At 38.4% G+C, this 135,264-nt stretch overlaps 7 protein-coding genes across 16 annotated transcripts; 4 read left to right on the forward strand and 3 right to left on the reverse strand.

The window, feature by feature from the left end:
• Window positions 1–2,205: 2,205 nt before the first annotated feature.
• On the reverse strand, window positions 2,206–16,224 carry tlk1a (tousled-like kinase 1a). The gene is given in 24 exon segments (XM_059342980.1): window positions 2,206–3,273; window positions 3,367–3,474; window positions 3,564–3,675; window positions 4,414–4,549; window positions 5,057–5,226; window positions 5,319–5,408; window positions 5,629–5,720; window positions 5,825–5,906; window positions 6,544–6,641; window positions 7,098–7,164; window positions 7,615–7,803; window positions 8,096–8,232; window positions 8,343–8,453; window positions 8,938–9,030; window positions 9,135–9,221; window positions 9,302–9,397; window positions 9,604–9,647; window positions 9,742–9,817; window positions 10,124–10,162; window positions 11,107–11,178; window positions 11,272–11,393; window positions 15,971–16,007; window positions 16,009–16,047; window positions 16,049–16,224. Coding segments are annotated over 24 exon segments (2,310 nt in total). The 5' UTR covers window positions 16,091–16,224; the 3' UTR covers window positions 2,206–3,102.
• A 1,551-nt stretch (window positions 16,225–17,775) lies between these two features.
• mettl8 (methyltransferase 8, methylcytidine) lies at window positions 17,776–26,063 on the reverse strand. Its single transcript, XM_059343587.1, has 10 exons — window positions 25,918–26,063; window positions 23,365–23,521; window positions 22,570–22,661; window positions 22,113–22,477; window positions 21,616–21,665; window positions 20,337–20,397; window positions 19,511–19,650; window positions 19,059–19,165; window positions 18,548–18,613; window positions 17,776–18,132 (listed from the first exon to the last, which is right to left on the reverse strand). The coding sequence occupies exons 2-10, from the start codon at window positions 23,514–23,516 to the stop codon at window positions 17,978–17,980; spliced, it is 1,188 nt and encodes a 395-aa protein (XP_059199570.1). The 5' UTR covers window positions 23,517–23,521; window positions 25,918–26,063; the 3' UTR covers window positions 17,776–17,977.
• Window positions 25,581–34,677, forward strand: dcaf17 (ddb1 and cul4 associated factor 17). Its single transcript, XM_059343585.1, has 14 exons — window positions 25,581–26,140; window positions 27,394–27,497; window positions 27,760–27,850; window positions 27,946–28,082; window positions 28,177–28,255; window positions 28,569–28,658; window positions 28,746–28,853; window positions 29,528–29,630; window positions 29,760–29,902; window positions 32,132–32,241; window positions 32,418–32,505; window positions 33,558–33,641; window positions 34,111–34,266; window positions 34,360–34,677. Exons 1-14 carry the CDS (start codon window positions 26,012–26,014, stop codon window positions 34,465–34,467), a joined length of 1,530 nt encoding a protein of 509 aa, XP_059199568.1. The 5' UTR covers window positions 25,581–26,011; the 3' UTR covers window positions 34,468–34,677.
• Window positions 34,678–35,208: 531 nt separating this feature from the next.
• On the forward strand, window positions 35,209–37,673 carry LOC131978712 (plasma membrane ascorbate-dependent reductase CYBRD1). The gene is made up of 4 exons (XM_059342433.1): window positions 35,209–35,496; window positions 36,519–36,727; window positions 37,033–37,187; window positions 37,305–37,673. The coding sequence occupies exons 1-4, from the start codon at window positions 35,310–35,312 to the stop codon at window positions 37,582–37,584; spliced, it is 831 nt and encodes a 276-aa protein (XP_059198416.1). The 5' UTR covers window positions 35,209–35,309; the 3' UTR covers window positions 37,585–37,673.
• Window positions 37,674–39,076: 1,403 nt separating this feature from the next.
• dync1i2a (dynein, cytoplasmic 1, intermediate chain 2a) lies at window positions 39,077–63,116 on the forward strand. 6 transcript variants are annotated; one of them, XM_059342427.1, is made up of 17 exons: window positions 39,077–39,215; window positions 40,643–40,760; window positions 41,634–41,751; window positions 43,445–43,532; window positions 44,624–44,713; window positions 44,989–45,104; window positions 51,549–51,638; window positions 51,823–51,985; window positions 52,082–52,181; window positions 52,993–53,118; window positions 54,551–54,697; window positions 55,498–55,611; window positions 56,839–56,972; window positions 58,733–58,877; window positions 59,471–59,611; window positions 61,446–61,571; window positions 62,173–63,116. In XM_059342427.1, exons 2-17 carry the CDS (start codon window positions 40,653–40,655, stop codon window positions 62,284–62,286), a joined length of 1,920 nt encoding a protein of 639 aa, XP_059198410.1. In that variant the 5' UTR covers window positions 39,077–39,215; window positions 40,643–40,652; the 3' UTR covers window positions 62,287–63,116. The 6 variants fall into 6 exon arrangements, with proteins under 6 accessions (XP_059198410.1, XP_059198411.1, XP_059198412.1 ...); XM_059342428.1 differs by having other exon boundaries at window positions 51,552–51,638; XM_059342429.1 differs by having other exon boundaries at window positions 39,078–39,215; window positions 44,624–44,683.
• On the reverse strand, window positions 62,912–92,287 carry LOC131978709 (electrogenic aspartate/glutamate antiporter SLC25A12, mitochondrial-like). 5 transcript variants are annotated; one of them, XM_059342421.1, is made up of 19 exons: window positions 92,064–92,284; window positions 91,552–91,605; window positions 88,313–88,455; window positions 84,858–84,973; window positions 83,513–83,652; window positions 81,484–81,630; window positions 80,382–80,520; window positions 78,750–78,843; window positions 76,817–76,901; window positions 75,473–75,554; window positions 73,776–73,934; window positions 72,760–72,812; window positions 72,480–72,560; window positions 68,859–68,999; window positions 67,186–67,324; window positions 65,889–66,047; window positions 65,644–65,734; window positions 63,613–63,662; window positions 62,912–63,544 (listed from the first exon to the last, which is right to left on the reverse strand). In XM_059342421.1, the coding sequence occupies exons 1-19, from the start codon at window positions 92,073–92,075 to the stop codon at window positions 63,342–63,344; spliced, it is 2,088 nt and encodes a 695-aa protein (XP_059198404.1). In that variant the 5' UTR covers window positions 92,076–92,284; the 3' UTR covers window positions 62,912–63,341. The 5 variants fall into 5 exon arrangements, with proteins under 5 accessions (XP_059198404.1, XP_059198407.1, XP_059198409.1 ...); XM_059342424.1 differs by having other exon boundaries at window positions 91,974–92,071; XM_059342426.1 differs by lacking the exon at window positions 92,064–92,284 and adding an exon at window positions 91,974–92,060 and having other exon boundaries at window positions 88,313–88,489.
• A 4,786-nt stretch (window positions 92,288–97,073) lies between these two features.
• hat1 (histone acetyltransferase 1) lies at window positions 97,074–115,726 on the forward strand. Its single transcript, XM_059343633.1, has 11 exons — window positions 97,074–97,124; window positions 99,066–99,143; window positions 99,268–99,343; window positions 101,215–101,335; window positions 106,525–106,701; window positions 108,335–108,456; window positions 109,044–109,148; window positions 109,530–109,636; window positions 110,469–110,620; window positions 112,298–112,414; window positions 115,056–115,726. The coding sequence occupies exons 1-11, from the start codon at window positions 97,118–97,120 to the stop codon at window positions 115,224–115,226; spliced, it is 1,233 nt and encodes a 410-aa protein (XP_059199616.1). The 5' UTR covers window positions 97,074–97,117; the 3' UTR covers window positions 115,227–115,726.
• Window positions 115,727–135,264: the final 19,538 nt, after the last annotated feature.

The following is a 135,264-nucleotide window of genomic DNA, read 5'->3' on the forward strand; positions in this document are numbered from 1 at the left end:
TCAGTAAAAGTACTAATACCACACTGTGAAATGACTCCACTCCACTCATTTAAACTACCTAATAAGCTTTTAAGTGGTTTAATTTATAAAAATGGGTAATAATTTTAAATGTATCATGTTTTTCATTTTAAATCTTGACCTGAAAAGTAACTGAAGCTGTCAACTAAATGTAGAGGAGTAAAAAGTACAATATATGCCTCAAAATGTAGTGGAGTAGAAGTATAAAGTTACATAAAATTACCTCAAAATTGTACTTTAAGTCCAGTACTTGAGTAAATGTACATAGTTACTTTCCACCATTGCTACCTGCCTCTTCTAACTTATACATATCAGTTAAGAGTCCTCCTTCAGACACTGTATGAGGATTAAAAGGATAGTTTGTGCATTATTATACAAAACTTGGTACAATTATTGTCAATGCCCTCCTGAGGATAACCCTTTAAGGTTTTATTGATCGGCCCCTAGCTGGCACTGTGGTGTCTAATTTCATATTTGGTACCGTCGCCACACTATAACTTAAGGCAATGAAATTCATAGGGGTGGTATAGACTGGCCCCTGTAACGCACACACCCCGACGGCAGCATGCCCCGACATGCGTTTACTGCGAGGGCCCGTTCAGTACTGCTTGTAGTCCTAGTTATTATTCTCGTGACAAAATGATCGCATTTTTCACTGCCTGAACATACCCCAAAACTCATGAAACTTTATATATAAGTCACACCTGGCGTAAAATTTTATAATCTATTGTCATCCTAAATTTCCACCTCTAGGTGGCGCTATAATAAAGGAAAGTTCGTTTTGGCTAATAACTCCCACATACTTTATTGCACATTCAAAAACCTTATATCCACGCATTAATTTGCGAAATGCCGCAAAAATACTTTTTTGAACTCCTCCTAGGCAATTTCAGCGTTTTGCACCAAACTTTGCACACAGCATCTATGGACCCTCATAACAAAAAGTTATTAAAAGAATTTTGATAACCTAAAGAATACTCAAGTTATTAAATAACTTCCTGCAGGTGTCGCTATTATCAACACAAAACACGAAGTGTTGCATATCTCCACATTGGTGTGTCTGAATGACATGAAACTCAGGTTACTACTTCCCCATGAGCCCCTGAGGATCTCTGCAAAATTTTGGCTGATGAACACTAGGTGGCGCTCTTTAAATTGAAGTATTTTATATCTCCAAATTGGTTGGTCGGATTAACACCAAACTATTGTCAATTGGTTTACTTATTGTCAATGCCCTCCTGAGGATAACCCTTGAAGGTTTTATTGATCGGCCCCTAGGTGGCGCTCTGGTGGCAGTCTAATTTAATATTTGGCACTGTGCCCAGACCATAAGACTTAAGGCAATGAAGTTCATAGGGGTGGTATAGACTGGCCCCTGTAACGCACACACTCCGACGGCTGCATGCCCCGATACGCGTGTACTGCGAGGGCCCGTTCAGTACTGCTTGCAGTCCTAGTTAACTTCATTTCTACAAAAAATGTAGTTACTGCAGTCAGGCTTTGTAGGGCAGTATACAATTTCAGGATTAGTGTCACAAATTCAGTGTCCAAACAAATGTGTAATATGGTCACAATCTCCCCTTCTGTTTGAGTTATGGCTTTAAATAATGGCCAAAAATGTGTAATTTTTAGAACACAATTTTAAAGGTACCTAAACCAAAAATGTCCAGACTCTTGGTGCATTTATCATCATCATTACATCTTAGTTGTTACTATAAATGCAACAAAAAGTAGTCACACAGAATTCTTATAACTGCATGGATGGAAAAATGCCCCCATTAATTTAATTTTGGCACCCATGTCAACAAATATGATGGCAGGCTCGTTTGATTTAAAATAATTCAGGATTGAAAAGTATATTCTAAGTCAAGCATTGTTCCTAACCTTGAAAACACAGGTTTATACAGAGCCTGTAATCAGTTCACTCTTGTGCCCAAAGGGATGTTTGTGCCAAATTTGAAAGAAAAAAAAAAATCGCTCTTGCAGTTTTCTGAGATATTGCATTCATGAGAAAAGGATGGACAGGCATCCTGAAAGCATGATGCTTATGGCCAAAGCTGACACCGGTGCAGAGGTATAAAACAGACAAATGTTGGCACCCTGAAATTCACTAGGGATTTTCAGGCGCGTATGGATGTTACCTTTAGAATGAACAGACTGATTCTAAAGTACCATTCACTGGGAGAGAAACGTTTCCTGGCATTTATTATTCACTCTTAGCAGAACTGTACAATCTGTACCCGAAGTGGAGCATACAGCCCTTATAAAAGTAAGAGCAACAAAGCAGCAAAATGAAACACTCCAGGACACTAGTTTTGCATGGGGGAATTTTAACTCTTTGTACACGTTACTGCTGCAGTTCAAAATTTGTAAATTCACCTGTACAGCATATACAGTTTCCAATTCATCTGTTAATTAATATTCCTGCATAGGATTTTATACATTGTCATTTTTCTACATTTGGTTACTTTGTGCATTAAACTTATTACGCTGCCCCAACCTACACGTCACTAGATGCCACTTGTATGCTACACATTACATTCTCATGGCTAAGTAACTCTTAAAATTAAAGCCTAAGATTTGTGAAAAACAAAAACATTTATCCAAATCAATAGTGAAATCTTTGTAGTTCTACATAATGATGTCTGTCCTCACCTCACAGTAAATTAACTTCTAGCAGCTGAATCATTTGCACCCTGGCAGGACCATGTTATTTAATCTAAACAGCGGGCTGCCAAGTCTCCCTTCGGCCCGTTAAGGCTTTATCCATCTGCAACATCTGAACAGAACGTCCAGTCACATTTTCTTCAAGGTACGTCGTCAGTTTCAGTGCTTGTATCGGACCCCCCAAAGATCCTTTTCACCCATGTCCTTTTAAAACTTCCCCTCACTGTCCATCCATTGATCGAGCCCTGGTAAACAAGTAGAAGCCTGGCACAGGTCAGAAGAGGCCAGGTGAGATCTCCAGGGTCCTGGTCCTCCTGTTGCCGGCTATTCCTTCTCCCACGAAGCAGAGCCCCTGAGAAGCTCTGCAGGCGTGGGAGCAGCTTGGTCAGTTTGCCTTTATGTCACAGTACGAGGCTGTCAGTATGAGATGATACTGGAGGAGGCAGGTCCTGAGCCAGCAGCATTCATCTGCAGATTTCCAGAGGAACTTGACCTCCGCATATGAGGGAGCAGGTAGGGGTCGCTTCCCATCTGGTGAACATCGATCCGGTCCTCCTTCCTGTAGGCCAGGCACCGCCTTATGAAGGCCTGGAGAGGAGAGGAGAGGAGAGGAATAAAATCTAAAAAAATCTGAAGGTCGATCGGGTGTTTTAATATACTTTTTCACTCAAGTTCACCTACCTTTGCTTCATTACTGGAAACAGGCTTGACGGGGAACTGAACGTCTGTAGCTTTCAGGATGGTGTTCTCCTGCAGGATGTCCTGTTGTGACTGGTTGTGGCCAAAAGGCTGAAAAAGGAGGAGCCGAGCTTAATCATCGTGCAAGGAGAAAAACAAATGGATATTAAAAATGGTAGAATCTGGGTTCCCCTCCTTACCTTCCTTCCATACAAACACTGAAAAAAGATGACGCCCACAGACCACACATCCACCTTATTGGAGATCTTTGGAGGTTCTTTGCCAACCACAAAACATTCAGGAGGCAGGTACCTGACCAGAATAATTTTTTAGATACGATTAGTGAAATACAACTTTACACATATATTCTGTAAGTAATGTATATGAATTATATTTAAAAAAATGAATAGCACATAAAACATGATCTGTGTTAAAATATGATTCAACTTGATTCAATAAACAGATAGTTAAATAAATACAGTCATGGAAAAAATCATTAGACCTCCCTTTTTCTTAAATTTCTTGTTCATTTTAATGCCTGGTACAACTAAAGATACATTTGTTTGGACAAATATAACGATAACAGAAAAAATAGCTCATAAGAGATTAATTTCTTCCTGTAAGTCACTTTGGATAAAAGCGTCTGCTAAATGACTAAATGTCTAAATGTTAATTTAAGAGCTGATATCTAGCCATTTTCCATGTTTTTTTTTTATAATAACCAAAATCATTATTAAGAAAACCATGGAAAATGGCTAGATATCAGCTCTTAAATTAATCTCTTATGATCTATTTTTGTTGTTATCATTATATTTGTCCAAACAAATGTACCTTTAGTTGTACCAGGCATTAAAATGAACAATACATTGAAGAAAACAAGAGTGGTCTAATAATTTTTCCATGACTGTAGTTCAACTTGGCTGCAGCTCCACCAACTACAACATTAAAGTACTGCTTGAATGTTAATAATATAACAGAATTTATTTTTTTACAGTGTGGTATTGTTTACAGTGCATGTGATATATGTATATGTGGGACATTTCCTCTCACCAATAGGTCCCTGCACCCTGAGATGTCAGATCCATCCCATCCACGCCATAGTTGTCATCATCCATGATTTTTGACAGACCAAAGTCAGTGATTTTGATTTCCCCGCAGGCCGTGCCATCCACCAACAAGATATTGCCTTGAAATCAAAGTAAAGAAAGTCAGCACTTAAGAAAGTGTATACCATCAATATGATGACTGCTTCAGCCCACTACAGACAACTGATGTAATGTAAAGTCACTGATGTTTTCTTGCATCGATGTGATGAGAGCCATCAGTTGCCCACAGTGGAAAAAAAGAGATTTTTTGGCCCTGTTTTTCATGTAGTGCATTACTTAGTGATTGTTTGTTATTATGTGTCCTCAGTTTTGTATGTAAATTAAATAATTTGTTCCAAGTAATATTCACTAAACCAGTTCATTGGTTTAATTAGTTGATATTTCCAAGTAAAATGTAATTGAGGGACATCAGTGAATCTGCAATTTACTTGTGTATTTTCATTAAAAAAAATAAGTGGTTCTATTAAATAAATATTACTTAGAAACAGCCTGAGTAAAGATTACAAACACTTTGTGTGGAAAAACTTGCCTAGCTTTTTTTAAGTAAATGTCACTCCAATTTTTTTTCAGTGCAGAAGAGCGTTTACCTGGCTTAAGGTCGTAATGGATGATGGGGGGTTTGATTTCATTCAGGTATCTTAGTGCGTTCACAATCTGCATAACTATAGACCGTGCCTCCTTCTCAGACATTAGCTTATGCTGTTTCAAGTAGAAATCCAAGTCATTGCCTTCGCAGTACTCCATGACAGTGCAAAACCTAATATATGGAAAAAAAGAGATAATAAGAAATGCGGCTAACATTTAACAGAAACCACTGTAAAGTGCTGGAAATGCACCAAGTCCACTTACGTGTCTGTGTCCAGTGAGAAGTAGTCGTAAAGTTTCACGATTCGGGGGTGGTCCAGCTCCTTGTGTATTCTGTACTCTCGACATGCATGCCTGTGGGGAAGAAGTTAATTATGCTTCAATTAGAAACCAAAGCATGAAGGTGTGGGTGCTGTAGTCGGCACTGACAGCTCAACGTCGGAGCGTCTGGTGAAGAATATTAACACACTGAGAGAAAATCAGAACAACTTGTTAAAAGTACATCACAACATTTGAAACACTAATTCTAGGGTACTGCAGGAGAGGTTACATATATCCACATGGGCCAACATACTTGTGATAGTTCTCCTTTTTCTCTTCCCTCCAGTTCTTGTTAAGTTGGTGGATTTTCACAGCAGCATATCGTTGCTCAATCAAGTCAAAAGCCTGCACAACACATGCACAAAAAGTTGGCTTATGCTTGAAAAGCAGCATCTGCTAAGGAGTATTATTTCACTTTGATCCTATGACATCAACATTTAATGGCTGACCTTGTAAACTTCACTAAAGCCCCCTCTTCCCAGAAGGTGTAGGAGCAGATATCGTTCGTTCAACGTTGGGTGATCTTTGAATCTATCGAGGGAAAAAACACCAAAAGAGAAAACAATCAAAATGACAAGAATAGACCGATGTGTCACTGGGTTCATTTTGACAGCTTGAGACAAAAATACTTGTTTTTTTCAGTCGCATTTTAGATTTTTTAGACTAGTTTTAGTCTGCAACAGCCTCCAGTAATAGTTGACAAAGTCATCATAATGTTGTCTTTTTTTTCCTTTAGTCTTGACTAAAGTCTTGACTCTTTTGAGTAATTAGATGAAACTGAATATTTCGGTCAGTCAGTCTGGTCTAGTCAAAATGTAGCCTACAATTCGGTCTCATTTTTCGCTAACAATACTGCACGTTGATAACGTGACAGAATGTGTTTGATGTCGTCGATTGTCATCGTCTCATCTTATTCATGGCAAAAGTTGTTGACAAACATATTTCTGAGTAGTTTTCATTAACGAAGTTAGCACTGATGTTGTCATGACAAGTTCTTCAGCATTGGCTTTGTTGTGCCATGATGTAATCAACGTGGAATAAGAGCAGAAAGCTTCATTCAGTGTGCAGGTAGTTAACATCCCCACTATGGATGAGGACAGCGGCCTCGTGTGCTCACCATGTCCCAATGTCAATGCAGTAACTGTCAAAGAAATTGATTCAGACTCACTGTGAGCTGTCTTCATTATTTATTCTCTTCAGCTCCCGAATGTGAAGGTTGCGCACTCTCTCCAGACGCTCCAGCTCCGCCTGGATCTCAGCTTCTTCCTATAAATGATTCAAGAACACAAACACACAAATGCACAGAAGGAACTTCAGAACTCAGACTACAAGGAGAGGAGCTCATCAAAACCCACTTGTACACAGCTGACTAGTTCTCTATTAAATATTAACGGTTGACTTAGTACAGAGTCTGTCAGGGGCTGCCTGTGATGCTTATTCATCGAGAAAACAATGAATACATCGACAAACTACAGGCTCGCTGCTTCCTTGGGGTGATTCACACTAAAGGAACAGTAGTTCAGCTCAGGAAGCAGAACAATCACATTGAACATGTTAAATTATCGTCGTACTGAAGACACATTTAATAGACACGTGCTACGTTTAATAAGATAAAGATTTGATGTGCATTAATTAATACCCATTCGTGTACCTGTTAATTCCCCATCAGAAAAAAATTTAACTTTTTAGAAATTGTTGCTGCAGATTCAGCAGTGGGCAAACCTTCTTGAGATGTCCAAGTCGCAGTTTGAAGATCTCTTCCTGTTCATGGTACTCTGCTAGTGTCAGCCTTTCATGAGAAGAGACAAAAAACAGAAAAAAGCATTTGGTTTTGTCAACAGTTTCTCCATGTTTACTTTTATCAATACATCAGTAATTCACATTAACTGTGCACTGTCCTGTTAAATGGACATGTCAGTAGTATGTCGGAAAGGAAAACAGTTGATGAAAATGCTCAGAACATCGTCTGCAGATTATCTTGAGTAACAAGGTCATGGTTTTTAAAAGTTTGAGCCCCCAAGCAGAGTGCCATCTAGTTCCATTATGTACTAAGGAAGGCAGACATCTCTACAGGGGATATCTCTGACACTGTCTATATTGAACCGCCCCTTTAAACAACAGCATTTTTTCCAACTTTGCTAAAAAAAAATGAAGGCAAAATTACACTTAATTTCATACAGTCTTTGATTGGGGAATGGCTGAGCTGGTACCTGGGATTTACACAAGGAACTGAACTTACAGCTGAGGTAGGCTGGGTTTTAAAAAGGGATCAGTTTCTGCTCCATTCACTGCCTTGGTTTTGCGTTGCTTTGGCTCCGAGTTTGTGGTTGGTGCTTGGGAGTTGCTGGAGGATGGAGGTTTCCTCTTGGCTAGAAGTTTCCTCTGCCTCTCGATGTCCTCTCTCTGTTGGTTTATCGACTCTTGCTGTCTGCAGGTGGAAAGCAGAGATTAGAACCATTTTTGTACTGAAGCTCTATTACAATGGCTTATCAAAACACTTTAACACACCATGAGAACACCATGTCTGTGGGAGTTCATACTATTCCACATGTGCAGAGAAGCTGCCAAACACTGAACTACTGTAACTTACAGGAAAAAAATGTAAAAACAGAAAAAAAGTGCTTCACTGTAATATGAATGTTTCTGAAAGATTGTTCCTCTAAAGAAAAAAACAAAAACACATAAAATAACTAGAAAACAACAACACGATCAATACTTACTTCACAAGGTTTTGGAAGGCATAGCCGTCAGTCCACTGTTCTGTGAACGACGCTCCATGTCTCACTGTAGTGAAATGGCCTAAACGAAGTCTGTCCTGCATGCTTTTCTCCCGACAGGCCTGCTTCTCCTGGGTGCTCTAAAGAACAGAACAAAATAAAGGTTTAGGCATGCAGGTTTGCAGACAGACAGTATGCTGAGTGTTCATGAAGAGGTAAAAAAAAACAACCCAAAAAACAATATATTTACCTTTTCGATGAGCAACTTCTTGCTCATGGTGATGCATTTATTCAAGCGTTCCTTGTACTTTTCAAGTAATTTTTGTTGTTCATCTATCTGTCTCCTGAGATCACAGTTTGCCTGTGAAGCAGAAAAAAAACAAATCAGCAACTACATAAAGTATATAATTCTCCCCATCGACCTATTATTTAAAATCTTAAAAATAATGTTTACAATGTTGTCAAGAAAACTAATTGGGGTAAAACACTACAGGCAAAGTCAAATGCAATTTTGAGATTTGAGACAATTTTGCTCCAAAACATGTCTTCTTTAGACTAGTGGAAAGAAACATACAAAATACACAATTAGGTGTTTATTTTGCTATATTCTGGCTAATTGCCTGTGTAGATTTCTCCTGGATTAACCAAAATTTTGCATTAGGCAATGCCTCATTTGCACATTTAAGAAAAGTTGTCATAACAAAATTGGCCTTAAAATAAGTTATAATCATGGTGGTATCTATTAGATAGAAATGTTACCCTGTAGTGTCTCCCCTTATGATCTGTTCTATTACCGACAATTACTTTAGCAAACAGTTATTTGTAGAGTAAGACTATCTCCTTACCCTTAGCAAATCATCTATTCTCCCCTCTTTCTTCTCAAGGTCTAGATTCTTAGTGCTTTCAAGGGCAGCCAACTTCAACACTGTGAGGTCAGTCTGGAGTGGAAAAAAAAGAAAGAAGTCGTTTAGAAACTTGAACATATTTAGGAGCGATTACAAAGAGCTGGTGGTGTCTGACTATCTACAGTCGTCCTCCTCACCTGAACAAATTTGACTGCTAGTTGCTTTGGATGTGTCATGTGGTCCCCAAAAGACAGACTAGTAGGAGATGAGCTATTTTGTCTAACCTGAAACAGAAGAGGGAGCACTTCTTTAATAACAGAGCATCACCAAATGCAGCAGTAACAAAAGAGTGGGTGTAACTTACAGCGATACCCTGAGCGGAGTGGGAATGTGAGTTCTGGGGGGAACGAATCACTGGTGGGAGACCTCTCACAGGACTGGAGCCATTTCCTCCCTGGAACTAAAAGGTTCAGAGAGGGAAGGTGACGTCACTGCCAAGCATTTGATAACAGCAGAGTCACCAGCCGCTCCTTTTCTATGGCAGTACTGTTATTTTAACAGGAAATGGATTATGCCTCAGTGGTTGTAAGACTGGTTAGAGAAACATTATTCACTCAACATTTCCTCCCAGTGTATGAAACATCTGACATGAAAATGAAAACTTACATCAAAATAATCACTTATTTTGGGTCCTCGCACAATTGTTTTCCCTGTGAAGGGAAGAGAGAGAAAACAATGTTTTTCATTAAAGACCTACTGTAAGCAAGAACGGAAATGTAACCAGTTTAACACAAAGACACTCACCTTGGCTGCTCTCTGATTGGATCTCAGGTTTTCGTTTTCTGCCTCTGGCTGTTTCCGACTGTTTCTTCTCTGGGGTCTGAAAGAGGAAAAAATTACTTAAACATATTTCTTTAAAACATTTACTACACAAAAAGGCTTGTTTGGCCTTTAGACTTCCTACTGCTCAAACTGCAACTCAACACTGTGGTTGTGTGAGGCTACCCGTGGGGACAGACTAAACAAATCCAAACATTTATTTCTCATCAAGTTACCAAGAAACTGAAGCTGCATTAAAAGAACTGTTGACATGCATTTTGATATCAGTTTTCATGAAAACCACACTAGTGGACAATGCAAACAGACAAAAAAGTGATTTTCAGTTAAGATTTCATTATATACCTACCGAATAAGCAGGAGAACTGCCCCTTTTCACATCTGACCCCTATTATGTGAGAAAAACAAGATGCTTAGTGTGACCAGCAGATTCTGTACACACGATAGTAAAAGACCTTTTACTACACCAATACTTATTTACAAATAGACTTTAAAAAGGAGGTTGGTGAGTACACTTAACAGATGAAATAATTAACAAAAATACCTCATCCTAGATTGTCCTCATGATTGGATGTGGATGATTGTTTCCATTATCATAACATTTTATTGAGATTACTCGATTTCACAATAGGTAATCCAATCCAAAAGGGAGGAAGCAGAAGTACAACCCAATTTTCCAAAAAAATTACCACACAAGTAAAAGAAAAAAAGTCAACAGGCACTGATCTGATCTAAATTGTCCCTTGTGCCTCATTAGGAAGAATTTAACAAGGGAGTGCTAAGCAACAGCAGCTTCCACTTTTGTGTTAACAGCAGTGGGTAAAGGTTAATTCAGCTGGTCAAAATATTGGATTAAAAATGTGACAATATGTGGCTAAAATATGTTATTGCAGTGTTAAAGGGCATTCAGACAAACAATAGCACTGAAAAACAGACAAAAGGCTGCAGTGGAGTGGGTGTGCTGCTACAGCGCACAGGAAGAACAGAAAATATGAACATGGAAATCCAGTTTAAATGCCATTAAATGACAGGACAAAACATGGTGGTTTGCAACCCACTTTATGCCAATGCATTGAACTGAAATGAATGAGGGAGGCTTTGTAGGTCTGAACACTTCCCGACAGGGAGATTTAAGTTATGTAGCCAAACTGTCAAGCAGATGATTTAGGTGATTTGATCGTGTCTGGATGACGTTTTTAGTTGCAATTTGCCTCACCCAGTAAGGGGGGAAAAGAGCAGGGGCCATTTTCAAACCTCTAGCTCTCAGAACTCAACTTTAACAGGAACTGAATAAAATAAACCCTTTAAAAAGCCACCAAAAATAGCATTTACCTCCGATTCTTTGTCACTTGAAGATCCCAGGCTTCCAAAACTGTGATTTGAACATTCATTATTGGTCAAACCCTGAAAAGAAGAGATGATTTTAGGATAAAGGACACTTGCAACAATATTTCGACTAGTTATTAGTGACAACACTGACACTAAATATTGACTCACTTTGGTTCCCCCGCTTGTGCTGCCAGTGCTGCCCCCTGTGCTGCCGCTGACCCCGCCCATAAAGCGTGCCTCCAGCAGCTCCTGTCTCCGGGGGTCCAGGCTGTGCAGCTCCTCCATGGTGCCTGGGAGGATTAGCAACAATTCACAGCATGTCTCAGTTATTCAAGGATCAGCTTAATTGAAGCCTTTAAATGCACCCACTCAAGAGCAGATGACACAGTGGCAATGAGCTTGAGAGCAGAATTGTAATAAAGGTGGCTTATATCCTCACATATACAGTCTCAAGCCCTCAGAGGTGATTATATTTGAGTCTAGACCAGAATATAGGCCAAAACCAAACCTATGCCAATTCCCTGGAGGAATTTTCTGAGACAGGCTTCACTGCATAGCACTGAGGAGATAAGCAATGTTTTTTATTATGTTTACTCCTGTTAGCATAAAGCCTTATACTACAACAACAAAGTCACCAAAATAATTTATAATAATAACTTGAAATGTACAGTAGGAGTCCAGAGATAACAGGCTCCGCTGTGGCACAAACACCATTATCCTGAAAGTCCGAGAGCAATGTTTCAGCTGCTAGGCACTGATGAATACTGTGCTCCTGTGGGAATGTTACGTGAGCTCCCTGGGCTTCAGCGTTGCTGCTGACTCAGAGGGGTCTGCCCACTAAACCTGTGCTTTAATGAGACAACCATTTTGAATCTACAAAGGAATCAATTTAAATGGAGGAGAACATAATGCACCGAGAAGTTCTTCTCACTAATAACCACAAAAATCACAGCAGCAGCTGGGAATCGGCAATACTTGTGGTCAAACAAAGACTAGTCCAATGATGAATGTGCACCAAATACAGACAAACATGCTAACTCTTAACATCCATTAAAGCCACACACCAATCAACGGTGACAGCAGCATATGGAGTTAGCATTCACCTGAAAAACATTAACTGCAAAACCAGTGGATGCAAGAGAAGACAGACATGCTATGACACTATCTAATACCATTAGGGTATGAGACTTCAGCTTATCATTTAGGAGGGGGGTAGGTGGGTGGGCATTAGTGCATTTAAGCAGTGCTTCAGGGAAACAAACAGAAATGACTACCCCTGAAAAATAGACACAAATCTCTTTTAGATGGAGTAGAAGCAATAACTGTAATCAGAGTGTGGTTGAATGAATCAGAGCTGCAACAATTAGTTGAGGGATCGATGAATCGATCAACAGAAAAATAATTGCAATTTATTTTGATGATAATGGCAGAAAATGCTGCTTAAGCCTCTCAAACTTGGAGCTCTCCTGATTTCCTCTGTTTTATATCATATTAAACTGAATATCTATGGGTTTGGGGCTGACACAAGACACCTTGAACTTGGAGAAACTGGAGATTTTTCATTATTTTCTGACATTTTACTGAGCAAACAATTAATTGAGGAAATAATCATCAGATCACCCAATAACGACAGTTATGGTTAGTTGCAGCCCAACTAAATAGATCATGTATTTACAACGTGTTTAACATAAAACCACAGACTTCATAAGTGTATTTATTAATTACTAGTTGTGGAAAGTCAAATACTTCTTGTGTGTACTGTCAACTTCTTTGTTTACAAATGCAAATAATATGTCTTTTAAACTGATTTTAAGTCATGTTATAACTGTACTAAATTTAGTGTAGTGTCTGTCAGGTCAAGCCATAGCAAGAACGCCATTCAGTGTATCCTTTAAAGCAAAAAAAACAACAACTGTCCGCTATTAAGTTAGAGACTGTAATGCAGCAACCAGCACACAGGCCCACTTCAGTGTGTAACATGAGGCCACTTGAGAAATGTGTTGTATGAGGTAGGATACTGCTGACTTGAGACCATTTTCCAGACCAAGAGATAATAAAGTAGATGTCCAGAAAAAAAGAAGCACAAAATGGCTCCTAGAATTACACCAAAATCACCCCCAGTCAGTAAATCAATGCCGTCCACAAAACCAGCTGCAAAATGTATTTATACTTCAGAGTTCTTAACACAAAATTGACTAACCTGCTGGTCTCTTTTCTGTCTTTCGGGATAACCTAAACTGTGCTACACAGGATGGAAATGGAAGCCATATTGAAACAGGCTTGTGATTAATGTTTTAAAAGCAGATTTATTGCTACAGTTATGCTTTTAAAAGATATTCCGGCTCTTATATGAAGTACTGCACAGCAGTCTAGCAACACAGAATCAAAGAATATGCAGGCTAAATTCAGGACTTGAAATTCAACAATCAGATGAATATAACCATCTAAAGATCAGAAGAATGCATCATTATTATGATCTTCGTGCAAGATACAGCTGAACTAATAACATTAAATGAAAGACATTTTTCTAGATGAAGACTCTTTTGTTAGACTGTTTATCACAACAGTCTCTTGTCATTATCTCAACACAATAACCACTTAATACAGAAGCAGTGATCACATTTCCAGGGGTTTTACTGTGTAAATCAACTTTTTCAAACACAATTTTTTGGATAACACCTAAAAGATCACACTAACAGTCTATACCCTCCCGGACTTTGAGATACTTCTGAAGGTTTTAAAAAAAATGTTAATAGGATAAATCTTAGGAACCATCAGGCAACAGGTCCATTTCCTTTTCCTGGAGCATCTCAGAGACAATAAAGTATGCTTGTTACATTCCCCATGATGCGTCTGTTGCTTCTAATCAAATCTGCAGTCTGTTTTTCTGAAGAAGTCGTCTACTACAGTCACCAGTCTGTTAAAACTAGAGGGACAAGCAAGACTTTTTTGTTTTGAGAATGTAAAGCATCATGAAAACAATGATATGACAATGGCTTTGTTAGCAACCCTTTCACATGAAAAGCACAATTTTCACCTTTCACCTCAATACAGTTCAACTCATGCAGTGAATAAATTACTGGTATGTCGAGAGTTAGACGTTTTATTATAACAACATAAAGCACTGTAATATTCACAAGGTTAAATAATACAAATGTACCCATAAAAGCATAATCCTTATGGAGAAGCTGAAGCTTTAAAACCTTTCCAACTTCTGCTACTACTCATCAGAACAATGTTGGTCTGTCTGAGATAGCTCCATAATCATATCTCACTTTTCACCCTGAATGTTTCACACCATGCGTGTTCCTCAAGGACTTCTATCCTCTTTGTTTCAAACATGAAGGCATAACTATTATCTATATTCAGGCCCCTGCAGGAACAAGTGGTTGAACCCTTACAACTCTTGCTGTGGATGTCATTTTAACTCCATGCTGCTCAGCAGAGTGACCACCTGTTTATGGCAGACCCTTGGAAAGTAAAAAAAAAAATCTCTGGCACAAACTGGGTTGGATTACTTCCACCTAGGTTCACCCATTGGCAATTTAAGCAACAAAACATACATAAATGGCCTCCCAATTTTCAAATTTCACCAGTGTCACACTGACGAAAGCAGCCATCCATTGATTAGTGTAAATCAATACATGTAACAGAGATAATACTATATAAATGAGAAGTTTAGTCAATGTCTGAAGCTCAGTAAAAGTCCTCTATCTTTACAACATTCAGTGAAACCACTGAGGGTGCAAGACGGCATGATGAGTACTACTGGGTCACCAAAAATAACCAAATAAGCATCAGCTATTTAAAAGAGTGGGGTTTACAAGGTTCATACACTTTTTCAGTGGTCAATTCAAGCTATTCCAGGACCTTACAACGGTTGTAAGTTGCATGTTTTAGATGAGTACTTACATGCTAAAAGGGGTAATTTCACTCAACCAAACCGACAACGATGGTTTTACACTTTTAACAACCAAAAGTACAGTTTGCTAATCTCAGTATTCAATTTAGTATTTTTTTCATTGAACATGTGGTTATCTATAGTCAGATTACAAGAGAAATACAGTAAGAATTTCTAGCATTTTCAAGCACTTTATCCCAAAATCCAAGCACTTTTCAAACCTTAAAAATACAACATTAAAATGTAAGCATTTAAGGATTTCAAGCATCCGTATGAACCCTGGGTTTAACATGCTGCACAACCCAAAGCAGCCTGTATCCCATGGGTGTCCCTCTCATAGCGGTATTTGTGGGTCTTTACTCCAAGTTAGTAATATGAAGGGGTCAAACAAGGCGACATACCAATAGCATCTCTACACTGTCATGTTTAAAGCCAATCTAAGAGCCCTCTGCACCGTTAAAATGAGGATTAACCTCAGTCACACATGCATAATATTGTGGGACACACCAGCCTACACACAAAGGGTTGCGAACAGTACGATGCACACCTAACTTATCTGGTGATATAATCATCTCCACAGAAAAAAAAATGCTTGTTTAAAACGACACTGATCCATTTTACATCCATCTGCAACTTGCCTAGTGTTTGCAGCATGCTGCAAGAGGGATGCACCGACTACAGCGGGTAACCTTGCTGCTCTCGTAAAGGTTTTCGCCATTATGCACGTATTTTTCTTTAGGTTAGTGCACTGGCCTGACCACAGAAACACGGTCCTGTGTCTCCGGTGCTACTAGCTATAGCCAAACGGGCTCCATTGACTTTGGAGCCGAAGCGTTAATGTAACGTTATAGCTAGCAACGCTGCTTTCGCCACCAAGATTTCTGCACTATTTCCTTTCGTTCTACACAAAGTGCCCCAAACAAGCATGTAGAAAAGACATATATGCCTTAATACGTGTAACGATACCTTCGTGGGCCCTCACCACTGCCGTGCTATGTTGCTGGAAACACAGTCCGTGTTGGGGACGTGGAGAGCTGGGACCAAAGATGGCGTCCCCTCCAAACTTCCACTACTTTGGACACTCATCAAGCTACTTTTCGTGTGTTGGTACAACAGCGCACACGGTTAATGTTCCACGCGGGCTGTGGGATTAACCGGCTGACACACCACGGTTGTTTTTACATGGGCACGTCGACTAGACCGGAGTGAAAGTGTCTAATTATTATGTTTTTAGGGCACAAACCTGTTCACACCTCGGCAGTGCGTCCTGGCTCCGGGCACCTCTCCGTCTTCAAGTGGTGCCTATGAAACGTCACGCATCGTGTGCAAAATTATTATCGCGATGACAACATGAAGGAAAAAGTCCAAACACCAAGAATACTTTTTAATCATTTATCTAACTTTCTTAGTGTCTCATACCTATTCACCAAAAAATATGTTCTTTGTTATTTTACTCATTGTAACTAATCTGTTGAATTTGTAACCAATTTCTTAATTCTCTCTTGTAAGTTCTTTAAACACAAATACATATTTCTCAAAGCAAAGCCAAAGTTGAAGGTGTTTCTACTTGAATTCAACTATCTTCTTAAGTCTCTCAGAATTGTAAAAGACAAAAAAAAAAGAACTATTTCTTCAATATTATGACGCCTGATGAATGTATAACTTTAATTTCTAATAACTATATGATTTTTTTAAATCATAGCTAATATAAACATGCTTCTTAGTACAACCCAAGTTATAGCCACAGTTTGCAACTAAAAGCTGCATCGCACCCCAAAAACCAACTGACAAAAAATGAGAAATAAATAACTAGAATTAAGCAAATACATGCTTGAAACTAGTAAAATTGTCTGCCAGTGCAGTAAGTAACATTTTTCTTTGTAATAATTCTTTAAGTAAGTAAAAATATCTCTGCACTGGAAAAACAATGATGTCTTAAAATAAGTCCAAAATACTTATTTCGAGCAATTGTGGCTTGAAAAGCCCAACTGTAGTAACATTAAAATAAACCAGCAGTACTTGAAACTAGCACGTTTCTTTCTCATTTCAGTATCTGTGGGTAGATCCGAGTGGGTAGAAAATGCTTTTGAAATAGCATTTAAACAACATGCAACTAAACTTTCAACTGGAACCAATATTTTAGTTATCAACTCACCATATTCAAAAGTTGAACAGATGGAAAAGCATGAAAAAGCTCACAATGTCAATCCTAAAAAGAACTAGACTGAGACTGAAATCCCTGTGAAGAGGTTATTCACTCATTTTTGTTACAAAAAAAACACATGTTCTTAAAATAAGCACATAAAACTATGGTCAGTAGGTAAATTATACTCAAAACAAGATAATTAAGATACTATTGCTACATATAAGAAGAAAATACTTGGTAAGCTAAGTTTGCAGTATGTATTAACATAGCAGCTAATTTTATTGTTGTACATTTGGTTAACAAACCTTGTCATGTCCTAATGGTGAACAAATTAGCAGCCAATATTAACATTGTACATTTTTTTAAATAATAATTATGAAACTTTCTCTTTTCTTCTTTCTTCCTGACCTCTAACAATATATTTACAAATGTTGTTACACCATCATGCTCTGTAACTCACTTTGTTCTCTTGTCATTTTTTATTTATTTCATGCAGAATTTTTAAATCTTTTCCTTACCTCTAACAATATATGGATTGCGGCACCTTCCTCATTATTAATATAGTAAGCAGTGATTGCAAAGGATGATGGATACTACAATTTGCTTATCCTAGAGGTGTCATATATCAAAGTAAATGGTATGATTCATACTTTCAAAGGATACACTGTTTTCTTTGACAATATGTTTTGTACGTTTATTACATACAGTTTTGTTGTTGTAAACACACACCTACAGTTAAAAAACAACAGTTTTTCAGTTTTTAATGCATAAACAGCAAAGTATGAAAAATCCATATAGCTCCAAATAATGCTGTGCATGGTGGCGTGTTAAGATGGCGAAGGTGAATATGATTTCCTGTACTTGCTCTGCATCCAAACTCGGTGCATTGCAACTTTCTTCCCTCTGTTCACTTGGAGCCGTCTGTCCTCTAGATTCTGAATTTCCTCCAGTCCAGCATTGGAAAATAAATCATGTACCTCATCTGTAAAAAAAATATATATATTAACAGTCAGTAACAAGTAACGAAAAAAATTATCCAGACACCAAAAAGGAAACAAAGTCACATATTGTTTAAGTAATTGGATTACAAAATTACTTGACTAATTTAGTTTTTAAGCTTGATTTAATTTCCCACCATTTTGGTCTAAATTATGTTTTAACACTTCCTGGCAGGAGTACAATTCTGGTAGGTAAAATAAATGACAATTTCTTAATTCACTAGCATAAAAATAGTTAAGCTTAAATATACCATGTCACCCTATATTCCAGTGCCCCCAAATACCAAAGGCACATGACCCCAGTGTCCTTAATGGTAACTGAAGGCCTGTCAGATACTATTTACTAAATGTATCTTTGTTACTTCCAAGAAAATGAAGAATATTATAGTTCAGAAATACCTTTAGTGAAAAAGTACGCACAGGTTCCGTCTCCACGTGTGTAGAAATTCTCTGATAAACATCGCCCTGGTTGAAAGAGATAAAAGGTTAAAATAAAGATGAAATATATTACTTTTTTTTTTTTTTTAACTCCACACATAAACAGAAGGGTATCCATAAACTACAACATGTTAGGTAAAGTGGATAAAAATGTCTGTGTTAAGATAAGATAAAACTTTATTAATCCCAAAGAAAATTCTTGTTCCAGAATGCTCCAAGTTACAAAAACAACTGAAATATAGGATAATATAAGAAAAACAATGGACAAAATAGGTAACAATAACAACATATAATATAAATATGACTATAAATATAACAATATAAAATAAAAAATAAAGTGGAATAAAGCAGGTACAGAGCAGATGACATGGCATGTAATAAATACAGATATATTGTGCGTGATAATGACCATAATATAACCATAATATAACCATGATAATGTTCAGGTGTGTGCTGCTATTTAGAGGCTCACCCTTCTTAAACCTGAGTTGTGAGAAGTCGTATCTCCCGTAATCACGGAAGAGAAAAATCCCTCCATGTTTCAGGTATTTAGATAGTCGATTCACAACTCCTTGCATTCTGTCAATGAAATGTCAATTAATGGAACAATTTTGTTATGCAACAGGATTGCAGTTAATGGACAAAATAAATGCTATATGGGAATACATTCATTAACAAAGAGCTAATCACGTAAAGCATTACAATCCCAGATGCCTTATTGTTCATAGTAGCAAACCACTGTACAGTTAATATAGTGTACTCAGAGACATAATACAATGAGAATTATAATTGGGTTTTATAATAACACAAAGGCAAAGTCTGGGGAAAGCGAAGGTGGGTCGGGGGTGTTATAGAGGTCCACAGAGGGGTCTGGCAGGTGAGAGAAGATAGAAGACTCTCCTTTCTCGTTTAACCTTCACCTACCGCTCGGGATGAATAGAGGAGAGCACAAAGACTGCCAGAATAACATCCAGGCTCTGAGGGGGGAAGGGAAAGGAGGCCATCTCTTCACAAATGTCATGGACAAAGGCATGACACACAGAGTCATTGTAGTCTGGATGGTCCTATATGAGGAAAATAAAGTAGGATGGATCCCAAACTGTGACTCAAATTACATGCCTAGTAAATACCGTCGACACACTGTCTACATGTTAGGGCTGGGCGATATGGACCAAAAGTCATATCACGATATATTTAGGCTGAATATCGATATACGATATATATCCTGATATTTTATTGCAAAGTGAGAGCAAATGTTCAGTCAAAGTCAAATATGACATGTCACAAGTAGTTTAATTGAAACTGTTTATTTAAGTGGACATAAATACTGTATAACAACAGGAGTAACTTTAAAAAAAAAAAAATCAAAGCTCCATAAAGTGAACATTTAAATAAAAACATGTCTTAAATAAAAATAGCCTATGAAGTAAAATAGGCCGATCTTTTTCTGAAATAAATATATTGATATGAGAAATGAATAACGAACATTACAAAATAACTAAATATGACAAACCCTAGTAAGGGCAGCATTTATATATATAAACATTTTTTTAACTATATTTGTATATGCGATATACGGTCTAATTCCATATCACATTAAAAAATATATTGATATATTTTTTATATCGATATATCGCCCAGCCCTACATGTCTGACTTTATGTAGCTTTGGCTGTTTTTGTAATATAAATTATATCAGTCAGTTTTGCTTTAGATAAATATATTAACCACAATGCTTTAGAAAATCTTACCTTGACCAGCTGAATGGCACACGAAGAGAAATCACAACAGTATAGAAATGCGTCCCTTTCTCTGTAAAACAGAACAGCCCATTAACAACCCTTCACTCATTACAAAAACATTACAACTGCACCTTTAATGGAGCTCTCATTAGGATCATATACTGAAGGTGAGATTTTAGTAGAGTAGTAGAGTTTAGTTTATTATATCCTATTGCAAAATTGTACAAATGCCATCTCTACCTTCCTGGAAAAATAAAAACACAGGCTATTTCAGAAACAGCAAGGAAAAGGTGTTAACCCATTAAAGCTGGGAAAGCAGATATGTTGTTTTGTAGTATTTGTAGGTTTTTTTCCACCTATTTTCGGTCTCTTGGCCAATGAAATGCATCAGAATACATGTGGGAGTGTCGTAATGCAACACATTGATTTTTTAAAAAACTTTATTGAAGGTTTGGACAAATAAACTCAACTTCTCATGAAAGTCACAGGTATAAGCTCTCAAATTCTTTTTGAATTTCATTTCTATCTGCTACAGAGTCTGAAAAATCTATTATTTAGTGGGACACTTCTGTTGAATTTCCAGAAAAACTTCAGGTTTTAGGGGGTTATTTTAAAATTGCCCAGAGGTTTTACAGGCATTTTTTCCAGGCGTTTTAGGCCTCACAAGGTTAACTGGCTACACTGCTAATGTTAAATTTGACTTGAAATTATCATCATTAATTTTTTAACTGTTTTTAACTTAAATTATTATTGCTGAACTGGCCTGTATTGGCCCTTACAGCCAGCTATCCCAATAAATTACCGGTAAGCAATTTCAGGGCCACCCTCCAGGAACACTTGTCTTAAGGAGCACAAAAGAACCCTTTTCTCAGAAGACATTTTGACATGTCACAGTGGAAAAAGAAGAACATGTGGAGAAAAGGGTCAGGGTCCTGGTAGTGTGCTTCTGGCTCACTTTCACACTATCATGGCTTACTGAGACACCTAATGAGAACAAAGCCATTGTTAATGTTATCAGTAACATCTGTGCTTTTTGATGAGTGACAAATAAACATGTCTGCTGTGGAAAAAGGCCTGGTCAGAAGTATTGTTTCATCACACATTCATTAATGCACCATCTATTTTTGACTTTGAAATTTTTGGGGGCTCGTGTTTCAAATTCGGCCTATCAAATGTTTCAACTATCTCTTTAAAACTGTCTCAAAAGTAGTCAGTGTTAATCTACAGTACATTGATGATATGGTTAAATTATATGGAATATATGGAAAAAACTCAATTATTTACTCACTTTATGGAATTAACGATGGGAAATACACTGTTACCCACCCCGCATCCAACCTGTGGAGAAAAATAAAAATTTTTTAGTATTTGTAATTTATTTGTAAGTGATTTCTGTATATCAATTTACCGCCTGCTACATTTAATTTACACCTGCTGCTTTATTAACTACATTTGTACAATCGATTCTGATCCTATACAACATCTCTGCCTTTATAAAAGACAATAATGCTCAGTTTTGATAGACACTGTGGAGATAACATTTAAATACATTTAAAGTTTTCAGTGGTAGATACTATGGCCACACTATTTGCAAACGTGAGAGCGGCAGAATATTAGAAACAACTGAAAAAAATGAAACATTTTAAGATTCGTAGAAAAGTAGAATTCAGAGTAGAGCTGTTGTATTGGATTGCTTCCCACTGTAAAGGTGTACCTAATTAAGTGGCCAGTAGGTATATATTTATTAGATCACAATTATAATCAATACATGTGAGTTATAAAAACCTCCAAGATCCTGAAAGATGCATGCTGCCCAGGGAAAGTAGTCTGTATGGCAGTGGCGTCATTCGTTTCTTGTGCTGCTCTTTGACAGGACTCTGTCTGATGATTGCAGGTTTCTGTACATCTGTGATGGTTTGTGGGGCCGTTGTGTTGCCGGTGTCTGGTCTCTGTGTCTGTGCTGGACACGGCTGGTTGATGATTGGATGCCTGCTGATCATCCAGACTCCTGTTTGTGATCTGGCTTTTTGCACCTGAAGAAAGCAGCTCAGGGAACTCTAAAAACAGCCACTTGCGATTTTTAAAGAATTTATCCTGGTGCATCTCATAAAACTTGTCCCAGTATTGGCACGCCTCGGTGTCAAATTTACCTGTATGGAGAACATTTAGTTATATATTTTTACAAATGTTAACCTAATCAAAGCTAACTTGTAGGATTTTTTATGCAGGAATAAGTTCTTGCCTTGTTCCTCGAAAGGAATTTGTATACAGGAATTTTCTTTTGCCATCTGCCGTGCATTTTCTTTATCCTCTTCTGTCCATTGCACATGGTCCCTAAAATATTAAGCATTACAAAAACAATTGTTAACCCTTTAGAGTCTTGGGCTATTTTGTCCATTTTTTAAATACTTTTCATTCTGCCACTTGGGAAAAAAAAGTGTAACATGCATATTTAACACATTTATCATATTTAACATTGCTTTCATACTTTAACTTTTTGCACAATCTCATTTATGTAACCTGATAATTATTTTTTCACTTTGACTTACTGGATTAACATTTTGAACCCAAAAGAAACCAAAAAACAACAAACATTAAAAATCAGATTTTGAAAATTATGTTTTTTTTCCCCTTTCGAAACAATTATGCTTAATGAGGTTTAAATGTTGCAAATGTGTTTACAGGTTGCAAATATAACATAAGTTCTATATTTTTATACTAAATATATTTGACCTTATCTCTGTTTTACCTCTGTTTGAAGGTGACGGCGTTGCCACGTTTTTTATGTTGTGACGTCATGAAGAAGTAATGATTTCACTGACTCATGAGGATTAATACATCTGCTGAACTATAGTAACTCACAAATATAAAACTGTAACATGTACATTAACTGTTGTTTTTTAAAGTTGATCAGAAAGCTCTGAACTATAACCCTAAATTTTAGCTCAGTGTTGTTAAAAGTAAACACACAGATTCTGTAATCTGACCACATAGAGATCAGTGACAAGTTAAAGTCTTCCTCCTGTACATCACTGACCACATGTTGTGCTTGAAGATGTCATCAGGACTGGTCAGAATCCGTGAACCCAGCGGAGCTGAAGGTCTCTCTCCTGTGCTCTTTGGTCTTGAGGACAATCTGCTGAACACTTGAGCCAATTTGGCCACAGAGAAGCTCCGCAGCTTATGCATCTTCCCTGTAAAAATGCAGGAAGAGAGAGAAATGTATTTTACAATACTTTCACAGTGCACCTTTGGATAATACGGCTCATGGGAGCTGGTGCTTTTGCAAACAAAATAAGTGTTTTACTCTTGTAGCAATATTTTGCTGCAAGATATTATCATCAGCCTCTTTTTATTTAGTCTTTATTACTTTTATTTCATTTTCAGGAACAAGTTACAGTTGAATATAAGTATATTAAGCAAAAAAACACACAGAACCATATATAAATAATATAAATAGAATTTAAAGACGAGACAGATGTCCCTGTGTGCTCTATTAAACCTTACATGGAGACAAATTAAATTTTGTATTTCACTGCCCCATATACAATGACCTAAACAGTTGCTGTTAAAAAATACAGTTATATTAATATTAATGTCCTTGAATTATTTATATGTATGTATTTTGTACACTGGTGTCAACAGAGGATTTTTTTTATATCAATCTATATACAGTCATGGAAAAAAACACCCTTCTTTTCTTCAATTTCTTCTTTCTGTCCATTTTTATGGCTGGTACAACTATGGGTACAACTAAATGTACATTTGTTGGGAAAAATGTAATGATAGCAACAAAAATAGCTCATAAGAGTTTAATATAAGAGCTGATATGTAGCCATTTCCATGGTTTTCTTGATAATGATTTTGGTTATTATGAAGAAAACCATGGAACATGGCAAGATATCAGCTCTTAAATTAAACCTAAGCCTACTCTGTCAGATTGTTAAAGGGGAAAAAAGATTGTTTTTCCAAACCTAAAGCTAGTCTACTTAAGGTGATATACAGTGGTGGAATGTAACTAAGTACATTTACTCAAGTACGGTACTTAAGTACAATTTTGAAGGACTTGTACTTTACTTGAGTATTTCCATTTTATGTAACTTTATACTTCTACTTCACTATATTTTGAGGCAACTATTGCACTTTTTACTCCACTACATTTAGCTGCCAGCTTTAGTTACTTTTCAGGTTAAGATTTAACATTAAAAAACATCATAAATTTAAAGTGATTTTTAAAGACATTTTCTTAAAATTAAATCTCATACCAGTATATTAAGAAGTTAAAATGAGCTCTACCTTGAGATAATTTAAATGCATCAATTATAATCCAATAATATAATTGGAATATCTAGTACAACAACATAAGTGGGTCCATTCTGCATAACAAGTATTTTTACTTTGATGTTGACTTTTGTTTAAGTACATTTTGATGCTGGTACTTTTGTACTTTTACTTAAGTAAGTTTTAAATGCAGACTTACTGACTTTTACTTGTAGTGTAGTCATTTCACAGTTTGATATTAGTACTTTTACTTAAGTAAGTGCAATTACACAAATAATTTGATTGCAAGTTTTGAATTTTGTCTTTGACTTTATTTATTTTTTGTTTAAAATTTTGATTTATATATATATATATATATTTATTTTTATTTGAAAGAGTGTTATCTGAACATTTTGGCACAAATCTAACTCCATACAACTAAATGTTGTGGGTGGTTTACACATACTGGCCAATATACCAAGGGCCGACAGGGGGCGATACTGATCCAAGATGGTGCCTCAATTCCTTCAGTAGAAGAAGAAGTCTCAGGTTAAGACTACAAATATACAATGCTGAAAGAAAGAGACTTCTAGAGGATGGGAAACACAGTAACACCCTGGAAAGTCTTCTTGGGAAAAAATCATGCGAAAAGAAAACAAGCCCCTATTTAATTACCTGATGGAAACAGTACTTTTAGAGAGAATTTAGTTATGTATTTAATCATTTACATTTGTATTGTAAAATGCTATTATTTACACTATTGTTTCCCAATTTTCCCGTTAAATCATTTATTTATCTTATTTTTTTATTATTATTATTATTATTATTACTACTTTATTTATTTTATTTTTTATCAGTATTATTATTATTTTCTCACCTTGATTTCCTGTCAATCTACTGCTCCACACTCCAGTAGTCCAGTAGGTGGCGGTAATGCAAACCGACAATAAAACTCAAAAGAAGAAGAAGAAGAAGTCCCAGGTTAAGACTACAAATATGGAGCGGGAAAGGGCAGCTAGCATTGGCAGTTAACGGATGCGAATTTTTTAAACTGCCGCAATCACTTCTCTGTTTAACTAACTAACAAACAAGTTAAATTAACCCTTGGCCGTACATAACGAAGGTCCAAGTCAAGTGTAGTAGAGTGAAGAAGACATCGAGGCAACGTTAATTTAGCAATGCTGACTTCGTTAGCTCCTCAGGTAACTTAGCTGTTAACTTTAGTGATAGCTGACAGTATATCTCTATGGCTACCGGGAGGTGGTACCTGGCTCAGTGAGCGGGTCTCACCTGGTCGCTATCTCGGACTGGGAAACTGCGCCGCTCTTACCTGGCTCTGCCTGTGATCCTGGGGGTCAGCTCAGGTTGTTGTCCCCTGCCATGCTACCACACAGTCCTCCTGTAGAAACCAGAGCCACCTGCTGATGGCGCCCTCCCGGAGGAACAGAGCCGTAAACGCCGCTGAGCTGTTGAGTCAGAGGAGCAGAGGAATCAGGGATGCTGGGACTCTGCTCAGATACAATATGAAGGTCCTTAGAGGTATCATCCTCCAGGTAATGGAAGACATGACGCCTTTATACAGTCATGGAAAAAAATATTAGACCACCATTGTTTTCTTCTTGTTCATTTTATTGCTTGGTACAACTGAAGGTACATTTGTTTGGACAAATATAATGATAAAAACAAAATGGCTCATATGAGTTTAATTTAAGTCAAGTCAATTTTTATTTATATAGCCCAAAATTACAAATCACATCATCTAATAATAATAATTACACGTTCCAGTCCCTGTAATAGGATACGATGGTCAATTGTATCAAATGCAGCACTCAGATCTAGCAAGACAAGGACAGAGACAAGTCCTTAGTCCGAAGAAATTAAAAGGTCATTGTAATTTTTACCAGTGCTGTTTCTGTGCTATGATGAGTTCTAAATCCTGACTGAAAGTCCTCATATAAACTATTGTGTTCTAGAAATTCACAAAGCTGATTTGCGACTGCTTTCTCCAGGATCTTAGAGAGGAAGGGGAGGTCAGATATTGGTCTATATTTTGCTAAAACACCAGGATCTAAATTAACCCTTTTAAGAAAAGGTTTAATTACAGCTACTTTAAAGGATTGTGGCACATAGCCTGTTAATAATCACAGGTTGATTGCATCTAAGAAAGAAGTACCAGTTAAAGGTAGAACCTCTTTAAGCGGTAATTTAAGAGCTGATATCTAGCCATTTTCAATGGTTTTCTTGATTATGATTTTGGTTATTATCAAGAAAACCATTTTCAATAACTGTATGTTCACTATAGCTTTTTGGTTTCAGTCAGTGTTCAATGAAAGTATTCAGACCCCTTACTTAAGATAAAATACTTATACACTGTTAAACTACTCCACTTCAAAAGTATCAGCATCAAAATGTACTTAAAGTATCAAAATTCCTAGTTGTGCAGAATAGCCCTAATTAGTTTTATATATTCCAAAAAATATATTGTATTATTATTTGTGATGCATTTATGTAAGCATGCTGTTATGAGTTTAATTAAAAAGAAATGTCTAATTGTTTTTAATGAATCATGTTTTCTATATTAAATTTTGACCTGAAAGTAACAGCTGCCAGCTAAATGTAGTGGAGTGAAAAGTACAATATATACCTCTAAAATGAAGTGGAGTAGAGGAGTAGAAGTATTAAGTGAGAAGAAAATGAGAATATTCAAGTAAAGTACAAGTACCTTGCATTTGTACTTGACCAAATGTACACAGTTACATTTCACCACTGCTTATATATTATCTTCTCTATTATTGTTCCATTTTAGGACAACAGGTATTTCATTAAAACTTGGAGCAAGACCTCAAAATCCACAATAACATATGGGAATGGTAAAATGTACTTTGAAAACTACCAGAACTGCTACAGCTGGTGAGTATGAATAATTAACTTGAGTTATTTTTTTCTTTACTTCAGCCCACATGCAATACAGAATAACACCTTAGAGCTACAGATAAATGACAGCATCTTTGGTAAATGGACTGCACATATAGCGCTTTTTGACCACTGCTAAAGTGTAAAAAACCCTGTGTGCAACTCAGTCATGAGGCATGTGTAAAAGTGTGTTGCACACTGACAACCGCATAAAAAGTTTTAATATATGACTCACAATGATTAACTTTTCTGGTTTCAGTGTCCATTCAGAACCTCAAGTTCTGTACAAACTGCCTAAGAGATCGAAATTGGAGAAATTTAAAGAGGCCTTGCTGTGCCAGAGCCCACTTGTAAGTAAACTTTTTTGGATTAACGCTGAATTTTCAATGACCAGATTTTGACGTTCCAGGTTTATATTTTGTGGTTTCATGTGTTCTGTTGACAGGAGAACACATTGGCCTCCCCCTCTGATCATAAAGCCTGCCTCTTGGCTCTGACAGCTGATAACTGGCTGTATCGCCTTTCAGCTGAAACGGGCGAAGAGCTGCAGAAAGTTTACCTCTCTTCAAACCATAAATTCAGGTATTGTCAAGGCTTTGAGTTATCTGTTCTTAAAGTGGAGATTAATGTGTTTTTAATTTAAAAACATTTTAACTTAATGTTGCTTTTTTGGTAGGTATCTTGGCTGGGATGTTTCTCAAGAGATACTTTATATCAAATCTGTTCAAAACAAAGAAACATCTTTGGAACGACAGGTCAGTCAGTTACTTTATCCAAGCTTCCTGCTTTATTGAATAGTAACAGTGCACTTTTTAAAAGGGTAATAAAAACTTGGATCTTGCTGTACATAGATTTTCTGCAGGTCATGAATTCATATAGGCACAATGCATAAATGTAGAAAAATAGACTTGTTTTGTCCAAAACCCCCAAAACTATACATATTACATTTCCCATTAATTTGTTCTGTGTCGACTATAAGATTGATTAACTATTTATTTTTGCTACTTTTACCTGGAAAGGATGTTGAAAATAGATGAAATAATTTTATTTATTTATTTTAATTCACAGGCAGGTATCACTCAGAATACAGTGATGCATCTGGCCATCTTTCATGTCTTCCCCTTACAAATTGTGGGCATTTTGGAGATCAACAAACGGGTATGCAGATTTGCTTGTAGTTTATTCATTTTTTTCAAGAAGTGTAAGAGTGATGTGTTGTCATTGAAATGTAAATCTTTTTTTCAGGTATTTGGAAATGGTGTTACCGATGTTGTTCTCTCTCAAGGTGTCCTGGTGGTGTCCTACAGCAACAAGTCAGTGAAGCTGTACAGCTTTGAGCACATTGTCCAAAGGGTATGTATTTATTTTTTTTAATCAAGAAAGAGTTTCCAGCACACTGTTAAGCAGTGGTGGAAAGTAAAAGTACTAATACCACACTGTGAAATAACTCCTGCATTCAAAACTTACTTAAGTAAAAGAACAAAAGTATCAAAAGTAAAAGTACTCATTATGCAGAATGAACCCACTCCGATTGTTAAATATATTCTGAATATCTGATTAGATTATTTGAGTTGATGGATTTGTGTAAGCAGCATTTATTCCTTAAGAAAGGGCTCATTTTAACTCCTAATATATTGTCATGTTTAAGTAAAAAAAACATCTGATCACATTAAATTGATCATGATTTCCATGTCAAAAGTAACTAAAGCTGTTAGCTAAATGTAGTGGAGTTAAAAAGTACAATATTTGCCTTAATGTAGTGAATTAGAAGTATATTACATTAAATGGAAATACTCAATTAAAGTACAAGTACCTTAAAATTGTACTTAAGGACAGTACTTGAGTAAATGTACTTAGTTACATTCCACCACTGCTGTTAAGCCTTTTTTCAATCTGATTTTCAAACATTGCAAATTTTGTTTTAAAATTGTGTGGAAATATTTGCATATTCAATGTTTTCCCATCCATGTGGCGCAGTTTGACGCTTACAGTTTTGTGGATCCTATGAAAGTTTTCTTTGTTTTCAGAACTTGACAGAGAAGTTGGAACTTGGAAAGCAGAGTTCACTTCTTGGAGGCAAAACGGTGGGAGATGTTCCGTTTGGTATCCCAGTAAATATCCAGATAACATGTGAGTCTGTTTTTAAGTCAAGTTAGTAAATACAGATTTAAGCAGACCAACTTTTGAGCAGGAATGTTTTTATTCCAGAGTAAATTCATTTTTTAAAAATTGTTTCTGTCTTTTGCTCTTATTGTGTAGGTTGTCCTCCAATTCTTTTCGAGGTGTCATGTGCTGATAACGCCGTCCAAATCGGAGGCTTCCCGTGGCACTACATCTACACACCACCGCATAAAAGACACAAGGGCACTCACCACATCTGTTCACTCAAGGACAGCACTATGGTAAAGCTCTATAAATAATACTTTAAATATAAATATAGCTGTAAACAATTACTTGCTCTGTAAAGATGTAGTAGAGTAATGGCGTCCTGAGCAGATAAGAGAATTAAGTTAAGCTCCTTCAGTGTGTTTAGTGCACCGAGCTTACTTAATCTTTGATTTGATAGACAGGTTGTAAGCAGGGCTGAGCAATTAATGGAAAATTAATTGAAACCGACATTCAGAACCTCTCACCGTCGTTATCTTGCCCAGGATGATTATTTCGATTATTTTCGATAGTGGTCGACCGATACGGGTTTTTTAATGCCGATACCGATTATTTTGACATCAGTCTTAACCGATCCCCGATATGTGCTGCAGATTTTTTTGGGCCGATTCTTGAAGCCGATATTGCCTTTTCTCCCTCCATTTACATCATAAAAATTACACAATGATAACAAATGTTACACAAGTCTCAATGTAAACAGAAAAAGGAACATTTATTAACAAAACAAACAAAACATATTAACAGTTGGATAGCAAACAATGTGTATGTTGTTCTAGGCCTCGAGGTGGTGGCGCCTCAGATGAGTCCACATATTTGATGTTTTTCTTTTTTCCGGTATCAGCAGCAGCTCACCAGAGAATGGCAGATGTTGCACTGAGCCTTGCCTGGTGTTGGCTCAGTGAAATGGGCTAATTGATCGCGGAACGCATGCACGTGTCGGCCGATGACGATACAGTTAAAAAAACGCAAATATCGGCCCGATATATCGTCTACCGATAATTTTCGAGGCAAAGTGACTCAAACACAGAGCCAACTGAAGAACTCAAGCGGCTTGTAACCAAGAAAAATGCCATTTCCCTCGTTTGGACACATTTTGGCTTTAGGGAAGATTAATTGGGGAAGATTATTATTTATTTTCTACTGTTTTAGAGACATTGATTTCTACTTTAAAACTAAAATGTAACATTTTTATTTCAAGTGATGCTCTGATTTCAGTTTGAAATATTCAATAAATAACCTCAAAATAGTTCATGCGTGTGTGTATATCACAAAGATGTGCACTCAGATAAAGTATCCCAGCTTTAATAATTCAATGTATTCACAGTGGACACCATATCATTGAAGTATGAGGGGAAAAAAGAAAAAGAAAATAATTGTTCATTAATCGTAATCAAGGTCAAATTAATCTTGATATTGATCTAAGGTAATATCACCCAGCCCTTGTTGTAAGCGTGTGCATTTTTGTGCATAACTCCTGATGCATGTGTGTGTCCAATGGACCCATTTGTTGTGGTCTGGGATGCTGGTACTCTAGTGCAACATCTAGTGGTTCTGAGGGTTGTATAGAGAACATTATGTTTCAACAATGATTTTATAAATCCGACTACAAAATGTAGTGTATGCTTGGCTGTGACGGCTGAATATCCTAATCTTGTTCTGTGTTAGACCAAATTGGCCCGAGCCTATTGAAAGTGCCAAAATAAGAAGGTCCACAGATGTTTGTGACAGTCTTTTTGTTCAGCTGCCGGACAGAGCAGGACAAAACCAAACATGTAATCACGAGTTGTTTTACTCAATGTGTATTTCAAGCTTTACTGTATTTATTTTCAAGATTGTTCCAGATTTTTTCCCACTGGTGACACTGCTTACATTTGTTTCTTATCAGAGACACGCGCCATCAACTGTGGCTGCAGAATGTTGCAAAATGCAAAAACATAAAATCCCATTTAAGCTGCCACAGTTTCCAAAACACAGGAAATTGTGGTTTTGATTGCCCAATAAATATGGTGGGACTGATTATTTTAAAAATTAGGTTGACACATCATTAGTGGAAACTTAATTAAAACTGATGCTCCGCCTTAAATTTGTCAAAGTATCAAACAGCACTATAACTCTCCTTAAAACTCTTAAGCTGCACCACATGCAGCATTTTACACAACCACCTCTTAAGTCTACAGGGGTTAAACTGAACTAAATAGAGTTTGAGTGGAGTATCACTTAAATAACATGCTTTGCAGACTCTCAAGTGCACAAATCCAGTTGCACATCACAAAACAACTCAGTCGTCAGTAGGTTCTAAGTAAAGAAGAAGCTTATATTTGACTCATCTGCTAGATTTTCTTGCTTTTTAAAAAAAAAAAAAAAATTTCAAGTGCTGCCAGAGGAAGCCTGGTTATAGTTATATGCTCATGGTACAGTGTGCTCTTATCTATATGAATAATAATGCTTTCATTTCATGACATTAGGCAACAAATGGAATACAAAACATGAACTGCTGCTCTCTAGAGAGTGACGGGATCTTCTTCCACCCTGACGACTCGGGAAGAATCATTCATTTTGGACCTGCCACCATAAAGTGAGTACTGCAGTCAAACATTGGCAAAATGTTTATGATGTGGACAGAAAAACAAAGGAATCCTGAGACATTCCTATTGAATAAAGAATTAAAGCCGAAATACTTAAAATATTTTAATTCTTTGCTACACATTATCTTGTACTGGGCATGTTTCAAAATATTATTTTTCCTCCAAGTGTACTAAAGATCCTCATGGAACTGAACATTGGTTTACCATCAAAGGTAGTTGAGGAATTCTCTATGACAACTCATCGAAACAACAATGTAAGTGTAATTTCCTACTGTGTGCTCTACTCACTACAGACTCACTACCTTGATCATTATCAGCCTCATGTACAGGTGCATCTCAATAAATTAGAATATCATATAAAAGTTTATTTATGTCAGTAATTCATTTCAAAAAGTGGAAATCACACATAATATAGATCCATTACACACAAAATAAAACATTTCATGTCTTCATTTATTTAATTTCTTCTAATTATAATGATTATGGCTTACATTTAATGAAGACCTAAAATTCAGTGTCTCAAAAAAAAAAGTAATATTACAAAAGACCAATTTTTAAAAGTATGTTTAACATGGAAATGTTTGCCTCTGAAAAGTATGTCCATCCATATGACTCAACACTTGGTTGGGGCTGTTTGACTTGAACTACTGGAAATGGACTTTTCCATCATATTCTAATGCAGGGGTCTCAAACTCAAATTACCTGGGGGCCCTTTGGTCAAAATGACCAAAAAAAATGACAAAAAAAAGACAAAATTACAAAAAAAAAAAAAAAGACACAATGACCAAAAAAGACACCATAATTACAAAAAAAGACACATGACTGAAAAATACACAGAATTACCAAAAAATACACAAAATGATTTAAAAAAAGACACAAAATGACCCAATAAAGACACAAAATGACCAAAAAATACACAGAATTACCCAAAAAGACACAAAATGGTTAAAAAAGACACAAAATGATTTTAAAAAAAGACACAAAATTATTTAAAAAGACACAATTATTTAAAAAAGACACAAAAATACCAATAAAAGACACAAAATTACCCAAAAAAAGTAATTAAAGGGACCTTCCACACACAACAAGGTAAAGTGCCATTCATATAAAACTCACATTAAACTTTCATATCAAGGTGGGGGTCACAAAATATTGTCACAAGGGCTGCAATTGGCCCACAGGCCGTGAGTTTGAGACCCATGTTCTAATGTATTGAGATGCACCTGTATGTATCACATGTGCACTATGATATTAATCAGTCTAGGTGCAGTCGAAGTTTATTGTTTCTGATTTCCATCTATTGCAGCCAACCTCACAACTCACCGTCACCTCGTCAGGCCGCACAGTGAAGAAAAGATTTCATCAGCTGGATGATGACCCAGATCATGAGGTAAGTGATAATGCTTTTCTTTTTTATTGATCCAATATCTCTGCAAAGAAAATACTTATCGTGTTGGGTGAAAGAAGTTGTAGCACACAGTAGGGTCTAAGGACATAATATGGTTAAACAAAGTGTAAGTGCTATAAACTTATACTGTCTTTGGAAGCCAGGAAGCAAATTCAGTCTAACGTATCTTTTAATGTGGGCGCACTGGATTTATAACACAAGTCGGAACAAGAGCATAATAGCTAAATGGAATATGGCACAATAATCCTGTTTGCATAATCATTGGAAGCCAAACTCGTAATTAGAAATGTATTTAATTGGCCAGCCCTAACGGTGCTATCTATTAAACATTTATGAGGCAAGGCAAAGTTCATCTCGCCATCTTGCCAATAAGATGCAGGATATGAAGCTTAGATGTACATCCTTTATATGTACATAGGGTTTCACACCAATGAGGCTTTGAATTTTACAGACTTTCCGTATGGTGGAATATGAAGATGAGCTGGACCTTTTGGTAGTGGTGGTAACGAACGGTGAGGAGGGAGAAGGCAGAGCCCACATCCAGCTGCATGACAACCAGAGCGGGCGGTTACTGCGGACGGTCGACCTGGTTGAACCGTGGGACGAGGTGAGCTACCTGACACTACTGAAGCTCAAGTGTGTATGTGAGTCTGCATGTGAATTAATGTGCGCTCTCTCTTTTCCTTTGTTTCTGTTTCAGACTTATCGACATGAGCTTTTCTTTGACAAAGACACAATTGTTCACATTGAACAAAAGAACTCCAACTTCTGCTGCCATGTTTACAAACTCACCGCTGCCAGGAAATAAGTGGCGGTTACTTCTTAAGATTATGTAAATATTTGTTTCCAACTTGGGTTTTTGTACAGCACATATGTATCACTAACATAAGTTTGTGTAAATTACATTTGATAATCACGGTTGTGGCATGTTCAGGCTCACACCTTTGATGAACAGTTTTTACACTCATTCTTTTAAAATAAAATCATAAATTTTTCCAAGTTACTCTGCATTTCTGCCTCTTTCTGTTTCTATCATGTCCATACAATTTTTTAATGCTGCTTCCATGTAATGTCATCAAAATTGTGCATTATCGACTTAATGCTTAACAAAACAAATGGTAAAATAAACAAAGTGACCATATACTATGATTGTTGCAGGTATAAAGGACTTCTGCAACCTTTATTTTTCACAGTAACAATTCAGATGTGACAAATGCTTGGATAGTTTGTATTTTAGGTACCTTGTGAGTAATTATTCTTTAATTTTGGTACTCTAAATATAATTATGGTGCTTCACATAAATGCACTGTGGTATTACTACTTTAACTTAAGCTCTAAGCACTTAATCCACCACTGAAACGATTCTCAAACGAACCAGTGTGTTACTCAAAAGTTCTATTAAAAGAGCATGTGTAGCCATGAATCATCACACATGTTTGTCAGCCAGAATGAGACAGCGCAAAGACGCTCTACTCTCTCTCTCTCTCTTCTGAAAATTACAAAACGTGTTTCCTGCAAACATTTGCACAGCCCTGGGTCATGTGACTGAAGTCCCTCCTCGACAGACTCGCCACCACTTGAAGTTGTAGTTGTGAGGATAGCTGCTCCGGTCAAGCCGCACAGAGCTGCTGCTGAACAACACTGACTGCGATGGAGAAGTGGAAAGAGTTCCTGGTCACTCTGTGTGCAGCCGCCGCCATCGGGATTGTCTCCATTATATTCGTGCTGAGATGGGTTCTCCACTATAAAGAAGGGTTAGCCTGGGATGGAGGACTGGCTGAATTTAACTGGCATCCGGTCTTAATAGTCATCGGATTTATTATCTTGCAGGGACTAGGTGAGATGACTTTTTCTTTTTAAGAAGTGTGGAAGGCGAAAAGGATGTGAGTGTTGTTTTAAAGAAATGTAAACAACTGGAAGGAATTCTTCCGTGAAGTTACACAAGTCTTGCTTTTATAAGGACCTCAGGGGGGGGGGGGGGGTCACTGCTCAGTGTGGAGCCTAATTATTAAAGCGTCCACGGACTAGACCCACTACTGAAGCACTGCTCATTAGAAATGTTTCACTTTCAACTGGTGTCGTACAGTGTAGCAACCACAAAAAGGGAAGTTTAATGTCAAATTAACTGTGATGTAACACTTGAGTCTTCGTGCAAAAGTTGCCATAGTTTAAAAATTGTCTATTGCAAGTAAAAGCCCTGCATGCAAAATGTAAAAGAGTAACCATACATGTCAGTGCTCACTATGCAGAACAGCTAATTTCAGATTGTTATATAGTCATAGAATATTATAATATTCTGTTTCCATCACTAGTGTTTTAATGTTGAAGTTGTAAATGTGGAGCCAATTATTGATCCTTTTATAGGTCTATGCTACTAGCCAGGTTAGTAGTGTAATGCATCATATAATGTAAGTTGTTTTGGTTTTTTTTTATATGAAAAGTAGCTAAGTGTCAAATAAATGTAGTGGAGTATGAAGTTGTGGAAAATAAAAATGCTTGAGTAAAGTGCAAGTTCCTCAAATTTGTAGACCTACTTAGACAAAGTACTTGAGCGATGTACTTACATTCCACCACTGAAAACAAGTAAAATGTGAGTTTAGGCTGATAAAATCGCCAAACATCTTCATCAGCAAACTGCTCTCAAGGAACCATGAACCTAAAAAGTAATTTATATAAAGTTTCTTTCTTAAAGAAATGACCACCAACTACACCTTTCATAACATACTTTACCTTAACCTGTCACACATGAAAACTTCACTTAAACAATGCAACAGCAGACAATCCTACTTTTTAAGAAAACAACTTTGTTTAATAGTGTCCTAATTCAATAATATGCATCATAGCTGCCTTCTCTTGCAGCCATCATTGTCTACAGACTCCCCTGGACCTGGCAGTGCAGCAAACTGATAATGAAGTTCATCCATGCAGGCTTGAATTTAGTCGCCTTCATCCTTGCTGTCATTGCTATGGTGGCTGTTTTTGACTTCCACAATACTGCAAAAATCCCCAACATGTACAGTCTGCACAGCTGGCTGGGCCTGGCAGCTGTGATACTGTACTGTCTGCAGGTAAATTAACTTTGTTTATTCTTAATTATTTCAATTCATTGATATTGAACAAAAAAGCTCCCGGTTTTGTTTTGCAGTAGTGATATTGCTACACCTAAATAAGCTTTATTTTTGCATGTTTCAAACCACTGCACCTTTCTCATCCAGCCATGAAAAAAACATTATATAGAGAATAAAGAGGTATACACTGAAAAAAACAAACATATTATTCTGGGCTTTCCTTTAATGCCCAGTCACTGTGAACAACAGTCTCATTTAGCACAATATCTGATAAGTGGATGTTTTTTTTCTCCTTCAATGAGCAGCTTGTTCTTGGAGTTGGCATGTACTTGATACCAATCACACCTGTGTCCTGGAGAGCAGCGTTCATGCCGTTTCATGTCTACAGCGGTCTTTTCCTCTTTACCAGTGTAATAGCTGTGGCACTCATGGGCATCACTGAGAAACTCATTTTTGGCCTGTAAGTATTAAAGAAAAGGCTTTTAAGAGTTTATTAAGATCTACCATCCAGGTGTATAATGTTAGTGTTCTGCTTAAGAGTTTGCATAACTTTATTTTTTTGTTTTTCATCACAAAGGAGCAACCCAAAGTACAAGGACTCTCCCCCAGAAGCAACTTTTGTGAATGTTTTGGGACTCCTGCTGGTGGTTTTTGGAGCTCTTATCCTCTGGATTGCCACTCGAAAGTCTTGGAAACGCCCAAGTGACCAGATCTTGCATACTCTGCATACCGATGGGGGAGGTGAGGACAACAGCAAAGTCGGTCCGGCCCTGTCTGAGCTGTCTGCTGGGGCTGATGCTGAGACCTGTGGGGATGTCAGGAGGAGGAGTAACAAACTAGATGATCAGGAGGACTGATTACAAAATAACTGACTCAGAGTGGATACTGTCTCCACTGTTGAATGTATGTACACCCACTGATCAGAGAAAGTCAAAATGTAGAAATATATTCTTGTTTCATGCACAGCTTTCTCTTTTGCACCTTGAAGAGTTTCATTTTGTTGGCATTTTGTTGTTGTTTTCTCAACATTTATTGTTGTAGCCGCCTGTAAATAATAATGATCTTTATCATGCTGCTTTATAACAAGATTTAGATAATGTGGGAATGCACTTTATTGATATACACTACAAACAATCATTCTTTTCTATTGTATGATTGGGATTTTTGAAATATGTTCAGAACCTATCTATATTTTACAATAAATATTTTCAACTTCTAACAAGCATTTTACATTCCATGAATACCTATAAAATGATGTACTGAGAAGAGGAAACTAATCATAACTAATCATAAAATAGATTATACAATAAAATTACAAATTATAATTTGTGATTGTTGTGGCTGCAACATTAACCAATAATGAAATCCTGTTATTGTTCTATATTGATGTCATAAAATAAGACATCTTTGTTGTCATTGTACAAGTACAATGCAATGCAATGGAAAATATAAACATAAGACTTAAAGTGACGGTATTGCAATGTATCCCTGATTAAGTAGTATAAGAGTTAGCAGTGTTGACAGTGGTTAATGTGAGTATTAATGTATTGTCAAACAGTTATATTAGACAATGATGGCAGTAAATAAAAGTATTCAAATGTATGTATTGCACATAAAGACAAATAGAGTCTGGGATAACAGAGGATAATAAGAGTGGAGCGTTAATCATTCAAAGATAATATTGTACATTCCTTAACCCTATAAAGCCTGAACCATGAAATAATTGCCAGAAAATTAAATAAAAAAAAAAAACCTGCTGACAAATAAAAATAATATATATGAATTTGCATATATATTAATTCTAATTTGTATCATATTTGATACATCGGGTCTTTTTGTGCAATTTGTTGCTCACAGTTTGTTTTTCTTGAACTGACAAAAACATATAAAACCTAATATTTTTAACCAATTAAAACTTTGACTTTCCTTTTAACATTTTCCTCAAACATACAAATTTTTTTTTTTTCATATAACACAACATCATACATCTGCTGATATGACGTTTTCACACCAAAAAAAAAATGTATTTCTTTGAATTTTTCGAGAGATATCTCAATTTTACTCTTAACATACCTAATTATGTCAGTTAAACCTTTACCTAGTTTACCTAAATGAGAAAAAGACTGTATGTTGCTTTATTTAATGCATAATGTATGAAATGCAATAAAATGACAACTGACAAATTTTCAAATAAGTTATTGTGTAACAAATATGATACATTTGGCTTTATAGGGTTAACAATATGAACCACTAACATTCACTACTTCATCCCAAGGCTTGTCCTGACACTATAAACGCTGCCTCTTTGAGGTTTAACCAAACCCAAAGCTCACCATCTCTGACCTCAAATGGCAGCTGCAGCACAGCCCCATCAAAGCGAAGTGCTTCTTGTTTGGCCCTCCCGGCTCCTGTAGTTGTGTTGGCAGCCCGTTTGTTTTGGCTGTGTCGGTTATCGGCATTTGGTGTCAGGTCGAAAACCTGCCTTAAGGTTTGTAATCTACACATCAATGTCATGTTAGCTATAACATCATACACTTTTAATATTAGTTTTGTATTTGTCGTTGTGTTTGTAGCCCAACTTGATGTATTAATTGTGCGGTCAGGAGAGTTGAAAGCGCATGACAGCACTGCGACCAACGTCCGGTTCACTGCAGCAGCTAGCTGCTAACAGATGAAGCTAACACTCCTCTAATCATAAAGGATGGGTTGGGTTGTGCAAGTCACATTTTATATTACCCGAAAAACATTTTATACGTACGAAACTACGCTAAGCTACGCGTGATCTTAAAAAATACTGAATTCATTTTACAACAAGGATGGCTAAGCTAGCTCTATAGCCATTCATAACAAGGGAGGCTAGCAGAGGCCGATTGGATGCTAACAATGCGTGTTTTCTATGAAACTACGGTGTGATTAGTACAATAAACATCACATTAACATTATGCGAGTTTGTATTTCAAACGCGTATGCAACAAGGTCCAGAGACAAGCGGCTGAAGCGGACAAGATAACCCCGTGCTAAGCTAACCGGGTGTGAATAGTTCTAGCAGCAGGGTGGGGCTCTGTTAGCTGGCTGACAATGACTGTGGTGTTTACAGAAGTTCATATATCTGAAGTATTTGTCTCCAAATGGCTAAGATGTTTCACTCACTCAGCTGCAGCGAAGACAGAAAACACCACTGGATGATCATTTTAACTGCGAGGTGAAGCTGGGAAGATAACGTTAGCTGTCTCCACTTCTGTGCAAGGTGGTACTGAAGCTGAGGTCATCATCTGTCAGGAGATACTTTTCGTTTTGTTAAGATTTTAATAACGTAAATCGTCAATAGACCATGCAAACACAAGGGGACCACTCCACCTGAAAACACCATTGATGCTTGGTGTTTGTCTCTACCTTTTGTCTGTTGTTTTGTTTGTCTGTACTGTCTAGACTATACAATATTGTCATTGGTATTCTTAATGGAAAATGAAGACGGACAAAGATATGTAGTTTGTATACATACGTTACAAAATATAAAGGGACAGACATTGCCATGCCAAATAAACACAACTCACAAACCCACAATTTTATCAAGTGTTTTGTCTGATGACTTTCTCTTCTCAGTTTATCAGCAGTTTGTTTGAAATTGCACACTGTCTTCCATATTTTTGTTATAATAATACCAATAAAAATTCTTGCTGCAACTTCAGTAGATTTCCAGAAAACTCACATAAATCACTGTGTTGTAGTTCACATTAATATCAAAACCAACATCTCTGAAACTTTAATATACATGTTCAACCGTTTCATCTTTATCAAAATATTGCTGCCTTGTGTTTTAGCAAAGTAACTCCACTCAACCACTATCCAAACTGCTAGTCTGCCAGTTGATACAAGCCACATAATATGTTTGCATTGTTTATTGTTTGTATACAGCTTTGGCATCATGTCTGACAAAAGTGAGCTGAAAGCAGAGCTTGAAAGGAAGAAGCAACGTCTGGCACAAATCAGAGAGGAAAAGAAAAGGAAGGAGGAGGAGCGAAAGAAGCAAGCGGTACGTTTACATTTCTTACTTGCTTTGAATATTCTCTGATACTGAATGCATTGATTGATATGGAGAGTAAAGTATGGTGTGGTCCGTTTTTATGTGTCTGCCAGTTCTGTACTATAATCATAAGTAGTATACTGTAAATACAGTACAGGACAAGAAATATACCTTTTTTTTTGTTTGTGCAGCTGTAAGCAGGAATAATGTTTTTGGGAGGAGGAAGCTGTATAAAACCTTTTCATCTTGCAATTTGGTTTGCAAATGACAGGAAAAATCTACACCTCCAACACAGGATCACAGACAAAGTATTTAGTGCAAAAATGGAAAAGTTGTACTTTGTTCACAGGCTTTTGATTAAGTCCAGCTTCTTTCTTTTTTTTATCAATTCATCAATTTTCTATGCATTTATAAAGTGTTTCTGACGATCAGCTCATTTTTATTTGAAACTGTAATTAATGTTTTTTTGTGTCTTATGAATAATTGATGTGTATATGAATGATACATGTTTGATGTATGTATGATATGCTGCTACTTGCCCCTGTCTCCTGCCCTATAGGAACCACAATGGAAATAAGTTGTACTTTGAAAGTTGTACTTTGTTCACAGGCATTTGATTAAGTCCAGCTTTTTTTTTAAATCAATTCATCAATTTTTTAATACATTTATAAAGTGTTTCTGATGATCAGCTCATTTTTTTTATTCGAAAAAGGCTAGTTATGTTTCATTCGCGCATTAAGTGCAAAATAGTATTAATTAGTATTTAAGTATGTGCAAAAGTCTCTCAGAACTAGAAATGACAAAACTTGCTATTGTCTGAGATAATATAAATGTAATGTATTGTGGCTTATTTAAAGATGGCATTAATTATTTTGTTTCCAGGCGGACCAATTGAAAGAAGCTGCACAACACCAGGATGACTCTGACCTGGAGAAAAAAAGACGTGAGGCGGAGGCTCTTCTACAGAGTATGGGCATAACTGGAGAAACTCCTGCTGTTGGTATGTTTCATATTATCTGTCGCTGCTTCGCTGTGATTACTGTTTTTTTCTGTAACCCTAGGAAAACAGCAACAGGTACGTTCACAGTGTTGCTGGACTTCACATTTATTTACACATTCATTTACTATTATATCTCACATACAGCCATTTTATCAGGACAGTCTATGATTCATTCAGTGTTTTGGCTCTTTGACTCAAGTTATAGGGTGTTTACATTAATCTGGGTAATGTAGGAATTGTTGCATTAATTATTCCACCATATCCCCCAAAGCCGGTCTCAGCAGCAGCATACTGAACTAAAACATACAGATATTTAATAGCCAACGCAGTCATCTGACCTCAGTACAGCTGGTCATGTGTTTGACTTATTAAAGACTACACTGAAGGCACAAAAGCTCAGAAACGAGCAAGAGGGGCTTATGGATGTGGTAACCTTTGAACAGTCATTGACTGCAATGTACGTCCAGCCAAATACTAGACCTAATTATTGTGTGTTTAGTTGTCCTATTGCTTTCTGTCTGGTGTGTATTCCAACACCCCTAGTTTATTCCTTCTTGTGAGGTTTAAACATTATTGTTTCACATTGTAACTTCAGATTCTTTTTAATACTTTATTATCATCATCTTTCAGATTACTTCAAAATAATTGCAAGTCTTTATGCTTTTTATTCAGGATAAATGAATAAATATTTATTTACTGAAATAGTCTGTTATTTTACAGAGACTATCTTTGGAGTAAATCTTAATTTTAAAAAAAGGTGATTTATTATTGTAAATTGATTTTTTTCATGTCCAAAATTTGTTCTATGGTTGATAGCCATTTTATTTTCTATCCCCAACTTTCGGAGTACATTAAATCCCTAAATACTTTGCAGTTTCAGAGGTTCTTTTAAGTCACAAATGGACGTTAGGATATTCTCAACATCTTCCCAAAGAGTTTTCTACTTGTTTCCTACATCCTCTCCAGCATCTAGTCTCCAGATTTATGATGCTGGATAACAGAGCAGCAGCAGCTAAATGTGTCACTGTGTTAATAAGCTGTTTGTCAGAAACTTTGCTCATTAAATGGCATGAAAAAACAACAACTAAATGGTTAGGTAACTAACCTAATAAGATTAATATGTTGCTGCAACTTCCCTACTTTTTCCTGTCAACATGAGTCTTACTTTAGATTTCTTAGTTTTCATATATTTCCAGTAGATTTTATTTAAAAATAACTGGGAGAACTGTGTAATGTTTATAGAATTAATCCACAGCGGGCTTGCTGGAGCATTGACACGTTGCTAACAGCAGGTGGCAGAAGAGATCCACGAGAAAATCCTCATGGCTCTCACAGAATGCAGCCAAACTAGAAACAGGAATGAAAAATCACCATAGTTGTGTTTACTTTTCATTTATTTTCATTTTATTAATTCAAACAACAAAACCAAGTCAGTGTACTGCTTCTTTGCCAGTATGTGCCGACCTTGCCACGGCTTCTGTTTGTTATGTATACAGACTGATTTGTATGTTTAACTTGCTTTGCTTCTAATGTGCAGGCTTTGCACACATAACAGCATGCTCACTTACATGAAGCCATCAGGAAATCTACATTAGGATTAATGGCATTCACCATGGATGCATTTGTACCCTGTTGTGAATATCTTAACGTCTCCACACTGTAACAGATGATTATTGTCTGTCTCCCTGTGTAGTCCCTCCTCCTGTCTCTCCAACTCCCAAATCGGCGGGCACACCGAGTGAGGCAGGGAGCCAAGACTCTGATGGAGCCGTGGGACCCAGGTACACACACACATGCACGTACACACACACTTCTCGGCAACAGTATGAGTAACAACCTTTTTCCCTGCTTCTAGTACAGTACATTACAAGTGTGGAAACAATGCCATCAACCCTATTTATGAAGAATTAATGCCCTTTTCTCCACCTAAGGCAACACGTTTAATGCATCGTGCTTTATTGAGCTTTACGTCTTCTCAAAAATGCTCTTCATGTGCTCAGTTATGCTTATGCCAGCATGAATGTGATTTCCTTGTCACAGCCTCTCAAGCCACTTAAACTGCAGATGTGTTGTGCGACAAATTAGCGCTGAAGTATTTTGAATGTAGCTGTGTTTTTCCTTTATGGGCTTTGCATGACTTTCAACTCCAGACAAAGGCTGTGCATATAATCATAGCGTGATTACACTAAGCGCGACTGAGCTAAAAAATCTTTCAGAAAGTCTCATACCATTACAGTGAATAATGACGAGTTTATGCCAACTGAGTGCATGTTTATTTAATTTGTGTGCCGTTGAATTAGGACAATCCTAAATTAACAATAAAACAGCAGGCTGCTGTGATGCCTGGGGGACTTCTTAACCCCTAATTAGAGACCTTCCCTGGGCTGAAATTCTAGCTCCCCCAGTGTCCCATCAGGCCCAGGGAGCTGTTCCCCCTACGTGTTGACTCATTTCCCTCACCAGCATGGCCATTTCCTACACACATGGAGGTCATGTTTTCTCCCTGAGGGTTCTTTCTCTCCCTCCCTCTCTGTCTGCACAACACTCAGAGCCTTTGGTGTGACACAGTTCAGGCTGTATCAGCCCTGCAGGCTGCACATTACACCCTGTGTCATTTCACTCAGAGAGGCAGTGTGTCCATGCATTTTAAGCAGATGCATTCTTCCATCTCTGAGCTTTGTGCGGGCAGATTTAAGCTTTAAAAAACACCAAAAAAGATCCAGTTGTAAGAGTGTTTTGATGACATGTAAATTTAACTGATTTGGAGCCAATCAGCATGTTGTGTGCCATGATGCTAACTTTATTTCCTCTCCTCATTTGTGCTCGCTTGTCTTTCTCACTAATGCTGCCTTGTTGCTGTGACACTAACCAGGACTCTGCACTGGGACTCTGACCCGTCCACTCTTCAACTTCACTCTGATTCTGAGCTGGGGTACTGGACACTCTCTTCTCTCCTTTCCTGGTCATTTTCCCTTCTCTCAATCTATGGCATGATTACTTTGTCTTCCAGAGTCATTAATCGGTTAAAAAGTTGATTCACACTGATTGTTACACTAATCTTAAGCCATCCCATGAAACACTCATTTACATACTGACTTTGATTCGACTTGGAAGCAGGTGACAATTGTTACAGAATCACATGAAAACAGTGATAGCAGATTTTTTTTCTTGTTATAATCATTGTTGTTTTGTGGTGATATTGAGCTGTGCAAAGTTTGAGTTGTTCTGTGCTTTTAGGCGTGGAACTCCAAAACTGGGAATGGCCAAAGTCACACAGGTGGACTTCCCTCCACGTGAGACTGTGTCCTACACAAAAGAGACCCAGACACCTGTCATGACTCAGCAAAAAGAAGGTGATTCTCCCATATATTACATAGGTTAAAGGGATAATTTCTATGCCATCATGTATGCTCTCTTTAGAGCCACCAAACTCCATTTACAAAACACCAATTTTACCTTGCAATTGCAGGAAGTTGCTGGTCTGCCTCTGCCTCGAACAGTTGGTGTGATTGCCTTATTGTGTGACTTTGGTGTTTTTAAAGGTTGATTTGGATTCACCAAAGTCACATAATGTACATGAACCCAATGGATTAAATCTGTGGATGCATAAAAAATGTGGTGGTCCTTTTAAAATGTTTAGCTTCTTTGCTAACAACACTTTTGTTTTCCTGCAAGAATGACGCGCCAGGTGTGGAGAATTACTCCTAACCGGAGTGTTGTGAGCTGTGTGAGTGCACAAGTGGGTACCGGAAGTGAACAACAAGTGGAAGAGATTTGATTTTGAGATGAAAGTAAAGGGAAAATGAGGCCCAGGAAACATAAGAAGTCAAAGGAGAGATTAAATTCAGACAAGCCCTGATCCTCTGAACCTCACAACCAACTCCACTGCGGTATAATTAATGAGCAGGATGAGAAAGCCAGTGACAGGAAGGAGAAATGCGATTGAGGGGGAAGATATCAATCGCTGCATTCGACTGCTGCTTACCGCCTCTGAAGCATGTCGATATGTATGTAATTGCTGCACTGAAGCTTTCATGCGGTTGTCCAGAGAGAATATCTGAGCTACTACTGACACCACATGTTGAACACATGTTCCATAAAATATGCAATACTGGGTGTGCTGCTTGTTCTTGGTTGATTTATGTAATGACAGATGGCGAATAATTCGCTCCACTGAAATCCTGATTAGCTTTTTTTTTATTTTGTTTGTTCTTTTTTTATTAGAACGATCCTTCAAAACGTCCGACTGCAGCTCTTCGAATGAACCTGTCTTTTTAGCTGTTTGCTCAATTTATTTGCATCAGCTAACACATCTTTTTAAGCATCCTTGAAAGCCTGGTTAGGATTTTAAACAGCGTTTAGATTGTTGGTTGTTGTCCCATCAGGTGATGTGCAGTAAATCCTGAGGTGGCATGCAGCACGAGCAAGACGAAATTGTTTGATTTTGTGGAAAACTATGAGCAGAACTAGTGAAGGATGAAGAGCATCCCTCTGTACCTCATCGCTCTTTCCTCTGGACTCTACTGGGCATTGTAAAACTGTGTTAAACAACGATGGTTTCTGCCAGCTGTTCAACACGAGGCCCCCTTCCCCTCTCTGCCACTATGTAATCATTTCATCAACTCCCTCGCTTCCCTGTCTTCTCCCTTCACCGAACAGGCACATAACAAAACACACTCAGTGACATTGTGCATTTTCACACCATCACTTCTGGCACTCGATGAGATGGCATCCCCTTCCCAGCTTGCTCCCCTCGGCGCATTTTTGATGTGTGGGGTGGCGTCAGGCCTGTTCTCTGATTGAGCGATTTATCATGTTGTCAAAAGGAGGCAACGGCGCAGCACTCTCAAGGTCAGCAGGCGGTGGCATTAGAGGGAGCGGCTGCCGTGCCCCGGCTGCTGCAAACCGAGGGTTCCCACAGTGTGTGCAAGACATCTCAGAGAAAGGAGTGAAAGATTTTAACATCACCTGGCCTATTGACCCAAAGAAAACCCCTGAACAGTCAAGGAGAACTCATCATCGGGTTACACGACTTGTTTGGTACTAATGTGGGCAGCATTATGTCTTGATTCTGGATGGGCCCTGAAATGTCCTCTCAGACGTCTGTCACAGCACACGTTTTTACATAAAATCATCTTTACTTGCTACATTTGTGACCACGGGACGGTATAGATGCCTTTTTATTACCTCCACCAAGGAAGTCGTGTCTGGCTGTTTGTTTGTCTGTTTGTCAGCAGGATTATGGAAAAACTACTGGCCCAATTTTCATGAAATTTAGTAGAAGGGTGAAGCATGGGTCAAGGAAGAACCCATTACATTTTGTTGTTGATGCGAATCACAGGGCAGATACACCAATTATTTTTCACTTTCGTTAACATTGCACGATCGGGTATTTGTGCCAACTGTTGTACGGACTAAATTCATGCGAGTGGCTTACTTGAGACGTTTGCGAAAATGTTGCCACACGTTTTATGGCTCACCTGAGCCGCTTCCTTTACTCTTCGCTGTCAGACAAATACCTGAAACAGCCAACGTTATTAAAACGCTATGAGCGAGAAATCCAAATTACGACTTAAAGTTCATGAACACACACAAAGATGCAAGAACGACTTCCCAATTTCCCAGGAAATGCGACCATCCGAGGAGCAAATAAATGCACTATTGGCCTAAGCAGAGGTCTGTGCTCGCCATTCTAGTTTTAGACTTGAATAAAGCAGTAGCAGTTAGTTTGAGAAGTAACTGTTAAGGAAGTTATTTTGTATGCAAAAATGGCAGAAAATGCGGTTTCAGCCTCTCAAATATTGTGTTTTCCTGTTTTTTTAAATCATATTACACTGAATATCTTTGGGTTTTACACTGAGGAAACAAGACATTATTATTAACTTATTAACTTTGGACTTTCAGACTCTGAGATTTTATACAATTTATATGATGAATCGCGGAAATACTCATCAGATTAACCGATAATAACAATAATACTTAGTTGCAGCTCTAGATTTGAATCAGTCTGTTCCATCTGTACTTAGTTTTTCAGGAAATTAGTTGATTTAAGCCATCAGATTGGTGATTTTCTGTGCCGTGGCTGCTGCAGTATTCCCAGACTGCACTAGTAGGTAATATCCAGCATCAGTATGCACTCCTCAACAAGAGACTGTAATTATGGAGTAAGATATTGTTGGAGGTTGGGGGGTGGGGATGGTGTGTGTGTGGAGTGGTTGGTCTGGTGCAGCGTTTAAAAAGGCTTGTCAGGAATATGAGTATGTAGAGCAGTTTAGTAAATCTAATATTTAATTGAATGCGATTGTTTTAATCACTCTGAATTCAGAGGCAGGTCAAAACTTTTTATCACAAAAGCCCTTAATGGCCTTCTTGTTTGAAGTGGCACTTGTAATTGTGGTCAGCTTTTATGCACTTGATGATTAGTACTGTTAAATATCTATTGTGTCTCTCTGTCATACAGTCGCTAATCATTTTGAATGAGAAATTTGGAATATCTTCCTTTTTTCCCCCCTGCGTACGGTTTGAGATTTCGCACCTTTACAACCTGTTTGTTGTTCTCGATCTCATTTAACAATATTATGAATTTGTCTGGTATGTGTGACAGACATTCTTCTGCAGGAGAAGAGTGCTGGTTTTGGATTTCTGCTTACTGTCGGCCTGTTCGTGATCTTTAGACCTCGGTGTCAGTGGAGACATGTGTAACCATGTTGAAGAAAACAATAGAAGCCTGTTTCACAGATGACTAAGTCTTGAAGAGTGTTATCAGATGGTCAGAAGTCTGACTGCTGATGTCTTTGTTTTTATTTAGCTTGCAGCCATTTTAACAGGTTCCATACAAAATCTTGAAATGCTTAATTTAACTGTAATGTCTTCAAGGTTTAGAATATGCTTGAATTTGAATATCCTCCTCGGCAAATGCTTGGTTTTGCTGTGTTTCTTCGACACAATCTCTCACGAAAACAAAAAAATCATCATCAAATAATTTACAATTATTTGTCTCCTGGCGTCTCATACTGGACGACAAGATTGACTGACATGGGCGCTGAAATGACAAGGGGAGTTTTTTTGTCCGTTTTTTTTATTTATTTATTTTTTAAAGAATTTTTTGCACTTATACTAATGTTTTAGATGTGACAATAAAGGCGTAGGGACTTGGTTTAGATACCTTGAAAGTGTTTGAAAAGTGCTTGAATTGTACTGAAAATCCTGCTTTAAATTTCCTACAATACTGCACATACCTGCTAATGTTGATGGATTGTTATGTGAAAAATGGTTGATCAGTTTGTGAAGTGCATTTTGTAGACTAGGGCCTAGAGAATCTCTATTTTAGGAAACAAGAAATTATTGTGCACATATTTGTGTGTATCAGTAGTTTTGTGTTCTCTGGTTATTGGCCTTTCTACATGCAGACAGAGAAAAAACAACCCAGTTGCACGCACTGAAGTCAGACCTTTATTGTGCAGGGAACTATAGAAAGTGGAAGACACCTGCAGCGTGGAGCATAGGTCATTTAGTTTTAGACTTTGTACATCACTGGCTGCATATCGTGTTTGCATTAATATATTGTCCATTGACTAAGACCTGTGATTACCCCCCCTTTCTGTCCAGCTCCCCCCCAAAAAGCTTTTATTTCTTAAGTGGTACAAAAGCCATAATTGAGCCTGCTTTGAGAGGAGGTGTCAGTGTATGGGACATCGGTGATCCGGGTGAATTCTGTTAAATGCAACCCCCCCTCTCCACCCCTTCCTCCACCACCCACCATCGCTAGGCGCAGCTACCCCCCTACACATCCCCAGCGGGGTCACCAGGATCACTAGCTTTTCTCCAAATGGCCATTTTGGCTGGCAGGTGCATTATACCCTTTATTTTCAGATTGTCTATCCGCTCCTAATGCCTGGCAGGTTGATTGCTCTGGCTGCCTCACCAGGGAAAGGGCTGACGAGCACGGCCGGGACTAGCTGAAAGACAGTGATTACTGTTTTCCTTTAAGCCTGATTGAGGCCCTTGAAAGGAAAGATTTTAACCTTCTCCTGTTGGTTGCAGAGTATGGCCGTACATTGAAATGGCTTGTGTCATCAACCCAGTTCTGTAAACTCATCAGTGTACCCAATAACCTTTTTCCCCAAACCTCCATCTGAGAAAGGGGATAAATCACTTTATGGACAAAGTGACAGATGACATTATCATTTAGATTATCTCGGTAGGAAGGAAATTCTGGCGTGCGGTGCTGTCATCTTAGATTAACAATAAGGCTTGTACCAAGATAAACGCCTGTAGGAACCAGGCGAGTATTTCCCCTCTCCTCATGAATCTGTTTTGTGCTGCTTTTGCTATTATTTTTTTTACATTGAAAGCATAGGCTATATACCGTCTCAAAGAGATGTGTTTTGAAAAAGCGTGTTCATCTTCTTTGAGGTAGAACCGGTGTGCAGTTTGCCAGCTGGTCTGGCCTGTATTTTGTTGTACATTCTCTGAGGTTGAATAGGAGTTGCAGGACCTCCTGCTAGGATGGTAATTGCACAGGCTTGCTGTTCAGGGAGAAGCTTGTCTTGGGGCAGCCAGGCGGAAAACCTCTGTGCCATCCCCATGCCACCTCTGAAGAGCACAAGACAATCCCAGCATCACCATCTGCTTTTGCACCATGCCGTCATCTGGCCAGACCAATGGGACGGACCCGGGCAGCTGCTCCACACCCTCTGCCCCGCTGCCCTGTGGCCTAGAAGGGGGCAACCTGCAACAGGCACACAGAGGAAACGGCTACACTGACAGCTAGACTTTCTATTGAATGGCTAGAGTCTCATTAACAGTTCGGAAAGACAGGGGTCCCTATGACAACAAGGCACCCGCTGTGCTGTGTCCCTTTTAACACAAATGACAAACTTCCCCGCTATAGAAGAGCAGGTTCCTTTTTGAAAGGCGACATTGTGCTGACAAACCAAACAAATGCAAGGCAGAGATACAAAATCAGTCTTTTGCTGTGGCCATAATCACTGTGTGGAGAAAAAAAGAAAATAAAATAATGGAGGTGAAAGACGTAGTGACCAAAAGGTATGAAACGTCTGTATGGAGGCATGATCGCTCGTTATGTGAGTTTGTTACTTTGAGCTTAGTTTTACTGCCTGGTTATAATTGAAGTTTTGACAAAATTGATTTGATTGGATTTGCAATTTTATGGCTCGATCTGAATATTCAACTTTTGTTTGTTGGGAATTTCAGGATAGGGCAGGGCTTTGCACACACTTGGTGCAGAGCAGAGAGACAGCTGTAGATACGACTTGTCTTTTCCACTACAATGTGTCCCCAATATAAATTTAACCTTGGTGTCCTGTTTGGATTAAGCTTTGAGAAGAGGAAAAAACATCAGCTATCTGCTTGGCTAATTTACAGTGTAGTTGCTAAGGGTGAGCTTAAACACAGCTATCTCTATCTGTTTAAACAGCTATTTGATATGTATCGCTATCTGTACTGTGAATGGGTGGGGTGTAAACCATAAGTGAGTGGGATTGAAGCCAGATATGGATCTTTTATGTCTAAAATTGGTGAACAGTCTCAGAATTCAACTTGAGAGCAATGTGTTTAATCACAACATTATAAAGAACTGTTTACCGAACACGGTCACACGGTGAAAATTTTATTTTTCACAAGACCAGATAATGACATATTCCTGGTATGCTCGGATGGACAGCTCTAATAATTTCTTTCGTCGGAGGAATATGTCTATTCAGAGACATGGTATATACATATCTATATAACTCAGTCTATTCACCAATGTCTAACAAAGTTCCTTTTCTGTTTAGCAGAGGAAGAAGAAGAGGAAGAAATTGCTCCACCTCAACCAGTCGTGGAGACTCAGACTGAGAAACCAGACCAGAAAGAGGAGGAAGAAGGTACCTTGTAAAGATGATTATGCATACCTGCAATACAAATTGCGCCACTTCGGGGATTATTGTTACATTTGTTGTGGCGTACAAAAAGGTTTCTATTCCTGTAAAGCAGCACATCACATGCTAGATTATAATGGCAACGAGCAGCAGGGATCCCCACTACATTTCACTGTGTTTCTTTGTATAGCACCCCCCCACGAGCTAACAGAGGAGGAAAAACTCCAGATCCTGCACTCCGAAGAGTTTGTGAATTTCTTCGACCACAGCACTCGCATTATTGAGCGCGCTCTATCAGAGCATGTGGACCTCTTCTTTGACTACAGCGGTCGTGACCTGGAGGAGAAGGAGGGGTAATAATTGGAGTGTTTTACACAAAAAAAAATACACATGATAATTGTTTTTTGAACAAGTGTTTTTATTGATTTGTGGTGCTTTGTTTTCCTCAGTGAAATCCAGGCCGGAGCAAAGCTTTTCCTCAACAGGCAGTTCATGGATGAGCGCTGGTCCAAGCATCGTGTTGTCACCTGTCTGGACTGGTCCCTCCAGGTCTTCTTTTTTATTTTTTATAATCAACACATTTCTCTTACCAGCATTAGGAAGTTGTTTGCAGTTCTCAAAATGTCAATCCTTAAAATGAAATCATTGGGTTAAAATAGAAGTAATATGTGCGTAAGTGTTGCTAATTGGCTGTTTAAACAGCTTAGCTTCGCACAGGCATAATGCTTTATGATTACATAGCTTGAGTTTGACAGCATTTACTTTCCGCCACAAGTCCCTCAGGAAAAGTAAGTTATGTCCCACATATTGTCACTCAGTCGGGGGCTGTAATGATTTGTTTCCTCTGGTGTCTAAGGTCATTTAATGCATGATTCTGCAACGACTTCTGACAGTGATTGAACACCAAAGCTTTGTTCATAGTATTTAGCAGCTCAGAGCGATATCCGCACCCTTGCAATTTGAAATTCTCAATTCAAAAACTGTAAATCTCAGATTAAGTATTAGAAGCAGCAGGAGAGGTTAATGGTTTGTTTACATCTGGGTAGTGTTTCTGTTTTTAATGTGCGCTTCAGTGGGTTTCTCAATGAGCTCTGTTTTAGTTCCACTGAGGGCTCTCAGAAACGTAGCTTTGGGTTAAAAATATGAAAGGAAATAAAAGCGTAATTTACCAAAGTTCTTAAGGGGGGAAGGGCTAATTAAACGAGCCGTAAATCTTGAGGAAAGGTTACTCATTCTTTAAGGCATTCAGAAGCACCACAGAGGGCAGGCGAGGCTTTTCCACATGGAGCAAAGCCTGGGGGGCATGTCTGCCTCCCCCCCGACATTCATTTGGCCTGACTTTTTTTCTTTCTGTCACCAGTATCCTGAACTCCTGGTTGCCTCATACAACAACAACGAGGACGCTCCACACGAGCCAGACGGCGTGGCTTTAGTGTGGAACATGAAGTACAAGAAGGCCACACCGGAGTACGTCTTCCACTGTCAGGTACCCGAAGCCTCTCTGCTTCCTGCTCCCACCCCCTCCCCACATCCTCACGGGTGGCTTCTTCCATGACAAGCGTGGAACACTGCCGCCAACCAAGCCCTGTTTGCTCCCCCGCCCCTCTCTCCTCCTCCCACTACCCCTCACCCCTCCCGCCTTCATCAACATTGTGAGTTCACCGTACTGGCATCCATCTCCACCACATCTATTCACAAACACATGTTCGTGAGGCGCCGGAGAAGACCTGTGGTGCAGGAGTTGGATGGAATCCGAGCGCTGCAGCAGGATTAAGTGTGTAGGGCAGGGCTGGTTATCATGTGCATCCAAACAAGGGCCCTGTGTTTCAGACGAGCGAGCAGGGAGAGCAGCACAGCTCCGCCGCTCTGCCCAGCCTTATTATAATGCCTGCCCCGAGGCGGCTTCACCAAGACAAGTTGAGTAGAACCACATGTTGTTGTCGGCAGAGCGGATGTAGATGCAGGCGTATTGCTCAGATGAATAAAACTGAACAGAAGTGTCAACGCAGCTTTTTTTCCCTGCACCACAGTGTTTGTCAAGAAAAGTCTTTTCTAGAAAATGTTGAGGTTAGATGAAGATTGTGGCTTGATAAGTGTGTATGCCACCTAAAAAAACAAGAAAAAAAATCATGAATTAGGTCAACATCCCAAAATTAATAATAATTCTGTTGACCAGCCTCAAGGTTTTATTTGCACTGTAAGAACTGAGGCACAAGTGGTGAAAGATGTGTTTTAGGAGAGCCAGAACACGCACAGACGCACAGAACACTTGTTTAACTTTGAGATGAAGCAGGAAACCATCAGGTTCAAGTTGTCCTGATTATTGCCAACTTTGAATTTTTGTTGCTGATATGAAACTCAGCAGTGTTCTGCAGCCATCAAGTCAGATCCTGATTTTATAAGAGTTGCCTTGTGGTCAGTTACCTCAGTGGAAAATTGACCTGAGCTGTGTTGACTTTTGTTTCCATTTTTGGCCATCAAAAAGATGAAGTAAAACGCTTCTGTTGTTCAGCTTTTGTACAGGTTTGTGCAGTTCTGCACAAAATGCCGCCATTTTATTAGGTACACCTTGCTAAAACTAACTGAAAGTCCTGCATGAAGGTTATAATGTTCAGTTGTACTTTAAAAGAGGTGAGCCTATCCTTGCTTTAATATAAATTAGGTGGAGATAATAATGAAAACATGTGTCACTAAAACACACGAAATTTCAACAGCATCACAACCTACATGCTCCAAAATGATCATGAAGTAGAACCAGAACCTCTCTCTGGTCTGCTTTCTCTCTTGCTTTTTTGATTGGACACGATGGTATTTCTACAGACCTGTCGCCAAGCTGTCTCACTATAAACACATACTCTTTCATCACTAGAACAACTAAACATTGCCTATCCCTTTCTCCATTTTTTCCCCCCTGACAGTCTGCTGTTATGTCAGCTGCGTTTGCCAAGTTCCACCCCAACGTTGTGGTGGGGGGCACATACTCAGGGCAGATTGTTCTGTGGGACAACAGGAGCAACAAGAGGACCCCGGTGCAGAGGACTCCTCTGTCAGCAGCAGCACACACGGTAACCCAGAGGTGGAGGAAGTAGTCAGATCCTTCACTTTAAAAGTACTTATACCACACTGAAAAAAAAGTCCTGCAAGGGAAATGTTACTTAAGTTCAAATGTATAAGTATAATCAGGAAAATATATTTAAAGTATTGAAGGTAAAAGTACTCAATGTAGAAAAATTCACCCTGTGACTGTTTTAGTCTTTAAAAGCTGTACGAACCCTGAAAATGCATAAAAAGGAAAATATGTATGTTTTGAGAAATGAAAAATGACATATGATTATCAAAAAAAAAAAAAAAAAAAAAATATATATATATATATATATATATATATATATATATATATATATACACACACACACACACAGTCATGGGAAAAAATATTAGACCACCCTTGTTTTCTTTAATTTTTTGTTCATTTTAATGCCTGGTACAACTTAAGGTACATTTGTTTGGACAAATATAATGAAAACAACTAAATTAGCTGATAAGAGTTTCATTTAAGAGCTGATATCTAGACATATCCCATGGTTTTCTTGATAATGATTTTGGTTATTATCAAGGAAACCATCCAAAATGGCTAGGTATCAGCTCTTAAATTCAACTCTAACAAGAAATTGAAGAAAAATGTTCGTCTTTTTTTTTTTTCTGTGACTATATATATCCCTCAGAAATGTAGTGAGGTATGACCAGAATAGTTGTGATTATACTTAAGTGCAGTACTTGAGTAAATGTTCTTTGTTCGCAGTAGGCTCAAACTTTATTCTAATATAGCACAAGAGTAAAAAAAAAAATTCCTTCATTCTCTTTGCAGCACCCAGTTTACTGTGTGAATGTGGTCGGCACCCAGAACGCCCACAACCTGATCAGCATCTCTACTGACGGCAAGATCTGCTCCTGGAGTCTGGACATGCTCTCTCAGCCACAGGTAACATATATATATCTTTATTTATTTATTTATCCTTTATTGTTCCAGAAATATTACCATTCAGCTCCTGGTCAAGACAGCAGTACAAAAAGTTTGTCATCAAAGAGCAAGCAACAGACTTAACACAACACAGGAAATGGTTAAAACGAACTATATAAAAAATTGCATGGGAAAAATAACAAATAACAGATCACATCAAATGTAAATTAGCAGTATAAAGTAACAGGACATGTGCATTCAGTGGTCAAATAGTCCTTAATCCTGTTTTTAAAATGTGCCATACATACATAGTTTAAGTTGACTCTCTGGGTTCACACATGGAAAACCTGGGAAATGAAATTTTATAATATATTTTACAGGCCTGGAAAAGTCATGGAACTAGAATAATCCTTAAAGGTCTTGGAAAAGTCATGGAATCTTAAAAGAATAACCTTCCAAGTCATGTAACATAATGTAGAATTTATTTTCTGTAGCTATTGACATAATGTATCGCTAATATAGTGTCAGCATGTGTTTACTGTCACTCACATTTCTTAATTTCCTCCCTGTGTACTACCTGAAAATGAAAGATAATGTTTGACTGTGCCTGTAGTTGACCCTTTTTTTTTTGGTAAATTGGACATTTTGAAGTAAAATATACAGTTCTGTTTGTGTACGGCCATTGATATTTTATTATGAGTTCTAAAACATTGTCAGTGAAAATGAATGGGAATGCTGGACTTCTCTCCTCTGGGTGGTCAGAGGAATATTTCTGAATGACATAAACAACTCAGGGTCAACGATTTAGCCATAAAATTAAGTTACTATGTTAATAATACATCTCATTTTAAAGCCTTGAGCTTAACTTTTATATTTTATGTACTTTCTGTCTCTTCACACTCGCATTCCACACGCTTCCTGTCCCTCCCTTTCACTCTAAATGTCAAACATTTTGGCCGGACTCTTTCGCTTTAACATTCCAGTTTGGTATTTCCCCCTGACTTTTTCTCTACAACTCATTTTTCACTTTCAAGGAAATTAACTCTGCTAGCTGTGTCATTTCATCTGCGCTGCCAAGACCTCAATGTCAAGCTTCCATTTTTTATAAAGTGCTAGTTGAATTTAGATTACGCATTAATAAACTGTCAAGTGATTTTTATAGGTTGTGCTTGGCAGCGCGTGTGTTAACATAAAGCCTGAGCGGGGAGCTTGTTAAAGATGTTGTTCCATGTCGCCTCCCCTCCGCAGGACAGCATGGAGCTGGTGTTCAAGCAGTCCAAAGCCGTAGCTGTCACCTCCATGTCTTTCCCTCTCGGAGATGTCAACAATTTCGTGGTGGGCAGCGAGGACGGCTCCGTCTACATGTCGTGTCGTCATGGAAGGTGTGTTCATAAGCAAACCGCGGTCCCCTCCCGAAACACCGCCAGGAAACTGAGGCGGCTTGTCGGGCCCACCTCGGCCCGAGTGTCAAATAAATATAGCCCACTCACTTCCCAGTGCAACTCAAATCCAACACTTGATCTCCTGCTGTTTGAGGTTTCACTCCTGCCCAGTCATCCTGTTTTTCTTTTCCGCTTGTCAGTTGTGTTTGCAAAGGTCGCTCAACATAAACAGGGCACACATGCAGAGGAAACAAATCATTTTTTCCCCTGTCCTTTTTTTTTTTTTCTTCTTCTTCTCCTTCTTAGTACGTTTCTCTGGGTGAGAGAGTTTGTTTACAGTCTTCCCGGGGAGAATTAAAACTGCAGTTCATCCCACAATGTTCTCATTTAAGGCACCGGGGCTCCTCGTGGTGGTTGGTCGTCGGATAAAGAAGCAAAGAAAATGTGTCTAAAATCAGAGCTGCCACTGAGGAGCGTGTTAGCGCCACGATAAATGTCCTGCAGTATGCCCAGAGACCGCACAGAGGGGATAGCTGCTGGGTTTTGCACAGCAGAATCACCTCTGTAATTGGGGGAATAATTTTCCACCTCATTTACAATGGTATGATACTCTGATCGCAGTTAATAATGCATAAGCATCACTCATGCTGAGTATTTACCTCTCTACGTTAATTATCAGAGCCTCAGTTGGGTAACAGCTCTGCAACATGTGGTTGAGGGGTTGCAGACACTTTTGCCACCCCGCTGGTAATCACATGATATAAGTAAATGATTAATGTGAATACGTCCAGCAGAGGTCTATAAATGATTTAGGCACAGCAGTGTTAACTGCTTTCTTTCTTTGTTCTCTTCATGCACGTACAGAAATGTTTTTCAAACATCACAACTGAAGATCATTACTCAGCATCTGCTGCTTTTGGAAAGTAAAAGGCTAGTTCATATTCTTTTTTGAAGTGTGGCTGTATGAGTTACTATAGTAACTGTATTACCTACAGGTGATGGCGGTGGGCACGCCCCCAGTTTGGAGAAACCAACATCAGGAATCTAAGCAGTGTACTGCTGTGGACATGGGCAGCAGCAACACATTAAAACCACCTACTAAAATTTCGGTTTAAGTGTACGCTATATTTAGAATGTTCTCACAGCTTTAAATTGCCGTCAAACCGCCCTGTTTACGGTTACGCAGGGGGAAATGAAGCCATGATATCCACGCTTATTTAAAGCTACCAGACTCCTTTGACAAAAACAGTAATTTTACCTCGCAAAAGCAGGAGTTGCTGGTTCACTGCTGCCTCGATCTGTGACTTTGATGTGTTAAAGGGCTAGTTCGGATTCATGGAAGCCACACAACGACACAAACAAACTAACAGATGGAGGCAGCAGAAGACCAACAACTACCGTGTTCCTCTAGATGAAATTACAGTTTTTTTGTTGTCAGTGCAGTCTGGTGGTTTTGAGGATAGCGTAGATTGATAGAATGGCTTCAGTTCCCACCAATAAAACTAAACAGGACCCAAGAAAAAGCAGTGCAATAATAATAAGTAATTTAAACACATTTTGCTGCCACCATCCACAGCACTGGTACTTCTTCCTTGTTTGTTTTTTTCAAACTGGACCGCCATCTACTGTAGGTAATACACTGACTATTGATAAGTTCCTCATACAACCCAATTTCAATAAATCAGAACTGTCCCTTTAAATTCCTCACGCTTGATTTAATCCGTCACTGACCCTTCCTTCATCTCCTGTGTGCTCCACAGCAAAGCAGGCATCAGTGAGATGTTCGAGGGCCACCACGGGCCCATCACAGGGATCCACTGCCACACAGCTGCGGGGCCTCTGGACTTCTCTCACCTGTTTGTTACCTCTTCTTTCGACTGGACTGTCAAACTGTGGAGCACCAAGGTTAGACAAGATCTAGAAAACTCATTTGATTTGGCAGAAAAAGGCCCATCTGTGTGTCGGAAAATAAGAGAACAGTGTGTGTTTTGTGTCTTGACAAGCTTCTCTATAGTCCAGCTTTTGTTCATTTCCAGCTACAGTGTAGTTCAGTTATAGTTTTTTTCTTTTTGACACTTTTTTGCCCAAAAAATCCCAATTTGTTCCCTCTAATTTAACAAAAATTATAGTCTTACAGCTACTATAAGCTCGAATAGCATCCATCACAAACTACAGCTAATTAGTTTTGCAGGTATGTGATCATAAGCAAAATAAATTTAACTAATTTTGTTCTGATGGTGGCAGATTATGAAAAGTTCACAATTCATCCAGTGTGGAACATGAAAGCCAACTTTTGTGCAAATCCATCAACATATTTTAACTCTGGACCAAAGTCTAAAAAAATTGGACATCTAAAAAAAAAAATTGGTTTGGTTTACGAATGCTATAATCACCAAATTGTGCATTTATCAGATATGTTTGATCATAGCTATCAATCAAATGGTGATGTCTTTGTATAAACAGATGTTTTTTTCTTTCCCCTCCAAATACATGTGCAGAACAACAAGCCGCTCTACTCTTTTGAAGATAACTCTGATTATGTGTATGACGTCATGTGGTCTCCCACTCACCCCGCTCTGTTTGCTTGTGTGGACGGAGTCGGTCATCTCGACCTGTGGAACCTGAACAACGACACGGAGGTATTACACTCGTACTAAGAGCACACACACACATTTCACCTTCACATCTTAACCCATTAACAGAATGGGAAAGAAAAGCACAACATTGTTCCAAAAACTGCACGGAACGTTTCCTAAATCATTTATTTTTCAGCCTCTGTAACAGATGGAGACATTAAATAATAACCATTTAAAAGCCTTTACCCTAAAGCACATTAACATGTTTTAAATCACAATAATCAACAACAACAAAATAATGACAAATGTATTACACTGTGTCAAGTCAAGTCAAATTTATTTATATAGCACATTTCATACGGCGGACGTAAACTCAATGTGCTTAAAGTAAAAATCATACATGACAGAAATATAAAATATACATACACTAAACATTGCATTAACATTATATATAAAACGGATTAAAAAAACATAAAATAATGTGACATACATAAAATCCTATAAGACAGCATAAAAAATGAGGGTAGAGTAGGGTAAGAGGTAGTGGTATTATCATTGTTAAAATAAACAACAATAGTACTGCTTTTAAAAGAGCCTCTTACCCTTTACCTAACTAAAAGCTTGAGAGAAAAAAGATGTGTTTTTAGTCTGCCTTTAAAGGAAGACACTGTTGTAACAGACCTGAGTTCATGTGGTAAAGAATTCCAGACAGTAGGACCATAATGGCTGAAGGCACCATGAGCTGCTTTAGTTTTTATTCTGGGTGAGGAGACCTTTATTTGATGATCTCAAGGATCTGTCTGGCGTGTATTCAGAGAGCATGTCAACAACATAAGAGGCAGCTAGGCCATTCATAGCTTTAAAAACAAGAAGTATTTTAAAATGGATTCTTTGCTTTACTGGTAGCCAGTGAAGAGAGATTAAAACAGCAGTGATATGTTCACACCTTCTGGTTTTGCTTAAAACTCTGGCAGCAGCATTCTGAATAAGATGAAGATTTGTTTTGTTTGATTTGTCAGTCCAGCGAAGAGTCCATTGCAATAGACTAGTTGACTAGAAACAAATGCATGAACCAACTTCTCAGAGTCAGACTGTGACAGGAACGATCTAATATTAGATACTGCAGATATTTCTCACATGATAAAAAGCTATTTTAGAGACTTTTTTGATGTTTTATTAAAAAAAAATTCAGAGCAGTGAAGCTTAAAGTTGAGGAAAGTTTGATAAAATGCTGCAGTTGTTGTCATCCATACATGTTTGATATCAGTTCAGTTCAGTTTGGCTGAATACTTTGTGAGATGAATAGACTGAGAATTTTCTCTGATTTGACAAAACAATTCCTGATTGAATCTAATTTTGTGGACACAAAATCTGGTTAAACTGTTAAATCGCAATGTATTGTATCGCAATACTCACCATATCGCAAAATGCTTAAAATCGCAATTATATCGTATTGTGACTCAAGTATCAGGATAAAATCTTATCCTGGGGACTCTGGTGGTTCACACCTCTAGTAACAACAGATGTTGTTATTCCCCTTTCACCTTCCACAAGTGTATTACAGGGAATCCTGTTGCATTTGATTGGTTATGTGTCTAAAAAAATCTACAAGATCATCCAAAACATGCAGACGGATGCAAATGTTGCATTCGGTCTAAAGTGTTAAAGTGGGGATAGGTAGTTTACTAGAAAAGCTTTCAGAAAGCTAGAAAATAAAATAAAAAATACTGCCTACTTCAGCTTTAAAAGGAGACAAATCTTCTTTTGTAGCAGAGCCACACTCAAAAATGAATCTACCTTTCTTCACTACATAAAATTCCACAAATGGAAGCAGTATAGAGGTTAAAGAGCATGTTTCCACTCTTCTAATTGGTATTTTATGGTGTTTCTGTTGTAGGTTCCTACCGCCAGCGTCACAGTGGACGGTAACCCGGCTCTCAACAGGGTCAGATGGGCTCATTCTGGCAGAGAAATCGCTGTGGGAGACTCTGATGGACGGGTGCTTGTTTATGATGTTGGCGAGGTGAGCTAATCACTAAATACATGTCGTTTCAGACTTTAACTTGCTTTAATTTGTCCTGTTGTTAGTGATTTATTGCACAGCATCTCATGGATTTCACTCAAATGATTTTTTATAGTTTGACTTTGTGATTGAGACCATAAATAAGCACACACAGCTGCATCTCAATGAATTAGATATTATTATAGAAAAGTTTATTTATGTAATTCAATTCAAAAAGTGGAAATAATACATTCTTTAGATCAATTACACTCAGAATGAAACATTTCATGTCTTCATTTATTTAATTTCTTCTAATTATAATGATTATGGCTTACATTTAATGAAGACCTAAAAATCAGTGTCTTAAAAAAAATGTGAATATTACAAAAGACCGATTTTGAAAAGTATGTTTAATATGGAAATGTTGGCCTCTGAAAAATATAGCTATATGCACTAAATACTTGATTGGGGCTATTTGACTTGAACTACTGGAAACTGACTTTTCCATCATATTCTCATGTATTGAGATGCACCTGTTTATTATCACCTGTGATCTTGTGCAGCCACAGAAGCTTGTATTTGAGGTTTTAGTTATGCTTCTGCCGTGCCTCTCCCCCCACAGCAAACTTCCGTTCCACGGAACGACGAGTGGACCCGCTTCGTTCGCACGCTGGCAGAGATCAACGAGAACAGAGATGATGCGGAGGAGCTGGCGGCTCAGCGCCTGGCTGCCTGATCGACTCGCCTTCAGGGAAGCGATGTTTAAGGGACCAGTGGTGCGTTTGTTTATATCAGCCCCGTTTTTTTTGACGGAGGGAAAAGATGTGATGACAACATGACCAGAGGGAGAAGATGATCAGAAAGAAATACGGGCATCTTTTGATTTCTTACACCTGCTTATTTTGGACAACTCAGTTAGCTGGACCGTCACCAGTCTTCCTCGGATTAACACAAGGGACAGGGCTTTCGACCTCAGACACTAACATGAAGCCATATTCACAAAACACAAGCCAGTCTTCCTTTCTCCAACCAGATGCCTTAAACTTTAAGTTCACTCTTTGATTGTAAACCCTGTCTTCATTTAGGGCATGCTAACATAAGCCTTAATTCTTTTTTTTAATCCCAATAGGTAAAACACTCATAGTTGAGCTCCATCTCCACCAAAGCTGTAGTAAAACAATCACATCTATAAACACCCAGGAATGTAAACTTATAACTGTAGAACCATGTTGTCATCTCTGTTCCTTTTAGACTTGATAACCGAAATATTCTCTTGTTTGTAAAATACTGAAATCCAGATGTCTTTCTACTTTCTATATTGTTCTATTCTGCACCGGTTTTCACTTAATCAGTGCGGCTGGTTAGACTGGAGATAGTGGGATATCCTCAATGCCTAAGAAGATGATCATGTATGCTGTAGCTGCTCAGTGACGTACACTGACGGGATCTGAACAGAGATCGTTTGTTTCCTGAAGAATCTCAAATCTGAGAATGTACTTTTCACACTAGAGACGAAACAGTTTGAATGATTTATTTCAATAAAATACAATAAATACATTTAAATTATTTCCCGAGTCCCTGGTCATGATTTCAAAATAAACACTTTTGAAAACATCTGTACATCCTCGTGTCTCTGTAGTTTAACTGACACATGCACACCAAAGCTATTGCACACCAGAAAAGCGCAGATACAATCCTTCGTCATGCCATAATGTCCCTCTGTGGAGAAGTACAATATGTACAATAAAGTTGTGCAAGCTATGCAAAAGAAAAAACACAGTAAAGCCATTCTCATGCAGCATTCAAAGTAAGACAATCGCTCAAAAGTATTGAGTTGAAACGTGGCTCGATAAACATGATGACCGGAGGAGCATGCAGCCCTCGCAGCCACGATGAGTGACGCTTTATGAAGCCTGTGGCTCCGATTGGGGCACCGCTGGTTTGATTGTCGCCTCTCCTGAAGGCTTGAATTTGGGCAGGTGCAGACCAAACTTTCTCTCCACGCCTGCAAAGGTCGCAGCAGCCAGATGGTAGCCGCCTACGTGGTCTGCAGTCACAGAGGGAAGGTCCGCCTTCAAGGGTTTGGGAGTTGGTTCGGAGCCGGCAGGACGACTGAGGAGAGAATTAGAGTTAGTGTAAGACCATTTGTAGGAGCAATTTCATTATATTATTATTGTTTATTTTTCTATTCAAATGGAGGCAATGATCTGCAAACTCTTTCCCTTGTAAATGCATTTACTAGACAAGCGAGAGAGTGAATAGCCAATTATAACTAAGCACAATCTATTAATAACTAACATAATAAATATATGGAGCAGCTCTGGGAAAATGATTAAGGAATCTCACTTTATAATATGCATCAGTAGATGGCGTGTTTGTGATAGCAACTTTGAAATGTTTGAATCTTTAAGCGCTTAGTTCAATACACCTACCAAGTATTTTTTTGTTTTACAAATATTTAAAATAAATACCAACAATTTCTACTTTGCACCAAGAAACATGGGAGGAATTCTGCTATTGCCTTGCAGAATATCAACATCCAAACAATAAAGGAGGTTATTATATTAAGCATAATGTTTGCATATGTAAGTATTTATATTGTTTACTTAAGTAAAAGTACTAATCTATTAATACTACATTGTCCAGGGAAGGTCAGCGATCAAAGATTTGGGAGTTGGCTCGGAGCCGGCAGGACAACTGAGGAGAGAATTAGAGTTAGGGTAAGACCATTTGTAGGAGCAATTTAATTCATTTTAATATTATATTATTATTGTTTATTTTGTATCTATTTTTGTGTACACTGGGGGTGCTAAGCACCAGACAGGTATTGATAAAGGTAGCAAGTGAGGCAGCATGGAATGTTTGTTTGCTTTGAGCTGGATATCAAATGAACCAAAATGTGGATTTTAAAGATGAAAGAACTTCTTACAAATAGCCACTACACAAAGTAAAAAAACTGTGTCCCTTCTGGTGTATTACCTGTTATTGCCACTTGCTACCTTTATCAATACCTGTCAGGTGCTTAGTGCCCCTAGTGTACAATAATAGTATAAAAATCAAATTAATGAAATTGCTCATACACACCATTAGACTGTAGAAAAGAAGTGGACGTAACCATGGAGATGTCACTAATCAGTTTATGGTAAACCATTTTGAAGCCGCAAGTTGGCATTTTGGTGTCGTCTTGTTTTTTAAGAGCCAGAAGTATTATAGTACCATATTTGGATGAAAGTGTGGATCTGACTGAGAACCTTAGAACATTATGCACATGTTCTGTAACCCAAACTCAGAACGCACAGGCTATTGGTCTGTAAAAGATTTAGCTTCTGATAGGAGCCAGCAGATATCCGTGATAACAGCTATTCAGTCCAAAACTGTGTTTGTCATTGTTTACAGAGTGATGAGCAACTGAGACACGAGAATGGAGTTAAGAGAATTTAAAGAGAATTAAGAGAATTTAAAAAAGCCAAATAGTCATCCTGAGATTACACTATGGCCAATGTGCTCTGTCGCTTTTGTTCTCCACAAGGAGATTTACCTGCACGCAACCAAAGCCCTCTTAAATGTCATTGGTCGATAACATTCAGATTACAGCTGGAAACCACCAATTTAGCAACACCAAAGTCTTGTCTTGTTTCCAACAGATTCTGCATTCATGTGCAGATAGCTTCCAAAAAACAAATTCCTATTCTGTCCTGAATGACAGGTCGCTGTGGCAGCGATTTGTCAACCATTGGGTAGCCATGCCGTACAGCACACCCTGATTTATCTATTTTATTCTGAATGAATGAATGATCATCATGCTTTATTGAAGAAGACTCTGCGCTAGTGATTAAGACCATAAACTCTTTAGCAACATGTTTATTAATGAATCAAGTGAGAAGTAGGGTCATTTTCTCATAGACTTCTATTTGCTGGCAGTGGAGTCGCCCCCTGCTGGCCATTAAAAGATTGCAGGTTTAAGGCACTTCAGCAACTGCTTCATTTTTCAGACCAAGAGGTTATATCCACCTTTTTAATAGTCTTTGGGTAACAAGAACTGGTAGACACTGACAGGAGGTCGCATTTGTGCAAACAGGGTTAAAGTACTTACTGTCCTCCAAAGTCGACGTAGAGCCATCTCTGTAACAGTTCATAGGTCACCAGGGTTACGCCAAACTGCGGTGAAGATCTGAAGACACGAGCTAATGGGAGACAGTTTGAAAATTACGATGTGGGATTTAATATTCTTGCGGTGACTTGTAGACAATTAGAGCCACAACAGCGAGCCTCATTTCCCAGTCATGATACCACTTATAGGACTGTCGAGTGTGTGTGTGTGTGTGTGTGCATATTTACCTCCCGCGCCCTTCCAAAACGCCCTGAAGCCTTCCTCCTTCAGAATCTTCCTGAAGCAGTCGATGACTCCGTTGTATGTCGTCTGGCCTGCTCGGGCCGCCACCTGGAGCCTGGTCTTGATGACATCAGCAGGGGTCACCAGCGAAGCCGCCGGTACACCTTAGGAGACGTTCCACAACAGACATAATGAAGCGCTTTCACTATGCACAGATGGGTGTCATCCCTGCTGCAGCATCATGCAGGGCTTGAAATGGGTATCGCTGTATAGTGCGATATGACAAAAGTGCTGTATATATATACAGCCGGGGTATTGTGAGATTCAACAGATGGAAAAAAGCATGAACGGCAGGAAATCAAGATGCATTTCTTACATTTTACAACTCCCAAAGGAACAAGGTGGGCGAGATTTAGCCAAGATGGAAAATCAGTACGTGCCAGAATTATTTCTTTATGGGTGGTTGAACAAACGAGATTACCTTGGCTTCAAATACAGGCAATGATCTGCAAACTCTTTCCCTTGTAAATGCATTTACTAGACAAGCGAGAGAGTGAATAGCCAATTATAACTAAGCACAATCTATTAATAACTAACCTAATAAAGATATGGAGCAGCTCAGGGAAAATGATGAAGGAATCTCACCTTATAATATTTATCAGTAGATGGCGTGTATGTGATGGGAACTTTAAAATGTTTGAATCTTTTTCAAATATTTAAAATAAATACCCACAATTTCTTCTTTGCACCATTGCAACGACTTAATGTACTTATGTAATTGAATTTATAATTGATTGTATTTTTTCATGTTAAAACTTGACCTGAAAAGTAATTTAAGCTGTCCGCTAAATGTAGTGGAGTAAAAAAGTACAATATTTGTCTCTTAAATGTAGTGGAGTAGAAGTATAACGTTACATACGTGGAACTACTCAAGTAAAGTACCTCAAAATTGAACTTAAGTACAGTACTTGAGTAAATGTACTTAGTAACATTCCACCACTTCATATCTCTGTATGTATTTTTAACAAATCTATTCTACAACATATATCTGTAAGAGCAAAAATCCTGAAAAACTCAGGTAAGATTTGTAAGATTTCAGAGATGGATAGTTTCTGTAATGCTGCGCGTGATTTATTGCAGCAATTATGCAAATGTGCTGTATATATAACCTAGATGTTGTTTTCTTTTTGAAAAATCTAAAAGAAGCGTTCAGAACGCATTCCTTGGAGCAGAAAATGTGACACATCCCTCACTTGATCCTGGACGTCCACACAGACGCTGAGCTCTCCAGATGTTTGTTACCTGCAATGGCTCCAGCAGTGAGCAGCTGTAGCGCTCCCAGGCTTCCGTCCTCATCTGCCAGTTGCGCCTTGGTGTGGGCATAAACAGGAAAGTAGATGGCGGAGAAGGGGATGTCACGCAGGAAGCATGCTTTGGCTCCCTAACAGAAAAAAAGAAGATGAATTTAAATACATGGTGACCCCAGTTAGTCACCGGCAGAGGCAGTGGTTGAGGAGGTTTGTCTTGGGGATTAAGTGGTCTGGGAGCCGTCTTATTCAACCTGCAGCAGGGGGCTTTAGTGTTGATGATGGAGCCAAAGAGCCCCCAGGCAGAGCTGCAGCACTGGGCCTCCAGAGAGAAATCCATCACACACACACAGACACACGCACACACACACTACAGCTAGGCACCTCAGTGTGCTCGCTTCTTCTGCCAAGAGGAAGTCAGCTTTTTTTCCATTTTTTTTAACAAGCCACACACTGTCTGCTCCTCATTAAAATATGGAGTATGAACACATGACTCGAGCCGTAAGTAAACCCACAAGGATCTGGAAAAGAAGCAGTAGCAAAGCATAATCCCTCACTAATTTGCTGTTGCTTGTTGGCCACAGCTCGCTTTCTGCATGTTCAACACTGTTTTGGAAAATTGCAAACAGTCAGCAAAAAGGGCCGTTTGATCTTCAAATCAGCAATCTGACCTCCGTTCTGTTTATGTACGCACACAAATGTTTGTTCAAATACAGTAGTATTTCATCTGTGCATCATTACAGGAAAAAACCAAATCAAGTCACATTTTAATATACAATTGCAGTGCAGAAGTAGCAGTACAGGACTGTATTTTACTTTTATCCCTCTTTGCTCTATTATCTCACTACATCAGGGGAAAATATTGCACTTTTTTTGTATTTGAGCTACAGTGATTTTTTTTTTTTGCTGATTAACATATTCTTAAAGATACTGGAATACAAAGTACTAAACAACACAGTTAAGTAACTCAACATCAAGGGTGTCTACAGTGAATTAAAATGAATTACCTAACATTTAAACATAAACTTAAGAGATGTCTTAAAGCACATCAAATGTGCAATAGTGAGTAATGTACCTACTACTTTCTTTCCTTTTTTCTTTTACACGTAACGTTTTCTGTTTGCACGTACCTGCTAATTTTGTAATGCATGTATTGTATTGTATTGTCTTGTACTGTAGTGCTTGCTGCAGCATTGTATTGGTAGCAGTAAAATACTCATTCATAATAAGCCAGCAAGATGAAAATGAGCTCATTAGCTAACTTTGGATTATTTATATTGAGGTGGAAATATTGATTAAATGTTGATTTTTTTTTTATTGTCCCCGGTAAACTAATAAATGAATGAATCATAATCAAACGAATCTGCAACAATTTTAACAGATTATTTATTGTAGTTTGTTTTTTCTCACTCAATTCCATCTCAATCATGAGGATTTACTGTTGTTCCTCGTCTTATGAAAAAAAAAAAGTAGATTTAGTCTCTTTTTGGACATTTTTGATGGTTTTAATCTGAAATGTGAAAATGTCTTCCACCAAACTTCTTCCATTGTAACTATAAACACTGCAGTGAACAATAAATAAACTCCCCTTGTGTTTTCAGTACCTTTCACTGCCCTTGTATGACATGAAGCCGCAGACGTCACGGAGCTGTGGAGGTGCTGACCTACCTTGTAGAGGCCAAGGAAGCCCAGGTCTCTCACAACGTTCAGGGCTTTGACCCTGGGGCCTGTGGTGATCTCTCCAGCCACCTGCAGACGGATCTTAACGATCTCCAGAGGATTGGTGAAAATCACCTGGGAAGCTCCGGCCTGCAGGACGGACAAAGAAGCAGCTGATGAGCGGTTTGATATGCACATGTCGGTCTGAGGTTAAACATCTGAGGGGTGAACTTTGGGTGAAGTCGTAATGATGTGTAAGCATTTTGAGATTTCAAATTATCTCAGTAAACTTCAGCACAAAAGACACTTTTTTCCCTCTTTGTCTTATTCATTTAGAAGGAGAGTGGCCTTGACAGGAGGAGGAAAAAGCAGGCATTGATAGAGGAACAACTGGGGTCAGAGCAGAGCAGGCGCAGGGTGAGGAGAAGCCCCGGCTCATGGTCGGGAAGCTCTGACCCTGGCACCAGCCCTCTGCCCCCTCGCCTCCCCTGAGGCACCTCCTGTGGCAGGGTGAGCGGCCCAGCCTGGCCTCGCCCCGCACACTTCCCCAATTCACCCCCCGTTCCCAGGGGAGATCGCTGAATCACCCGGACGGCTCGGGGTCCGGGCGAGCAATGCCCTAAAGGCACGGCACCCTCTGACTCAGGAACATTTATCACCCTCCCCAAATCTAATCAGGCCTCAGGATGGCTGCTGGTGACATTCGGGGCAGGGGTCTTATCTGTAAACATCCGAGCAAAGGTCTAAAAAAAGCTCTGGCACATTTAGTCATTTTCAAAGTGGAGGGGGGAATATCCGCCTCTCTGAAGATTGATGCACTCGTAACGTCTCTTTTATCTTCAGTTCTCTCCTCTGAGGGGAGCGATAGTTAAACAAGCTGTCAGACTTTTAACTTTTGTGAAACAACGAGCAGTTAATGCTTGGTGATATGGCCAAAATCTTATATCCCGATATAGATAAGTGAATATCTCTAAGACGATATACAGTTGTAGGAGCCAATATTATGTTAAAGAAAGATGAGATTTTTATTGTAGATTACAGCGTGTTTTATATTGGTTTTGGTTGTGTTATGACATTATTGCCTTTCATTGCATAGTTTTCAAATTTACCACAGCACCTGAGGTAGGTGCTTTTCCTTCAATTTCTTGTTCATTTTAATGCCTGGTCCAACTAAAGGTACATCTGTTTGGACAAATATAACAACAAAAATAGCTCATAAGAGTTTAATTTAAGAGCTGATATCTAGACATTTTCCATGGTTTTCTTGATAATAACCAAAATCATTATCAAGAAAACCATGGAAAATTACTAGATTTCAGCTCTCTAATTAAACTATTATGAGCAATTTTTGTTGTTATCATTATATTTGTCCAAACAAATGTACCTTTAGTTGTATCAGGCATTAAAGACAATAAAGTGAAGAAAACAAGGTTGGTCTAATACTTTTTTATATAATAATGTTAATATATCATGATTTTGCATGTTTTCTGCTAATTCAATAGTCTGGAAAACACATGGAAAAGCCTGTTTTTCTACACTTTAACTGTGATTCACTCCCTCGTGTGGTGTTTAAATAATGTAAAAACAGCCATAATGCAGTTCAGCTTATATTTTTTCCACTATTGCTGATATAAATGATGTAGAAAAATATATATAATTGTCATGTTTATATTATTTTGACAGTATAAATGATCATATCAAGGATAAGGATGGCGTCCAATCCATCTAAATGAATATAAATCTAGACAGGAAGTATCCTGAGCAGTTAATATTCTGTATTGGAAACATCCTGCTTGTCCTGTGTGGGGAGCTGCACTGTGACCACGCCTCAGGTATGGACCGCGTTGTCAAACTCAATCACAATGAGCTAGAGCCAGCTTCATCCAGGACCCTCCGGGGCCTCTTCCTACAATTACACCCTGACAGGGGTCGCGACCCCGCAGACCCCGCTCCTCGGTGAGCAACCTGCAGGCTCAGAGGCCTGTTTCACTTCACCACAGCCGCTGGAGAGGCAAAGTGAAGGAATTACATCTTAAGTCTGGTGTTGTAACTCAAAACATGTTATTATATTGCTAAAGATCACAGAAAAAACACGTCCTACTCAGAGGATTCAGGGATGGAAGTTTTGTATTCAGGTGGGATGCCAAACAGATTATTTGACATAAGAAACTGAATAATTATATTCCTTCACACAAATTAAATTAATGATTTGTTACTGTTAACTCTCCACCGAACAAAGATCAGATCACTACAGTCTGCTCCTTCAGACTGAATATTAGATGTGACCTCTGCATCATCCTGCATGTAAAGTGTGCTACTGACTGACACCACTGACCCGCCATTATTTTTTATTATCAGTAGTATTATTTACTTATTCATTTCTTTATTTTCCTTTTTTCCCCATTTATTTGTTTTATTTGCCTTGTCCTTCTTGGCGATAAAGCCAAGACTTTGTGCTTCATCCTCTTTTTGTAATGTTTTATATAATCATTATTATAAATCTACCAAACCTCATTAATATAGCACCTTGCAGACAAATAAATAATAATAACAAAAGAATAATGTCAATAAAATAAAATAAATCCCAAAGGTCAACAGCAAAATGTTAATGATAAAATGTAAAAAAAAAAAAGTTAAATAAATAACAAAGATGATAATAGATAAATATAAATAATAAAACCACAAAGTTATAACACACTACATAAAAGCCACAGCAATAGATAGGTTTGTTTGATTAATTTGTGTTTTCATGATTCTGTTTTTGACGGCATACTGATTGTGACAACCGTCAATATTCTGGGTAAAACTCAATAAATAAACGTGGGAAAATGTGATCTCTGATGGATTTAAATCTCATAATAAATAAATGAGAAGCATGAATAAAACACTAAACTTTTCAAATAAATATATAACATAAATAAGTAGTTCAGTTCACCACCTGACTGGTATGTAAGTTATGATTCTACTCCACTACAAAACATAAGGAAATATTGTACTTTTTACTTCACTACACTTATCCGACAGTTTTAGTTTCTAGTTTCATTAAAAAAAATTTAAAAAACATATGTCGATCAACAACAACAAATATTGTCATAAACCTCCCCACAGTTTATGAAAATAAATACTTTTTAGTTACTCAAAATGCTGCTCATAAATGAATGCATCAGGAGATTTTTCTACATAATGAGTACATTTACTTTTGATACTATAAGTACATTTTGCTCATAATAAGTCAAATTCTCAATGCAGGACATGAACTCGTAATGGAGTAATTTTATATAGCAACATTAAAAATAAAGGATCTGGTTACTTCATCCACACTTGGATACTGTCGTTTTTCCTGCTAACAAATAGCTATAAAACTAAAAGCTTAAGCTATAAACATCCAACATGCAGTGTCTAAAATGCTTCCATGTAGTTATAAATAAAATATTTATTAAGCTAAGTTGGTTATACATTAAAATTTACTATTAAAAATGTAGGATTTAATTTAATATAATGGTAGAAGACAGAAAATAATTGTAATAACTTTTATACTGTACATGTTGGATATCTTTTAGGCGTCCCTTTACTCGGTTTTGAGTTCATCTACAGACTGAATTTAGAAAAGATCACTAAAGTAATGCTTACACATCCACCAGCGAGAATCTCTGCAGGCAGCGGGATGGCATTATCTTGTGTGGTGAACTTGTCTCTGACAAAATCATTCACCTGAAGAAAAAAAAGAGGGAAAAGGAAAAAGGCAGATGAGATACAATCCCAATCTTGATAGCAGGGCATTAATGTTAACTTGTGGTTGCAGTCACATCTTGATTGCGAAGACTGCGTTTCTTCTGCATGTTTTTCATTCACAGTGAATCATTCATAGCAACTTTTTGAACACTCTGAGCTACACAGTGGAATGACTTGCCGTGAGTTTGATAGCTTTCTCCGGGGCGACGCCGATGAGCTGCGGGAGCAGACCTGCAAAATATTATTCATAGATACCATTAGAATACCTGACAGAGTGAGAGACAAAGCCTGGCTCCAAATGAATGCACATTTTTTATCTTTGCTGAATGAATACATCTACTGACAGCTAGAACAATGTAAGCTGCAGGGTTCTTGTGTGCGTAAAACAAACCCATAAATATTTACAGATGTGGCTGATACATCTGATGCACCACAACACAAAGGTCCCATTGAAAGTGAACAAAAGTCCAAAAATATGACACTGCTGCTGCGTATGGGATCAGCATTGTTGAGGCCTGAACCCACTGTTGGTGGGGAACAGAGAGAGCTGTGTGGTCACGGACAAGATCGGCGGGGGCGGAGGGGTGGGCTGGGTGCTACGGTGGCGATAACCGCCATACTGTTTCACCGTCTGTCCTTCATCAAGCCAGATAAACTTCTGAAGGAGCTGCTGAGTGACTGCTGCTGGTATGCCGCCAGAAAACAGCCGAGCGTGTCTGTCTCTGAGTCAATCACCCTCTTATCATGTGCAAGAGAGGAGGAAGGAAGGCAGATCAGAGCAACAAAGAGCTGCAGTGGTGGAGGTAGCAGTAGATGGCAGTCTTGACTTCCTTCATATGAGCAGCCTGAGGGTAGAAGTGTTGTATATCACAAGCCTTCAGCACCATTATCACACACCCGGGCAGAGGCAGATCAGACACTGCCACGACATGAATTCTGCTGGTCATTTTCCTCGGGGAGCTCTCCCAGGTATCGAGATAATGAAAACGCGACCCCTGGGTGTTGCTGTATTCACCGCTGAACAGGGAGGGCAAAGGTTTCTGGTATCAATTAGCAAACCATGCTGCAGATATTAGCACACTGACAAATCCTATTGCTATCCCCCATCAGATGGTTTGTTTTGCACGAGAGAGCCACATGTTGGCCCGCGCACACATTTCCTCTTTACGCACCGTAAAACCTGCAAAGGATTACCTCGGTAGAATCCGAAGAAGCCCTCGTAACGGAGCACTTTCTTTGCACAGTCGAAGCTGTTCTTGTACATCAGTTCTCCTACAAAGGAGCCTGTGGAGCGTTGGTTCTGCATGCGCGTCTTCACCAGGTCGATGGGGTACACAGCCGTGGCACCGGTCGCTGCAGAACACACACATTGGTCACTGGTTGACATCTTAGAATCAATCTTTTGGTAGCATTTCTAAGTAGGGTAGTAGATACTTAGTTTAATATGATATAAAACACAGAACATTAGGAGATCTCCTTATTCGAGAGGCTAAAGACAGCATTTTATGAGATAAATCAATTCTGTCAATCAACTCATTGACTAATCGACAAATCGTTGCAGCTCTATTTCTGAGCATCTTAACAAATTATGTCAATAGAAATGTATTATATTGTATGATTTTCTAAAATACATAAAACTGTGAAGATTAGAGCTGCAACTTTCCGCCATCATTTTTTTTGGTCTATTAAATGTCAGAAAGGAGTTCATTAATATGAGTTATTATAATATATATAATTATATTGCTCATTATAACTTCACACAACTCAAGGTGACATCTTTAAATACCTTCACAATGAATATCATATAAGAAAAAGAAAAGCCACTAATCTTATTACGTTTCAGGAGCTGTAATAGCTGAATTTTTGACCTATTTGCTTAAATAATGTAAATGCAACTACTAAAGACATCATGGCTTAAAAATGGGGAAAATTATAATTTACATGAAATGTGATGCCAACAAGTAACTGAAGTTATTGAATGACTGAGAAAGAGAAAGTTCTAATAAACAGTTCGTAGTTATTCCAAGGGAAAGTTATGCACTGAATTTTATATCTATCCTATGAACAGTTTAGTCAGTTTATATAGCAGATCCCAGACACAATATAACGTTACACAAATAGTTTTTTGTTGTATTGTTTGATGTAGTGTTGTATGGATGCTCATGATGTTCTGTCTGGAGCTGAAAACGCAATAAAAATTAAAGCCATAAAAACATAGAAGTGTGTTTGTGTGTAAACGTTAAACAAACTGTAATTAGGTTAAGTTAGTAGGAAGTCTGGTAACTGTCTGAAAACTGTTTTTGGAGGCAAAGCTGCAGCAGGTTGCACTAAATCCTGCTCTCAGCTTGACTTGCCTTGTCTTGTCTGACTTCAAAGGCTGCTTTAATAATGACTCCTCTCTCTAACATGCAAACAGCTCAGTCAGCTAAGACGCCGGGTGAGAAAAAACAGCTTATTTTCTGCAGTTTCACCATCATCCTCATGATATATATCTCTTTTTGACCCTGCCTCAATTGGCACCTGGTGAATGAGGATTGATAAGTCTTTGTGTGTTTTATAGAGAGCACACACACACACACACACACAGGGTCAGAGTGTGTTCCTGACTGAGGGGCAGTTATGTCAGACGTCGCTTGTATCAGTTCCTTCCAGTGTAATTAGACGGAGATTCCAGAGAGTGCGGTTCCGGAAGATTTGTGTCATTCCAAAGCTCCGACTCCAACGACAGCCTGGAGCCACTGGTGGCACGGCAGCACAATGCCGGAGCCTCATATCACAACCCCTCTCCCATGCAGCACAATGGCCGGCCCCGGGGCCTCAGCTCGCCAGTCTGGCCGGCTAAGGTTACCCCTCGGGCGGGCTGGGGGCTCCGCCGCAGACATGTCACTCACCTCCAGCGATTGAGCCCAGAGCAAACCTGTAGGCAGACTCTGCAGCCTGGAGCCAGATGGGCCGAGACGATTCGGGAGCGTGCTGTATAGGAGAAAAAGACACCAGTGGTCAAATGAATCTGGAGAAAGACGAGGAGGGGGGGATCAGAACTCTAAGTATGAATCGGCTGGCTATTAAACTTTACTGAACCAGATACATTGTGGAAAGAGAAATGCTACTCAACAACGGAGGAGTCCGATGGAATGTGGACAAGTCATATAATTCATCATCAGCCTGTATTAAATGTCACAGACGGACCAGCTCTAAATGACTGTGTGAACCTGTAGCTGACTTTTCCACACATGGCTACATGTGGGAGGCTACGAGCTAAAAAAGGTCTTCTTTTATTTGTACAACAAAGTCTAATTTCTCTCTTATCTATGTGATCTGTGTATTGGTGTTTGATGTTGAAAGCGGAGCCCCTTTTGTTTTCACTGCGGTGCAGGGGAACAGATTAGCCCCACAAGCCTTTTCCATGTACAGATAAGCATCTACATGAATATTACACAGTTCGAGTGAGATTCTGTTAAAGTATGTGTGTGTGTGTGTGTGTGTGTGTGTGTGTGTGTGTGCGTGTGTGCAGGTTGTGAGGCCGTGAGTAACTTCTCCCAGACTTCAGATGAGAAACGAGCAGGGCAGATCAGCCTTTTTCCTCTTCCCAGATGCTTCCACCGAGGGTTGCATGCTAACAAGATCGAGGTCTTGATCAAAGGGTTTAAACAATTAGCCTACTTCCACTAAAGGGCAGGCCTGAGAATTGCAGCATCCCCCCCGAAGGAATCAAATTCCAGACCTCTGAGTGTGAGTCCCAGGAGCATGAGTGGCCTGAAAGCTCTGACCACAGTCTGATATAGAGCCGTGTTATCCGGTGGAGGCAGGAACTATTTTGTTCTCCCACATCCACCTTGACTCCCACTCCCCTTCTGCCATTAGCAGACTTTTCTAAAGGCTCCTAAAACTCCTCAAGCCCCACACTGATAAAAGCCTCTTATTAGCTTCTCAGATGTGTGATTGCAGCTCATGTGTATGTGCAGCTATACTGAATAAAAGTGGGAGAGCCTTTCATAGAGAGGTGCGACGCAACAATCCATTCCTCTTCTATAACTATAATTGGTGTACTTTTATCTGGGAGTTAAAGTAATGCACTTCACAAGGGAAGAAAAACATGGGCACTCTGCTAATTCAGCGGCTGAACATTCTCCCTTTTTAGCTCCTTTCTGAGAAGGAAGCAGAGGGAGAAGAGGGAGAGGCTTTGATAAAAGGCAGGAGGATGTGAGGTGTATTAGAGGAGTCAATCAGGCTACCTGTCTCTGGGCATCTGCTAGGTGGTATGGCATGGCTCCTTCCTCCAACGGGGCTATCCTTTCGATGTCTGCGTGGTTCAGCCGCCTTAACACACAACAGCAGGGGAGGGAGGGAGTTAGGCCAGGAAAAAGCCGAGAGCCCTGCGAGCAGCAGCCAGTGATGTAAGATTTTCCACAGACCTTTTACTGGCATATAACTTGAAGTTACTGCAACTTTAATTTAAGCTTATATAAACAACAGACAAACAAAGCTGGATGAGTGCCCGCGGCCCAGCGAGTAAAGGAAAGTGTTCTGTTACTCAACGTTTGAGACACAAATATTCCCCAGCGGCCCGATGCATCATAAAGTCTGTATCCATGTTTTATGTTTGTCTTGTAAATCAGCCAGTGGAGCCACTGTTGTTAAACTGAATGAGCAATAACTTGATCTTTACAGCCAATAAACAGACCTGCAACATATTTATTCCATTCATGGTGGAATAAAAAACAACAACATGGTTTTGTATAAATGTTTTGAATAGTCTTCGTGGATTTGAACCTACCAGGGCGATTGCATGACTTTCTAAGCATTTGTTTTTGTCTTTGTTTATTGCTTTTTAAACTCTGACCAAACCGCATGATATACTTCTTTTACGCACAAACTAGCTAGAAGCTGGAGGTCTGATCTATATTCACCAATTTGCACCCACAACTGATTTTTTTAAAATTTAATTCAGTGGAAGTGTTCTCTCTGGTCTGTTTTTGAAACTGGTCAAACTGTTAAAAACGGCTTAAAATGTAATTATTCCTATATAGTATATTTAGTCTTTTGGCACATGTGACTATTGATTTTTATATTTTTATATTTTAGGAAAAAACTGTAAAGTGCCATGTGCTCAAAGACTCAATACAATATAGGAAATATATCTCAGAAAGAAAGGATTACAATCAAGTAATTGATATCTATGAACTCATAGCTGAAGAGCAAACATTTATGCACACATAAAAATAATATGGAAAACATTTAATAAACACCATGTTAACTATTTTCCTCATTAAAAAACATGATGACTGTTAAAAATTAACTGACTTTTTATGTGATCTTAAAATGTCATTATGAAAATTTTCCTTATGATACTAAACGTAATTTCTAAACTATATAATAAGGCCTACTTATGCCCTGTTGTGCTAGTTTAATTGAAAATCTACGTATGCCTGTTTAAATATAAATAATTTACTGTTTTAAAAGTTACTTTCAAATGCTTTATGGTCTAAATTGGGAATTCTCAGGTGGGGTCCAGAGCCTGCAAAGTTTCCAGATGAAATACAAATGATGATTATATGAATGTAAAGTTTGTTATAGCCTGCAAATATTTAATGATTAGACTTTTATAAATCATTACAAATTATTTCCTTTCCACTCATCATATTCAAGTCAAAGGCTAAGCCTATAATTGTTCTTTTTTATGCCTTTTTTAAAATTATCTTTATATTTTAACGTGTATATTTCTTATTATATATTAATTCATCAAAGTTTTATTTTGCCTTATTCTTGATATCTGGATGTGTATGCTCTGAAATGCACTTTAAATTAGAAGTGTAAAAGAAAATAGGCTATGTTAAATTATTACAAGAAACATAGATGAGTTGGTTATTTTATTTTCTCTCTCTCTCTCTCTCTCTCTCTCTCTCTTTCTCTCTCTCTCTCTCTCTCTATATATATATATATATATATATATATATATATTCTACATTTTGTAAAGGGGGCTTTGCTGAAAAAAGATTGAGAACATCTGGTTTAAATAAATAATAAGTAAATGAGATGCTGTGTGAGCCCCACATCAGCACCAGGTCATATGTAAATAAAGCTTTGTTACTGTAAATTAATCATGTTCAGTGTTTTCACAGATCAATAGACAGCAGAGGGTAAAAACAGAGTGATTGAGACTCTTACCCAGAGTGTGAGTGGAGACCAACGAGCTGGTACAGGATGTCAATCTCCATCGGAGTGATTTGACCAAACTTATTTGCAGAATGGACAAACTCCTCTACAAAGCAACGAAGAGAAGATACAATTAAATTATGCAAACAGGACTTCAGGGAAGGTAAAGGGTTAGCCACGTCAGGTATTTTCTACAGCAGGTAAATAGTATTTGCAAACAGTGTTTCTTGTTTTAGTGTTACTAGAGCTGTGTCAAGTGTTGAAAATGTGCTTGATCGGAACAGGCCGATGGTTTATACAGGTGCGTCTCAATAAATTAGAATATTATAGAAAAGTTTATTTATGTCAGTAATTCATTTCAAAAAGTGGAAATAACACATAATATAGATCCATTACACACAAAATGAAACATTTCATGTCTTCATTTATTTAATTTCTTCTAATTATAATGATTATGGCTTACATTTAATGAAGACCTAAAATTCAGTGTCTCCAAAAAATTATAATATTACAAAAGACCAATTTTAAAAAGTATGTTTAATATGGAAATGTTGCCTCTGAAAAGTATGTCCATTAATATGACTCAATACTTGGTTGGGGCTGTTGGACTTGAACTGCTGGAAATGGACTTTTCCATCATATTCTAATTTATTGAGATGCACCTTTAGCTTTCTGGAGAACTGCTCATGAGAACTTCACACTTGACACCTGCTTCCTTTTGGTCCTGAGTAATACAACTGCTTCCCAACTAAAAAGAGCCCCAGCTAAGTACATTACACCAAATTCCCCCCGATGTGACACAAATCCCTGAGTCCACAGCAGAAAAGTGTGAAGAGTGAAGTCGATCAGATGCAGATAGACAGAGAGTTTTCCTTGCTTTATTATTTTTAATACCTGCAGCTAAACGGGATATTTAAGGAGATTACAGAGTGATATTTAAAGTCATTAACTCAATACTGTATGTGCCCAGAGAACACTAACATGCATTCTCTCAGCAGCCCCCTGCGTCGCGCTTTTATATGTGCTTTTTATTCAGTTCTTTACTGTAGCCTGCTGAGAAGCTCCATTACAATCAGGTGGTCTTTCTCAAATGAAACCTAATGGTAAATGTTGAAGGAGGTAGAATAGTTAGTTTTACACTTCCCCCATTAAGACCTTCCTGTCAGGGTCAAGGACTGCAACCTTTGGTTACAAGCCCGCTTCTCTGATCTTAAGTACTGCAGAATGACATATTTTTCTGCAGCTGACAGATGACATGTGAGTGTTTGCTTTGCAATCGAGTTGATATGTTTGGTAACACAAATAAAAATAATTGTTTGCAAATACCACTTGCCTCTTTTCTATTAGGAGGAAAACCATAGGGAGGAAGTAGAATAGTCTATGGTTTGTTTGGGAAACACAGTTAGGAGGATATGTGACTGACAGCAACACTATCAGTTACACAGGTTTACATGTGGGAGATGATCGACTGCCAGTTTAAAAAGGTTCATTTACCTGAGTAATTTAGTGCTACAGTAAATGCTCCCTGTGAGTTTTCTCACACCACTCTGTCAAGAAAGTTAAGACATCATCGCACAGCTACATTTCATATCACTTCATGAAACATGACCAATATCAGTGATCTAGGGAGCGTCTCAGGTGTACCTTTGGTAACAAGTGTGTCTCTGTGAGTGCCGGAGAGAGTGCTGTAAATCTTGCGGACCAGCTCCATGTTGTTGAGGAGAGCGTTGAAGGCATTGAAGTAGGAGAAGCTCACCATGTGGGAGGTGCTGCCTCCTGCAGCCTGGAGAAAGACCCAAAGTCTGTCATTGCTTCTTTATGGGAAGGCTTCAGGTTGGTCTTATTATTCTCTTTTAAATCACCCTAAATGACTGCAGTGCTTGGAAATATTAAGTACGAACATGGATGTCTACGCTGTTGCTAATGACTTACTTTGTTGTATAGAATTTATATTATTTTTTGGCCACTTGGGGGCAGCAGTGACAAGTTGCGTGTATCACTACAGGCCCTGTGCTACAATTATCTCACCATATTATATCTTTAAGACTTGAGTCAAGGTAAGGTTTAATTTAGGTTTTGCCATAACATATATTACCAATATTTTTTCATCTGCACATTATGTGATGGGAATCGTCAAACAGACAGACTGACCAACATAAATCATAAATGTTGCATGAACCTGACAAACTGGACTGAATACAAAACATAAGTGGACTAATATGCAGGTATTTTTAACCTGTACAAAAAGTGTGCAATTTCAAAGTAAATTACTGTTAAATTAAATTAAATTAAATTAAACATCTAAACTGAACACCATGGACTGAGTCACTCATTTCTTTCAGTTCCAAAAAGATACATTTGTAATTGCAATGTGAATAACTTATATAAGGAAATATTGATACTTGGTATCTATGTGATTATACAATATCCCTTACCATCACAGAAAACTTGTTATCAAACACTTATTTGCACATTCAACAGGAGTTGTGTCTCTTTTAGCTCTGTTTTGGTCTCTACCACCTCCTGAAGGAAATATCTGGCTCTTAAGCTGCTGAATGCCCCACTGGTTTTTTTAGAGCATTTTAGTTGAAAGCAGCTGCCTGCTGCCACTAAAAAAAGATATCATGAGAGCTATAAGAGTAAAGTTGGACAGCTAAAGAATGAACTCAAACTACCTATAATGTTCTGTATTATAGACATATAGATTAAAGTCACTTTAAATGTTTAAGTGGTGTCTTAAACTCACTGAAACCAGGTTCTCCTCTACAAATGGAGTCAGCATGTGGTGCCTTATGGTGGCCATGATGTCGCTGAAGTCCAAGGCAGTGATGGTGCCACTTTTATTCTTGTCTTTTTGTGCAAACGCCTGGCGGGCATGCTCCGACTGCAGCTCCTGCAGCAACACACAAAGAGAGGAGGTCAAGCTGTTAGCTGACAAAAGAGGCAAAGAATGTGTTCCAGTGATGAGGAGCATCGCATTACAGGGGAACAGAGAAACTTTTACAGGATGAAAGTGTAATAAAGTCAGTGTTGGCCAGATGTGAAAGTCATCAGATGTGACAGTGTCAGACGCTAGCTTTTGTAATCACCACCGTCTCTCTGGAGACTAATGGAAACCATGTCCCGAGAAGTCTGATCCCAGAGCCGAGCCGAGCGGCTGGTAAGGCGGCCGGCAGGTGTGTCCGCAGGAAGATGATTCAACGTGACAGCCGTGCAATCAGATTGGGATGCAGGAGGAGGCTGACCCGGGGTCAACGTCTGCTGCCAGAGCTCATCGCATACAGCGAGAGGATCACTGAGCAACGTCACTGCAACATTCAGCTGTTTCTTCATCTTTACACTCTGATTCTGATAACCTAATCAGTGGATTGTTGCTGGAGATTAATTCTCACAATGTTTGCTGATTATATTGTTGAAAACTCATCGTGACACTGTTGCCGCAAAAAAAACAAAAAACTTTTTTAAGTCTACAGATGCTCTACCTTGTCTGCACTTAGTGAAGTTTCAAACATTGCAACAACCACAAGGTGGCAGAGCCAAGACTGTTTGAAAAACAAACAATCAAATGTGGACATGTAGTGTTTTGTATTTAAAGCAATACTCAGTTAGAATTAATCAAATGTGCTTAGATATGACAGAAAAACAAGACAATAATAATGATTGATGTGGAATACATCCTATACACACAAGAGTCTTTGGTGCAGCGGTGGGAAGCCCTCGTCAAGTATGATAAACCACAAAGTGCTCTGAGGGATCCCACACTGCAGCACAGCCGTCTAACTCTGGGACCACCCAGCTTCTGCCTAAAGACCACAGCCCTGCTCTCCAAACCAGGTTCCCCTCTGACAGTACTGCTGCTGCTGACAGAACAGAGGTCTCAGTGAGATACAGGGAACAACCCCTGACGTAAAGCAACAAACTTAAGTGTCTTAATGGCACACTGGGCTACCGCAAACCACCACAACAGCTGAAGAGATGAGACGCTAAAAGATGCAACTCCACACCACAGCTCCATTATCTTAATAGATCATATATAGCATGTACTTCACATTACGTCATTTTCATTTCCATCCTCAGCATAGGGCTGGGCGATATGGAGCAAAAGACATGTCCCGATATATTTAGACTGAATATCGATATACAATATATATCCTGATATTTTTAGCGCAAAGAGAGAGCAAATGTTCAGTCAAAGTTAAAGCCAAATATGACATGTCACAAGTAGTTTTATTGAAACCGTTTATTTAAGTGAACATAAATACTGTATAACAATAGGAGTAAGAATCAAAGCTCCATAAAGTGCACATTTAAATAAAAAATATCTTAAATGAGTGCACAATTTGAACTATATAGATAGATGTGATATGGTCTAATTCCATATCACATTTAAAAATATATCGATATATCGCCCAGCCCTACCTCAGCAGGAGGAAAACGCCTCATCACGGGACGAATGAGATCATTATGACTGGTTTCACTTTTATTGAGGACTATTTTCCAAGATGTTGGCAAAAAAAGAAATTCTGTTTAGTAGAAAATTGTTTATCTGTTTATTTATCTGTCTGTCTCTTCTTACAAGCTGCTGAAGCCAATCAATTTTTACACTGTACTCTGGCTGCAAATGCAGAAATACAACTTTTCTCATTCAAATTAAATGCTAGATTTGAAGCAATTAAAGCAACTCTCTTGCCAGGAAAGCTTGAAACTAATTTTTCAAGCAAATTTCTCATTGGTTCCAAAATAACAAAGGATGAATGTATAGATGAGAAATATACCTGCAGAAACTGTGTGAACTCTGCGTAGTTGAGGTTCTTGTTTCGTTCATGGCCGAAGTGTAGCCGGATGAACTCACAGTCCCAGTTGAAGGGAATGTGGTGATGAACTGTGGTCTGGCTGAAGATGTCTCGTACATTCTCTGGAAAAGTGAGACATGAGTCAGCAATAACAAGAGCCGGTGGGAAAAAAACATGCAAGATGCATTTTTAATATCAATCTCATATCTCATTCTGTCTGTAGAGAACCTCGTTAAAGTAGAGGAAAGAGTCCATTTGGAGTGCGAAGCTGAATAGGCTGTTTGACAGTTTCACTCCTTTTACATTTTCAGGGTTCTGAGTCCATCCAGGAAATTTTCTGTATAAGCACTGCCCTCAATTTCAGTCGCCTTTATGGAGGCCCATTGCACAGACGGAGTACAGCAGCAGCTTCTTTGTGAGATCTGTATCTCTTGGTTTATGACATGCTGGATTCATTTCTCTGCTTGTCAGGTGGAGATGGTTATAATGTGATTTTCCACACAGCTCGTTGTTCGCTGTCCTGCCCTGAGCCCTGCCCTGACTTGCTGCTAACATATGTAATACATAAAAAAATATATGGCTGCTGCTACATTTATTGGCAACATATGCTTCAGTAAGAATAGCACTTGCAACCATCAGCGTTCAATGTCACCCTTGACCCCCTCTTGCAGGAGTATTTGGGACTTTCCATCAGTATTGCTTTTTATTACTTATTAATTCAACAAAGAACACCTTAAATATATTTCAGTATCTACAAGAATTTGCAAATTTAGTCAAATCATTCTCACACTATGGTATTGTAGCACTCTATTATGTAATCATTTCCTGATAATGTAATAAAATTTGCACTTAAGTCGATCGAAAATGTAATAAAACCCAATAAGGTAATAACTTCACCAATAATGTAATAAAATATCCTGACTAATATTGTAATAACATTTTTACCAATAATGCACTTCCTTATAATATTATTGGAAATGTATTACATTTTCAGAAAGTTGTTTTGTTGTTTTGTGGTTGTTTTCATGAGGTTGTGATTTCTTGGAAATCTGTGTTGAGGTACGTTTAGGGGAGAGTTACCTGAGCTTATCTGAGCTGGAATTCTATCAGTCAGGATATTTTATTACATTATTGGTGAAGTTATTACATTATTTGGTTAACTGCACATTTTATTACATTTTTAGGCCTTGTTACATTATCAAGAAATGATTTCATGATATGGTGCTACAGGTGTTTAAACTCCACTCTATGTACATAATGTGATGCTTAGTCCTCTATAGTTGAGCGTGTCATACATCCACACCAGCGTGCACCACCATATACATACCAAATGAGATGTTCCCTGTGCCAGTCTTGTCAAACAACTGAAAGGCAACTATGAACAGGGCGTCCGGGGCACAAAGAACTGATTCAAAGGCCAGAAACTCCTGGAAAGAGATCAGTCTGTTTGGACAAGAAAGAAAGAGTGCTACCTGAACAAAGTATCTGTGACAAAATTACCAAACAAATACTGAAAAAAATAACCTTGAACACATAAAAGTACAAAAAGTGACAAAAAGACAACAAGCAAAAGCAATAATGCTATCTGAAACCTATTTCACAGGAAAACAATTTCAGCAAAGACAAGGTCCATTTAGAAGCCCTTCTGGAGCTTTCAATTAAATCACATAATCTTCTTAAACAAAGTGAGTTTATCAAGCCAAGCCCCCAGGAACGACACTTGGATGTGAAGCAAATTTGACATAGTGGCCAAATCGTGTGATTACAACTTCTATGTCCATCACATGATGCCATTGGGGATAAAATTTTTTTTACTTTTTCGTATAGAAATATATATGGAAAGAGTTGTCTCTAAATAAGCAGATATCTGTTTTTGGGTATATTAATATCCAATTATGAACACTATTTAAATAATTCTGTCCTAAACATTGTTAAATTCACAATCCAAAGTTATTTTTACTTCCTCTGTACATGTGCATGGGACAGAGCTGTTTGGAGACAGGTCTAAAGGAAACACTAGTGTTTTGGCTGTATGGGCCCTTCTGGGTAATTTTATACATGGAAGTGAAGCTTTTTTGGCTTCATGTGCCTCTGAGCAACTTTGATAGTAATAAACAGGGCCCTGCCTCCACCAGTGTTCCCAGTTCTCTTTATACATCTATTCAGTTGTCACAGAAATTGTACATTTCAATTTTTTCTTCTTGTCCATGCTGAGCTTTAAAGTTCATTTTAAACTGTAATAGTAAAGTATTATAATAACTATACATTAGAATGAACTGCAAAGTAGGAGGTATTACTGCTCTGCACTGCAGGTATCAGCTTATCTTATCACTGGGTTTTAAATGGACCTGCTGTAGGTGTAAAACTGACTGATAAACATACCTATTTACTATGTAAATATTATTGAGATAAATCATTAACTGTCTCTTTGGCACCTACTACACATGTTGGTGGCATACTGCTGGAGAGAATCTAAAGATTATTTATTCAACAGAGCGCAACAGGTGAGGCACTGCGAAGAAAACTGATTACACAACGATTATGAGAATCGGGTGTCAAAATGGCTTTAAAGGTTAATTGCTGTTTGATCGCCTGTTATCCAGATGGCTTGTTGACTTGAAAGTACCCGAAGAACTTGGTGAAACAGGAAAACGGTAAATAACTTATAAATGTATCAGGTTCTAAATGGATGGAAGTCAAGAGGGCAAATGAGATTTTACAGTTCGGCCAAGACGACTGTTTGTTGGTGCAATAAATGTACAGGAATTTGTGACGCAAGTTATTATCAAGAAAACCATGGAAAATGTCTAGATATCAGCTCTTAAATTAAACTCTTATGAGCTATTTTTGTTGTTGTCATTATATTTGTCCAAACAAATGTACCTTTAGTTGTACCAGGACATTAAAATGAACAATAAACTGAAGAAAACAAGGGTGGTCTAACATTTTTTTTTTCATGACTGTACATTAAGACAGGGATTCTTTCTTTTACAAAATACTTACAAATAATACTTTTTTTTGGATCTTCAATAGATGCATTTCAATCTAATAATCTGAATAATAGTTTAGATAGTTTAAAATTGCATTTCATTTAGCCTCTGTCTTTACCAAGAGTAATAATAATAATAATAATAATAATAATAATACATTTTATTTTTAACACTTTTCATTGTTAAAAGCAATCCCAAGGTGCTACAGAGTACAACAAGATTGAAAACAAGAGTGACAAATTTCTCTTGATGTGTGTCTGTGTTCTTCACTGCACTTATTAATAATAATAATAATAATAATAATAATAATAATAATAATAATAATAATAATAATAATAATAATAATAATAATAATAATTATAATAATAATAAACACTTTTCTCTGGATTTGCCTTTAATCCTTTTTTTTGGTACAGTATTATTTTCAGCTATTTGATGTCACATTGTTTTATGGATATTATGTGTTGAGATGGTGACGTTTCTTCACATTACTACAAGTAAGATAGTGTGAAAAAAATAAGCTATGTCAAGTTATTCCAACCCAACAGTTGGGAGACACAGAGTGCATCAAATTTAGAATTAAAAAAATATATACTTACAAAAAAACAAAAGTTTACCAGTTTCAGCAATTAATATCTTGTCTTTGCACAAAGGATTTGGAGATCATTGCATTATGTTTTTATTAGGTTTTTCATAGTATCCCAAATTTTGGGATTGCGCATCTGGGAGTTCATGGTATATTCTCAATCTTGTAGAGGGTTCTTGACTGAAAAACTATTAAGAATCCTCTGTATAAACACAACATTATCCTCATGTAACAGCTAATAAGGTATTGCTGAACACTTCCGTTAGTTAAGACTGACAAGCTTGTCATCTTGTGAAATTATGCCCCTTCATATAGTATTGTGCTGACAGCATGTAATCTGAGAATTCCTGTTTCAATTGGTTCTTATATTGCTCTCAAGAAACAAGCTATGACATGTAATATTTACTTTTATATATAAATTCAAACAGCAGCATCTACGAAACTGTCGCTACTGTTGGAGGAATGTCAAGATAGTGGAAAAATCAAGAAAATAAAAAAAAAGAAGGTTAATGTACAAAGAAAAACCAAGAGGCTATTTAAGATTAAAACAGCAATTTAATACATCTGACACTGGCAACCTGCACCCCAGTAATTCAAAATGAGGTCTGGGTTTCTTGAGAAAAGAGTCATAAAGAGGAATGTTCCAACATGGTCTCACAGGAATCCGTGAAATAGCCACAGATTTGCTTAACTCAAAATCTGTGGAATAGCCACGGAAGCACTCAAATTTCCGTGAAACTGACACGGATTTCGCTACAATGCAAGTTAATGACAGTCATATCCCGTGGCTATTCCAACATACAAAGTGACTATGTACATTCACTGAGTGAATATTTAGAAAATAAAACATATATTTCTCGCTAGAAATGTGATCAAAATCCATTTTTATGCAGAAACTAAGTCAAAATATTGATTTTGTCACTAAAAAAGAGAGAACTGTCCGCCATGTTTTTTATTCTGACCACCGGGACCTTGAAAGTCACGTGACTTGGAACAAACCAATAGGAAAAAATATTAACTTGCATTGTAGCGAAATCCGTGTCAGTTTCACGGAAATTTGAGATATTCCGTGGCTATTTCGCGGATTTTGAGTTAAGCGAATCCGTGGCTATTTCACGGATTCCTGTGAGACCAGGTTCAATAATCAACATGTATTAACACACCTTTACATCAACAGCAGCTTTCCTCACATGAATGCAGACTCACCCATCTTTAGTCGTGTCAGCCACTCCAGCTATGAGCTCCACAGTTTTGGGATTATGCTGAGGTTGTGAATGTAGACCCAGGTAACTCTGCACAAAGTCCCCGGGGGTCATGTAATGCTCGCCATCCTCCACCACACTGGCATACTGCAGAGGAGACACAGACGGAGCTGTAAACAACCTGGAATAACACGTGTGATGAATGCAAATGAAATGAATGCAATGAGAGAGAAAAAACAACCAATAGATCAACGTGTGTGTTTTCTTTTGTGACAATAAGGTGTTTGTTGTCTATTCTGGCACATATGGCTATCTGTTTTAAATGCATACAATGCTTTCCTGCATCCCATCATGATGAAATGCATTGAAAAGCATCAGCCTCTTTCAAATCATTATCATCCTTTGACTTCATGTAGAGCAGAGCTACATGTCTCCTTGTTCTCCATACGACCACATCCATCTCCTTAAAAGACGGATGAGACTCACAATTACATTTAGAGAAAAATATCAGATACCCAACATGATATACAATATAGAGGGCTCATGCTGTGCCATACACTTTAAAGGAACACCTAATATCAATTACTCACCCCATGTTACCTTGAATTCTCAATGAAAACATTATTGTCTCTCATGCCTCCACAGTGAATGAAAAATATCCAAAAGCAGAGAAAATTCTTGATGAACAAAAACAACAGCAAAACTATAGAAAAGCATCCATTATATATATATATATATATATATATATATATATATATATATATATATATAATAGTAGGGCGACTGTATAAGCAAGATATTGTTTATGCAAATTAGAAAGATTGTAACTAAGCTGCATATTTTGGGAGTAAAGCAAACACGACTGGATGAATGAGACTTGGATTACACAGTTTGTAATCGGATGTTTTGATCTAGTTTTGCTGTAGTTTAACAAGTCCCATATTCTCTTTAATTCATTACAGATTTTCTTAGTTTTTGAATTCTTCGTTCAAGAATTCAAGGTTACACAGGGCGAGTAATTGACAGAAAAACTATAATGTATATAACGTATTATTTAAACTGCCTGAAAAACTAAGATAAATAAATCAAATGAGTGTTTAGGATTAATCAACCCTGCTGATTGATCTGCAAAGATCTAAAACAAACAGGGACTGCAGCTCCAGTCTTAAGGGAAGCCTTTGGTATTAACAGTACAGCAACATTTCTGATAGTGTCACAGTATGCAGCTCTGGGAAAAATTAAGAGAACGCTGCAAAATTATCAGTTTTGCTGGTTTTACTATTTATATGTATGAGTAAAATGAATATCTTTGTTTCATTCTATAAAGTGCTGGCAACATTTCTCTCAAATTTGAAATTGAAATATTGCCATTTAGAGCATTTATTGGCAGAAAATGGCAACTGGTCAAAACACCAAAAAAAGATGTGTGGTGTTTTCAGACCTCGAATAATGCAAAGAAATCCTGTTCATATTCATTTTTAAACAACACAACACAAATATTTTAATTTAGGAAGATTTTAGAAATCATTATTGGTGGGATAATCTCAATCTTTAATCACAGCAGTGGTTTTTATAATCTTCCTCATAAAATAAGATTTGGTTCAGGTGATCAGCTGATCAGTGTCTCATTAAGGAGAATGAGGAGGCTTGTGTTGGAATTGAACAAACACTGGAATGGACTGACTGTCACAGATGTACAGATGCTAATTTAACCCTCTGGAGTCCATCTATTTATTGAAAATACACATGTTCATAAACATGTACATGTTTTATTTACAGTAAATAACTTTATTTATATATGATATGTAGACAAGCTGAGAAAGCCAGTTGAAAGTGCAATCATAGGAGCTTTCACAGTGTGCCATTTATGTTTCTTTCTACAATGGAAACTATTACTATTTTTAATTTACATGCAAATAGACTGTTTTGTAGGTTTATTATTTTTTTTTTTTTCTGCTATTTTTGTGTGTATAAATGGTAAAAAAAAAAAAAAGGTACATTTCAATAGAGACCTGTGTTTTTTGTTTGTATTTTTGGCAGCTTTATACTTTCAATTAGAATAAAATGAAAAATCTGACTGATAGCCAAGTTTGCGTGGAGAAAAAGGAGCCATGCATGTGATGTAAGGACAGACTGAAAGATGCTAAACAGAGACAGAAATGAATGCATAGGAAGTTGACAAATTTGAACCAAAATATCCTGGACTTCAGAGGTTTAAGAAACATTTGTGAGTGGTATTGAGTGGTCTTTTAATTTTTTCCAGAGCTGTATATGGTAATAACGCCCAAACGACATTTGATTAAGCTAAATGCATTGCACACAGTGACAATAACTTAATCAAGGAGGATCACCGTGCAAATGTTGTGTCACGACTCTGTTTCACTTGACTGAAGCAAAAACCTGCACAGGCAACACATCGCTGTGCTAAACCTGAGCTCTCAGTCGGGCTTTAAGACGTAAGGTCATTTATAGAGCCCGTGTTGGGTTTCAAGTTGGAACAGAGATAGCTCTGGAAACACAAGCACGGCATGAACTGGCAACAGAAAGGCCACGCTCATGGGTGTGCCAAGCTCAGATAGAGAGAGCATGAGATAAACAGAGAAAGAGTGTGGGAGGAGACCTTCACGCCAAGTGTTTTCAGGGCTACAATTCAATGCACTCTGCTGAATTAATGTTTTAAGTGAAAATATTAATTCCAAGCAATTTATTGCCACATTACTCCATCACATGATTGTGTATCCATTTACCCTCACAGTAGGCCTCAAGTAGTTCTTAATCAAATTATACAGGCAGTCAGAATGAGCTTCCAGTAATTAACTCTTCCACCTGAATATGCATTACAAATTAAACAGCCCTCTTATAGTGGATTCAAGAGACGTGGAAGGACCATACCTCAACAGACTTTCAGGAACAAGTTTATACTCCAAACAAGACATGTGGGGGTAAACAAGCCTTACACACTAATGGCAGGGATTTGTTTCTGAATGGTAGTGGACAGAGCGTGATGAGAAATCCAGTGACAGGCTGAAGATCAAAACAAAGTCAAGTCAAAGCAAGAGGGGGGGATTCTCTGTTGAAGCTGATCCAAAATTAGTCTGTGTGACCTTTTCTGAACTATGCATCCCGAGAACACACCACACAGTAACTTCTCACCGACTGCAACATGTTAGTACACTTATAACACACAGTTTCTGTATGTTTTTGTGTTGTTGGTGTGTTGGTTATGCTCAGTAACAGTCTTACCTTCAGAAAAATAGTCTTCAAGTCATGGGGGTCGGCTCTTTTTGTTACTTGCACCTATAACACAAGTAGGAATTTGTTATAAAGGAAAATGCAGATTATCACAGTGATGCTTATAATTAAGGATGCCATATGTTCGATCTGCAGTCAATAAAACTGAAGTTCAGGCTTTGAGTGATTAGCTTTGATTTGTAAATGATCGATCACAGACAGCTGCAACAACAACAACTATAAAAAACCATGCATGTAAAACAAAATGACCGTTAATTAAACCGCTTCAAGCCAAATCTTTCTCATATACAAATGCAACAGAGTAAAACATTACAGTTGTCCCTACGAGGCCAGCAGAGATGCGCCTCTATAAAGATGCAGAAAAACAAGAACAGGGGACTCCGCTGCATTTAAGACAAGAGCTTTAAACCCACGCGTCCGCACAGACATGCTGTCCTCCGTATCCGACGGCCGCTTTACTGCCTTTAAAATTAATATCTGATAAGAAATATTGACGGAGTCACCTTGACCGCCATGCTGGGTGTGACGTCAGCTGCAGTGGACTAGCGCAGGCGCTGGGCAAGAGGATGACAGCGGGCATGACAGACAGCACCGCCGAGGTCTGACACACCAAATATATATTTAGACGAGTATTGTCCCTTTCTGTCTGCAGGGCGGTGGATGAGGCGCAGAGGCAGACTCCGGACAGAGAGACTTGGTCAGCAGATGTGTGTTACAGCATTTCCTGTCTGCTCGGGTCACATGAGGACACGGCTCACTGTGCCAGCAGACAATAAACAGGATCGCACGTATGCACTGAACAGGATGCGTTCAATTAGTGCGTGACGAGTGATGTAAAGCCAAAAGAAAGAAGAAAAAATGAATATTTAGCTTCAGAAAATGAATTGTGTTAAAGGGCTGCAGTACTATTTTATTATCCATATTTTAGGGATGGCTCCATACCAATTTTTCATGTCTGATCAATCTTGAGTATCTCCAGACACCCATGCAAATTTACCCTTAAGCTGTTAATTATATATTTGTATGCACTCTGCATAACATAGCCATCTAAAAAACCTCATGCACAAGCTGTGAAACAAGTATTTTACTAATCTTAAGGAATAAATGCATAGCTAAGCACATCATGACTCAGATATGTAAAGTATATGTAAAAGATCTCCACTTTGATCCTCCTCTGTGAGCATGGATGGACACTTTACTGTGCTTTAATGCAGATCTTGATTATGAAAAGCTTGTTTCTGACTGGCTTTATAACCTAGTGTGTGTTATAAAGCTTTGTTTTGCAACATAGCACAGGTACATGTACTCTTAAAGAATATAAAGACAATATAGGTGGTTTTATCTTGTTCTGTTAGATCACAGTTTAATTATCTTTCCCAAAGACATTCCTGTTCTCTGTGTCCCCCCTCTCTGTGCAAGAAATAAAAGGAATCGCTGGGCAACTTCACCTCAACTCTTCCCTGAGTCCAACCAGAAAGATAGAAAGATGTTATCTGCTAAATATATATATATATATATATATTTGCCCTGTTTTTCTGAATGAATAAGATTATCAGAAAATTATTATAAACGTTCTCGTGGGAAAAAAACTACTGCTGCTAAGCAATTTGCAGAAACCAGTTTTGCTGAGTCAGGCCAGCAATATTTGAATTTCCAAAATATTTTCAAATGAGAATCATAATCATGGCTACACGGTGGTGTAGTGGTTAGCACTCTTGCCCACAGTCCAAAAACATGCAGATTAGGTTTATTACTTGACTCTTAATTGTTCGTAGGTGTGTAATAGAGCATGAATGATTGTCCGTCTCTATGTGTTTGCCCTGCAATAGTCTGATGACCTGTCCAGGGTGAACCCCACATCTCGCCCAATGTCAGCTGGGATTGACTCCAGGTTAAGGATAATGAATGAATGAAAATATGAATGAATAAATATGTAAGTTTTCTTTGAATTAAACAAATATTTTTAATACTATTCACGTGTGAGATTTTTTTTTTTTAGGAACAGCTAACTGCTGCACCATTTGTTATGTGAATGTAGTTTATTACTTTCCACCACCGTATTGCATCTCACCACATCATGTGTTCACTTGTGAAATGTGGTTGTGACAGTTTGTGTCTTTTTCTTCACCGTGTTGAGTCACTCCTGTCATTACTTAATATGACATTCAAAACCAACTTTATGATAAACGGCCAAGCAGTGTTACCACCCGAGCTGCCGCTGCCTATACCTGCATGGATCCACGCCACCGCTCGAGCCAATTCAGACAAACACTATTGTATTTTGTAGAAAATGTCTACCACTATAACATTGTGTTCCCTTCCTCTATTTTGGGATCTTCTCATCACCTGCATATACAGACATAAAAAAAAGTCCAAACTACTGTAGTTTGAAGTTCAGAGATCAAGCAGCATGTATTGCCTCCACGCAGACACAATTTGTTGCCTAAGGATTGTAAAAGGTATGGTATTGTTCAGGAAAGGGATAATCTAGTGCTGACTGTGTAGTAGAGGTAAAATTACAGTGGCTTAAACATGACTGGGTAGGTCATTCATTGGTGCACCTGGAGGACAGAATAGCTGAGGCGGGATGAAAGCACAGCATTACCCGCACTCACAGGGATGTTCACAATTGTACTTTTCCCCCAGAGAGTCCATTTTTGTTTATTTTATTGAGATATTGCTGTAGTCTAAGAAACGTTTCTTTATTCTCAGTAACTTGTCAACATGAGATGGGATTGTATGCAAAATATGTTGTTCATACCACTATAGTATAACAATTCACTTATTTATGATTTATGCAAAGGCATGAGGAAGGAAACTCAACAAATCATTGACAATTTTCACTATTGGTGTTGTATCCTGCTGCATCAAGAAAACACAATACAATTAAATGACTGAAAAAAATTGACATATTAATATATAAATCTGTATTTTAAACACCAAAATGACATGCTTTTCCAGAACCATAATATATAACCCTTGCTTTAAGGGTTATGTATTGCCCAAACTGAATATAGCTAAACTAATCATTTTTGGTGTCTGACATAAGTGTGAAGTATAAAGATGATAGAAAAGCATATATATATCTAGTTCTGGTATTTGTTTTTTTTCTTTTTACATAATTAATTGTTAAGCATTTAATCTATTTAAAATGTTTTATATTTCAGTCTACATGGTTGATTACTAATTGCTAACTAATTAGATTACATGAGAGTATCTGCTATTTCTTGTTGAAGTCATATATAGAGCAACAATACCAAACATTTTCTGCTTCTCTGCTCTACATAATACTTTCTGATGTGTCAGACAATATGAGAACATATTGGCTGATATATCAGCCTGGACTATTTCTTTTTTGAATCTACAGCTATAGAAGATATCACCTTTATCACTTTAAGAAATTGTGATGGATTGCTGCTATATACTTGATGTCTACCAGAAAAGACAAGTTTGCTCTCTTCAAGCTAATGTTAGCTATGTTATATGTTAGCAAGCTAATGTTAGCTATGTGTTAGCAAGATCAGGCACTTAAAACCATAGACATAATAATTATTTTATTTATTGTGTCTATGCTTAACCCTCTGGAGTCCATCTATTTATTGAAAATACACGTTTATTTACAGTATTAACTTTATTTATATATGATATGTAGACAAGCTGAGAAAGCCAGTTGAAAGTGCAATCATAGGAGCTTTCACAATGTGACATTTATGTTTCTAGACCATTTTTAAATTGTGAATTTTCTTTCTACAATGAAAACTATTACCATTTTTAATTTACATGCCAGTCCATTCCAATTCCATAGACACTTGTGTCTTTTGTTTGTATTTTCGGTTCCTTGCAGCTTTATACTTTGTTATTTAAAATAAAATGAATCTGACTGATAGCCAACTTTGTGTCGAGAAAAAGGAGCCATGCATGTGATGTAAGGACAGACTGAAAGATGCTAAACACAGACAAAAGTGAATGTATAGGAAGTTGACAAATTTTAACCAAAATCTCCTGGACTTCAGAGGTTTAATACTACACCAGTTACATATTATCAAATGCTTTAGCTTAACTTTCAGAAATGTAGTTAGCCTAAAACTGATTTAGGATATATGACCCTATTTAGTTACAAAATGCACTGTTTACATACATTAAATATACTGAGTTTCAGGGCCGCACAGTTTTCCCCTTTGCAAATGCAGATTCTCATGTCTGTAGAAGTCTGTGTCCACTTTTGTCCTCTTAAATGTTTAGTATTTCGGTTCATCAGATTTTAAAAACATATTTAAGGTTATTTTCCCTATTGGTAGTGCATTTCACACCACACATCAGCTTTTAGACATTTTTCTGTAGTTTGATAACAGCCAGAATTGACAAGGAGGCTCCTTCTTTCAATACAAAGTCAATGGAGGGAGATGATGGATTGTTCTTCCCCTCCGGTGGGAGCGAGGCTCAACACAATAGTACCTTAACAACAATCCATAACGATAATAATCATCCATAACGATAATAATCGCTGGTTAATACCATAGACTGTAAAAATAAGGTTACTACCCAAACATAATGGTAAACAGTGGTGGAAGAAGATGCAGATCCTTTACTTAGGTAAAAGTACTAGTACCACAATGTGAAATTACTTTATTGCAAGTAAAAGTACTGCATTTGGAACTTACTTAAGTAAAAGTATGAAAGTACCGGCATCAAAATGTACTCAGAGTATCAAAAGTAAACATACTTGTTATGCACAATGACCCCACACAGATTGTTTTATATATTCTAAACATATCAGATTATTATTATTGGTGCACATAGGCTATGTAAGCAGCGTTTTACTGCTGTCAATGTAGGGCTCATTTTAACTATTCATGTGGTTTAATTTATAAACATGTGTAATCACTTTAAATTTATCATGCATTTATGTTAAATCTCGACCCTGAAAAGTAACTAAAGCTGTCAGCTAAATTTAGTACAAATACCTCAAAATTATACTTAAGTATTTCTGGCAGGTTTTTCACAGTACATACCTTGCATAAGTGTAGAAAGAACGCTAGGTGAACATCAATCAACAGTAAAACTTATAATAATAACATCAATATTGTAAATTCAGAGCAGTTGAAATAAAATAAAAATAAATACAAAATGAAATAGACAAAAATAAAATACATACATATAAAACAGTCTAAATGTTGTTTTCAATAAGGGGGATTCTAATTCGTTTAAACTGTTCATTTCAGTGGGAACATTTTTCAAGATATATAATTTTTGTGCCTTTGTTGTTTCTCTCTTTAGAGATTTTAAGTAGCCTACAATTTGAATTCATTCATGAAGACAATAACTTTGGGGTTTGATTTCATAACTCTATTCTTGTGGATGAAAAATGTTGCTAAATAAAGGATAACGTTGCAACATAGTTCATTGTTTTGGTTTTGCAAAATGTATTGTAATCTAACAGGAGTCTTTAAGAAAAAAAACGACATCCTGTTTCTACGGAAACAGAAGGACCCGGAAGTCGTCCTAATTCCGCGGGTCTTTTGGGACAACACAGCTTCACACAGCACAGTGTGCAGAAATGGCGGGTAAGTGGCTAAACGCTTTCATGCTTCACTACTGCTGTCCTCGTTTTAACACACATAAATGAAGAATAGACACAGCCAGCTGCGGTGAGCCCGCTGGAGCTTGACAACAGGCTTGTGAGCTGTCCTAAACGTAGCGAGCTAAGCTAACGCTACATTACAAAACAACAGAGGGGGCCTGGCTGCTAACGCTAGCAGCATGCTACCAGACTGTCACAGGCGTGTTTGTATGTTTATGTAACGCGTGGATGTCAAGCTGTGTGTGTGGATAGTTGTTGGTATGCGTAGGTTCGCTTTGATGCCTTTCCCTTCGTAGCATAACGTAACGTATTCTCACCTACTACATTTGAAGGTACCCCATGCTTGTAGACATGGACGAAATTTTGATTTCAGAGGTGGGGGGACACAAGTATCTTTAATAAAACTGTGTGTTTTCTAGTAGCTCTTCTCGTTTTCTATTGTTGCTTTTAAGTTTACTGTTCCCTTTTTTGGTTTGAACTTTTGTGAAGCATGTAGCAAAACATTATCACCCAATTCTATGTTTCACCTTGTTAGTGAACTTCACTCCAACTCTGTACCACCAATTTTACACTTATTTTTGAATTCTTGACCCAGCTCATGTCACAATGTTTAATCGCATGACTAATGTTTATTCTTTCAACCTTACCTGTGAGCCTCCAGCCTCTTCTCCTCCATCTCCTCCAGCTTCTCCTCCTCTACCTCCTCCAGCCTCTTCTTCTTCATCTCCTCTAGCCTCTTCTCCTCCACCTCCTTCAGCTTCTCCTCCTGTATCTCCTTCTGCATCTCTACTATCCGTCACCTGACAAAAATATATTGATGCATGACATGAACCGTGTGACAATTTGCGGTGTAACAATCATCAATTTTGATGATACGGTTATAGAGGAAAATACTTAGTTTCACAATTATTATGAGTATGGATGTATAAAATCACATTTGTAATCCGACAAAAACGGCCTTTTGAAAAAGTGCAGGGGACATGTCCCCTCTGTCCCCCCCCAAAAAAATTATGCCCATGCTTGTAGAGCAGCCATAACTATTAATTAATACAGGATCAATACTTTTAACAACATTTACCACCTCAGTTCTCTCTATCTTGCTCCACGGAGTGCACACATGAGGCTAATGTAACTACAAGTTGGATTTAAGGGGGTGGTGGAGTCCACAAGTGTTTGCTCAGCATGGGCTGCTAGTGTTTTCTCCTGCAGCTTCCTGCGTACAGAGGAAGTGGCTGATAACATCATGCATAAGTATGATCAGTATCTCAACATTTTTCCTTTCAACAGCAGTAGATTCTAGAATGTACACAGTGTTATAAATCATTTTCTTTACTAGAGATATTTATGGCATCAAGTGTCAATTGTGTTTTCATCACTGTGTTTCAGCCAGAATCAATTACACTTGTTTATCTATATCTGAGGTCTGCTCATTTGAAACACGGCTGAAAACATCACTGTTTCCTCCAACGTTTTCATAAATACAATAGATAGCTTGTTACACCCTTTTAATTGCTTGTTTCAGTTGTTTTTATCGTCTTCTGAATACACTTTCACTGTCTTGATATTCTATTTTAATTCAGTTTTTAACGCAGATTCTAATGTTTTCAATGTTCTATTTAAATGTCTGTTGTATTTTTATGCCTCTGTAAAGCTTCTGTAATTGACATTATGTATGAATGTTACATTTGCATCGCCTAAATGTTTATGATATCTCAAGCTTTTGCTTTAATTGATCATTGGGAAGGGATAACTTTAATTAGCTTTTTTGCTTTTAATCTAAAGATACCTGCACCCCTGTTATTGTGCATCAATAAACAGATTTTTTTTTAAACCTCAAGATAACATTGAGAAGTAGGAGATGGTTCTTATATAAACAATGAATGTAAAAACGGACAAAATACTGAATACTGATATTTTCTTTCAGTTGCAGGAGTAAATACAATGGAGAAGAAACTGGCTGAGTACAAGTGTGACACCAATGAAGCTATATGCCTGAAGCTTGGTATGTTTATTTTATAAGTGTAATAAATTAATATGATAAGGAGTATTTGTGCAGTCATGATGTTTAGTTGAATTAGCTTCTATTTTCTCACTTATATTGGTTAAACTATGTCTTTTCTTCTCAGTTCGTTTTCCGGAGGATGTCGAGGATGACAGCACTACATTCCACCCCGAGTACAGCCACCAAGTCTACGGGGACGAGTGAGTGTTTTTGTTGTTGTCATCATTACTTTCCTCTACTTATTGTAATAATACAGAGCACAATCACATAGTTTCCCCTGTCCATTTTACCCTCACCAAATTATTTCATCAACACCTGTGAGCTGGTACAGCTGGTTAAAGTGTCGGCCTTTAAGCAGATTCACAGGAGCAATAGTGGCGAATGTGGTGTGTAGTGGCCCTGTTCACACATAATCCAATATCAGTTTGCGATTCAGTTTAAACTTGAGTGAAACACAATGTTTTGACTTATCGACTTAGGCAATACATGCACACTCATTCTTTACTCTCCATGTATGTTTCACATAAAAGCATTGGGGTGCTGATTCTGCAGTTTAGTGATGACAGAGTGGGTGGCGTCACTACATTCGCTGCAGCTGATGGTGGGATGCAAACAATAACAAAGACTGCATGTAAAGTCCCTTGGCAGAATGAAATATGTAGACTTTTTTAAAATTGAAAAAGCTTAGCAGTGACCTATCAGTAAGGGCTCCACAACACTTATTTTGGATTTGGCATGCTCTCCGGTGTTGCAGAATCACATTATTATCACATCATATATCAATAAATGTGGGTTGACTCGGTAAAGCCCTGGATTTGAGTTTTTGAGGATTTCAGTAACTTCACGGTTACAAACCACTTTCTCTGACCTTTTTAGAACCTGCCTTCCCCTGTAAGCTGCTGATCCCATTGAATATTTACACAAAACTGTGCCATCGTGTTTGTAATTCTCAGAGCCAGCCTGCCAACACAGTTTTTCTGTTTACACTCGTGTTTTTTCACACATGTTTTTGTGATTTATCTAGTTGAAGTCCTTTAATATCAAGTACCCGCCAATAGCAAGTCTGTTTGACAGTTAATTTCGTAGAGGATGGGGGGATGTTTGGTGTCAGGGATGCAAAAACATGAATATGAACTTGCATCTTATATCCAAACCAATCCACTTTATTTATATAGCACGTTTATAGCAAACAGGTTTTCAAAGTGCTGCACAAAAACACAATAAATAGATAATACAATAAAAGCACATTAAATAGATAGAATAGAATAGAAATAGAAAAGATAAGTAGACAGTAAAACAATAAAATACAATAAGATAAAATAGAATAAAATAAAAATAAATAAAATGCACTGGCCGCACAAAAGAAAATATGCATGTATACACATAAAATCATTTAAAAAAATCATAAAATCAACACTCTACGTGGTGTTAAAAGCCAATGAGAAGAGGTGGGTTTTAAGAAGAGATTTAAAATGAGCCGGTGAGGAGGCCTTTCTAATTTGCAGCAGCAATTCATTCCAAAGTTTTGGAGCTGCAATGGCAATATTTATATTATAGAGTCACATGATAACGTGATACACAAAGAGGCTTTCCAACTTTCTACATTATTGCCAGTGACACCTGTGTCTCTGTAGGCTTACAGTGGCGTGGCGTTACAGTCTAAATTGCATTTCCAAATGAGTCCAAACTAGGATTGGTTATTTTTTGCACTTGCTGCAATCAGCTCAAAGGGAACTCGGTAATTGGGGCATTAATTATTTCAGCAAGCATAATTGCTAGTAAAGCTCAATCACACAGTTGCATAATGATGAAATCTATTTTGCCATAAACTGCCAGTGATGCAGTGGTGAAAGAAACAATGCAATACAGCAAAATAAGTGGCCAGACCTACAGTAAGCTTTTATCATTCACACCAGGTGTATATTTAATAAATTTCATTAAATAGGAATGATGAGATGTTTGTACCCAGATGTTAATTTATCCTAGTGGCACACAACATAAAAACGCTGTTTTATTGTTCTCAGTTAACCTTGCAAACATTTTTTAATATTTCCAATCACTTTGTCTGCAGTGAGGTCGCTTTTGGATACAAAGGTCTTCAGATACAGCTTTTCTACACTGCCGGGAACCTGAGCACCATCTTCAAAGTGAAATACTCCTCGAAAGTCACCGAGACGTTTGACTGTGTCGAGGTAGGACACTCATTTCAAAATTCTAGCACCCTTAAAGGTAAAATATGTAATCTTTCTGCATTAAAATGTCTAAAAATGACGAGAGCTTTGTTATATTTTGTTGAACTGGGTATTCCAAATGTTTTCAACCATCTTCAAACCCTGAGAAAAATGAAATCTAAAGGTAGAGTCACATCATTTTTAACCCCTCAGGTTGCACTAACTTCGGGGGAATCACTGAACACCAGATGATATACTTAGTAATTGTAAAACAGCAAATAATGTAACTTAATTATACACAGTTTCAGTAATACAGCATTTTTTTTTGGCTACACAGCATCATTATTTCATAACTCGCTGTCATTTTGCAACACAGTAATTCAGTAGAGACCTAATTTATGGATATATTTCAATATCAATCAAAGTCACTATGATGCACTGCTAAGACAAGAGGCTCATGGCAACCACCAAGTTAATGGGTACGGTGCCGTTACAACGTTCAACACGCTCCTAAAGTGATTGTTAGTATGATTGTTTAGACCATCATTGAATTTAAGCAAGTTAACGTTAAGTTTATTCACGTTACTTGCGGCTGTTTTATCAGAATGTAATGACATTTATGGAATAAACGTAATGTGAATAAAACTATTACATTATCTCATGTGTGAACATTATTATTGTCATCAGAGTCAATGTCAAAGGTACATTTTCATTGACAATGGTGGTTGTTTAACAATGAAGACAACAATCTGATGTTTGTACCAAAATAGTCACGTAAAAACGGCAGAGAGTTTTGACTGCGTCCTCTACAGGTGCACTGTGTTGTTTGCTGTTTGAGTTTAAAACACAAACACACACATGCACAACCAAGTGTGCTTTATTCATGCCAACAGGTTGGCTGGTGTTTAAATGCAAGCACCCAGCAGCTCAACACCAACCTGCGTTACTCAGGAGTTTGCTGAGCTGAAGTTTAAGTGAATGTTTGACTTTCAGTCGCCTGAATCTCACTGCGTATCTGGGCAAGATCCACCCGACATAACAGCACGTTAGGCACTGACCTCACTGGACAAATCAGTTATCGGTACCTTTGGGCGGGACACCTGGCCAATCCCACTGCTTGAATACAATAGAGGAGGGGTCTTTCGAAGAAATGCAGTGGATTTCATGCTAACGCCTTCCAGTCACTAACTGGCTAATTTATGTTTCTAGTTTTCACATTTATTTACATTTAGATCAATAATTATAGACACAATATTAGAATGTCAATAGAGATTTGTTTTTACTTTGGCATTAAAGAGTTTGCGGTGTGATTCAATGTTGTTTAACAGTTAAAATTGAAGAGAACTCCCAAGGGGAGCACTGTTGGGGAAAAAAACTTGCAGCGTGTTGGTAACTGAAGAAGAAAAAAAGACATTTGGCATATTTTAAGATACCAAGTGTCGCATATAATTTGTGTTTTTGGAAAACAAACAGCAGGTGACAACAAAAGTGAAAATGGAACACTATTTAATTTTTATTTGTGTTTTGAAAAAGCTCCACAGCATATTAAAGTACGACAGAAGACGCCCTTAATAATCTAAGTTTCGCAGCAAACGCTGGGCAGCTTTGCCTCCTTAATTGTATGACAGCAGGATTGTAAGATCAGTTGTTCTGTACGGGGAGTAGATGGACCTACGGTGCTCTTTTGTGGGCGTTTTTCGGTACCATGGTGTTGTTTCTTCCCGTGCTGAAGTAACTCAGAGCCTCTCTGGGTGGTGACATTATTCCTGTAAGAGATCTCCTGTTTTGTTAGACTAAATCTCATTCCCCCACAGCCCCCTGTGCCAGTACACTAATCCTACTCCTCCCTGTCGGAAGAGAAGGGTTTTAAAAAGGTTTGGTACGTGAAGGATTGATTTTTTTTTTTTTTAAGACGTTTGTGTGATTGAATCAGCAGGAGGAGTAATGTGACACAGTTGGATATCTTGTACATATATTTCCAGGAGTGAATTCTTGCTCAAGTCATCAACAATCAGTCATTGAGGTTGAATATCTGCAAACTGATCTAAAGTAGGTTTATTTTGAGACAATCGTTTTTATGTGAAGATTAATGCATTTATTAGGTGTATTGCTCCTTTAATAACTTGACAATTGGGCTGCATTAACACTCATAACTGTGAATAGCACAGTTGTGAGCGTTGATGCACTTTTCAATTATGTTTGGGAAACTTTCATCAAATCGGATGCAGGTCTGATTTTATATATTTTTATTGTTTGAACAGATGTAGTTAATGTAACCCTCGACATCCTTACATGTCTATTTCACTGAAGCCATTTACGTCACCATACCACCATTCCTGGCTCCAACTCATCAGCATCGACATACAAACATCAACACAGAAAGTCAAAATTAAAAACTTGCCTCTCTTTCTCCTCATCCACTACTGCTCATCAACGTAGAAGCCTAAATAAAACTGTAAACGCTGACTTCTGTGCCCTCAACCTTAACTTCTGTAAGACAGCATGCTGCACGATATGAGAAATATGTGCGACAACTTTGAAAATTGCGATAACAGTATCACTTGCGATTTAAAAAACAAACAAAAAAAAACCCCAAACAGATAGTGTACTCAGCTCTGCTTTTCTGCTGCTTTCACTGCACTGCTAAAGCAACAAAATGCTTGTTTAATTTGAAGGTTTAACATGAAAAATTGGAGGTTGAACTGAATATAAAATGCACCAATAAAAAAAGTGCAGTTTGCTACTGATACTTGCTTTCTGACTCTCTCAAAATATCCCTGAATGCACGTCCGTTTGTGTAGTGTTTATTGCACAAGTCTACATCGTAATGACAACTTAAAAAATGTATGTATTTTGCAGCCCTTGTGTGACATCCTTGTTATTTTTCTTATCCATGCGGGTCAGTTCAAGACAGCCAACACTGGAATCTGAGATTTAAAAAAAAAAGAAAATAACTCAGATAGCCAAAGCAATAAATAGATCTGAGATGAGCTCTAAGGCTTGCAGTGTGAACATAGCCTTAGTTTAAATGTTCTTCTCAGAGTTGCACTGCTTAGTATGTAAAACTTTCTGCCTTTTTTTAATTGCTAGTTGTTAAAATTTACATATCAACAGCAAATGGACAGTAAAGCGAAATGCATTAATGTCCTGGTAGCTCCTTCTAGGGGACTTCACAAAAGGCCGCTGGCAGCTTTGAATATTTCCTGAAGCGGTCAATGCAGCAAACACGCAAAACTAATGCAAGAATTAGCCAGGGCCCCTATTGAGGTCAGATGATTCAACTGTGGGACATCTGTCCTGTCTGGAAACAGCAGGGGGTCCCCCATTGGACAATGTGGCCCTCAACTGGTGGCACTGGGAGCAACTTGTAAACTCACCAGGATTTTATGTGGATGCACTCAAATTATAAATAACCTCGTGTGAGAGCGATGGATCCTTCCGACAGGCATTCGACTTTCATCTCAAAAAGCCATTGCGACCAGTTGACAGTTTTTAAACCTTAAGAGAGCCATTAGACTTTTTGGGGAACATAGTTTGAGGCTGATATTCAAACTGAAACGTGCTGGCTGGCTTTACTGTCTGTGTGTGCCACTACTTTAGTGTTCAGCATTGACCCCTGAGTGTTCACCTTGTTAAGGGTTTGAGTGCAGCTGGTGTAGAGGTAGAGAGTGAGGGGAGCAGCAGAGTTCAGGCTGCATCTGAAGAGTGTTTGTCTCTGAGTGCATGTGGACGGTCGGGGTGCGGTGCAGCTGGTGAGAGAAGAGAGCGAGAGGCGAGGGGAGGCAGAGATGGAGTTTATGCAGCTGCCGCGTTGATACAAGACTCTCATCATCGCATCACCTTCTCCCCTTTAAATCAGCCAAAAACACCGTACCGCTGGACCTCTCACAGAAAACACTGATTTTTAGTGCCAGACCTTTTGTGCACGCGGGCTGGAAACTGCTGAATGCTCGTCCTAGTTATATGTCATTATTTCTATTGCATTCAGAATCATTGTGGGTGTGTAAATATGCTCGGAAAATTACAAAATACTTTGCAAATAATTCTAAACAGATGAAACAACTGCAGATTTTGAATGCTCCTTGGAGTAGATTAAAGAGATGAAATAACACCAACACAACAAATTAGATAGTTTGTACTCCTTTTGTGCTTATTGTTAGAAATCAAAGACATTAACAAAATGTTCTAAAGGTACTTTGTTAACTTATATTCATGCCAAACTAAGGCATCTATTATGGAAGGCTGTGCAATTTAGTGTCTAGTATGTCGGAGAGTGCTCGGGACAAAGGGACTTGTTTGTCCATGGCCTTTTAAGTATGGTCCTTGTTCCTTAGAAATGTGGATGAACAATTACAATGGTTAAGAGGCATTCAGCTGCAGGTGCATTACTTCCAGTTAGATATTAGCTGATGTCTGAAAGAGGGGGGAATTAGTAGTATGTTGTATTAGCCTTTTGTAGTGCATTTTGCTCAGACCTTCTTCATTTCCCAGTTTTCAATGCTGAGCAGCAAGGGTCTCTGTGCTGAAATAATGCCCATCACACATGTAAATGGTGTGAAAGGGCTGCTTAGCAAAGTGTTCTCATGTCAATCCTTGTGGAAATGGATACAATGCAAACATTACAGCTGAACTAACCACAGGTTGCACTGAGTAAAAAGTCCAAGGGTAGGGTCCCTTTTGTCTCCGAGGCTCTTTGAAAAACGCAGGGGCAAATTCATTTGATTGGGTTCACTTGGCAGGATTAGAGGAGAGGCCTCTATTATGGATGCCCCAAAGGTTTGTTAAGTTGAGATCAATTCATAAGATTTTATTTCCCAGTGAGAAGCAGAAATGCGTTTTATTGTGGCAACTTCATCACATATTCATGGTTTAACATAAGTAGTAAATGTACTGATTTAAGTGGTCTTTTCACTGGGAAGGGGGGGGTGCTGCGGTGGTCTCTGCTCAGCTGACAGTTTTAATTGCATAATGGTTTTCTTTTCATCCCCACAAAACTGTGTATACTTCCAGTATTATTTTATAGGATATATTACACTGTTACACCTTTCTCCTAATTTAAGACTTCTATGAACAAAATGTTTTCGAATGTAATTAGAATACTGCTCACATTAATTGAAATTAGTCTAAAAACCTCATGCTACTTTGTCCTTTTTATATCATCTTGATCTGTCTGTTGCCATGACTAAATTCATGCACACTGTGTTATCCAGCCGGATGATATCGAAGGGAAGATCCGGGAGATCGTTCCCGCTGGGTTCACCTGCAACACTGACGACTTCATCTCACTGCTGGAGAAGGAGGCCAATTTCAAGCCCTTCGGCACCCTGCTTCACACATACACAGTCCACAGCGAGGAGGCAGGAGAGCTCACATACCAGATTCACAAGGTACAAACTGCACTTCACCAACCATTTTAATATTGGTTTGTAAGATTTTATAGTTGCTGTTACTTTTCACAGTTTAAACCTCTGAACCCCGAGCAGCTTCAAAGCTTTTTTTAACTTACTGTGGCCTCGTTTCTCACTGCAATATACAAGTTCTGCACTCTATGGAAACGGCACAATCATGGCTAGAAGTAGGGAGAACTGAAAAATTTAGTTCCTGCTTTATTACTCAGTTATAATGCCATAAGTCATAACAAAAGAAACAAGCAAAAAATAGAATAAAATTGAATCTATATGGACAACATTTTCAAGCTCACAAGTGTTACCAATATTTGGGGAAAACCTGGGGCTCCACATGCTTTACATATTGAACTATTTACACTTTTACAACCTTTCTTGTCCTCTCCTCCCTGCTCTGTGTAAACAAACTGCAGATCAGTTGAAGTTTCACTGAATTTTTGTCACATATCTCAGTTGAGTCACTCATGGCTTCCCAGTTACGCCGAGGAGCGCAGAATTTTTGATTTAGTATTTGATTTTTCCTGCTTCTCAGGGTGAGACTGATACGATAACTTCACATTTCACAAGTTCCTAATCTGTAGTTTATGCACACCTGAGGGTAAGAAAGACTCTTCTGACTCTTTAAATGTCATTTTTGTCTAGTAAAGTACATTAATAAACTTCACAAAACATACTTTGGCTTTAACTGAGTATTTTCCTGGAACATTATATTGAATATAGATTTTTGGTGATGTCAGCTGATATCGGACATGTCACTTAATTTCAATTTATACTTGTTTATTGGCGAAAGGACTTTAAATGTGCCTACCACCACCTTCTGTACCAAAGCGTGCAGATGCTGAGCTTGTTAAGTCAATAAAAGCAATTTGGCTTCATATTATTGACTGATTATGTATTGCAATAACACATAATGCATGTAAATTTCTTACTATTGGGCGATAATATATTGGTACAGATATTTGTTCTATATCTTGAATCGATAACTTAACGAGACGAGGGGCTCAGAGTAGGGATGGGAATAATTAAAAGAAGGTCGTTAAGAATTTGGTCAATCACCTGGAATTTTTAATCAATCTGTGTATTTTTTTTATTTAATTTTTTATCTCTGACTGGGTATCAGTACTCACTGAACTGAAACACGGTCGAGAACACAGAAATACAAGAGTATTAATTTGAGCAAAACTAGCTTACTGTGTCAAACCTTGCTAGCATGAATTACTAGGTTTAATTTTGTCCAAAACTTATTTAAACACAAAACACATTTAAATATGAAGATTACTGTGAAAACTAACCTCATGCCTCTTCAGGTGCTAAAATGTAAAACCCTGAACTCTTTGACGTTATCTTTATAGTTTAGTCTTACTTGAGTTAGTTTTACGATCGACAGGAAGTCTCTTTTCATCCTTTGAAAATAAAAGCATCCGTTATCAAAACAGGCTTTTGCACAGTACTATATATATATCTTTAATTTGGCGCATGTATGAATGCAGCGATTAATTGATCGTTAACGTTATAGATAATCGAGTTGGCAGGTTTCTTTCCCTAGTTCAGAAGGCTTTAACGCCAAGGACGATATTTACCTCTAATATCAGACTTTTGTTTTTGCCGTGTTCAGGCGGATATCAACTGCCCGGGATTCCGAGAGTACCACGAGCGCCTGCAGACCTTCCTCATGTGGTTCATAGAGACTGCCAGCTTCATCGATGCAGACGACGATCGTTGGGACTTCTTTCTCGTGTGAGTGCCCTCCTTAATTGACATCAGAGCCCCCCACACACCCTCCTCTACGCCCTCCCTTAGCCTAAAGCCTTTATTGTGTCATTGAAAAACAAAGCCTCCCTTTGTGGCGCTTGTGACCAATTACCAGGCCAGTTTGATTATATTTCCCCCGTAGGAGAATTGTTGATCAGGCAAGAGCTTCCTTTGTGCCAAAAGCCCTTTTCAGATTTTTCAGGGGCAAGAGCTGAATTGAATACTGTTGTCTTTTGAAACACTGAACAATGTCTTAACAGTAAAAAGAGCCTCTGCCAGTGTTTTCTTTACCCTGGCAACTATTAATACTGACAATGGGCAAAATGGACTGAAGTGATTTTGAGGAGCTCAGTCCCTCCTCCAACCCCTTCTCTTCCTCTAAGTTGCAGTACTCCAATTAAGTGCATAATGTATTCAGGTTGTAGCAGGTGTACCAATCGGGGCCTGGCTGCTCTAACATGCTGCTGACGTCGGGGGGGTGAGGGGTGGGCACGAGAACAGAGGGGCTAAAATGGACACTGCATGGGAGTGTGCCTGTAATTGACCTGTTTGCCTTTGTGTTTTATCTGCAGATTTGAAAAGTACAATAAAGATGGGGAGACTCTCTACGCAACTGTTGGCTACATGACAGTTTATAATTACTACGTGTATCCAGACAAAACCCGACCACGTGTAAGGTAATTGCTGGGGCAGCACGTGCCTTCCCATTCTTTTGTATGAAAAAGGAGTGGAAAATTATACATTTCTTTATCCTCTTCCCAAAGAGCCCAAATTACTGGCTTATATAGCCAACCATTCAACCAGATTCTGTTTCATTACCAAACCAGGGTGATTTGTATCTGAAAACAACTTTATAGATAAGCTTTTGATGTAATTTGATTTGTTACATTGATGGATCGGGATAACAGTCTGTTATTTTTTTGCTTTGAATCAAAGAATTTCTGTTCCTGCTCAGAGTCACCGCTCAGAGGCCACATAATTTTGTTTTTGTGACTAATTTTGAACAAACCTGTTTTTCTCATTGGCTCCATGTTTGCCTCTGCCCTTTAACTAAACAGCCAAATGTTGATCCTGCCTCCGTTCCAAGGAGAAGGTCACGGAGCTCAGCTTCTGGAGGCAGTGCACAGATTTTACTGCAGCCTGCCTAAAGTGCAAGACATCACAGGTGAGCGTCTGATTCCTTTTTTTTTTTTTTAAACAGCCTGACTGAAGAAGGCGTGGATAAACATTTAATCTGAGATCCTCATGTCTCCCACAAACATTTTAAACGATTTTTCTCTGCAGTTGGTGCATCCAGGGGTTGAGTTAATTTGGAGGGCTGGCATGTATACCAGAATGTGCCGGGGCTCTATTGAAACTAGTTGGATCGAAATAGTTTCTTTGCATGGAGACAGAGGATGAATACTAAAGAGGCATCCTTTGAGAGAGGAATCCTTTTCAAGAAAGAGCTTAACATTTAGCAGCTGAATAGGCAGAACGTGCTAACAGCCCGTCTGGCCACGGCTAATATTTCTCCATTGTTGTTTGTAAGGAGCTTCTCAAAAAAGTTTTGAAATGTGTTGTCTGTTTTTTTGGAGACTCCAAAAAAATCCATTCACAGCTCCTCCAACGTAAAGATTTCTACATATTTACACTCAGGACAGTATCAAAACTGATGGACCAAGTTAAGCTTTGTTGCCAATTATTTGAAGATAGGGCTGCATGAAACATCATTTCAGCATGGAGACTGCGTCTTGAAACATGGACCCTGTCTCATTTTTTGCAGATGTGACTTTTTTTTGTATGTCTTCACCATTCATACCTTTACAGACAATGAGTTCATGATTATATTGTTTGCAAGAGCAGAAAGTTCTTCTTAGGATGCCTCTGTATTTCTGAAGGGATTTTTTTTTTTCATATTGCAAGAATAAGCATCACAATGTCAGTTTATTGTGTAGCCCTGTTTGAAAAACTCTGTTCAAACTGTGTGACTTTGTACTGCTTGTACTTGTTACCAGCTGAAGACCCGTCTGAGAACTACGTGAAGCTGAGAGACTACGTGCTGGTCAAGCTTTGTCAAGGCCTGACGTCCTTCGCTGCAGACAAGCTGCACCTCGGCTTCTCAGCTGACATGATCAAAGAGGCGCAAGACAAGTTGAAAATCAACAAGGTGCAGTATGAGGCTGCAGCCAAGGATTATTCCTTTCAGTGTTCAATTGCCTATATAGTCTTTTCCTTTTTGCAATAGCATTTTAAGTCACAATGTGTTAAAAACAACAAGATGTGTGCACAACCACAAGGTGAAACTGTCATATTTCAGTCCAAAACCCCCCAAAATATTAATTCTGCACTGCAAAAAAGGGGTGTCTAAAAACAAGATAAAAACACTAAATCTGAGGGAAATGATTTTGCTGCATGGACAGATAATTTCACTTGACAAGATTTCTTAAATTAAGATTGTTAAATCTAGAAATAAGCATGTTGAATACTTAAAACAAGATAAATTATCCAACACTTCTCAATCTAAAGTTTTTTTTATATTGGTAAGAAACTAATAATTTGCAGTGCACTCTGCTCGGCCAGTTCATTGCATAGCTTTAATTTATCTTGTCCTTTTTTTTTTGCAGTGTACAGTCATTATAAAACAGAGGAAAGCAGAAATTCATCACATTTAAGTCGTTAGAACCAGATCACATTTGGTGATCAAAAACTCAAAGTGCCTTTGTGTAGCTCAGTTTTAATAAAAAGTCAGATATAATTCTAAGATCACAATTTGTCAATGAAGTATTTATCATTCCAACTTGTCCATTATCTATTTTCTCTACCATTTTGAGCATCATGTTACTACTCCAAACAAAACTTTCAGTAATTTCTCTTAGCACATTTTTTCGGCTTCAAACAGAATTTGCTTCTACGGTGGTTCATGTGACTGAGATAAATGGAAAACTTGGAGCAGATAACTACCAGCTTGACTGATCATTTGCCCTGAATAGCCTTGGGCACACCAATCTTGGGCTCCTGATGTGGCACTCTGTTGTTCTAAAACAGGGATGGGAAACTTAATTGCTGGAGGGGGCCACAATTTTTCATTGACAATACCACAGGGCCACATATAGGACCGTGCACTTAACCAGATATGATGAAACTGCAATTTTAAATATGTTTACAGTGCAGTAACTTAACATATTTAATGCTGAAATGCATGTAACAGTATAAATAGGAATACAAAAGGTTAGAAGCAAATAAAAATAACCACTTACTGTGATTTCTTTTTTTTTCAGTGCAAGAACAGCAGACCAACATTAATTGCAAGAAGTAATTTTGTGCATTTTTACATTGCACTTTTAAGATTTCATGGTCAAATGCATGTAGTTGTACTGAGGGCCTTGCCGTATGCAGCCCCCGGGCCTCCAGTTGCCCATCCCTGTTCTAAAGAAATAAGATTTTAATTTAAATAAATAACTGTTGCTATCATTATCTATTGCTGAAGAGGTGGTTGAGCCTCTGGCCCACTGATTGATCATAAGCTCTGATTTGCACTATTAAGAACACTAAACATTACAGAAAGTGACCGTTTCCATCACGTGGCAGTGGTTGGACTGACATGGAGGGTAGGCGGAGCTATCACAACCGTATCGCTCTTCAAGTCACTTATGTGTGAAGCGGCGTTCTGTTTTTTTCCGGTTGCTGCTAGAGTTCCGAGTAAACGGTTTACTATCATCGAAACAAGCAAATAAAAACGTGACGACTTTGAAACTGAAAAAATGAAGTTGAGATCCAAAAGGGAAAAGGAAATATTCGAGATTGTGGCTCATTCATGTTTGTTTCTTGTTGTTTTTCCCCACAGAAACACGCGAGGCGAGTGTATGAAATCCTTCGTCTGAGAGCGACAGACATGAGCGACGAAGACAAAGCGAGAGAGTACCGTTTGGAGGTGAAGAAGAGGCTATTTGGCCCGTACAGGGTGAGGCTTCCATCAGCACAGCTTCCCTGCCGCTGTGCGAAGGGTCAAAAAGTGCAGCAGGGCAGCTTTCTGATTAAGTGATTTCCTGATTGAATCAGAAATAAATCTGAATGTCGACACTGTTGCTATCAAACAGAAATCCAGTGTGCAGTCTTCTACCTTTTGTTAGCAAAACATTACGGCTGTTCATTGAAGGAAGCAAAGTGGCCCGTGTGTGGCACACACTTGATCGGCTTACAGCGCCGTATTGTCACTGTTTATTATGTTGCCTTTTAAAACAGCAGAAAAATTGATCTTCAGCTCTGCTAAAATTGATAGATTACCAGTGTAGTATTGTTATAACCACAATAGGGCGCACCAGGCGTCTGTGGTTGTGCTGCTGATGGAGCTTTTTTCTATTCAGCCGCATGTCATTAGTCGGGATTTGCATTTCTTTGGGAGAAATAATTTTCATGAAAGTGTGTTTGAGGCACTTTGTCAAAAATCTGCCTCTTTTCAGCGTTCTGCAGCTTTACTGTTGCAGCTTGATCGGGAAACCACTTCAACAATTTTATAAAAATCACTTGTTATTTTCTCATGTTCTTCGGGCAGAGTTTGTTTTGAGTTTCAGAGGTTTAGTCTAACAGAGTTGAGCCTGGCGAACAGAATATCATAAGCCTCTCTGTTTCTGTTTGACCAGATTTGACAGTGGGAAACACTGAGTAGATCTGTACACACATAACACCCTACATCCTGTTTGCTTGTGACATTTTGTGTTTGAGCCGCTCACTAAGACTTTGCATACCAGCCATTAGAGAATTTTCTGTCAGCAGGGAAACCACATGTCTCGAAAAAAAAGCCGGAGTCTGACGTTGAAATGACCTATGTGGTGAAGCGGGAAGTAGGAATTCCTTGGGAGAGTGGCAAGGAAAGATCTGGTGGCCAGATGCAGAGCGATTTTCCTTCCCCGAGGAGATTTAGCATGTAGTTAGTTGAATGGCAGAAGCCGCTGCTCTGTGAATGTGAGGGGGATTATACATTTCTGCTCTTACTCCCAATTCCCCAAAGACCACGTCTGCATGCATGTGCGTGCAGGATTTTTTTACCAAGAGATCGCACCGAGCCAAGTGAATGTATACTTCGTCTGTCCACGTCCAGAACATTTTCAGCACTCTGACTTTACTACAGAATATGTTTTATATACATCTTTATGTTCTAACCAGGCATATCTTATAAAGGGTATATAAGCACTGGATGCATTTACTGTTAATAAATAAGTTATTAAAGCTTTAAACATCAGTTATAATTAGAGCCCGACAGATATATCGGTTGACTTATATTATCGGCCTGTCAAAGGCGTATCGGTGTATATTAGAGATGGGGCAAAAAATCGTGACAGCATAGTCAGCAATCTTTTGCGTGGCAATAATATATATATTCATAGCTGCCAAGTACTGATATTAGTGTTGCAATGGCTGTCGGGCCTTCAGTATTTTCTGCGTTTTTTAGGGGGTTTTCGGAGGTCGTAGCGTAGCGTAGTATCATATGACACTAGAAGACCTACGTCAGGATATTGTGTCGGGAAGATGTCAAAATAACTTATTTTCATTTATTTAAACTTTATTTTATCAGGAAGTCCCTTGAGATTGCAATCTGTTTTTCGAGGGAGACCTGGCCAATATTGGTTGCCAGTTACAGATTAAAATGACCGTGACAAAACATGGGAACGTATAGTAAAAACAGAATAGAAAAATAGGCAATACACACATTATACATACAGAAAGGTACTGAATCAAACTCAAATCAAAAGTGCACATTTCAGTAACATGAATTGCTGCAAAGTTTTTCTACTTAGGCTGATTTAATTTTGTGGACACAAAATGCAGTTACACTGCAATATGTTGTATCGCAATACTCACCATATCGCAAAATGTTTTAAATCGCAATAATATCGTATCGTGACTCAAGTATCGGGATAAAATCGTATCATGGGGCCTCTGGTGATTCACACCTCTAGTGTATATACTGTCTGATATGTGATGTTATGAAAACTTTTTTTACACAATTTATAATGCAGAAAATGCTGCTTAGTGTGATTTAGAAATGGTGTATAGCTATTTATTTTTTCATTCGTTTTTGTAAAAAAGCAATTGACTGAACAGTAATGGTATTTATTTAGCTATTTATTTTATTCCTATTTCTTTATTTTCTCAGCTATCCTTTATAGAATAGGCAATGACAATGTAATGCATTGTTTGTATAATATTACAGTGTTAAATATGCCTGAGAAAGTAGCTCTCTGGCTACAATTGCAGAGTGGTGAAAAATCTGAGCACAATCCACATAAAAAATGTTCATTCTAGCTCAAAATATTACTATATCGACCACCATATTGGTTAGCGCTTAATTTCCCCCTCTAAAATCAGTATCAGTTCAGTGAAAGAAATGAAACTTTCCTTAATGTTCTAAACGGATCAAAAGCTTCCCATTTGCAAAGAATAAAAAAAAACTATTTACACTTTAAACACTAAGTAATATAAAATGAGGAACAATACAGACAGAGTTTAAAAATGCACTATTACAGAGAAAAAAGTAGTTTTATATGTCTTCAGAGGTGACTGTACTGATTTATAACCTCTGGTGTGTGTGTTTGTTTGTGTAGAAGAATCAGAGGGAGCTGGCGAAGATGAGGAAGTGCCTGCGGCCGGAGGAGCTGGTGTCCCACGTGGATCAGATGGACACTCAGACGCAGCACGAGGAGCTGGAGAAGAGCTACCAGCTCGTGTTGGAAGACTACAGGAGAATCATTGAGAGGATTGCAACACATGCCTGATCAGACTGTGAGATGCTGCTGGCCTGGAGCCCACACCTCTCAAACATACAGGTGGTCTGTACAAAGCCCACGTCACCACAGACATTAGCTGCAACCAAGAAGAAGCTCTCCTGATGTAACAAAATCACTGTTTTAATTAAAGAGTGTTAGAGATTTATTGTGGCTGAGTCAGTGGAGTGATTGCAGTGGAGAAGACCTTTCTGTTTCCTGGCTGATGTTGATACGGTGCAGCTGGAGGGTTCAGACTTCCTGTTTGTCCCATAAGTTTAATCACATTGTGTGAGATTAACCGATAATGTAATATTTCACAGGTGATAGGAGGTCCACCGCCCTGCAGAGAATCCCTGCTTCTTTTCCATCGTAGACATTTTTTCAAGATCTTTTTGTCAAAACAATTCCCTACTGTGTGTTTCGAAGCACTTCATACTGAAAATAAAAAACATTTTGTATATTGCTCAAATTGTGTGATTCTTATTGTAGATAAAACATTTAAAACAATAGCAATTCTGTATCTTTTTTTTATATATCTCATCCTATATTTACACTGTGACTTCAAAAAATATATACAATCATGGAAAAAATGATTTGACAATTGTTTTCTTCAATTTCTTGTTTATTTTAATGCCTGGTACAACTAAAGGTACATTTGTTTGGACAAATATAATGATAACAAAAATCGCTCATCTATCTAAAAAGCTTTTAGGGGAGCTCCGCCCCATTGTGTGATAAGCCTACACCTGGTCAGTAACACAATTCACTCTGGATTTCCACCCTGACTCATCTCATCTGTAAGTCTATTTAGCCTATCTATCTTTTGGAGTTTTAAAGTCGATACAAGGTTCGATTTTCCAATAATATTCTAATAGTTTCCAGCGAATATCGATGTTAAATGTGTATGTGCTGGATGGTGAGGTACCTTATGAAAAGTAAGTGTTTTATGGAGTTGCGTCTTTGAAAACGGTGTTTGCAATTATCATCATTGCTTTTTTAAGGACCTCTACATCTGAAAAGTACGGTGGCCCTGAGAGCTCACGGCGCTGCAACTTAAGAAAACATGCAAATACACAAAACAAGCAAACTGAGAAAACATCTTAATCGATTTGACAACACAAGTGCAGCATTTAGAAAAAGTGATGCACACATGGACACGCTTGTGATATTATCACCTTATTTCAAGATTATGATAATTTCCCGTTATAACATGAAACTATCACATTATTTCATGATAATGATGTTTTCATGTTACAACATGATATATAACTTTAGCCCACTAGCCCATATAAATTACATTGCAGTTAAACAAATTAAATAAATGAATGACACACATTTTAGTTGGTCTCTCTCAGCGGCACCGAGTTGGTCGTGATCTCGTTGCCCGCTAACGCTAGCACTCTATGATCAGCCGCTAATGTTAGCACGCTAGAACCCGCCATCATGTGCATCACTTTTAAGTGTCCTCTGGAAACACTTCTGTTGTGTTGTGGTCTTTGCAGCCAATTTTCTAAATGTTGCGCTTGTGTTGTCAAATTGATGAAGATGTTTTTCTCAGTTTGCTTGTGTTTTGTGTATTTGCATGTCTTTTCTTCAGTTGCAGCGCTGTGAGCTCTCAGGGCCACCGTAGGGGGAAAAGGCTTTCTTCCTCTTCACAAAAGTTTGCAGCTGTAAATGAAACTTCAGTTGCTTTTTTTTACTTTTTCAGCTGCCTTGTGAAAAAAAGACTGCTTGTTTGCCCAAAGCTGCCTTCAAATCACATGCTTTTTCTGCCTGTAGTGTGCTGCCAGGTGGGTAGTAAGCATGAAAGCTTTTATGACGTACTGAAGTATGTCTCCACATTGTGCCGCTTTGCCATCGCCACAGTTTCTTTAACTGAAAAAATACTTCCTCCCAATCATTGTGAAAGTTTTCTGTCACTCTTCTGTCATGTGTTTCTTTATTTGGGGGGATAAAAAGCGCTATTAGCTCCCCATTGTAGCTGCGTCCGCTAGCTTGTCTCAGCTGAGTAAAATGGAGGTTTGTCTTGCGTACGATATCCAACTTATATATACAGTCATGGAAAAAATTATTAGACCACTATTGTTTTCTTCAATTTCTTGTTCATTTTTAATGCCTGGTGCAGCAAAAGGTACATTTGTTTGGAGAAATATAATGATAACAACAAAAATATCTCATAAGAGTTTAATTAAAGAGCTGATATCAAGACATTTTCCATGGATTTCTTGGTAATAACCAAAATCATCATCAAGAAAACCATGGAAAATGTCTTGATATCAGCTCTTAAATTAATCTCTTATGAGCTATTGTTCTTATTATATTTGTCCAAACAAATGTACCTTTAGTTGTACCAGGCATTAAATGAACAAGAAATTTTAAGAAAAGGGTGTTCTAATATTTTTCCATGACTGCATATATATATATGTATTTTTATTTTGAAAATGTTATATTCAATATTGTAATTTTCACATCTACATCAATGCAAGTTTTATTGGTTCAAAAAGGACAATAGCACAATTAAATACAATTTTTAGAAGGGCTGTAAATGGCAGTGGTGGAATATAACTAAGAACATTTAGTCAAGTACAGTTCTTAGGTACAATTTTGAGGTACTTGTTCTTTACTTGAGTATTTCTTTTTTTATGTAACTTTATACTTCTACTTCAATACATTTAAGGTGAATATTGTACTTTTTATTCCATTACATTTAGCTGACAGCTTTAGTTACATTAAAAAAAAAAAGTTACATTTAAAGTGATTAGAATTTTTTTTATTAAACCTCATAACAGTATATTAAGTAGTTAAAATGAGCCCTGTCTTTACAAAATGCATCAATACAAATAATTAAATAATAAATCTAGAAAATATTAAACAATCTGAGTGTGGCTCTTCTGCATAACGAGTACTTTTACTTTTGATACTTTAAGTACATTTTGATGCTGATACTTTTGTACTTTTACTTCAGTACGTTTTGAATGCAGGACTTTTACTTGTAGAAGAGTAATTTCACAGTGTGGTATTAGTATTTTTACTGAAGTAAAGGATCTGAATATTTCTTCCACCACTGGTAAATAATGTTATTTCTCTGAGCGACTTACATGGTCCCTGTGGGCTCCTACTGTAGTGTTCATAATAATAGCAGGTCTCATTTCTCTGGTTCTGTTCTCCATTTTAAAGCATTGGAGAACCTTTTTTGCTGAACAGCCTATAATTGTTTGCACCTCTTTATAAGTTTTCCCCTCTCCAATAAACTTTTTATTCAAAGTATGCTGTTCTTCTGAACAATGTCTTGAACGACCCATTTTCCTCAGGCTTTCAAAGAGAAATGCATGTTCAACAAGTGCTGGCTTCATCCTTAAATAGAGGCCACCTGATTCACACCTGTTCTTTCACAAAATTGATGACCTCATTGATTGAATGCCACACTGCTATTTTATTGAACACACCCCTTTCAACTAATTGCCAAATTGCACAGCCTTAAGAGCTGCATATCAGGAATGCTGGGTCTTGATGGTTTTCTGAGAATCTACTGCACCTACTGGTACCTTGTGTGCCATGTAGCAATAAAAAATATACTAAAAACCTGGATTAACCTGTTAAGTTATTAGTTATTAGTTATTAGTGCTATTATTTTGAACACTACTGTACATGGTCCTGCGGGCTCCTGTGTTGGCTACCCCTGCTGTAGAATCTCTACAGCGAGAAACCACACGACGGGCAATTCTTCCGCCATCACTGTTTTGAATGCACTCGCCACTGCCATCGCTTATTGTACAGATACTGCCGCTGCTCTGTTACACACTGATACCATATGAATATCCTAAGCGAAATGCCGGCAGAGCTTGATACAGCACTTTTGCAGAAACACAGTGAAAGGGGCTTTTTTTGGTTCTTTAGTCAATTATTTTCTTTTGCTCTTTGCTGATCCTGAACGAGTATCAGCCATAACCATGAAATACAACATCAAAAATAAACTTCTCCAAAGCAAAAATCAACTGCTTCCCTTTAACATACTGCTCACTGCCAAACGTAGCCTGGGAAAATGTAAACATAGGCTCTTCTGGTCAGCGTGCTGTAAATAGTTTTTGTCTGATTTGGGGGGGAATCTGACCTGGTAACAGGCAATAAGAATAACTGTAGAAATAGCCAATGTTCTCGCTGATGGCCCTTTAGTGCTTGTCATATTAAGGCACCACTAGTAAATGGAGAATATGATTGTTTCATAACCTGTTAAAACTCCTTTTGTACACTTAACAATGTTCTTTCACTCATTTCCTTTATTCTATTTTCTGATAAATGCTGTGAAATTGCAAAGACAATGTTATAATTTTTAATGGTAAGTCTTGTCTGGGCTGTTGAAACTGGAAAGTTCAGTATGTAATTGAGGCCTAGTATATAAAGGAGATATTCATATAGGATTTGGAGTATTGTTGATGCATATTACCATGCTATACATCCCAGCTGGCTCCATTAATACATTTTCCACTATGTGTTTTATACATCTGAGCCATTTTAGGGATATAATTTTGTCCAGGCACCCTCTCACGGCTAATGCAACTTCTGATTGCCGCTGATGTTGAGTGTTACACTAATGAGTATTATGGTTTTCAATTTAAAACCTTTGTGCCATCGTATTGCCCCCGCTTGTGCAGATCACTGTGATGAATACCCATCATACTTTATGATACTTTAGCACATTGTCACTAAATGAAGGCTGCCGGGTCAATTTTCAATTTTTCTCCCTCTTCACATGAAACAAGACAAAACCTTGGAACCCTTCACATCTCTAATTCAGATTGATTGAATCCACTCGTGGCCACAAGGGGCCTCATCTCACTGTAGTTTTCTCTGCTTTTTCTGCTGTGAGTGCACATTTCACATTGCACTGCACAAGCTCAGCCGACTGACCTGCTAGTGGGAAGTGGCGTTATTGTTTAGTAGGCACACGTGCCGTCTCATTAATTCCACCAGCAATACACGACTGTTTAATAGAGACATCGTCAGGTTTGCATGCAGCATTTTTTGGTGCACCAGCTCACAGATCTGCTGCAGCAGGAGAACACTGGTCTCTGGATGATCTGCAGGCCTGAGAGTGGTTGTCATTGGCCTTCAGACCACACAGTTCAGTTTACAGAAGCTTAATTATTCCCCCCCACAGATCACACTGAGTCTGTTCTGGGCCCTCAAGTCCCAATGCACCTGTCTGCAAACACTCAAAAATATAAAGGACATTGTTTTATTTAAAGGGAAAGCTGAGGAAATACGCACGCTTGTTTCTTTCCACAGACACCGTGAACTAGCTTTCAGCAGAAAAACTTCAGCTCATAACCACCAGTAAGGAAACAAGTTCTCAACCACACTGGACATAACATTTAGCTTTTATTTTATTGTTTTTTTAACCTTCAGAACAAACTGTAACTGCAAATTACAAATGTCACAACACCTACATTCTACACATAAAGTCAAGACTAATATAATAAAACCACAAAAAAAAGAAGAAAGTCCTCAGCACAACATAAAATAACATTTTTCTTATGCTTTTATGAGCAACGTGCACACACAGTGCTGGTACAGGAAGAAGAGCTGATGATTTTCTTCCCTTTTCTGGGGTTGAAAATCTGATTGTGGATATTTTTCCTTTTTTTGTTTTTGGTACTTTAAAACTATCAAATGTGTAATTTTTTTTTTTTAATAGAGCCTGACAGATCCATCGGTTGACTGATATTATCGGCCGATATTGGCCTCTCAATATACAATGCAGAAAATGTTGCTTGGTTTGATTTAGAAATGGTCTTATCTATTAATTTTTTAATAAACTATTAGACACTAAATAGTAATGACGTTTATTTAGCTTATTATTTTATTCCGACTTATTCTTTATTTTCTCAGTTGTCACTTTTAGAATTAGCTGACAATGTAATAGATTGTTTGTATGATGTATCATAAATAATAACAATTTTAAATAATGTTTAATAATGTTTTATGTTTGAGAAAGTAGCTCTCTGGGTACTTTTGCAGAGCGGTGAAAAATCAGTCGCAGTCCTGATGAAAAGGTCTATTTTATTCCAACTATATCAGCCATATCGGTTATCTCTCTAAAATCAGTATCAGCATCAGCCTCAAAAATCCCAAATCGGTCGGGCTCTAGTTTTAAACACAAGGCATCGGGAAAAAATTAATAGTATAGATAACTTTGACCATCTTACCTTTCTTGTCCTCTGGTCAAATCCAAATACTTTCATGTCTTTCATCTAATTACCACAGATTAGCAGGAATAAATGAAAAAAGCATGTGTAGTTGGATTGATTTGGCAAAGAAGGTTGAACACAGGATTAGATGATAATTTATACTTCATGCTTTATAAACAAGTTTATATAGCACCTAGACCTGCTTTACACAAACATGGAAATCTCACTTTACAGTACAGTACTTTACCTTTGAATTAATCATCACTTGCAGCACTATGATGCAAATCACAAGTTGTGTTTTTTTTGGTAAAAGCAAAAGTGAACAATTTCCTGTATTTTCAGTCCAAACAGAATATTGTGAAACTGCACAGATTGAGCAGCATCACCTGTCCTGATCATGAAGCACATCTCCTGTTTGAAATATGGTCTCTCGTCGTGTTTTAGATGTCATGGAAGAATATACAGGGTTTATATATATATGTAACAAAAACAAAGCTACAGCCAGGCTGCAAAGTGAAATATTCATCACATCCATTTCAGCTTATCCCCCCTCTGCATCCATCAGGCATTCAGGTGCAGTGGATTGAAATCTAAAGAAGGCAGTGCACTTTCTTCTGGAGCGAAGCTATTACAGTGGATCCAGCAGTGGGCCCTCAGTCGCTGCGCTTTTGTAAGGGGGACACAGTCTGTCTATTATGTTGTGTCAGAGTGGAAATGTGGGAGGTTGATTTATGTCTGAAACTGTCATGGATTTCAATCTACCCTCACTCGCTTTTATTATTCCACAAGGGAAAAAAGGGGAGGAACATCCATTAATGCCTGCATTTCCTTTGCTTTTCCCTATCATGTTTGAGCGAGTTTAATCATGCAAGTAAGTTACATTAAAGCAGGCAGAAAGGCTTAATACCATTATTCTGTGAAATGACAGCAGCGGTATCAAGCTTGAATATTTGGTTTCACCTGTTGGCGTTTCTGCTACTGTTACCTTATGGCGCCTCCACATCGCTCCACTGAGACAGACAGTGAAGGAGTTTTGGACCGGAGCCCAGCTGTACCGAGGGCCCTGCTGAACATGATACCTGTGTGGAGGAGCTCCAGCGTCTTAGCCCCCAGGTTCCCAGGAGGCAGGATAGTCGGAGCCCCCCTCCCCTCCTCTCCGACACCCCCCACCCTCCCACCACCACTGCTTTTCTTATCGTGTTCACATTTCTTTTGTGCTCCTTGCTTACCCACATACCCCGAGGCTACTGAGCCCCCTCTTCACCGTCAGTGAACCTGGCCGGTCCCTTTTCTCTGCTAAATGAGTCCTCTTTAAGATAATGTTTGATGCGCTGACAGCCAGAACCAAAACAGTGTAAAAGAAACCGAGTTTGACATCTTTTAATTGTGCGTCAGAAGGCACAGATTGTGGTTTCTTGGACTGCTTTCAGATCATGCTGCTGATATGGTAATTTGCTCAAGTGAAGGATGTGATGAAAGTGGTGGTGTTGATAGTTTAGAAGTCCCTGGAGTCCAGTCTGCTGGTTCCCCTCTCCATAAACACGACACGACTCCTCTGGCAGAGCATATTTAAACAGTATTTCTTTCACTAAATGGCCCTAACTGTCAGCAGATCTAAAAATAGCAACAACGGGGGTTTATTTTTCTGCTAAATGTTTTTATTTTTAATCCCCCTAAATAAACATGCACAAGTGTTTATCATTTTTTAGAATAAATGGCACATGTGTATTTTATTTTTTCACTATCCACAGTAAGTGATTTCCATCTGTGTACGGCCAGAGCTAGTGGTTGTGATTGCATCTGTCGGCTAAATGATTTGGGATCATGGTGCACATCGAATCGAGCGAGTATTAAGCCGGATTTCTATTCAGATGCCATAAAAATAGATCAGTTAGTGCACATAAAGCACTGGATTTTGTTATCGTGATTGACAGCGAGCGAGCAGCCGCGTGACAAGACTTGTTATTTTTGTCACAAGTGATGCATGTTTGTGGAAATAATCCTGTCCCTCATTAAAAAGATGACTTAGCTTATTGAAAACCCTTTTTTCATACCTTCTTTCTGCTGTGCCTTTTTAATCGACTTGAACAAATGCGAATGGCCTTATGAGTTTTGAGTCATCATGCTACATATAATCATCAATGACTGGAACCTGCTGTGGCATTTGGTTTTCATTTACTCCATGTGCAGCACTAAAATGTGACATAACAACATCTACCAGGAAGTTTGCTGAAAAACCACAGAGGACTAATTTTCAATGTGTGCTTTAAAAGAAAATGAGTTATTATTGGTCGGAAGAACGGGAAACATTCATGTGTCAATGTGCTGCACAGCATGGAGGACTTAATTGTGAAGTTATTTCTGCAAAAAAATCAACAGAAAACATTGAGGGCTTTTTGTTTTGATCTGCACATGAATGGCCTCCTTGACTGGCTGTTATTTCTCAACACTGACTTTTCTTGTGCTGCACGACCTGCCTGCGTATTAATCTCTTAAATGAGCCATGCTGAGTTGGATGAACATGTGCTTTCCTAGATGTAGTTTTCTAATTAAAACTGTCCCATTAGGCTGTAATTGGTGCTATCTGAGGTTGGGACAGAGCCGCATGGGAGGGGAGCGAGAAGTCAGACTCAGATGGTATCGGGGCCGAGGAGACAGGAAGCCTCTGTGTAATCTTGTCAGGTTGGAGATCGAGGCTGCGATCAAGCCAACTGGACTGAACTCTTCTTGTCTGCTGCTGCTCTGTGGATTCAGAGCGAGCGTACTGAACTGCTGTGAACTCTTATCTTTGCTGTTTTCACAGGAGCCTGGATTTCACCAGAAGGAGGCCAGCGTGTTATGGTTTCGATCAAGGTGTACAAAGAGTATCTGAAGGGAAATGTGGTTATTCATGTCAAAACTCAGGGGTCGAATAACACCAGTAGAAGCTATAAACATGTGACAACAGGTTGATTCTCTGCTGCTTTTATCTGAACCAAAGCCCAGCCAGAATATATGACAATTTAAACTCTCCCTAAATATATCATGAAGCTGCTCCCCCAGGATCAAAATAAGTGATTGAAATACAACAAGTCCTCCAAACTAAACAATCACCTATGTATGTAACTAAGTACATTTATTCAAGTACTGTGCTAAAGTAAAATTTCAAGGTACTTGTACTTGTATTTGTTTTATGCAACTTTATACTTCAAGTATTTTTCTTTTTACTCCACTACATTTAGCTGCCAGCTGTTTAGTTACTTTTCAGGTTTGGATTTAACATAAAAAACATGATCAATTTAAAGTAATTAGGCATTTATTTTTACATTAAAGCTCATAACAGTATATTAAGCAGTTAAAATGAGCTCTACATTTACAATATTACTGCAGTAGATCAGTAGAAATAATATAATAATATATAGAACAATCTAAGTGGGGCCATTCTGTATAACAAGTACTTTTACTTTAAGTACATTTTGATGCTGATGCTTTAGTACTTTTACCTAAGTAAGGGATCTGAATACTTCTTCCACCTCTGTTGTTTGTTCCCGACCGTCTAATCAACCCACAGGAGCATTTTCCCTTCACCAACATGTCCTCAAACTTAAACATAACGGTCACGGTCACAACTTGTTAACATTTTTTTAACGATCACAGATTGGTTATGTTAAGGCACCAAAACGACTTGATTAGGCTTAGGAAAACATATGTTGGTGTAAAACACGAGGTCCCTCATAGTAGTTATGGAAGTTATGGTAGTAATGTAGGATACGTAAAATCGCACCAAAATTACTTGGTTAAGGTTAGAAAACAGATTATGGTTTGGGTTGAAGTCACTACTTCGGTGCATAGATATTTAGGTGATGCAGAACGTAACGTAATTAATTTACAAGTTAACTTAGAAAATGTAGAGAACTTAACATAATAATATTGTCCATCCAGCCCTTTGTGAAATTTCTTGCTTTATATATTACGTGGCCTCACTTCCTCCTTTGCTCCTGTAATAATTATCACGGCCACTAGATGTCGCCACATAACAACAAACAATATGTCAGAAGCTGCGCCTTCGGGCTCACCATTATTTTGATTATATACAAATTTCTGTGCAACTTTTGTCAAAACTCGAGGGGTGAAATAACACCAGTCGAAGTTAAACATGTGACGACAGGTTGTCTCTCTGCTGCGTTTATGGGAACCAAAGCCAAGCCAAGTTATGTGCCGTTTTAAACGTTGCTTTTCCTGTGTGATGCTCTCACTTTCAGTTGCTGCCCCACAATATTAAAATAATATTTTGCTGCAGGGCAAACATACAGGAAATCTAATCCATTTCATCGTGAATGATTGAAGTAATAGATCTGCTAAAGAGGAGTGTTTTGTTCTCCATTTCAATGCAAATCAGTAGCAAAGGCCATTCAGGAGAATTAAACAAGTCCACGCGAAGAGTATTTTTACTAAGCTAACAGAGTAATGGATCTGTCGGCAGGGTGTATGTGACCTACAGTAGGATGAGAAATGCTCAGTAAACCTTAACCGTACACAAGAATCAGGGGATAGTGAGAAGACTGCGATTAAATTACACATATGTCAGTCACAATACGATAACAAAACACTCCCAGGACCTCGGCCTGAAACACTGCGACGCTCTCACAGTGTTTTTTCCAGCAAGCTTACTAAGTAAATAGGAATGCTGCACACAGACACACACTGACATTTGCCAGATGCTCGGTGCTAATTAGGGCCAAGTATTCCCCCTCGTATGGAGTGTGTGAGAAACCACAAGTGCACCGCTGGCCGACCTGTAAGACCTGACTGCGGCGGTGCTCTGTGTTTGTACTCTGAACGCTTGAACATAACAAACTCCGGATTGTTATTCAGAACAGGAATTTGTTGTTTCAGTTTTCATACAAAGGGAAGCACAGGAGGTCCAGTTTTCTTTGATGTTACTTACAATTTTTGACTAAGATCTCTTTTCAGTTGGAACCTAAATAAACTATTTACAATATATTTTACTGATAAACATTAGTGTTGCATGCAGCAGAGCCCAGGGTCTCCCAGAAGCTCCAGTTAGATGCCTGAGCAGATATCGCTCTGCCTCTCGACTCGGTCATTTAAGATACTTACGTTCTTGCAGTTCAGTGCTGCCTGTGTGGGTGAGCCACCGCTAAACGCAGGTGCTGAGAAGCAAAATGCTTTCTCCGCGTTGCTATTTGCAGCAGTTTACCATCGGCACATTATCCTTTTCATGTATGACATTCATCATTTATCATCTAGCCTCCACGTTTTCAAATCTAAACCACCATACCGCCTACACGCTTCCAAATATAATCTACCCATATCCAGAGACCCGTCCCTCCCTTCTGCATAATGACCCGCTCTGCAAACCCTCCTCCACCCCCAAAATGGTGGTGGTGGGGCACTGAGCAGGAAGTGAAAGGAGACCTGAAAGCTCGAGCCACCCACAGACCCACCCCTCACCCCTCCTCACCCTGCTCTCCCAGGCTGCAGCGTGGCTCTGTGTCCTGGCTCCTGTCCAGGTTCTGGTGCTGTGATGGGGAGGGTCACGCTTTGCGTCTGACCCCGGGGCCTGCATGTTGGATGTTGTTATTATTAGTGCTCCGTGCCCCCCGGGCGGGCGGTCCCCAAAGCAGGAGGAACTGTCGGGCTCTGGAGAGGCTCTAGTCCTGGGGAACAGCTGTGCAGGTTAGAGGCTGCTGGGGCCCCCGTGGTCCACTGGGAGCACCGCTGCACCGGCCCGCCAGGAGGTACAACTGTTTCTCATACAGACTCACTGCACAATCTCATCTGCACAGCAGGAGCGGGCCAGGATACCGGATACACTGTCTAATGTGCATGGTAACAGCAAGCTTCCAATAAAAAAACAATGCATGCAAGAAATCACCCTCTAGACAATATATCGGGTCAGAAAGACAATTTTGTCAGCAAAAATAGACCATTTGACCATCCCTAAATGATCTTTGCTTGTTTCACAGCGTTGGTTCCCAGCCTTTGGTTGTAAAAGGAAACAATGTGTTCTTCTTGGGTCCACTAATTCACATTTCTTTTTTGCATTTCAAAGTTTGCATGAAATTCATTTTGCACAATTAAATGGAAACACGGCTAGTGTGATGAAAAACTCATATTTGACTTGCTTAATTGGCCAAAAAACAAACCATTCTGTTGTTTTTAATCCCTTAACAAGTCCTCCATTGATTTTTCGGATAATTAATTATATGAATTAATATTATGATCTTGTGGTTTTTATCCGTATCATCCAACATCTACATTTTAAGTTCCCCAAAGGGTTTTATTAATGTTTATTGGAGCCCTGTTATAAGGTAACAGGTGCTCCTGACCGTTTGAATACATTTATTTTTGATTGTATCTCTGTATTCTATATGCTGCAAAACACGTGTTGTGGACCTATTCCTTTTATCAGCTGAGGCAATTTGTTTCTTTGTGAATTAATTGCAGCTATAGGAGGGCAAAGTGTATTTAAAAGCCTACCTTACCTCTCTACCGTCTTAATTCTGCCTATTCTTGGCAGTTCTGGAGGGGGGCTTCTAACTGTGTAAATAGCTCTGGAAATTGCGTGTGGCCTTTGACTGTCTGTGTAATTGCGAGACTCTTGCAGTATTTTGCTTGGCAGTCTGAGAGGTTAACCCCTGAGGGCTGCAGGCCTGGAGCTCTCCGTCTGACTGGCAGAGGGCTCCTCAAAGCCCCACTTGTTCACCTCCCAGCCTGGGCAGCTCTAAGCCGCCGCTGATCCTCTTCTAGACGAGAGGGAGAGTGGGAGGCTGTTGCATTCAGCCGTGGCTGAGGCTCTGCAGGGTGAAGCCTGGAGTGTTACAGGGCCACACAGACACACCCAGCTCCCCCTGGTTGCACCTGGGCAGTCAGTGGCCTCGTCACCAGCACTAAACTCCGGTTTTAGCCGTAATCAGATTATATGGACGCTGCTGCAGTAAGTGGTTGATCAGTCTCCCCGCAAACCTTTCTCCCATATTCCCATGAACCTGTAAATGTGCACTGTTCCTGTAGTTAATGATGTGCAGATGGATGCACTTAGTTTGGCTATATTGAATGAGTGTTTGATACAATTGTGCACTTAAATGTCAATTTAGCAATTTAAACAATGCATCACTGTTCATTTAGAAAAATGCTCATTACAAAGCTACAAAATGCACTTGGCAGCGCCGAAAATAATGAAGAGAGTCAGATTAGAAAAATAAATGTTGGGTATAACATGTCCAAAAACAATGTCGTGTTAAATGGATTTTCTGCACATTAATCCTGTATTTTCAAGGGTTTCACACTGTTGATTTTGAACGTCTTCATCTCAGAAGAATTCAGAGGTCGGGTTGGGGACTTGTGCAGAATAGAAGGTGCAGTCGAACCTGTCTGTAGTGATGGATGGTGTTGCCTTATGAAATGGTCTGTAAAGATGCAGCCTCTTTTGGAGTCACAGCAGAAACTGTAGAGAAAAGACAACATGTGCAGTTTCCTCCTTGGGTTCCCACATTGTTCTCGCCAGCTCTGCTCCCCCTGGGCCTCGAGAACGACTCTGCACACCGCAGACAAAAGTACACAGGCAGAAAAGAAATATCAAGGCACAAAAGCTCTTTATGTAATGCTGTCAAGTTGCATTGATTTTTTTCCCCCGTATATTTGACAGACAACATAAAATCGTTGCTTCATGTCATGTCAAGCTGGGCCTCGGAGATCGCTTCGGCTCTGCCAGTATCATTCAATTCTTTGGTAGAAGTGTTTCTTGGCCGAGACATTGTGGAGAGACGTTGGCTGTGAGTAATTCATTCGTGTGAACTCTGAACACGTTTGCTGTCTTTACACAGCGACACAAAAACAAACTGTTCCACAGAAAGTCAACCCGAGTTAGTTTTTTTGACCAAACTTCCCAGACCACGGCAGTGTGGAGTGCAGTACCTGAGGTCAGGTCTGTTTGATCAGTGGATGGATGGATTCAAGGGCTGCAGCAGGAACGGGTGCTGGTTTGTCTCTGGGTTTTTGTGGAGGATCAGCAGCTGTGTAATCAGACCTGGCTCTGACCCTACCTGTCCGGATGTTCCTCCGCACCCTCCATCATGTCCATGTGTCACGCACACACTGATGAACCGCTGGTCGCGTGCAACCTCTGAGCCCGCCTGACCTGCAGTCTGATTTAGTGAGGATATGTACTGTAGCAGCTACTACTACAGTACGTTATTCTTTTTCCTTAACATTAATCAAAGTTATTCTTAGACTCCCACTGATTACTGTTGAACTGTGGCCACTTGAGCTGTGTAATAAATACACAGATAAAAAGAGCATCATAAAAAACACTTCAATCGGTGTTAAAGGGCTGACAATTATGAGAAACGTATAGTTTAGTTGAGTATTTCTGACTTACATTTCTCAGGGAAATATCGTACTGTCATGGAAACATTTCTTAACCCATCTTTGTTTTCTTCATTTTCTTGTTCATTTTAATGCCTGGTACAACTGAAGCTACATTCGTTTGGATAGATATAATGATAACAACAAAAATAGCTCATAAGAGATTCATTTTAGAGCTGATGTCTAGACATTTTTCATGGTTTTCTTGGTAATAACCAAAATCATTATCAAGAAAACCATGAAAAATGGTTCTTAAATCAAACTCTTATGAGCTATTTTGTTGTTATCATTATATTTGTCCAAACAAATGTACCTTTGTTGTACCAGACATTAAAATGAACAAGAAATTTAGATTTTATCTTGGTATTGGTGATATACAACGGTGCCTTTGTTAGGCCGACTGTTTGGTCCTTTTTATAGTTGTGTCATGCTTTTATTTCCGCACGGCATTACAACTTTAGCAGGCAAAAAGCTCCACTAGTATTTTTACATTGTAATATTGCTACTCGTGCTTAAGTAAAGTACGTCTGAGTACGTCTTCCACCCCTGCTGCATCATTATCTGCTGACATTGCTTATCTGACGATGGGGTTGAATATGACACAACAGAGGAAGCAGCCAGCGTCAGACATGTGGATGCTCTGCGGTCCCTGTTGAGAACACTAAGCTCTGTATTTGCACTCCTCTTGCAGTGGATAACAGCCTCTCCAGCCCAGGTTAGGAGTGGGGCTCCCTGCAGCTGCTGTCTCTGAGGCTGATTAGTGCGGTGATGAGCGAATGAGGGCCAGGGGAGCCGCGCACACACACTCTGAAAGGGTTAAGCAGCCGGTTAGGGAGGAGACCTGCTCTGTGTCCAGGATGTTGAGTGTTGCAGCGCACTGGTGTGCTGTTACACTGCATGAGGCCTCGGCTCCACTTGGGTTCTGATTGGGCCTGTAAGATCACAGCCACCCCCCACCCCTCCCTCCTCTCTGCCAACCCCCCCTCCTCCCCGAGGGTTTCTCTCTCCACATCCTCCCTGCTGATTATCACCACTGCCAGAGCTGACTCTTGCACTCCAGCTGCTGTCCACACTCTGGCTCTGGGGCTAATTTAACCAGGCTGCATGGAGGGAGAAAACTTTCTCACACAGCCTGGAGAAGAAGCAGCAGAGTAAAGCTCCTCCCAGACTTCAGCTCGCTGCCCTCCACCCAGCTGCTGCTGCACACTACAAAAAGAGCCGCTCTGCCCAGCGCTACATGCCTCTCCGTCAGCCTTTCCCTGGTGGTGCTTTTATACAATATCCAGAGCTGCAAATGATCAGAACAAGGTCACAGTCCTCTTAACTTGGGAATATTTCATCAGAGTGAAATAGACAGCGGAGGTTCTCCTGCAGACCAACATGTGCTGCTCTCTGCAGGTGTTTCCTCTGAGGAGAGTCGGGGCAGAGTGCTGCCTTCACTGACTCTTAACAGTCAGCTTTAATGTGAAACTCAACTCTTAAGCTCTTAATATAAAACACACATAGAATATCTCTCTAGCTACTGTATAGCAAAGCACTGTGTACCTCCATCACAATACAACAACAGAGGTGAACGATGTTTGAGTCGGAGGATTGACGCCTTCTTTTTCAAAGAAAGATGGCTGGAAAGTGAGTTTGAGTTTTCCCCCCCTTGAATTGCTATGTCTGCATTAGGGTATTTCAAGTTATTGTTATCTGATAAAAGCAACGGCTGAATAATTCACACAAACATCGGCATAAGACGGAGCCGTGAAAACATCTATTTGACTTTGTGAAGGCTGCGAGGGAGAAAAACACAGTAATTGACCAGTCGAAGAAGTGACTTTGGAGCAGGATAAAAGAGGTGGATATCAAAGACGATAGGAATTAGAATCAAGTGTTGCTTTAGGATTTCTGACAATTTTTTTTTATTTGAACCGTTGCTTGAAGAAAATGTTCATCCATATTGAGGAGGGCTGTATATTGGCAAGAAGCCATGGAGTATAGCCTTTTTAAAGTATTTAAAAAGTCTGGCGGAAGAGAAGTGTTGTAATCTGTATGTTACAATGATACATGGGAAACATGAACAGATTCTTATCCTAAATTTAGCGAGTTGAATACACTCAGGGTGTATGGGCTGTTAGCAAGCTAATGCATTGCTAACTAGCAAGCATTCTGACATTGAGATTGAGCATCAAATTACGAGATGATAACCATTAATAAATGTTTTTTTTTTTTTATAAAACTTCGACAGTAATAGTTGTTGATAGGTAACACTCACATTACATTCTAGTTTTCCACTTTGTGAAACATTTGAAATGATTGAAATAGAAACTTTTTTTGTACCTTCCTACTGCAGCAGTTGAATAATGTCCTTTGCCAGGTACGGCAACACAACTTGAACAAAACAACCACAGAGTACTGGATCAGTAATATTAATTATTATTTTTGAATGGTTGCCTGCCTACATAGGAGCATTTTTATTTTAGCTTATATTTTTTGTTAATACATGGGGAGGGAGGGGCTTTTGGCATATTTGAATATTGGTGGAATATGATAACGAATGAATGTTCCCCTCCAATATATATTATAATTACTACCTTGGCAAGAATCTGGCAACATACATATCATGATGCAGGGGTTTCAATTCAGTATACTGCCATACTGTAAGCAAGGCGATATATAATTATCATGGTAGGAAAAGGATTTGTCTAATCTAATTGTACAGATAACTGTCATATGTCATAAAATATTAATACAGGTTTATTTCCTATTGTTAATTAGAACAGGGGGCTCTGCATTCATATTTATCACAGACCCTGAAACACCACAGCACAAATATTTGTGCAATTCATCTGCTATGACTCTTGGCAGGTAAATTATGAATTGAAAATCAATAGTGTTTTTGAGAATAATCACAAGAAATGTAGATATGTTCTTACACTCTGGCTTGTCAGACCAATTATTAATACCTTTTTTACAGATTTCACCCTATAAATGCTAAATATGATGGTTTACATTTGTATTTAATTCTGTGTGGCAATTAACAATTCAAACAATATGCACTCTATAAACATTAGGTGTATCCTCTGCCCTGGCAAATATCCATAAGCCCCTTGGCCTGGTGCCAGCTGCTCTCGGACTAAAGCCTTGTCTTACTTGTGAGTGTGTGCCAAAGCAGCATTATGTGAGTGTTGATGGGGAGAGTCCTCTGTCAGCCCGCGGGGCTCCGGTGTCTGTCCTGGGTCGCACGATTGGGTTGAGAGGGCAAGACGCCGCAATCCCAGCCCCCCTCCCCCCTCCCCCTCCTACCAACCCGCCATGTTAAATGGAAGCATTGTGACTGCAGACCTGCTCTCATCTTCATGTACACTTTCTTTTTTTCTCCTTCTCCCAGTACATAATGACCCCAGACTAAGTGACGACAGGCATTGTATCCGACTGGGCCGACCACGTAGAAATTAAAGATGAGGATCTGATTCAGTGGCAGCTGCAGGTCTTTTTCTGCTGTATGGTGATATCTGAGGTGTGTGGGCACATGTGTGTGTGTCTGTTGTTGGGTTTAATGTTTATTAAATCACTTTTTACTGATTCTGTGTGCAGGCTGCTGTGTTGTTGCAAACGTCGAGGCAGGTGGTAACAATTGATTAAATCAAATTTCTGCCCAGAGCAGGAATTCAATTATGGCATTAGACCTGTAATTTGATGCACTGGTGCCTTTCCATGTAGACTGTGTAAATTGTTGCTACGTACCTGTAATTTAACACATTTATGTGATTTTAGACATGTGAGGAGGAGGCGAGAGATTTTCAATATGTTCAAGTGCTTTGAATATAAATGTATATTTTCTGAACAGGTGATAACACACACACAGATACATTAAACAGACTGTAGAGACAACAAGTAGAAAATAAACTGCATTGTTTATTATGTTTAAATTCGTTCAGATAAACTGTTCACAAAAAAGGAAAATAACACTTTGTCATGTTTTTTTTTCCTCCACAGAAATTTCCCTCCATCAGACTTTGCAGTGAACAATGCAGTCACACTACACCTGACAGGTATTTAATCTCTTGTAGCCGTTATTATCTGGGAATTCCCCTCTCTTACAATTATGAATTGCAATTTAGAAATCAAACCCAGGAGCAGCGTCTGCTGGCAGAAGAGTTATGAGAAGATCCCTTTTTTCCCCCCTACCGTTTAACTGGAACGCTTTGAGAACCCACACAGCGAACACACAACCTTTTGTGCACAAAATAAGTCCTGAAACATTTCCATGATGATATAGATGTTTTCTTTTCAAACTGTGTCATGATGAAGAACAATACAAATGACAGAGAGGCAGGTTTTACATGACACAAATGGGTTTCAATATCTATTGTTATAATCTTTAATGTATAATTTTAGGCATATCCTAGGTATTGTTGAACTTTTTTTTATTATTAGTTGGGCTCTAATTCATTTTGCAGCCTCAAAATGTGATTGATTTATTGGTCAGCAGATTTTACCAACAGATATTTGCCTCTTTTAGATATATAGGTGTTTATCAGTTTTGGTGTTTATGTTTTTCAATGTAAAAAATGTATATAGCATTAATTAAAACCTTGTTAAATAACATATAATGCAGAAGATGATGCATGGGGTGATTTAAAAAGTGTATTAGCTATTTATCTTCTTTTAATTATTGTTTAAATGGTCAGCAATTGACTGATAATATACAGTTTTTAATCTTTATTTATCCTTTTTATTTCTTACTTTCTTAGTTTTCATTTCAAGAATTGGTCAACAATGTAATACATTGATGTACAATGTCTAATAATGATATATAGTATTTAAGGAGTAATGTTGCAGTCATATCGATGCAAAGTCTGTGCACAATCCACATAAAAAAGGTCTATTTTACAATCTATCAAATCAACGCTGCCATATCGGTTATCGGTGAATGAATCCCCTCTAGAATCGATATCAGTCTCAATAATCCAATATCGGTCAGGCTCTAATCTGAATGAATGAATTTAGCACTTTGTACTAGCTGGTGGTTTTTCTGCAAAGTTAAAGTGATCACAGAGATAGCATCTTCGGCCACAGAAGGCAATTAAAAAGAAATTAAGTCTAATTTTGTGTTGTCTGCGATTTTTCCTTGCTTATTTTGAGGTTTTTCTGGAAACTCCCACCTTTTAATTACACCAAATGCTTATTTTGGTTTGTTTTTTTCCCCCCGCAAAATGCTCTAGATGCTATCAACAATGATGTCAGTGTGGCTATTTCTCTCTCTCACACACACACACACACACACACACACACAGATCTGGTGCATGTATAAATAATTCACATAAGGTCAAGCTTTGATCCTCTGATACAGCCTCTCGGATTGCCAGTAGTGGCAGGAAAACCAGTAGATTGAGTATGAGGAATGCATCAAGGGGTGTGCTGTTTACTTGTAGCGCGGGCAGCTGGTTAGCCACCCCTCTGCCGTTTACACCCCCCTCCCTCGCTTTTCAATTCCAGCC

The sequence above is a fragment of the Centropristis striata genome, chromosome 10 (assembly GCF_030273125.1).
Source record: "Centropristis striata isolate RG_2023a ecotype Rhode Island chromosome 10, C.striata_1.0, whole genome shotgun sequence".
NCBI lineage: Eukaryota > Metazoa > Chordata > Actinopteri > Perciformes > Serranidae > Centropristis > Centropristis striata.

Bases quoted from the DNA above. Each gene is read 5' to 3' on its own strand.
- dync1i2a (XM_059342427.1), top strand. From the start codon at position 40,653: ATGTCTGACAAAAGTGAGCTGAAAGCAGAGCTTGAAAGGAAGAAGCAA. The intron at 43,533-44,623 runs GTACACACACAC...GACACTAACCAG, and splicing joins GATGGAGCCGTGGGACCCAG to GACTCTGCACTGGGACTCTG. The intron at 59,612-61,445 runs GTATTACACTCG...TTTCTGTTGTAG, and splicing joins ACCTGAACAACGACACGGAG to GTTCCTACCGCCAGCGTCAC.
- LOC131978709 (XM_059342421.1), bottom strand. The intron at 75,555-76,816 runs GTAGCCTGATTG...TCTCCTATACAG, and splicing joins TAGCAGATGCCCAGAGACAG to CACGCTCCCGAATCGTCTCG. The intron at 63,663-65,643 runs GTAAGTACTTTA...TTCTCTCCTCAG, and splicing joins TACGTCGACTTTGGAGGACA to TCGTCCTGCCGGCTCCGAAC.
- hat1 (XM_059343633.1), top strand. The intron at 99,144-99,267 runs GTATGTTTATTT...TTTTCTTCTCAG, and splicing joins AGCTATATGCCTGAAGCTTG to TTCGTTTTCCGGAGGATGTC. The intron at 106,702-108,334 runs GTACAAACTGCA...TGCCGTGTTCAG, and splicing joins TCACATACCAGATTCACAAG to GCGGATATCAACTGCCCGGG.
- mettl8 (XM_059343587.1), bottom strand. From the start codon at position 23,516: ATGCATAAGCTGCGGAGCTTCTCTGTGGCCAAATTGGCTCAAGTGTTC. The intron at 19,166-19,510 runs GTAGGTGAAGGT...TTTCATTGACAG, and splicing joins TCCTCTATTCATCCCGAGCG to AATGCAAGGAGTTGTGAATC. The intron at 18,133-18,547 runs GTATTTCTGAAC...TTTTTTTTACAG, and splicing joins TGCGTACTTTTTCACTAAAG to ATGAGGTACATGATTTATTT.
- LOC131978712 (XM_059342433.1), top strand. From the start codon at position 35,310: ATGGAGAAGTGGAAAGAGTTCCTGGTCACTCTGTGTGCAGCCGCCGCC. The intron at 35,497-36,518 runs GTGAGATGACTT...CTTCTCTTGCAG, and splicing joins TATTATCTTGCAGGGACTAG to CCATCATTGTCTACAGACTC. The intron at 36,728-37,032 runs GTAAATTAACTT...TTCAATGAGCAG, and splicing joins TGATACTGTACTGTCTGCAG to CTTGTTCTTGGAGTTGGCAT.
- dcaf17 (XM_059343585.1), top strand. From the start codon at position 26,012: ATGGCGCCCTCCCGGAGGAACAGAGCCGTAAACGCCGCTGAGCTGTTG. The intron at 27,851-27,945 runs GTAAGTAAACTT...TTCTGTTGACAG, and splicing joins TGCTGTGCCAGAGCCCACTT to GAGAACACATTGGCCTCCCC. The intron at 34,267-34,359 runs GTGAGCTACCTG...TTTCTGTTTCAG, and splicing joins TGGTTGAACCGTGGGACGAG to ACTTATCGACATGAGCTTTT.